Below are 121,212 nucleotides of genomic sequence, written 5' to 3'. Positions count from 1 at the left end.
TGCTATTCCAGCTGGGATTAAGTTAAAGCTTGTGAGCAGTGACCACGGCAAGTTTTGAAGTGTGCCATGTCAACACTAAGAGTCTGTTCCTTAGGCACATTAGTTAACACTGGTAACAGCTGTTTTCTTTTAAAAAGCTCTGTGCTCTCTCTTCCCCAAACCGGGTATTGCTTCTGTTGCCTTTCTCCTGGTCACTTTTTGAGGGACAGTAGAAGGAGGGTAAGATGACCAAAGTGACAATTGCAAATAGGGCTGTAACTTCTGTTTCTGCATTAAGCATTCCCATCTGTTGGGTCTTTAATAGTTTATTTATTTTGTTTCACTTAGTGTGGGTTTTCTTAATTGTACCTGCCATGCACATCCATTGCTGCTATCGGAGGATTTGTATGCAAGTATAAAAGCTCAAAGTGTAGTGTATTTGAGGTGCTTGTGTAAAGCAGTACTTGATTGTGTACATGCATGCAAAGGAAAGGCACTCTCTGCTGTGGACCAACCAAATGTCACTTAGGGCAAGACCTCAACTGTTGTAGAAAATATGTGTGGAAGTGTTTTTAAGAGGTCATTACATAACTAGGGCATCTGCTTATTGTTATTTGAATCAATTCTCATAATAAAACCCAAAAACCTGTAGAGGAGTTGTCTTGGTATGTTACTCATCCTTGCTGTCCCACAGTGCAGTGTAAATCTCAGAGCAGCTCTGATGCAGCATTAGGATACTTCACACTTGAATGAACCAAAATGGGCTTCTACAGGCTGTTTCCATGAGCTGTACTCCTAGCCTACATCCATAAGGACAGTGGAGAAGCCCATTGGACACTTAAAAATGTGGAAAATGGCATTGTAGCATAATTACAGGGAGTTTTTGATATCTGTTAGGATTTTTTTTCACCACTAGCTTTTCTCTAAGGTTTTGGAAAGCAGGTGCTCTGAGAAAGGGAAACTGGTGGCCAGCTAAAAGGGCAGTGTCAAGCAGTGGCTGCTGCTGTTCCAGGTTGATATAAACTGGCACTGATGGTGTGGGAGTGTATTCCTATGATAGCTGTAGCATCAGTGAAGTCCCATGGCATGGAGTGAATTGCATGTGCCAGTGAATACTGGAACAAGATTACTTTCGTCACTGGGGTTCCCTCTAGGGTGTTGAAGGGCTTGGGGAGGTGGTAGTGGTATGAGAAGCGTAAAATAAGGACTCTTCTCGAGTGCACTGGTTCTCTTTGTTAGCACTGATGACTGTGATGTGTTGATCAAAGCTTTAGTTGTACTAAGTGCTGTGTGTGCAAAATAAAAGCTTAAGTGTTGCATCTGGATCATTGTCAAGTATGTTCTAGTCCTTGCAGAATAGATCTGCATGCAACACAGCAGTGAGTTGTGAATGACATGTCTGCTGCTTTAATTCAAAGTGCTTCATTATTAAGACTCTTAAATTGCAAATCTTCGTATAGTAATACTTTTTCCAGTGCTTCCGGTTATATACAGTAACTCCTTGCAGAGCAAAAAAGAAAAACTTGTCCCCTTCAGTGACGCTTAGTTTGTTTTGAGGGGTGTTTTTTCAGAAAAATTTCAAGGAGTTTTAGGTAGGTGTCATATGAAGTGACCAACCGTCTTGGTGGCAGATTCATCATCTGCTGGTAGGTGACATTTAATTGTACTGACATAAATGTCGGTTTGACAGTTCTCTAAACTGAAATGGTGAAATTATATAGGTTGCATATGTACATAAAGCTTTTTTATATCTTGTTTCCTTTAAAAACTACATAAATCCAGAGTTCCAGTTTAGAGAACAGCTAAAGAAAGAGTAGTGCTAGTCTCTTGAGGAAGAGGCAGCCTCTGTCCCAGGGTGGAACCTGTATGAGCAATGGAGGGAAGATCTGAGGCTTAAGATCTGTTGCTGATGAAAAATCATTTGCATAACCACAGACTAAACCCTGCCCAGAGAGGACATCAGTATGTGCAAACATTACTTTTGAAAGGAAAATCAGGATCAACTGTAAGAGAACTTAGTGGAGCTACTCTGTGTCATTGTCATGGTTTTCTGCTTACAAGCTAAATGCAAGGGGGCAGTGAATTTGAAATGGTAGAAACTTAAAAAGCCTTCTTTTGCATGCAGATATGATAATTGGTGGATGTTTGACAAATTTATTGAAGATTGTGGTTTTTTAATGGGAGTACCAAATCTATTTTGCTTCAGTTGCTTTTTAGCTATCTGTAGTTCCTGCTTGTCCTCAGTTGTTTGTTTTTTCTCCTTATCCATTTAATGCAAGTTGCTTGCTGCAGGACTACATAATCCTTTTTTCTCTTGAGTAAGTTGCTGTATATTAGTATAATTATAAAATGAACTTTAATTTTGTTGCTTTCTTCTTTCAGTAGATCAGCAGTTCTCCATACTGTGTAAATCTCTGTACTTTTTTTTTACATTTTTTTTTTACATTTTTTTTTTACATTTTTTTTCCTTTTTTTTTTTACATTGTTTTGTAACCTGCTTTGAGCTTTTTAAAAACATGTGCTGCGTTTTTACTTTATACCTTAGAAATAGAGTTGAATGATTGACCTTCAGAGTAACGTGTGGTTTGGGATATTTTGACCTGAAATTTCTGGGAATTTTTTTTTAGGATTGCATTGCTGCTTGATTTTTTCTTTTGCTTGCACAGTGACTAGTGTATGTATACTGAATGGAATAGGGCAGGAATGTCCTCCTACCTCTATACCGGGTTATTCTTGGAAGCAGTGGAGGGAAGAGAGAATTGGTGTTTTGAATTTACTGCAGTGTAGATGACGTTATCGACATGTAGTCATGATCATAGAATCATAGAATGGTTTGAGTTGGAAGAGACCTTTTAAAGATCATCTAGTTCGGCCCTCCCTGCCATGAGCAGGGACATCTTCTGATGATGGGGCATCCACAGCTTCTCTGGGCAACCTGTTCCAGTGTCTCACTACCCTTAATGACGGAGGATGGCTTTGTAGTAGTAAAAAAGAAATTGATGTAGTAATCGAGAATAACCTGTCCTGTATTCTCATGCAAAATGTGAAATCCCACACCCTGAAAGAAGCAAATAGGAGATGGACTTGGAGATGTAGATGTATCCTTATGGTGTTTGGCTGTCACAGTTTTCGACAGCTAAGTGTTGGCAATCTGGTGACATGCTAGAAAGTTGGAAGGTTAATGTTGGTTCTCGAGCAGTACCAATGTTTACCTCACACTTGTTCTGATAAAAGTCTGTGGTACATGAATTAAATCCATGAATGTTGCCAAGACAAACTCTACATCGCTGGTGCGCAGCCCTTTCACTTTTGTTAGCTCTTTGAATGGAGCGGGGGCACCCAAACCTACTGATGATTGTTATCTTTATGTTCTGCCTGTACTTTGAGCGTAGGGTGGTTGATGGTTGTCTGTGCTCGCTTGTAAGTCACTCCCTTCCAGCACTTCCTTGATCAGCTTCAAACACAGCATTCTTGCCCTGTTCTTAAGGGTGTGCTGCTCTTCCTGCCAGGACTTGGAATGAAATACAACCCCATGCTCTTGAAGCAGCAGATGGAAGTTGTCTTGTTGCAAAGGTTCCTTTGTTGCTAGTTCATCCACGATCTTGAGTTCCTCTCCAGATATGATTAGATGTACTTGTCTTTTACCTGCAAAGCTCTCCTGTCGGTGCTTGCTAACCACTCTTAGCTGCTCATGCTTTTGGCGCAGACCTCAAAGCACTGCTGGGAGGAGTGATGTGGTGGAACTTGTTTTTCATATACAAGAGCAGCAGAGCTACCTGCATGTGAAAAGGCCAGTACTGTTGCTTTTACAGTGAAAGGGTGTTCTAATCGGGTGGAATGAGACCTTCTTATCTTACTATTTTCTCCTAGCTGTACTTCTGAGTCTGCTAGAAGTTGTTTTATTGTGGGAGGTGTACGGACACCGAGGCTTTTGAAAGCCTATTTTACATGACAGCAAAATATCAAATTGAGGCGAATGCTTTTAAAACCTTTCACAAGAGCTGAGATTCAGTGCTGTAGTTTTTTTCTTGGGTTGTGTTTCAAATAAATTGTTTTCCAACTTCTTTGAATAATCTGTAGTGAAGCAAAGCCATTTGAAGATGAACAAACGGGTGCCGATGAAAATACACTTATAGTAGCTAGTGATAGAGAAATAATCTTTTTCTAACAATGGATTTGTTACTGAATCTAGGTATTGTTCTGCAGTATTCATGTACTTGAAATTATTTTATTCATACATTGGAAATATTGCTGTGCTCCTGTGCTGTGCTTATTGATCAAGTTGGAGGGTGTGCATCGGCACTGAAGATTGAGTTTTTTATGCAGAGGTCATGCAGTATCCGTTTCCTTACCACCATGAGGGGAGCTGTCCCAAGCTGGAAGTCCCTGGACTGCTCTGCCACAGCTTTGCTACACCATGACAATGCTGTAGCAGGGCAGAGGGAGCAGCAGGCAGGGGAATAGGCTTTCCTGAATTCCTCTACTTACACAACACATTCTGTTCCAGAGGCTTTGCTTTATGGGAATTCAGTGTGATTGTAACTGAGAATGACACCTGCAAGGAATATAATTTGAAAAACTGAACTTCAGTAAGTTTAATATGATCGTTCATTAATTGAAAAACTTTTTCAAATGGTTTTATGCTGCACGTTATGGCGGTTGCTCTGGATGGTGTGTCTACTGCTGTGGTTCTTAATTCAGCTAGTAATCAAAGGGGAGGTTAACTTAAAATATCTTAGAAATGATGCCTTTTCAGAAAGGGATTAGCATGGGGAAACTTAGCATTAATAGCAAAGGTGTTTGAAAAAAGCGTGTTGGTTTGCAGATGATCTTGTCTCTGGGGTTTTGGATGTGGGGTTTTTTTTGCCTTGTAAGTAGACAGCTCGTTGGCAAGTGGAATTATTTTAGCCCTTTAGGTTACAGTATTGTAAAATATTATAAATGTCTCCTTTGTATCTGAGTTCTTAAGATGTAACACTGTGAAGCGGTTTGCGGGGTGCACTGGATGTACAGCTATTCCCACTGCTCCTCCCAGCCACAAGACTATTGATAGAACCATAAACATGGAATACATAATCAGTTTGGATGATGAAACCCTATCTGGTTACTTTGCCATTAGATATTGAAGAGCTCTAACCAGGGGGTGCTGAAGGTTGGAGAGGACTTGAAAAACTTCTCCCACAGCTCGAGCTCTAACCAGGGGGTGCTGAAGGTTGGCGAGGACTTGAAAAACTTCTCCCACAGCAAGTGTCTTCCTCTTGGCTAGCTCTTGGAGTGGTGAAATGTAAAACAATTACAAGCTTATTTGGATCTGGAAGAGATTAAGAATTGATGGAGATTTGCCAGAAGTGGCTCTTAATAGGGTAGATTTCCTGATAGTGGGCTGATCTGTTGGTCCCTTCCATGCTGCCCAGTGCCATAAAATAAAGGGTCTCTTGGGGCCAAGTGTCCCAGTGCCGAGCCCAGATTGATTTAATTGGGCTGATGTCTGGGGATTGCCCTGAAGGAACACAGCTTTGCAGCTTGGAGGCAGGGGGAGGGTAACAGAGCCACTCTGTGGCTCTCTTTGCCACTTAGCTCTGTATTTGATACAGCAAGGCTTGCTGGACTGCAGCAGGAGAGATGAGGTGAGCACCGTGGGGTCTTATGCTACCTGGTGCCAGTAACAGAAACTCTCTAGTGTTTTGAGTTGATCTGTGTTGGATGGAAAGCATTGCAGGTAGCCTGAGAGTGCCTTTCTCACCCACCTGCTGCAGGCTAAGCACCCAGACAGGTGCTGTTCCATCCTTGGCTTGTGTACCTGGAAGTCCCTTTTATTCCTCCAGAACAAAAAACAGGCTTGGTGCTGTTGCCACGCACACTGTGTCCTTCTTCTCAATTGAGTGGAATGCTACTTTTAAAATTACTTATTAGTCATGTGTGTGGCTACAAAAAAAGTGCTGTGTAGTTCAGACCTGAAGCTGGTGACTCGGGAAGATAATTTTTCCCCAGTACTGGTTAGCCTGTGTGGCTCTGTATAAGACACATTTTGTAACTCTTGTGTAAAGGGTCCAGTGTTGGAATAAATTTATTGTTGTTTGTTCTTATTTCTATAGTTTTAGCACGTTTTTGTTTAAAGACTCATAGCCAGTTTTCTATATGAGGCTTAAATTTGGAGGCATTGTCATCAGTTCTAACATGTTAATGGTTCAACTATAGTGCCCAATCAACAGCTTATTCAGTTTTTAATTAAAGCTACTTTACATATGGCAGTTTTAAAAATTCCCAGTCATCACTTTTTAAAAAATGGTAATGCTGCATTTTTTTTTTAAATGAAATCTGATTACTTTGGTTGTACAGTTTCTGGTGTTACTGCTCCAGGGACAGCCCACTTAATCTAACTGTGTTGTAACTTTCTTAGTGGCTGTGACAAATTGTATCAACTCTCCTGCACTTATGGGGAAAAAAATTAAATATAAACGTAGACTTGATGCAAAGGTCTGGCTTTATTTGAGAAAATGTGGTTTCGTTTGAACTTTCACTTCTTGTCAGCAGCACTGTTAGCTTGATGTTTTGATGCATAGTCTGCTTCTGAGGCCTCTTGAGTTGAAAATTACACGCAGGTATGGGTAAAGGATTCTGTTTCATATTTTATATTGTATATGATCTTGTTTCTGGAGAGTTCAGCCAGCTCTTCCATACAGTTCCTTGATTCAACCACTAATTTTGTTTTTGGCTTATTTTTTTTTACACTGGTATTCCAAAATAGCAAGGCATATGTAAACATCCAGCATAATTTGTGACTGCTTAAAACTGGGTTGGTTTTTTTCTTTGGAGGGGGGGAGAAGGGATATGTTGAATTGTGCAAAATCTTGGTCCTGTACCATCCACCACCAGTGGGCTGAAAGGTGGCATTTCTATGTGACAATTCTTGTACCACCACCCGAACAGTAATCTTCAAACTTTTGCTGACCTGCTGGCAAGAATAGAGAGGAAGTAGGGTGCTAAATATGTTATCTCCTCCTCCTTCCTCTCTAATAATTTTGAAACTCTTTGGCCCATATCTACAATATTTATTTGAGAGGAAAACGAATATAGATACAGATATAGTCATTTGAGCAGTGCTGGGAGTTCTCACTAGTAACATCTTGCTCAAAAGGATGGAGTAGGAACCTGTTGCAGAGGATCTTATTTTGTAGACAGGAATGCTTTGGGCAGTTAAGCCTCTGAGTTGTCCTCTTCTAGAATTTGAAAAAGAGAGCAGGGGGAGGGGGAGGATTGCTAAGAATAACTGAAGCATCCCATAGTACTTCAGATCATAACTCTGTTGCCAAAGCAAAGCTGCAGCAAAGCAATGGGCAAAGCTATGTGTGATGAGTTAGCGAGAGGTCTACACCCCTGAGTTATTAGTTGAACATGGGAGGAAGTGGCCTGGCTTTCAAGAAAACCACTAGCAGAGCACTACTTGATATTTGGCTCTGACGTATTCCCAATGATACGAATAGTCTTCTTACGTTGCAGCAAGTAAGCAGGATGAGAATGTGAATCTACTATAGCAGTTGGTGAAAACAACATATGTTTAATTTTATGAAGACTTAAAGACAGATGGAGACCCATAGGATAATTATGTAACAGCCAAAATCATAAGTAGCCAGTCATTTAAGTCTTCTTCTGTTTCATAAATAGTACAGGGATCTAGTTTAGCCTCCCATGAACTCTTGGGTGACTTTGTTCTTTAGTCTAGGCTTTTATTTTTTTTTTTCCCTGCCTTGTTGTCTCTAGTCTGCTGTTGCTCTTGACAAATGGCCCAACGTTTTGTCTAATCAAGTGAAATAAAGCTGAAAATGTCATCTCTCCCTTACATCTGTTTCTTTCAGGGTTATTTTCTTTGCCTCCATGGACTCCTTGTGTTTTACTCCTCCCAATCCGTGGCTGAAGGGATTAACATTCCCCTAAGAAGCTGGTTACTGCATGTTGCCCTGTAGTCTGCCTTGGAGGAATGGACTACAGATTTAAGATCTGTTTTCTGGGAACTGCTGGCTTTCATCCAAGTTTTTACCCTCATTTCTTCAGCTGCTATCTTGGCTGTTTCTTGCTTGACTCTTGAGTGGACTGGGAAGTTGTACAGATTACTGGAAGAGAGTTTTTAGTGCCAGGAATGAGCTGCACAAGTACTCCTGAGGCATCAGTGTAGTAGCCTTTGAACCACCAGTGGTCCTGATTAATCTGACATCAAGACAACTGCCTGCTAGTGAGGATGGTTGCCTTTTGTTGAGGATTTTCAGGGGTGGAGTTAAGCAATATCCTTTCTTCCTTCTTAAGTCTAAGCCTTTCAGTATCCAGTAGTGCATAACCCATTTGCTTTCTGTGTTTAAAGGCAATTTGCCAGCTCCATACAAGCCACAGGTTGCTCCTTGACTGGCATGATCTTAGAAGGAAGCAACAGAGAGAAGCTTTTTTCTCGCTTGTTACTTGCATCAGGTTCATGCTGATTTCTCCTTTTTCTAGTGAAGGTGATATGCAGGGCAGGGATTCAGATAGAGGTGATGTTAAGTAGGCTGGCCAAGATTAAGGAGATGTTAAAGTGGGGAGGGACTGAATTCCACTAACACAGTATTTTCAGTGATGCTAACCAAAAACAGAAGCACCAGCCAATTTGTCTGCAAAGTGTGCTGCTTATTTAAAGGCCTCTGTGTGTGAAGCTATATCCCTTTATATTTGGGTTTCCCCAAAGGAAGCATTGATAGCTTCCTTGCTAGCCATGGACCTCTACCAATCAAAACAGATTAGCATTTGAAGAAGTAATTATAGGAAATAGAGCAGCAAAAGTACTTCAGTAAATGCCAATAGAGTTTCTCAGCTGGAGAAGTACTAATATTGAGTTCCTTTGGGACACCACACTTCATTCTCTGTGGTAGATGAGTCAGTCTGGCCCTTGACAGTTTTACTTGAGTAAGTTACAGGAAAGTTCCTCATAGCAAGAGCAGCTCAGGACTGCAAAGTAGTAGAAGGAGCTTGTGTTAGCCAGATCATTACTCTTTGAAATCGAGAGGCTCTCATGTGACCTTATGCACAGAGTCTATGCACTTTCACGCAGTTTTACAACAGTGTGAGCCTTAAACAAATCCTCTTGAGCAATCAGCTGGAAGCTGATCAAAGGCTGCTGCTTTCCAGGGCTGTATCTGTCCAGGCAAGGGATCCTGGAAACTGTGCATCCACCTGTGAAAGTATAGAGGGGGAATGTATTCTGGGGTTTTGGGGTGTGGAGGGGAGGAGGCTCTTTGGTAACCTTTTTAGGTTAGCAAATTAAACCATTTCAATAATAGTAAATTAAGGAAAATTTCCCTTTCTAAAGGGAACCAATTTACAGAAAGTCTGTTAATTAAGAAATGCCAATTTAAAGTTTACCAAAACAGTGTCTAATTTTTATTTTTCATTTATTTTTAGAGGAAAGCATTCCCCTAAATTCCTTGTAGCTCCAGTATGGAATTTTTTGATTGGCTGGACATGTTGTTAACTTCCTTTCTTTGTCTGCAGAAGAGTCAGATCAGATTGAGCCCCTGTCTCAGACAAATTGAGACATTAAGTAGAACAGGATCTCCAGCATCCTAAACAAGTTTCTGAGCAGCTGAACTCTTGATTACTCTATGGTGCTAACTTTCATGTTTATCAAGCAAAGAAACCTGTTGATTTCTTGATCTGGAAGGGAAACCTTTTGTTAAGTTGCTACAACCCTTGCAGGATAGTAAAATGTCTTATTTTCCAGGTCTAATGTGTTTTTTGCTTTAAAACTTTAAAGTGTTCTTTTACCCATTTGAATTTTTAGCTCATTTCTAAACAGTCTTTTTCTGACAGCGTACAACCTGAGTGTTAACTGCAGAATCATTCTGAATCAGCAGTGTTGGCTACTCATGAGATAGTAGCAGGGTGCTGTCTTTGCTCACCTGTGTAAGACAGCATATCTGCTTTTAATGCAGTTGACCAGTAGATTACCCTTGAAGCCCTCCAAATGCTTGCTGGTTGGCATAGAGTTCCTTCTTGCTTCAGAGCTTTCGGCCATAAAGTTGCATGGGTCTCAGCTTTTCTGTTCATCAACCCCCTGACTTCTTTCCTCACCCCCAGTGCTCAATGTGTTATGTTGTCTGGCTGGTTTTTACTTGCATCTACTAAAAGCAACGTGACCAATAGTGGGTGTTTAATATACATACTCAAGGATTAAAACCTGTATTCTGTGGAAGGGCAGTGAGATTTCTGTCTTGGGCCCAAGTTATTTGGTATGCCTCTCTTTCCTGGGTTGTTCTTTTTTTTTCCTGCCCACTTTATTGTCAGGACTTATGGATTTTCATTGAACATCTCTTCAGTGGTAGTCCAAGATGATAAAAAATTAGTATTTCTACACCAATGGTATAAATAACTGAATTCCCTTTATAATGGAGAGCTGCTCCTGATCTTTTTTCCATGTCATACTTCATTTCAGCCTATTAAAATCACTCTAGTGTTCTCAGTCTTCTCCTTGTTTTTTATGGAGATCTGGCTTGTGCTTGGACAAATGGGAACACAAATCTTGCATTAAAATATCACAGTCCTTTTTTAGTGTGCATTTTATATGAAGCTCATTTAGGAATGAGATGTACTTTGTTCTATATTTGATCAGTTGGTCTTCTGTCACTTGCTTAAGTACTGTTGGTGTATAAATCAAGTTGCATAGTATATATTTGTGAGACTACACAAATGGTTGTTGACTGGTTTGGTTTGGGAACAGTCGGAACACTTGTTTTTTTGCCCTACGGAATTCCTGAATTACTGTTGGATTATTTGCCTGTTCAGTGTCTTAGTGTCATGTGTTGTAACGTGTATTATTTGGACTGAGAGACATATGGCTGGGAGTAGGACTCCTCTGATCAGCAGAATTAAGTGTTACTCCTCCAAGCCAGTTTACAGTCCCTCCTGCAAGACCTAAGGATCCAGCAACCCGGAACCTCTTCCCAGAACTTCTAGACATGAGCTCTCTGCCATTACAGCTTTCATGTCAATGACCTTTTAACACAAAATGGAAACTGCACATCTTCCCTTGTTCTTTAACGCGCTACACATACTAATTGCATGCTCATTAATTATTTAGTTATCGTACATGTCATATAAAGAGCTTTGTGTTGCTGAGATGGGCATTACTTATTCTGGCAATCGTTTGCCCTTCTTAAGATGTGCTATACAAGTTCAAGAGAACATTGATCTCTCACATATAACAAGATTGCTTTCTTATCTGTTAATAAAAACATCGGCTCCCCCAGTAAGATGGAGTGATAAAATACAGTCACAGCAAGGTGGTTTCTGATCTTGCCAGTGCAAGCCTTGAAAAATACCAAGGCTCCAAGATACAAGACTTGATTTTTAGTTATAATTTAAGCTAATACTTTGAGAATGTTGAACTAGTACTTTTTATCTTTGTCTATGAAAACTAATGAAACCCTTCCTGCTGAGCAGATGGAGATGCACTTGTTTCTTGCATGGAGAACAGGAGTCAGATATGGTACAATCTGATACAAGTTTCTGTTTCCTTTTCTGGAGGAGTCTGGGAAGATGTCACTTCTCTTCCTCTTAAAAGGTTCTTAAGCATTAAATTATGTCTGGAAAGGTGCTATTATTATTACCACTATTCAGAGACACTTGTAAATTCTCATTAATGAATGCTGGAATAACCTGACCTATGCTAGAATAATGTATGCATCTATGTGTGTATTTCTATACACATATATATACACACACATTGTTAAATTGCTTTATATCACAGAAGTTCCTCAACACTTCTTATTTGTGCAGTATTTGCAAGCTGCTTTGCCTTCGGACCAAGCTATTAATTTTTTTTTTCTTTATAAATTGTCTTTTTCATTCAAGTGAGAGGAAAATCTTGATCATTCTGTTATAAAGGTAACTGTAGCAGGCATCTGCCACACTTGCGAGTTATCTTTTATTTCCTTCCAGTAGTTTAAATGTGACTTTTTGTAATGTAATTTTCCTAATGGAAGTGGGGACTGCGTGGAGAAGAAAGGAATTAGGGGATAAAGCAGTGATATGTTGCAAATAAAATTTAGTGGTAGCATTTGTGTAACTTATGTACTCCTCAGAAACTGAGACTATATTCTGTTGATCTTTTTTGTGGGAATGGCTGATGTGAGTTAGTTTACAGTGTTGATACTATGGTGATGAGTGTGACAGTTGGCAGCATTTTGCTATAAGCATGTTCTCTCAGATTTCTCCAATTGATACAGCTTCTTTGCCTCTTTTTAGCAGTAGGAGTCAGATCTTTAAAAAAAAAAATCAATCTCTCCTACTACAAGGCAAAGTGTACTAATATCTTGTCTATTCTTGACCATTGTATTATGTTCATGAGAAAAAGCTCATAAATGGCAGGTAGCTGGGATGTGATTTATACACCAAGAAAATGTATTTAACAATTTCAGGCCTTTAGTGTCCATGATTCTTAAGTGGATCTATTGTCTGTCACTGTTGGAGGACAGAGGCACGTGAATCATCAGGACATGCTAGTTTGGAGGAGTGAACTAGCTCCCTTTCCAATCTGGGGATAAAAGCAGGATCGTCAGATTTCTCAAACTGATCATTTAGAGCATGGTGAAAATTTAAGTCTTATGTAGTGAGGAGAAAATATGCAACCTTAAACAACAATATTGAGAGTGTTGGGGTATAAAGGATTATTATCCTTAGTGTATACTGCTAACTTTGGGGTCTTATATTAGTCTCTTTAATTTGCACAGTTTTGTCTTGCTCACAAAACCTCTCAATATATTCAACTTCTTGCCACAAGAAAAAAAGCTTTCAGCTCAAAAGCGAAGAATGCATATTCATTGAAGGCGTGGGAGATGGGGTGGGAGATAGCAAAATAATTACAATGATAGCTTGTAAGCTGGTCTATAGTAGCTTCAGTTATAACTCCTTTTTACAAGTGTTTTTGCGGTATTTGCCTTTCTGGAATTTTTAGCCCCATCTTGTAACTTGTCACTTGAATCTCAGAAAGATGCAAAAAATATTTTAAAGCCATGTCAACTTTTCTTATTCTTTTGTTGATACTTGATAACAGAAAACTACTAATAGTTTGACTTGATTGAGGTCTTTAAAGAAAGCTTATTGAGAGGTTGGGAACAAATCATCCCACTGTGCAGGACAACTGAGAATTTCAGAGGAAGGGATATTTAAGCAAGGAATTCTAATGAACTCAAATATAAAAAGAGTAGAAGAAATAGAAGCAAGGACAGGCAAGACATGAGGTGCATAAAAGAATCGTTTGGGTACCAGGGATGCTATCAAGAAGGCCAAAGCCTAGCTACTGTGCAAACTAGCTAGGGACATAAAAGTTAACAAGAAGGGTCTCTACAAGTATACCAATAGCAAAAGAAACTTCAGTGAAAAGAGGAGTCTGTTGCTGAGTAGGGAGGCAACTTAGTAATGGGAAGGCTGAAGTATTTGGTGTGGTTTTGGCATCAGCAAAGCAGTAGGACAGGGACTCATCAGAGAAGCTGAAGTGTTTTACTGTTCTCATATTAGAAGGCTTTACTTGATATCTCGTCTGAATCCTCCGTGATTAAATATCAGCCTATTGCTGTTCGTGTTGTGAACACAGACGACAGGTTATTCCTTTTTCTTTATGCAACAGTTAAAGACTGTTACCAGTTTGCTGTCCTTTGTGTTTGTAAATAAAGATCCTAACCCTGTTTGTTCTTTTTAGGCCAGCAATCATTTCTTTGCTTTCTTAGATAATCTAAATAGTCCATATCTTTGTAGAAGTTAAATTCCCAGAACTAGTTTAACACCCAGCTAAGCCTTACAGGGACTAAATATAGCATAAGGGTTACTTTCTGTATTTTGCAAGCAATATTGCTTCATTTTTAAGCTCCTCTATGAAGCTTGTGGTTTTATGTAGGAGCTTTTTATTGTTAACTTATTCAGCTTACAATTTACCACAGGTCTTTAAAACATTTATTATTTTTAATCTTTATTTTTTTTAATTAAGCCCTCTCAGTAAGGAAGTGACTCCTTCCAATGTGACTCTGGATTTGCCAGAGAGGCACATAGTTATTGTGGCTGAAATTGCAGCAATGCTTTGCTGTTGCTGTCTTGGAGTGAGGAAAACCATGGGAAGTGGGGGATCCTCCTAAGAAATGTGTAAGTGCTATATGCATGTGTGTAAATTGATATATATCTTGGACCTTGTAGTCTGGGCAGAATTTACTTGCAGTGAGAGTCTTAACAAGCATCAGCCATTTGAATAATCCTGTATTAGATCCTTTTCTGTGAGGAATTGTCATGTGCTTGGTCGTTCTCTGCACTGCTCTTCTGCACTTGACTCAGCTTTTGAGTAGCTCCTTGTACGTTGTCTCCACTGAATGGATTATTTCATTCTGTCTAGATCTCTACTCAGTTAAAATAACCTTGAAGTCTCATTCAAGCTGCTATAGGAAAGCTTAATAAACGTGCTGTTTTCCTTTATCCTGATTGTTAACAAAAATATTGAATGATACTGGACATAGGACAGGGATCTGGAAGCCTATTGGTCATGTCCTTCCATTTTGGCAGTGAGATATCGGTAATTACTTGCTTAATCTGCTTTTTCTCCTTATTCCCACTGTTGTCCTAGTAGACTCACTAAAAATACTTTCCTCAGACTTGATTATAAGAGTGTCTTAATTCCAATTCCTGTAAAATACTCAAGACTAATTAGTTTTGCTGGAGGTAATGGGGCCCAGAACAGGTACAAGTGAACTTGCAGGTGGATATTGCTGCAAGAATAGGATTTTTACTTGGTAAATTGATGTTAATCAAAATAGTTTCGACTGCACATTGCACAGCTGCAGTGTCTGTGTCCTCAGGGAAACCTTTTTGATCAAAATGCAGTGGATGCCTTGTAAGAACACCGAAAGTTCACAGTGGAAGTGCAGTCTTGGGGAATGAAATAATAAGAGTAGTCTTCCTAACATCTGTCAGGTTGCTATAAAGAATAAAAAGCTGTCAGATTTTTTGTTTTTGCTAGTTAGCTTGTCCTCCTCTGAAAGGAAGAGAAGAAGCTACTATTAATTATTTGATGTGCTTCAGAGCCATTATTGATTTTGGAAATTTGATAAATATCTGAGTAAATGGTTACTCTGTTGCTTTTTTTCAGGTGGAGCAAGACTTGTTAGAAGTTTGCCTTAGTACATGGCAAACTTGGTAGAGCTGGTCATTAGGAGCCTGTGTTTTGATTCTGGTCTACTCTGTGAGCTGAAAAACAGCAGCAGTAGCTTAAAATACCTTTCTTTTTTTCCTTTGCCTGCTGATTCCCAAAAATGCTTTAAAGGACTGTAAAGGTAAAATTTAAGAATCTTTAAGGAGACACTACCTTCTGAAGCTTTCAAGCTTTTAAAAATTATTCATATTTCATGTATCTGCTATGTTTTAACTACCCTGTCAATATTGATATAGAATTTACTTTGGTGTTCTGTGATATACTGACAAACTATGGGAAGCAGCAAAAATGCTTGAATGAGCAGAGTCAATGGTTTGGAAGTGTAACTTACTTTTTTCTTGAGGAGTAAAACAAAAAACCCCAGCCCTCAACATAAAGAGACATTCTAATTTGAAATTATTCTTTAAAGACAGTGACCATTGGGACTGTACAGCAAATATTTAGTTAAAATGATATGATATTAGTAGTAGCTGCTTAAAGTTCATACTTCCTATGGAAAACTCTAGGTAGATATATTTTGCAGTCTTCATTGCTAATAATGTTGTCAGAGAACATTAAAGAATGAACATTTTGTCACTGAACAGTAAATTCATAGAATGTCATGTTGCAGGGCTTAGGATGATTGTTAATGTTTTTTTGGTTTCTCTAGAGGAGCAGATTAAAGAGAGTTGTTGCCTAAAGGCACATTGGAACAAGTTTCTGTTCTTGTTTTTTGGGTCTTCTGTTTGTTTTTAAAATAATCTGATGTAACGAAATGCAATCTGCAGTGGAAATAAAATGGAAGAAAACTGCTGTCCCAGGACAGAGATTTTGTTCCAAACCTCATTTCATAGTGGAGTTTCTTCACTTCTGAGAACTGGGTGGACATGCAAAACAGATGAGGAAATCTGTAACGGAAGAGAGATGACAGGTAGCTAGTGCTGCCACAGAGAGAAATGTTAACAGGAGCTTCTGCACAATTTTGAGTTTTCTTTTGTTTTCCCATTGTTGCTGGTATCTTTTCACTGACTTGTCGGGGTTCTGTCTGTGGTCTCATCTCCTACCAGCTTGGAGTTCCCAGTTTTTTATTTGTGATGGTGGAGGGTTGCAAAAATATCACAAGGGGCAGTTGTTGGTCTAGTCAGCACTTCAGATTACTTGGGCAAAGGACAGAGAGACACAGCTTGCAGCAAACAAGCTTAGTGCCCTTGCTGTCTTAGGATCCTCTGTGACATTATTAGACTTAATTGTGTTGATCCCAAATGCACTATAATTAGGACAGGCAAGGAGAAAAGGGACTAGACAGCACTAGTCACATGAACCCACTCTATCCTGCTTTTTATGTTCTTTGCTTTGTTTTTCTTTTCCCTGTCCTCTGACTTTCAGGCTTTTATTAAGGACAAAAACATGCCTGGATTTGTCAGACAAGGTAATTGCATCTTTTAAAGTATAGCTGTCTGCTGTGACTAAAAGGTATCAAAACAGCCTTTAATGTCCTAATGCTGATGAAAGTTTGTCAGGTGTGAATGGTTGATAAAGCTGCTGTTAGGTTTATTTTCTAGTGGCATTTAGGACAGACCACTAGGAAAGATGGGCCTCTGCATTACTCTTGCATCTCCTCTGGCTTTTTCCTAAATCTTTTTCTCATATGGCAACAGTGCCACTCCATTACAGCTGCATTTATCTCTGTTTTCCCTCCTTCAGCATTGTCTTTTAGACTTAAAAATCTATCAGTGGATTTGTAACCTGTTGTGATAGCGTATGGCTTAAAACCAGATCAATGTTAGCAGCATTGCTAAAATGAAACCTTTGCTAAATGCTTTTTCATATGCTATGTTCTTTCTTCTACGTTCAGTATGTTAAAGTGGAAGTGAACCAACAGTAATCTGTTGTAAAACCCCAAATCCAGTCTCATTTGATTGAACAATAAGAAACCAGTGTTTTCATCAACACACTTGCCCTTGCTCAGCCTGAGAAACTATTCTTTTTTTGCCTGTACAATATGTACAGTATTGTACTCAGACATCAGCTTTGAGAGAGGCCTTGTCCTGAAGAATTTAGTCTATTTAGACAAGACAAAAGATGATAGGAAAAACTGAGGCACAGAAGGGACATGATCTGTTTAGGGTCTTGTTGCAGGTCAGTGGCAAAACCATGGCGAGAACTGGGGTGTTGTAGCTGCTGTCTCATTGCTCGGTCAGCCAGTGCTCACTGTGGGCTGCTGCTTCCCAGGCGCTCTTGGTAATCAACTTGTGACTTGTGTGCTGAAGGTCGTGCTCCTTGTTGGCTTCATGGTGGTGATGCTGTCATCTCTGTTCTTTCAGTTCATCATCTAATGTATTGCTTCAGGTCTTTCAGTCTTGTTTCTAAACTTATTCATAACTTTGAAGACTAATTTGGAACGAGAAAGTGTTAATTTGTAGAAGTATCTCACACCAGATTATAGTAAGTGGGTCATTAAGCTGTCATGGTCTGTCATGTCTGGGGGACTTGAGAGACCTTTAATCAGCAGATTATTGACACTACATGGCAGTATAGTATGTCAATAAAAGTTCCTGATTTGGGTTCCTGCTGCTAAAAAAAGAGAAAAAGGTTGATATATATTTGTGCAGTTGTTTTTATTGTAAGGTCAGTGAAAGGTGAGGAAAACAGTACCTTGTAGTTCAGGCTCAAGGCGTTGTATCAGCAGCTGTAGCATTGCACTGCTGCCAATACTCAATTTTGCTAAGCATGCAACAGTTTCCATATGTTGTAATCCTCTTTTTGGTGATTTCATCTTCCAAAGTTGTTTCAAGTTCCTTTAACATAATAAGGAATTAAACAGAATGAGTGTACTTCTACGCATTTGTTTGTTTAATGATAGTGAACTCTTACACTTTTTTATGTACAGTATAAACACTGTACAGAATTTGCAGTTTAACTGAGCGCATCTTTGCACATGTAAAACTGAGCAGCTCTCACTTTGTAATGTGTTAGATAGTCTTAGATAAAAATAGAGAATCCCCATCTATACATCAAAACAAGATGCATTTTGCTCATCAGCCCTCTCCCAGTTAAGGAGAGAGCATCTAAATTGGAGAGACTTCAGAGCCCGTCTCTAAAAATAGCCATTCCCGCCAAGCTCAGTGCTTTGGGACTGAGGTACGCTGTGATACACAGTCCAGAACTGAAAGGAGCTCCTGGGTGGTTTGTGAGGTGTAGTAGCTTGGGTGCAGAATACAAGTACAGATGGCCACAGTTACTGTACCTTCCCTGGAATTTCAACAGCAGTCTCTTGTTCTTAGGTGGTTGCTATCTTCTGTGTTTCATACCGCAGTGAAAATTGAAACAAATGTCTGGAAACAACAACTCTCAAACAGAAGAAGCTACAGCCTTGGTCCTGGATGTCTATAACCATAAAAAGAAAATAAACCAAACAGAGCTGACCACGCTCCTTTGTGTTAAATAAGTTCTCTACTTAGGATTTACAGAAGAAGAAATTAATCATAGCTTGAAGTTTATTTTTTCTTATGTTGTTTAAACTTGATGCAAGTGCTGAGTTGCCTGTGGTACTCTTATTTTGAAGGGAAATATGTTTATGATTTATTGGCCTAATCCCTAGTTAGCTGAATTTGGTAGACGGATGAAGTTTTAATAATGAAAAGGATTACAAATTAATACCACTATATAATGCTTTTGAATAGTGTGTAAAGCATTCTAAATGTTAAACGGAACATGGGAGTACGAAACAGGCTTATTTTTAGTTCTGTTTGTCATTCAGCCAAACATAAATTGATTAGATACAGTACTTCTTGTCTTATAAAGGTTTCATCTTTCACATCAGTTTTACTAGAACCTTAGCTGTAACTTTGAGAGGGCTTGTCAAAGTTAGTAATTTCAGTGATAGAATAGAACAATGATATATAATGAAATATGTATTAAGTGTTAGGCATTACACTTTAAGTAACTTTCCAGGAGAACTATTACACTTGCTTGGTGTTTTTTCTATTATTTCTAAAATATAGTAAAATATTATCATAAGCTCTTTTGTTTTTCTGTATAGTAGCACCAATCTATTGCTCCTAATCCCTCCTTGTGGAAAACCTACAGGATTAAAAAAACCAAAACTATACAATTTCACTGAAGTGTTTTCTTTTTTTTTCTTTTGTACTTCAATGTAAGGATGTACTCCATTCAGTAATAATTCAGTGAAGAACGCCCCTTGCTAATTCAAGAAACATTTCTTGGTCCTTATTAATTATGGTCAAGTTGCAGCCATGCTTTTGTAGAACGGAATTGAGCAATTGCTAGGAAATGTAAATGGAAATACATTTGTCTGTGCTGCGTGACACACAGCTTATTCAAAGCGGGGTCATTGAAAAGTGGACCAGGGATAACTGGACTTGTGTTGAAAATGTTGGTGACTTTGAGCTTGTACACATGCTTCTGGCAAAACTTGCTCTTGTGTAAATGGAGAGGTGACAGAGATGTGAGGTTGCTTCCATATAAACATTTTCTTGGCGCTTCTTTTCCAGTAGAACTCAGTTGTTGTTGGCTCTTGGGGTGAAAAAATTTTACTTCCATAAGGAATTTTTTTCTATGCAAAATGAACAGTGGTAGTCTTATTCAAAAGTGTTAAACAGTTGCCTTTCTACAATTTGAATGGTAACCATTTATACAGTTTGGTTATAAGGTGTTCCTCAGTGCTTTTCTTAAAGGCGTGGAAGGGATAGATGAGGGACAACTGTTTAAACTGTATCAGATTTGATAACATGATGATGTTACTGGATTTTTATTATTTATTAAAGACTAATGTGCAAATGCAGGGTAAAAATCTAAATGCAAATATTGTGGCACAAGAAGGGTGCATTTTTTTAAAAAAAAATTATTTCTGAATTACGGATGGATTGTACTGCATATAAAGTCAGGAAGGCATTGATTGCTTATACAGAGTACTAAAATGGACCAACTTAGAAAACAAAGGGCACCCCAGATGCTGCTTTGGAACTGGTGGATGTCATGCAGGACTTGTGGCAGATCATGCTGGTCTTGAGCAGCAGCACAGGTACCCACATTTTGGCAGTCTTACCATAGGTGTGGAAAAATAGAAGCGCCTTATTTCTCGAGGAACAGGGCCAAGCTCAGGGTCTTGCTCCGTGTAGAAATCACTCATTGAGCACAGCTCACCTCTTCAGCTTTTAAAAACAGATGCTATCTCTTTCAGTGATTTTTTAAAATTTCATTTTGCAAATTATGACAGGGTGGTATGTTAACTTTTGTTACAAAGTTAGGCATCTTGGTAATGAGAACTTAACCTGGTTGCTTACCATGCAGTTTACTATACCTTGTGTTGTATGTGCTGAGATTTGCAGTAGTTTCATGTAATTTCAAGGACACTTCTTCAGTTGGACAATTTTCAAGTTCATTGAACACAGGAAGAAAAATCCTAATTTGTAAATTTAACTGCAGGATAAATATTAGGAAAGACTCAGAGCTACACACTCTAAAGAAAAGAAAGGAAGAAAGGGAAGGTGGGGGAGAATCATCTGAGGTACAGGAAGTATTTTTATTAGTGTCTGATTATATTTTGTATTTCAGAGACAGAGAAATATTCTGATCAATATGAAGAAAATGTATTTCTACAAAAACATACCAAAGTTCTGATTTTGCATTTACTAATATCTCTTATTAACTTAGAAGATTATGTATCGGGGAGGAGAACTTTTGTACCAAGTTCCAAGTGCATACATGTGGTCATTGTATACATATATATATGTGTGTGTGTGTGTGTGCAATGATTTTATCTGCATTATTGCCTTTCTGGTATATATCTGGAGTAATAGGATGGCGGGATTACTTGGAAAGCCCTTGGTGACGGGATTTGGAAGAGTGAATTAAGTAGAAAGTATATGCCAGTGCGTAAGTTGAGCTCGTAATCGTATTGCTTCTGGCAGTTGAGACTGACCCATAGAGTAGCTGTCCTCTTACTTTGGTGCAAGTTTAGTGTTTTCAGCTCTGATTTATGGAAAGGCAGCAGCATAGCAATATAATGAAGTAGCAGAAAACTCGCTTTCTCTTTATTGTTTGCTCTAGTGTATAGGGCAGACTAGCAGGGAGCTTAGGGTCTTTGGGCTGGCTCCTACAGTTATTGCTGATTCATATGGCAGACGTACCAGAACACCAGGGTCTCTGTATGTGTTACATTGATCAGTGAAGTTGTTGAGAAAGAAATTACTTAATAAGCATGTGTGAGTATTTTCTTATGACTCAAACTGGATCAAATTGTTTCATATTTACTGGGAGCAGAGAACTGAGGAAATCATCAAACTGATAAAAAGAAGGGAATCTGTATACATGATGCATCGTTTTTTCTCCAGGCAGATGCCTTTATTTTACAAGCAGGATAACCATTTAAAAAAGTAAACTGGACTGATACGCTCCATGAGAAAGTACAAAATTACAGGTAGCTAGTCTCAGGTGGAGAGTGGAAACACTTTCAGTTACAAAACTGGTTGCTTGTATTTTAAAGTGACAAAGCTGAAGATCTGGGAAGGCTGGTAGGCATTGTCAGTAAAATTTAGCTTTCTAAAATAAAAAATATTTTTAAAGAGGGGATGCAGCAGGTGGCTTCAAATACAGTGGTACCATTTTTAGCCTACTGATTTTGTGATATGAATGGAGCTTTACCATTATAGGTTTTTTTTTTTCCACTTCACAGTTTAACTACGTATGTGGTAGTAAATCCGTTCTCTTAAGTCAGGTACTATGGACATTAGCAATAATTATAGGGAGAATTTTCAAAAGCTTCCAGTAGGTCTCAGTTACCATTAAAGTCAAAAGGGAAATCAGAGAACTGTGCCACAGTTTAATGTGTTTGCTTATCCTGATTGTTTTGCATCCTCTGCACAACAATCTATTTTTTTCCAACATTAAAAAAAATATTTTCTTCAAACACTTCAGTTCTGTTTTATACCTCTGAGTTGATAACAGATGCAGCATCTTATTGGGACAGACAGTCAGCTCAGCCAGCAGCCAAAACCAATCTCTCAGTCACTGGAAACACTGCAGAGTGTGGGCTTTCTCCTTCTGCTGCTTCTTTCACAGCTCCAGCCTCCACACGGCCTCATAGCTGATCAGAAGCTTGCTGTTTGTGCGTATATGTGATTATGTTGGTTGAGAGTGCAGGGGCTCATTTTACAAAATGGGGCTTGCAAGTTCCTGTAGCACATCCTCGGAGATCTGTGTCTTGTCAGGAGCTATGTAGGAGAGGCAAGAGTAGGAGCACCAAACAGGTCAGTGATAGACTACACTGACAACGGAGAAAGCTATGGGATTGATTTGTTGTCCTGCATTGTTATATAAGCATTATGTATATTGACTGTGACTGGGAATCAACCCCTTTCCTGAATTTGGGGCATATCGCTTCAACACTTACATGGTTTTCCCTTCTGCTCTGCCTGAGGCAAGAGCTGGTAGTGCTAATTACTGTATTAACTGAAGGAGAGACGAAAAGCTATTGGTGATGTCTCTTGGTCTTTACGCACACTGTTCCCCTTTCTCTCTCTTTTTAATGCCCTGAGGGTGACTGCTGTAGAGTATAATTGCTTGATTTGATGCATTGAGAGACAGCATCTGACATGCCACCCTGCACTTGTTTGTTCTCTGCCCGTTTGGCAGTGACAGAACCCAAGCTGAGGTCATGCGAGTGCAGCCAGAATATTCTGCGTGGCAGTGCCGGGAATGCAGTCACATTACACTGGGCTCCTTTCATGCCTTCTGTGTGAATAGGGGTCAGTGCTGTGCCAAATGTCATGGAATTAATTGGTGATTTTTTTTTTTTTATGGAGACACATCTAACTGGCACACACTGAGGAACCCCGCCTGAAGGTGGAAACGCTGTGTGTTGTGCTTTCAGGGCAGGTGGGAAGGGCTGACCATGGATGATTGAATGAGCATTGATGGGGCACAGCAGGGTTTCACATAGGAGTTGTAATGCGTGCGATACCTTGGGCAGCTGGACACTGCCAGTGTTGATGTGACATTTGAAAGAAGAGCCCGCAATCATTTAGCGGGCTACAGCTATACTAGTGGTGCTGGCCACTTTAGATACTTGTAGAGATATGGAATTGAGGGAAACGTATAGGAAGCAATTAGATTCTTTCTGAGAATGTTTTATTAAATGTCACAAAATCCTATTTTGCCTTTCTGCATCGTCCATCAACTTGCTAGCTCACAGATTGATGCATGCAATTCCGAGGCTGATGTGTTTCCAGTGAATACATTTTCAGCTTATAGCAGATATTTTCTTAGTCCTTAAGTATATGATACTGTGTTTGGATTGTTACATTCCATTCCATCTGTATGTCCCATATGTTCAGCCCTCCTCCTGTTCCAGTTTTTTTGTGGTCCCCTTCCTTCACTATGTGAAGGAAAGGACATGAGGTGCTAGTGAAAGATTCTTGCTGATAGCTCCACAGTCGTGGTGAAAGTTTGTACAGTTGTGTGTTGCTGAAGACCTTTTCTCTCACTGGTAGCCCAGTGCAGGATTAATTGAGGTGTTTGTGCAGTGTTGGAGGACCAAATGTAAAGGTGTCTTCCTGTCTTATGATGTTTCAGCTCAAATGAAGAAATACCTAGAAGCATGCAAGTACAATTAAAGGAAAATAATGCTCTGAAAGGTTTCTTATGTCCTTGTAGTGGATGAACAGGTTAATGAGGAAATTTCCCAGGCTGAAGTGTTTGAAAAGCAAACAGAGGGTTCTGGATTTTCCTGGGCATGTTAGTCGAGGTACAAATAGCTTGAGTTGTTTCAAAAGGAGTCCAGTAGATTAAATTATTGAGAAATAGGAAAAATATGTTTGAAACTGCTTTTCCTTGCTCAACTAATTTTTGGGGTTTTTTTTGTTTGCGTTTACTTCTTGAGAGTTCAGAAGTGGCTTCCAAACATATTTGCTCTTAAACAAAAGCAGGACTGAAAGCTCAAGAAGCTATGTTAAGAGTGGTTTCCTTTCCAGATCCTGTTCTGGGAAAGCATGCCATTGCCTTTCAAGTTGGCTCCTCTCTGGTTGCATGTGTGTGTGTCACACAGTGTCTGGGAAGTGAAACTCTTTATACTATTGCCTTTGGGTAAAACTTAAGCAGTGTTTTCCAGAGAAAGGAAAAACTTCAGTAATGTTTTTCAGATAAGTTGTTTTTCCTATGTGGTGTTATGCTTGCACTTTTTTGCTGCAACATCTTTATTTTCTTTGCTAGCTTGTATTGAAATTGCAGTGCAGGCAGGGAGGCGTTGAGCTCGGTTTAGCAGTTCAATGCTGCACACACATTCTCCTTTACATTTATGCTCAAGTTTTTACCTCTTTACATTGATTGTTTTTAGCAGGAATTAATTGTCTCTGTTTAGCAGCTGAGAGGCACCTTCTTTGCTGTACAAATGCATCATTAGAATAAATGGTTATCTGTAGTGTGGAGTTACTCCTTTAGCAGATGAAGCCTTTTAAGCAGTGTTGAAAAACACTTCCTTTTTTGTGCTTTTGCCTTTGTTTCTGTCACAGGTTTGTTAGAACACATGTTACTTGATCTCTTTCTGTCCTCCACTTTAATACTGGTGATGAGAAGTCTGCTCTCTGGTGATCAGGAGGCTTTCCTGAGCTCCTCAGTCTGACAGGTCTGCTTTATTCAGTTTGTGCCCTAGTGCATTGTTATTGTATCAGGTGCCCAAAGCAACGCTGTTCCAACACGGTCATGTGGGGCTCTTAAAGGCAGAGTTTTCCAGAGTTGTGTTACCTTCCAGTTATCAAGCCAAATGTAGTGGGTTTTCCCTGGAAGGCTGGAGTTGAGAGTCTGTGGGTTGTAGAGGTCCTTTTTGTAGGGCGACTGTTCCGTGGGAAATGGCTAAAGTTGTTAAATCACTTTTACTGCTGGCACTCAGTAGTAAAAACTAAGTGCTTTATTTTCTTCTCTTTTATAACAGTGTCCAGCTGGGCGTGGAAACTTACCCAGTATTCATATTTTTATGACTAAATGGCTGCTTTGTGCTACTGATATACTTTGTGCCTTGAAACCCTTCTGGGGCTGGACAGAAAGTAATCTACATCAGGAGGAGTTGCAGTTGCTGGACCAAGTTAAAATGATGGGTGAATGCTGCAAGTCAAACCAAATCCAGTTCTCTGTGCATGATTGTTGGCTTTTGTTTGGAAACTGAGGTGTGACATGAAGACTTTATTTTTTAAATAATTTTGGTGTTCCTAAGGCTTTCTTAAAAATGGTCTTGAGGCACTGTCCTCCTTGGTAATGACTATCTATAATTAAACAAGGTGGGACCTTAAAGGCAGCTGCTCTACTTTTATAGATAAGGGAGAAAAGGAGATTATCTGGTTGGCACCTGCACTCTCTTGCAAGTCATCTTCACAAGACCAGAACATCTCCATCCTGGAAGAGTGTTAGGCAAGGACTGACTGCAAGAGCACAGCTATGCAGCAGAAGGATCTTAGTGAGGCAATGTCACTTGCTTTTTATAGCTTTTCTCTTAGGGAGCCATCTGTATTTACTACTTTTCCACAACCCTCAGAGTAATTTTCTAATCCTTATTTTCCTGATGTGTGTTGATAGGAGGGATCAGGTATTAGTCTTTGTGCAAACCAAAGAAGTGTAACAGTAGGCAAAGGTAATGGTCTCATCAGGAACTATAGTTTATGGAAATAATGTAGTTCAGAATGACAATATCATCATGAATAAAAGTTTGCATGTAGCAAATGAGTATTTTATATGATCTAGGTGATATTGCTCATACTGTTGGTCAAGTTGAAATTCTATAGGAACAGGCTCTGTTGTAGTGAACTAGAAATCTTACAATATAGTTTTGTGTCTTCAATGCATTTATTCTTCAAACAAGCTTGACACCCTTAAATTCAACTGCAGTGATAGCATTGTATGTATCTCCAGCACAAGTCCAGCAAAGGCGTCGGCAGCAAAACCTCCCCACACTGCCATAGCACATTAAGCAACTGTGATTTGAAGGGGCACCTTTACAGAAGTGAAGAGCATTTTGCCTACATGTTTAGTTAAGCCCCCAATGCCTCTTTTGAGAATGACAAATAATAGACATGCTGTCTGGAAAGCAGACAAAGGGTCAGCAGCCTGTTTCGTTTAGACAAGCAGCTGTTTTATAGTGGTGTTTTTTTTCCACTGCCAAACTGTGGAACTTTTGCCTGGGAATGAAACCTTCAGGTAAACAGCATTGTGACCACTTGTTGCCTCTGGTTTGTTCCATGTCACTTTTGTTTGGAAATAAATTGAAATTATGGTTTTGTTTGCTTTGCCACCTGGCAGGTAGTATTATTGCAGAAATGATAAATTGATGTAAAGTCCTGCAAATTTTACTTTTATTGTAAATTAGCTATGTTGGAGTATCAAATAGCTAAGAAAGCATTGTCTAATTTTGATGTAAGTAAAAATTTAGCTTAATTTTGTGAATAACATTGTGTAGTCTAAATCAGAGGCGTGTACAGTAGCTTTTAGAGTTAGAAGCAGTGCAGTGCAAGACAAAATGTAAGGCTGAATGAATGACCTTATTGTCTGGAACTGAATTTTTCAAAGCTCTGGTCCACAGACCTTCTGCTGCCTCTGGAAGCTGCACTAAGAGGTCCACTGAACCATTTTTAATACATAATCTGAATTTTTTAGTCTGGGCAGTCACAGTACACAGGAGACGTTGAGGGTTTACAGTAGCTAAAAACACTGCTGTGTTTAGAGGCATTTTCTTCTATTGCAAGGACTGCAAGGTGCAAAACAATAAAGAATTTTGTTCCGTGTTTACAGAACATGTACCTCATAACTTGTCTTTGAGGATTGCTGATAGTAATTGTACGGCTATCAGCAAATAGTTTTGATACCTGTCTAATTAGTGTTTTGGTTATATTTCTGTTCCCCACGTCTCTGAAAAACCAAGTTGTGCGCTGGCACGCACGCACACAGCTGGTATGACTTTCGAGGTTATGCTTTTGTTTGTGTTGACAGTAGGTACGGGACTCTGTAGGCTGCATCTTGGTGAAGTGAAGAGTTACTAGGCTGTCAAATAAATAAACTCTTAATAAATCTACTGCAGTCCCTTTTCTGTCCTCTTCCCTTCATCCCCCCAACGCTTGGTGCAGTGACTATTAGAAGCTGATTTATTTTATATACTAACACATGCCATATATATATGTGTATTTGCCATTACAGAGTTTATAGTTCTGAGTCAGATTTGATCTGGGGAGAGGTGTGTGCTATACAGTCACATCATATCAGGATTAGGATTTTGGATACCAGAGCTCAGTTTATGTTATGTTGTTAAGTTGCAGTGAATCAATTCCTACCTTTTCAAGCTATAACCTCTTCATATATGTGGTACCAGGTTCTTTGTTCTTTGTAAAGGGCTTGGAATCTTACTGTGGGGGACTCCTAAAAATGAACCAGGAATGAGCATTTATTGCAGGCAAGAGGCAATAAAGCTATTGCAGAATTTGATGGAAGAAATTCTGTGTGCTTGCAGGTTAGATATGTGTTCACCATTTGCTCTGAGCTCCCTCTCTTTTCTGTGCTGGCTGGCTTTTTGTTGTTGTTGGTTTTTTTTGTTGTTGATGTTTTGTTTTGTTGGTTGTGTTTTTTGTGGGGTTTTTTTGTGTGTGTTTTTTTTGTTTTTTTGAGTAGGAGAGGCAGGTTAAACCATTTGGCCCAAGGTTGTCTGTAAAGCTGTTGGTGTTCATTTAGTGTGCCTCTCTATCCAGACCGGTTCAGTCTTTATGTGCCTCCCTCATCCGCCGCATGCTTTTGCTTCTTTGCGAAGCAAAGAGAATGGATCTCTGAGTATAGTCCATTGAAACAGCTTGGGATGTGGCAGCTTGTGTAGCTGGGGTAGAAGATTTTGGGACTTCCTCTCCTCAGGCTACGAGCACAGCTAGGAGCTGAGACTGTTTTCTGAAAAGGAAATGCTGAGCATTCATAGTATCCCATGTTGTTGACAAGCCTACCTGTTTGTGTTTCCTGGCTCTGCAGTCTTTATGTTCTCAGCTACTGGAATCAATTGGGTAGGCAGTGTCATTGCCCATTTGTTACTAAGGAAAGAGACTAGCTCAGATCCTTTCTGTTTGCTCTATCAAATGCCTTGAATTAGATGTTCCAATTTTCACTGCATGTAGCTAAAATAAGGGAGCATTTGTGTATCAATTTCATAATGAGAATTTTATGCATGCTCTGTTTTGTGGCGGTTTTGTGTGTGTGTGTGTCTGGGGTTGTTTGGGGTTTTTTTTGGTGGGGTTTTTTTTTAACTTGTTTTTAATGGAACAGTAACTTCAGAAAACGAATATGAAGAAGTCATGGTGGGGCTGCCCCTAAACAGCCTGAAGCTCAGGTAGGGTGGTTTGGGACAAATGAGATCAGCGCAGTGGCAGGAAGAACAGAGGCGGTGGAGGTCTTGCTGTCCTCTGGGGTAGGAAGCTGCTAGCCCTGGGCAGCAAGGCAGACCTGGAAAATACCCCATTTGCAATACTGTTTTCAGACACTCTGCTTCACCCCAGCTTGAAGCAGAACATACTTTTTCTTCCTTGCAGTCCAGAATGAGAAGACTTATGTCTTTGCACTGTCAAATTGGCTAAGAGAAATGATTAGTGTACTGACACAGGATGTGGAATTCAGGTTTGGGGTTTTTTTTCAGTTCTCTTATTTTCATTTTGCACTTTTCTGTTGCTTGTGGCTGTGTGTTAAGCCTGTACGGTTTTCGTACACTCCTACAGCACTACTTATATGATTTTTGGATGGTTTTAAAAATAGAAACTGACTTCAGGCAGAGAAGCTGCAGTAGAAGGGACTGAGCTGGAGATGGATGGATGAGGCTTTGAGCAACCTGGTCTACTGGAGGGTGTCCCTGCCCATAGCAGGGGTGTTGGAACTTGATGATCTTTAAGGTCCTTTCCAACCCAAACCATTCTATGATTCTACGGAATAGTATTGATAAAAAGAACAAGGCTGGATAGGAGAAGTTAGAGGGACATAGAACACTTAACATAGTCCAGAAGTGAAGGCAGGGAAGAGACCCATGCAGAGCTGTGCACAGCAGAATTTCTCGGTCTTCCCACATAGTCTTTTGGGCTCAGGGAGGGCAGAGAAAGATGATGGTGAAACAAAGACCAACAGAGAGTAAAGAAAAGCAGAAGAGAAAGGATAGGATCTGTGTGAGATGAGTGTACCAAAGTGAGAGTGAATGGTGATGTCGTTACTTCAACTCTGTAGGTGTTTGAAATGTTTCTGTGTGGTAGTGGTGGGGTAATTTACCTTAAAGGTCTTTGATTTTTGTATGGTGAAAAAGGTACTGCTTTTAGGAAGTTAGCTAGATCCCAGAAACAAAAACTTCAAACTCTCAAAAGCTTTTATTGAAGATTTTTGCAAAGTGATTGTATGTGTAAGTTCTGTGTGTTTTGAAAAAATCTGCTCCAAATAAAGTATTTTCTTTAGACAGAAGGACCTGGTTTAGAGAGTCTCATTGTGAGCTTGGAAAGAGTTAAATTTATTTTATCTAGGCTTAAGGGGAGCTGTTGTTCAAAACTTGGAGCAGGGGCAATAGAGTCTAATTCATCCTCTTTCTGTTTTCCAGTATATAAATTTCTGTGGACAAGAGGAGAGGGACTTCAGTCTTTAGGGACTCTTGCTCCAAGCTGATTGGCAGTACTTACAATTGCACCATCAGAAAGCAATAAAATAAATACATAGAGCAACAGTAACAGAAAGCAGATGTCTTGCTTTTGCAATTAAAGAACTGGAGAAGGCAATAAGAAAATAATGGCAACTGACTGTGCATTTGGTGGGGGCGTGGGGGGGAGTATATACATCTTGCTTATTTGCCAGAGAAAATGGAAAGCCCCATACTGGTGATAATGAAAGATATATTAACAGACACAGTACCTTGCTTTGAAAATTGGGATCATATGTGCTTAATTTTTCATTAGAAAGCATCATGCTAAGAGTCGTGCAAGGTGGAGCAGATAGCTTTTCTCATTGTGTTCTCAGGTCTGTTTTTCTGCTTTGGGTGGTTTTGTGAAATCAGTCGTGTCTGATTTGGCTGAGCAAAATCTGTGGAAACTGAGATCTTTTTTCTTCCACGTGTGTGTTTTGTATTGAGAGGAGAAAAAGTATTACTGAGATATCTGAAATAGAGTTCAATGTTTTTTAAAAGCTACACATAAAATGGAAATAGATTTGACGTCTTTTAGCCTATATCTGAACATTGCTGTGAACCAGAATGGTAGTTAGTCACCTACGCAGCATCTTCATTCGCTGCCTCTAGTATGTGGAGTTTTCCTGCTGGTAATGTCTCAAGGCAAACGAGAAATGGGCTTTAGGGAGAATGCATTCTTTGTAAGCATTAGCACAAACATGTAAATGTGTATGTATGCTTTGAGCAGTTTGCCTTTCCCATGGTCACCACGTATGAAAATTAAATGCTGTAACAGTTTGTGTTAAGAATGGGAATGTTATCGGAACTGGGGTGAATGGAAGAAGGAACAGGGCAGACTTCTGGTACCTTGTTTCCCTGTGATACTGGTCCAGGCAAAAGCTGGAGGGTTGAGAAGATGTCCTATTTGTTTTGTTTGAAAGAATGCTAATTGACATATTTAAAGCAGAGTAGACATCAGTGACATGAAGGGAAGAAGAAAACTGTGAATCCTGTTCTGGTGCCCTTTCTCTGTCAAGGCTGCTTAAACAACAAAACCAACAACAAAATCCTTTGTGCTCTGACACGGACATTAAGCTCCCTTTTGCCCTGGCTTGAAAAGCAAAAAGACTGATTTGGTATAAAATACTTTAAGGAAAGGAGTGAGTACTCTGATTCTGAAATATCTCTAAGTGAGCACAGAGCACAGCAGAGGAAGTGCTTAGGGAAAAATTGTTCATCTGGGGTTTTCGAGTCAGTTAAGAACTTGTCAGTACTGCTTTATATATACACACAAAGCTCAGAAGTCCTGTGTTTTCCTGATTGTATTTCAGGATGTGAAATATTACACTTCATGTTGTCCCAATCACTGCTATGCTTGTCAGTAAAATACTGTACCTTGCATTCCCGTGCTGTGCTGGCTTGAATCACACAGAAGGAAATCTTGCTCTGTGAATAATCTACAGCATATTGCCACAGAAGAAACATTGAAATGCCCCCAGGAATCCTGATGCTCTCCCTGCTAACATGGTGCACAGAGTTCTCATGGCAGCTCAAAGCAAGGTTGGGTGGGAGGTTTTCACACTACCTAAATACAGGGCTCAAAAAGTTATAAAAAGCTCTTGAGAGGAAGCTGTGTTCTGATCTCTGGCAGTTTTGATATGCTGCTGCTAGTGCTTTCATATTGTTGCGGTGAAGGTGAAATTAGGTGGCTGTGCTATAATTCCTTCTCACACAAGTCTAATGTGTCCACACATGGACAGACACTGGTTTATGCATGTCCCACGTTAACCAACTTTCTACTGCTTGGCCCATGGCTGTCATACTTCTGGTTGAAGACTGGTGACAACTTATTTAAGAATGTCAGCTGAAATGAAAAATTCAGTATGTGAAGTAACATCTGATCAGTCTAAGCTCCTCTCACTCCCACGCTTTTTCTAGTATTTGCATTAGTATTTACAGCAGCACCCTTTCACTGAAATGCTGTGCTGTATGATGCTGTATCCCTAGCAACAAAGAATCATTTCCTCTGTGCAGGCGAGACTGGAAGATATGTGCAGCTGGCAACACTTATCAATCCACTTCTGAAAACTGCATGTGAACTTTGCAAGTAGGGTAATAGTACAAGTACTTCTGCGCATTCTACTCTTAAATATATATAATCTGTATAGAAGAGAAATCTGAACACATTTGTTTGATGTTTGTGAATAGAAGGCCTATGACTGAGAAAGTACTACTATGCAAGCTTTTTTTGTAAGGCTGCAATACTCCAGAGGAATGTTTTAATATTCTCCTGCAAATTCTTGTTTAAAAAAAAAAGTATCAAGATTTTACAAGCTCTGTCCCAGATCCGGTGACCATTTATAGTCTTCTTAGATACTGTGGAGAATTGAGACTGTTTTTCTCTGTAGAGTGTTTTGTAGATAATGAGGCAAACTTCCACCTTTTTATTACTTATTGAAATTAATTTAGTGGATGTGAATGAAATTTTCCAGACTTAACTGAGATGTTGTGTATGCCGTCTTACCCTCTCCCCATGTGCTTCAGATGTGAAGAGTTTTTCTTTCTGGTTACAAGCGAGCAGAACAAGACTGTCTTGAAGACATGTGCAGAAGGGCTGCAAGATAAGCAGGATGTGCAACCTGTTTTATTTCTGGTTGTAACAGCAAAAATACAGGGGGATTTTTGCTAAGCACTTTATAAACTTTTTTTTTTTTTGGCAATGCAGGAGTTGTTTTGTAATTGTCAAGAAAATCCAAAGTTAATCCTGGTGAGAGGTGTAAGTCTCCTCATGTGCATCTGTCTTCTGCCAGTGGGGATTACTGAGAACATTCCTGTGTGCTTCATCCCCATAGAAGGCTGTGTTCGTGCAAGGGGGGGCCTTTCTAGGGCATGATTGTAGAGGGTTGGGTCAGGGTCTGCCTAGCTCAGTATTTTGTCTCAAGTAATGCAAGTGGAGTTTGTTCAAGGAAAGAGGCATTTAAGTAACAAAGCATGCATACAGTGATTTTTCCTGATTATAATCTCTCAATGAGCAACAGTGTAAAAACTCAGCCAGAAGCTGTATCAAAATCACTTTTCAGTAGCTGTGGATCGTACATTTATTTAGGTAATCTTTTCTTCTGAATGCCGTTAAGCTTTTGATTTCCACAGCATCCTGTGATAAAGAGTTCGTGCTTCCATCCTGAACCTTTTTCTCCTAATAGATCTTGCCCATTGTTCCCATTTCATCAGCTGCTCAAAAGGCAACTGGACAGAGATTTCTGTTATGGGATATGGAGACCAGCATGTAATTCTTTGATCCTCATTAGAACTCTGAGAACTCAATTTCCTGGTTTTTCTTGACTGGCTTGCCAGAAGCTTGTCGATCTCAGTTTTTTAGATGCTTCTGCTTAGGTTCTGCTTAACTCGGCCTCACCTGAGACCCATGTAGTGTACTGTAAGTCACCTTTTGCAACCCATGAGGTAATCTTACCCTTAAGTCTCAACTTCTGGTGAAGGATCAGGACACTTGACCAGATTAAATTTATCAAAGCTAGTGGATCTGAGACAGACTTGCAGCTGATGTGTATGGCTGCGAAGTTACATTCGCATGCCCTGATCAAATTCTTTCATTCTAGTTTTCCACACTTATTTTGTTCAAAACCATATTAAGCTATTCACAAAACATAATGTTTTGTACCTCTCTACGAATAACGATTTGCCACTTCCAAATGCAGCTTATTGATTTTTTTATTATAATATAGCTTTTCCCCCCTCACTTCTCTTCTTTCAACCTTGGCGGCTTTGGCTGTGTAAGAAAGAAGTGAGCCTGTGACTGCAAAAAAGAGCTTAACTGTATTTGTCTGAAGGTGATTTGGAAACTTGTGCAGCTTTATCTCAAGTTTTGAACAATCACTGCAATCAGGAGGATTACACACGCTCTTCTGGCAAGCTTTATGACCATAGAAAAAGCAGTCTCAGTACAGGTAAAATGACCTTTTTGGCTCACGTAGTGTATCACAGGAGGCTGTGCTGACGTTCTCAAATCCATCTCTTGTACTTTATAGACAACTAAGGCTGCTGAAAAACAGACTTTCTTGACCAGCAGTTCTGTTTCTCCATCTAGGAAAAATTTCCATTTATCTTGTATTAAATACAGCCAAGCCTGTGACAGTTCCCTTTGAGGAATACTGACTTGTAGCATGGTTTAAATTTACAGTCATGAGTCTTCAGATCAAAAAGGAGAGTTTCATTCCCTGTTAGTATATGTGGGCTTCTGGATGAGCTGGCTAGGTACAGTATGCCTGGTCCTTTGGTCAGCTGGCAAAGTACACTTGGAGGAGAAAGTCATGGAGATGCAAGGTGTGTTAGGGAACTTCAGGGTATTGCAGTGAGCATATTCAACTGGAGATTCAGTTATCCTTTACAGACATTCTTGTAGTGTAAAGCTGAAATTGCCACTTAGAAAGTGTGTAAAAGGAAAAGGAATCTTGCTTTGAAGCTGTTGAAATCACTTCTGGGAAAGCTTTTTATATTCCTGCCTCCTCCCACTTCTCAACAGAAAAACACTTATGTCCTGTTTTGCAAAAGAAAAATCATTGGGATACTTAAGTTTACACAAATTGTAAGAGAAAGTGTACTATGTGCCAAAATAAAGCTCTACACTGCGGTGTGGAGAAACCACAAAGCAAACCAGAGTTTGATGTTTGAGCAATGTTCTGTTACATGCCCTGATTCTAGAGTGAATGTATTTTTCTTTTTAGCACTTAGGTTTTAAAAATCAGAGATGGAAGTTGGACAGATGCACATTTAGAGATGTGCTTGGACACCTACTATATATTTTTTAAACATTCTGCATGACTGGTACTGTACCATGCCAAATATGCAGCAGTGACGTTGGGAGACAGTGCTGCTTCTGTCTGTTCTGCTTTTTTCACTGATCGTTAGCGTGGGTTTTGTATGGAAACCCTGTAGTATTTGGAGGGAAACGATGCACCCTCAGTTATTCAGTGGAATGGAGAATACAGGGATATAACAAAATTGTAGGTGCTGTTCCCTTTTCTATCGTGGGGGAGAGACACTGTCTTTTGATCTTGATGCTTTTGAGTCCCTTGGAGGAGAAAGGGACTGTACCTTCCTTTACAAAATATGGAAGCATTCAATATCGGGTTATAAAATGTTGGCTTCAGGGTTTTTAAAAATTCTTACTCTTTTAGACCAGTATTATTTTTATATTTTTTTTTTTCCCCCAGAAATCATGGGTTATATTCTGCTTAAACAGCTTTCTATGTTTATGTGGACAACATTGCTAAAACTAATGGTACATGTGTATTTAAGACTTTCTTTTAATCACTTTCTCTCACTCGTAGAGAGCTGCAAGGACAGTTGTTTTGTGCAGGTGGTGGTAATACAACAGTAAAATAATGTAATGCTTGACTGTGTAGTTTGCTTTGAGTCTGATAAACTCAAAAAGAACCTTACTTGCTTGATGCTGAGAAGGTGACATTTATTGCACCTAGTATTTCTGTGTGGAACATCTGTGAATGTGCTGTGCAAGTTTTAAATTCTTCCAGTTACATACTTAAAAACTCCCAGTAAGCTCCCACAGTCTTGATAAAATTGATTATCCAACAGAGAGGATGAGTCAATATGTATGTTTAAAAAAAAAAATCCATAAATTTATAGTTCCTACTCTGATATATTTTTTTTTCCCCTTTAGTTCCTTGGCATAGCATTTCTTGGGATTGGACTGTGGGCATGGAATGAGAAGGTAAGTTGAATATAGCACCACACTCCCATGTTTTTCCTCTTTCTTTTTCTGATGTAATATTGGAATAGTAATATGTTGCACGTATTATGTATCCACACACAGTTTCTACTGGAAAAAAAAAATCAAGCTTCTTTGTCAAATAAAACCATGGCTTGACTCACCTATAGGAAGATCCTCGGCATCTTTCCCGAGAATGCCTTGGCAAGAAGTCATGGCTGACACTTGCACGTAAAATGACTGTTTCATTCCATGCACGCTCAGACTGCAGCTTGGATACTAGAACACTCTACTGAAGGCAGTATGGGCAGTGTGTCGCTGCTGCATGTGTACCCAGGAATGGAGAGGGAGCCTACATGTCTCAGAGGGCAGCTTCCTGAAAATAAGCCTCCTTGGCTTTGCCTTAACATAGCATGCTAATTGCTGTTGCTCTTAAAACAAAAAGACAAAAACCAAAACAAAACCAAAATGCACCCTGAAAACCAAGCAAGCCTGAGACAGAATAATTGTTTTTTCATGTACAAATAAGACTGTCCACTGGAACACTCTCTGTTGCAAGACTGTAAAATCAACTTGGAAATGGGAAGAAAGGGGGGCCGGGAAAGAGAACATTTGTGAACTAGAGCGTAAGCTTTAGCTGACTTGTTGCAGAAGTTGGGAGGAAGATAAAGTATCAAGACATAATATACCAAACAAGTCAGTATGTGTTGGGTTACTGGATGAAGAGTTTGGCTCACTAAAAGAACAACAGCTAAAATTAAAGCCAGAGTTTCCTTTTCTTCTTTGTTTAAAAGATTGAAAATAATAAAACCTGGCTGATAACAATGGTACTATGATATTCAGTTACATAATGTGTTTTTTCTTCTTGTAATGGAAAACACGGAGTTACAAATTGATGTTCACTTAAGGCATAATAACTAGCACTTGTAGCAGAACAAATAACACATTGGAAGCATTGGAGTTTTGTCACTTAGAAATTTAGGACAAATTTTGCCAGTTCAGAACTGTTAACTAATTCTGATTGATGTGTGCATGTGCCTTGGATGGGATATTAACTCACACTATATACACCCGTATATCTGTCTGTTTACATACTGTATGATGCTCGTGTTGGATGGCTTGAATAGGCTTGGAAAAAAGGTGCTGTGATCTTTTTCATTCAGCAAAGATGTAAAAACATGGTGGTTTTTAATACCCCAAGCATACTCGCAGACGTTGTACCTATGTCTAAGGTCCAGAGAAGAACTTTATTTTGGAATGGCTTTCTAGAAGAGATTTTAACATTTTTGAATGATTTAATGAGTTAACACAAATTATTTGTCTTTAGAATGAATGAGCAGGTAAAGGGAAAACAGCTATAGCCTAGTGTTTGAAGTCTAAAATATACCAGTCCTACAGCTTGAGGGTGTTCTGGCAGAATAATGGTTTGTTAGGTTTTACATATTTTCTATATTAGAAAGCCCCCCCCCCCCAGGAAAAATGCATTCAGTTCATAATTGCTAATAGCCAGAAGCCAAAGCTCATGTTTTTGCTTGAGACTTGGACATCAGTTACCAAATCATCTTAAACCATTTTTAATCATATCCTGAAAGTGGGAGAAAATGCTGTGTTGTTTATAAGACAAGCAAATAAAACCACCTAGAGCTGTTTAATATGAATTAGTTGAGGCTCCATATGTAGTAGATTTTTCTATAGATATTAATAAACCAAATACTGTTTCTTGTTTTAAAGCATGGGTCTTTACTTGTATCTCTCCCCAGCTTCTCTGACTAGTTCACGGTTGTATGAACCAAAATGTAGTACAGGTATAGCTGAACTGCAGAGCTCTTAAGCACAGATGGACTTGATTTTTAAAAATGGACTTGTGTCAAGCCCATTTGAGACCTTTCTATCACTCAGCTCTCTAGAGGACAGGCAATGGCCAGAAGCTGCAGTCAGCAAGATCAAGTTCCAGATACTCATAGGCTCCATGCAACTACCTTAGTGTGGGGCAGATCAGTTACATCCCAGACAGAGTTGCTCTTGCTGCATCTGGGGAGTTGGAGGCAAAGGCCAAGTAGGTGAAGCCCAAAACTTGAGAGATCAGTAACCTAACTGAGAAGCGTTTCTCTTTCTAGACTGCTTCTTGCCCAAGGCTAGCCGGGATATCCCTTAGGCATTGTGGGCTCGTGTAATGGTGCACTTTAAGACAGCAAAGCAGCTTTGCGGAGAAGGACCTGGAGGTCCTGATATGCACCAAGTTGAATATAAGCCATCAGTGTGCCCCTGTGTCAAAGAAGGCTAGCAGTGTCCTGGGCTGTATTAGGAGTGTGGCTAGCAGGTTGAGCTACTCAGCTCCAGTGAGGCCACACCTGGGCCAGTTGTGGGCTCCCCAGTATAGGAGAGACACTGACATAATGGAGAGTCTGGCAAAGTGCTACCACAAGGGGTAACGGCTTTAAGATGAAAGATGGTAAACTTATATTAGATATTAGGAGGAAGTTTTTTACAGTGAGGGTGGTGAGGCACTGGAACAGGTTGCCCAGAGAAGCTGTGGATGCCCCATCCCTGGAGGTGTTCAAGGCCAGGCTGGATGAGGCTTTGAGCAGCCTGGGCTGGTGGGAGGTGTCCCTGCCCATGGAACGGGTGTAGAACTAGAAGATCTTTAAGGTCCATTCCAGCCCAAACCATTCTATGATTCTGTGAACTTCCCTCTGAACGTCAGGAAACACTGTTTTACTGTGAGGGTGACTGAACATTGCCATGGTTTGCCCAGAGATGATGTAGAGTCTCCCTCTTTGGAGATATTTGAAAGCAGTCTCAATGTGATCTGAGGCAGCCAGGTCTAGGTGACCAGAAGACTTCCAGAGGTCCCTTCCAACCTCAGTCATTCTATGAAGACTGCTGCTGTCCCAATGAACTGTCTTTATCAAAGCTGAACTTGGTACTGCTATTGCATAATGTGTAAACATAAATTTTGTAAGTGTTTTTTTTTTCAGGATTGGCTCTTCAGAAGGACTCCTCTACTGTAGACTGATTTGGTGGTAGGGAGGATTTCAATTTACTTCTGTCTTGAATTGTGTGGCTTTATATCTAGCTATTTTGATTTATAGCCCAGCCATCAACTTGTATATACTTGTGCTGCTTTTAAAAAGATAGTGTACCTGGCAACATTAAAAATGCAGGATGGAAAGAAGTAATCTGTTTTTTACAGGAGTCTTGTTTGCTGCCAGCTAAAAACAGTTTGGGGTAGATTTGTGGGTATAGTGGCTAGTTTCTCTTTCTTTCTAAGTTGGCTTGAATTCTCTCCTTTAAACTTTGTTGTAAAGAAGAAAAAAAGCTCACTATACAGTCTCATGACCTTCCTTACAGGGTTTGCAGGGAGGCAAGAGAGCTCATTTGTCAAATAGGCAATAGAATTGGCCTGACAGCCAGTCAGCCAGCCCTAAACAAAAACTGGGCAATTAGCATTCTGAGTCATGAACCTGAAAGAGAGCTGTGGGGTGGGGTGGGGGCAATAAACTCAGAGGATGAATAAAGCTATCTATACATGGATGCACTATATAGCTCACAGTCTCGCAGTGTTTTCAGGCATGCTAGACTTGGGCTTGTACCATGAAAACAATTCATCCAGGGCAGCTGATTTCCACCCCCCACACACCCCCGCCAACCGTGGCACGAACATTGTTAACCTACAAAGAGTCTGTACTAAGCCCAAGCAACTTACGTGTAGCAGTGGGATCAAAGAGTGAACTCCGGTAGGTGGTGAGGAAGAATCGCTTTATTGCTCTTTTCCAACTACTTTTATAGTCTTTTACTAATGTGAATACGTCATCTACAAAACCTTTTATTTGGCTATTAACTAAAAACACACTGTTTTCTAGGGAACTTGTTCCCTTGTTTACATCTGGATCTTTCCATTGTTTACATTCCAGTCAGTTCTCCTTCAGGCTGTGTCAGGTCCTCCATCACCTCCTCTTCCATTTTGCTTAAGGGCAAAGCCTTCTTCTTCCGGTCTCTTAAGGGAAAAGCTTCATGTCCCAGAAGTCAAATCCTAATTCAGCATCTTCTCGTTCCCCAACACTTACGCTAACCTTGCTCAGCAGCAGGGGAAAAATGTTTATATTTCACCTGCTTTTTTTTTAACCACTTCAAGAAATTTCTTCATTGACTTTATAAAAATAAAGTAGACTTGTACAAAATGTCTATTTCCCTCCTTGGTTGTATATATTAGATAATGGGGTCTTAAGGCTCCTTGGGAGTGTTCATGGTATGATGCCAGTAGGTATTTGGAAAAATAAGCTTCTTGGTTGTCTCACTGCCTGCAGATTTGTATTCAAGAGTAGTGAGACTAAGTGATGAATTGCTGTTACATCTTCTGAGACCTTATACGACTGTCCACGGAGAGGGAGTTTTTAGAAGGAAAGCAGGGTGGTTTGGGGGTATTCTTTAAGTTGGAGGTAGCAAATGTAGGGATACTGAAGTGGAGCAGAAAAATTTGCAGATCCTTGCAAAATTTGTTGATAGACTTAGTTCATGTATAAGGTTGACTGAAATGAAGAGAGAGAAGTGGAAGAGGTTGAGTATGTGCATAAGTTTGGTTTCTAGGCTTTTCTTGTTAGATCAGTGTTAACTAGAAGACATTGCAGCGCAGAAGTCAAGCTGTGCGTGGTTTTTAGTACCTGTATGGTACCTCTGTGTTCCAGCCTAGTATTCTTAGTGAGCAGTAGCTCTAAATCTGGATCTCAAGTTTTAAGCTAGACTTTTACATGTTGATATAAGGTGATTTAGGCCTGCTTTGGTGTTCTGGGACAGGCTAAAATCCCTACATAGAAACAGAAATTTGTCAGACCAAGTCTGTCTCTTTGCCCTGAAATGAAAATGACAGTTTTCAGGAGTAAATTCTCACTTCCTTTAGTGTCCCAGCGAGTGGCAGACATAAAGAGGGAATCATACACTAGTCACTCCATAATTGTTGTGCATATGTATCTATCACAGAGTTCTTTTAAAACAATTGCCAACAAGGAAACAGTGCACGTATCCTGTGGGTCCTTGTGGGCTGAAGCATTTTTACAGGACCAGGGAGAAGCGAGAGGGATACTAATATTTGCTCTTACATTTAATTTGAATTTGAGTATGTAAAGATGCATTGTCTAAATACGCTCTTAAATAATTTTACCAGAGTTCCAACACCTTGTAACCATTAATCCTGAAAAATGTAAAAAATCTGTATCTTGCATGTATTTATGCCAGGTATTCACCTATTGAACTCTGCTTTGTCATGACAAAAAAGCTAGACTAGTTCTTCTCCTTCACTAGACACTTCAAAAATAAAGTTCTGCTACTATTGCTGTTTGCTGTGGGAAATGCAAACCCAACAAAAAACAAAGAAAAAGACTTGTAAACACCCCCCACCTAGTTTCTTGCATGTGGAGACAGAATTCTGGAGTGGAATTAATTTGGCATGTTTCAGTGACTATTGTTCTGTTCCCCATGCTCACTCAGATGCACAGCATGGAGAAACTGCATGGATTTTATAATTAACAAAGTAGAGAGACAATTTTCCATTTTAAAATTGTGCATTTGGAAATACTTTTATTTCCCATCAGCCCCATGTCTTCCTGCTTGCCAGTGATTCTTAGTACTGCAGACAAGCTTGTGGAAAGGCTAATCCTCTGTTTGCAAAGTAGAAATGTTTCAGAAGATCTTGTATTGCTGAATCTTTTGCAGACCATCTGCTCCTTTTGTCCCCTCCACTAATGGGATTCTGAAGTAGGGAAGGTTTTTTTTCCCCATCTTGGAGGAAATGTAAAAAAAAAAGCTGATTTCTCCCATCCTACTCTTGTTTGTTTCTTCTTCTGACTTTTTAATGGCCTGCTGGGATGTTTCATGTCATGAGGACTGTTGAGTCCAATTCTTTTACATACACTCCCATGGGCCAAATTCCATGTACATTCACGGTGTATCACTTCTTTGTTCTCTAGGATGATGATTCTCCTAAGTTGCCTCCGATTCAAGATGCCTTTAACTTTCATTACTGGGTGGGCTTTTCAAAGTTGCTGCTGCCTAGAGTGTTTCCACTTGGAGCCATTCTCTCTTGCCCTGCAGTATGCTACTGTGCCTGTGAAATCAGTTGTTTGAGGGAGAAGCAATGGTCTGGCAAACTTCTGGGAACATTTCTGAGACCTGAATGTAGCAGTGGATTCTCTACACTAACCACAACCACAGATGGCCTGGTAATCTCACTAGTTTGTTAATACGGTTGTGACTCCCTTTTATTTGGCCTGATTAGGAACCAGGAACACAATCAGATGGTCTAAGTGTGCCAGCAGTGGGGCACTGCTCCAACCAAGGTGTCTGTGTTGGCATCTATACCTTCTGGGGAAATTAAAGTAACTTTCTGGGTCCATCACGAAAAGACCATGTCTGCTAAATGCAAGTAGTGTGGACCAATAGGTTTTGAAATGTTTGAGTTTTCTTCAGCCTAGTTCCAGTGTGATCTCATGGACTGAATGCCTGCTAGTGGTTGGAGTACGAGTTATGTTATAAGGGCACACCTTCATTTGTCAGTAATCTAGTCTGTGTGCTCTCCTGAATTTGGGGTGGGGTAGGAATATGAGGTCAGTCTTTCCTGTTCCATGCCTACATCATTGTATCCTAGTGATGGAAGTGAAGCACATTTCAAAAGTAAAGGAAGTTTTTTCATAACTTCACCATTATTGGTTTTAGTTCAATTATGGATGATGCTTTGGTTGCTTCACTACCCCAAACAAATTTTGACTTCTGGTAGATTAAAAGGTTAAATAATAACCCAGGCACTGTACTGTACAGCAGGCGATTGGGGGTGGGGGAACAGAGCAAACAGATGAGCTGGAGATCAGCCAGGGAACATGTCCTGCTGGCTCTCCTTGTGGGACTGCAGCAGAGCCCGGGATGAACGCCATCATGAGAAGAAAAGTATTAGAGTATGTAGCTTTGCAAAACAAAGTGTTTACTGCCAAATAAAGATTATGCACATGCCTAAACTACCAAGAAAGAGAGGTGTGTGTACCTCAGAAAAATAACCATACTCACAAAATGAAAATGTGGGTTTTAGAGAAAAAAAAATCCTTTCAGATGCTGAAGCATCAATAGTACTTGTAACTATTTAACAGTAAAGGTTGGAGCGGAGGTTTTAACAGTAAAGGTTTTCTCTTGCTGAGAAAAATACTTTGCATTTGTAGAAAGTCTGACTTTTAAAGGATTTACAGGTGGTTTGTTTAGGTCTTGCGTTGATGTGAGAGAACAGTCGACAGTCACTGTATATTCTGTGACTGGTCAGCCTGAGGATTTGGGGTGTGTCACTGGAGGATGCAGTGTTAGAATAGGAGTTTCCTGATACTCTGCTCAAGCACCTCTGGAAATGTTCCCTTCTGCTTTTGGATAAAGATGGGATGAAGACAAAATTGGTCACTACCAGGCGTTTGTACGTATCTGACAAACTTCCCCAGCAGAAGCCATTACAGCCGAAAAATACTGAATACTGTGGTAGCAGGCATTGTAGAAACTTGCGGTGGATAGGAAAAGTGTGTGTCTCTAGGACTGTACGTTTAATTCTTTTTAACAGTATAAAGTGAGATAATATTTCTTGGTCATTGCCCTGCTTCTTGAAGCAAAATATTATTTTCTTTAAAGTATTGCACTGCTGTCTCTTCAGAGAGCTTACTTGTAAGTGTCCAGAAAAAAAGACTGGAAAAAATGTATTTCAGCAGTAAGCAGCTATCTTCTGTCAGACTGCCTCTGTGCATCTCTAGCTGTACGCACAGACCATTGTCTGCTGCTCACTATTGTTTTATTGCCAAAGCCTTTCTGAAGATTGTCTGTTGTGAGATGTCTCTCCAGAATACTGATTACTTGAGATTCATACACAGAGAGCACACAGAGTACAAACGAGAATTACACAGTATGTGCTCTGCACTGTCAGAATGTATTATTTGGGGTTTATCCAAACTAGGCTTATGATTGCCATATGTGGACTAGCAAAAGATGCACATAAAGATGCTTTCCAAGGACAGCAAACAATGGCAGATAAAGCTTGTGTTGTTCTGTTTCAGTACACGTCACATCAAGCTACCCTGAGGATTTGGAGTCTGGAGGAGACCAGAGATTAGGTGGCTAGCCAACATGTAGCATGCTAAGGTGCTATGAGCCAGGCAATGCTAAAAAATCAAGTAAGGTGGGAAAGGACACGATCAGAAAGACAATTACAACTGATTCACTGAATTTTATTGCCATTGACTTTAATGTGAGTGTGACAAAATGCAAAGTGGTATATTTCTTTTCACTAACACTTTGTATTATGACGAGACTCTCTAAGAGCACCATCCATAAATGTGAGCTGAATTTCACTTGTATTTCTTCTTTCATTTGAGTTTACTACTTTCATGTGGAAATAGCTTGATTAAGCATAGTGATTTGTTGTGTGTTTGGTTTCTTTTTTTAAGAAAGACTGTCTTATGAAGAGAGACTTAAATGACTGTTCATCCTTCTTGGATTTTTTTTTTTGAAGTAAAATAATTATAATACAAAGGCAACATGCTTTCTCCAGTGACTGTTTTCTCACTGTGCTGCACTACAGTCCATTAATTCCAAAATCAGCTAATGTTAAAAGAAATGAGTAGTACTGTTTGCTTTAAGGCAGAATTTATTTTCATTTTATGATAACTATATAGACACAGAGGGGAAACGCAGAAAGGACTTAAACATTGTGAAGAGCTCATTTTAGCAGTCTTTTTCCCTTGGGGCAGATCTCATGTTTCCTGACTTGCGTATGGCCAAGGCTTTCAAAGGTTTTGATTATACTGTTTATTTTCTTGTCATTCTTAGCTGGAAAATTGTCTTTGATTTCTTTTCTATGACAAATGTAATGAAGCACAAATAGTGGAAAACTTTCACACAAGTTGATTGAAGTGTTAACGACAGATAAGTGTTCATTTCAGCCTGTAGCATCTCATCACTAGCTAGTTAAAAAAGGGATGTGTCAACTGGTCTCCTTTGATAGCAATACTGGCTCTGAGTAGCGTTGTGTTATATCATGCCTTACGTCTATTTGTGTCTTTTTAGTGAATGACAATAAGACTAGTACTATATGTAATGTAGGAGGAAAGTGAGGAATGTGATTATTTTTTTAATCACTCTCAAGTAATAGCCTTCTGTTGTAGGAGGGAGAGGAATCTGGTTTGAGAAAGTCATTCATGCTGTTGGTTTATTGTTCATACTTTAGGACTGGGTTGTAGCCAGGTTTTCCTTTTGCTTTTAGCGTGCTGGCCCTTTCCAAGGCTCCCTGGTGCGTGCATTGGAGAAATTAATGTGTAAATTTTATCCAGTCTATTATTGTCTGCAAAATTAAAAACCTTTGAATACTGTCTTTGTTTACTGCTTGCTCAATGTCAGTTTTGCTTGGGAAACTATGGAAGTGGTTGCAGACTGTGTGGAGTACTGTATTAGAGACATTGATTATGTGACTATTTGTATGTTCTGGGTGGTTCAAAATGAGTGTGTGTATGTATGTATAAAAATAAAGAAATAAATCACAGGTCTGTTCACAGTTGTGAACAGTCATCTGTTAACAATGTTGCTAACAACTTTTGGAAATGAGGTTATGATAACTTCCTTCAAAATTATTGCTGTTTTGGGACTATTTCAAAGAAGCAAAGGGGATATGAACAGGGAAAAGGATGAAGAACTTAATAATTCTGCAAATAAGGACCTGTAGAGGTAAAGGTTGCTTTTTGAGCCACAGCTTCATTCAGGCGTTAGAAGGGAAAGCAGTCATCCAAAGCACTCAGCCTAGGTTCAGGCTTCTTTGAGGAAACACATGGACAGATGCAGGATGCTTTGCATTGACCCTGCAGCACTGGGGAAGTGAATGAAAAAATAGTGATATTTTGGCTTTTTTGCTGCCAAAAGGGTTTAGGAAGCTGTAACTGTTCCTGTGCAAACTCACTGGAATAAGGAAAACTTTGTACTTGCTGCTTGATATGACCCATCTGTTCAACATCAGCCAAACTCTGGTTAAAATGTGTTCAGAAAAATAAAATCGTTCCTCAGGATTACTGGCGTCGCAACCCAAGCTCTGCTTCTAAGGGGGGCAATGCGCTACAAGCAGACTGTGCTGACTGGCCTATCTAAAACACAGCATATGATAGGTCTAACCTAAGTTAGTGTGAGCCATCTCCCAAGACAAGTCCTTAAACTGCCTTATGTCCTACTAAGAAACAACATTATTTTCAAATTTTTCCTGCTAACTGATTAGTCAGTAGCCATACTTTATGAGTTTTTGGCGTTGTAGATGCCTGCAGTTGAACTGGCCAAGTATATAGTTTGTCAGAATTTGGTGTAGAATTTGTTGTTGCAAGATTCAGCTGCCTAGGAACTCACTTCTAATTTCTGTCACTTCTTGTAAATACTGATCATAAATGTTAAATTCAAGATGGTGTTCTTGCTGTCGACTGCTTTTTCTGTCATAATGTGTAGCTGTGTGCTTACATAAACAACGTATATTATACTTAAAATGCATCTCAGCATGGCTAATAAGATTAAGGTTTTTTCAAATATCTATTCTGACTTTCTGGTAGACTAATTCTCATAGCTGCAGAAGCAGCAAAATGCCCTGTGGGTTTCTCACAGAGGACTCTAGAAGCAGATTTTGTTGTTTATTCCACATGTTGATTCAGAAATATTGTACATAATCACCTTTTTAATCTCTTTTTGAAAGCACGTATTTCCTTAATTGTGTTTTCTTGCTGTATTACAGAACATCTATTTGCTGTAGTCTTCCACCTTTTACAAAAGAAAAATGCAAGCAGAATTGGTACAACTGAAAACTGAACATACTCATTATCCCTTGGCATTGTTTCTTTCCCAGGGAGTGCTGTCCAATATCTCCTCCATCACCGACCTGGGAGGCTTTGATCCAGTTTGGCTCTTCCTAGTGGTAGGAGGAGTTATGTTCATTTTGGGATTTGCAGGATGCATTGGAGCTTTGCGAGAAAATACCTTTCTTCTGAAATTTGTAAGTAGTCTTTGCAACTGTGGCATTCATCTGTTAGATAGTGTAAGTCATGGTCTCTGTTCCTGCTTAATGGCGTGAAGACTTTAAAATGTCTTTTGTGGAGTGGAAGGTGTTATCTGATGTGAGAGTTCTGTTCTACAAATTGCTTTTCCTTAGCTGTTAACACTTGACAGCTCTTCAGTCTCTGGTGCTTACCGTTTATTTTTTTAAGGTTCAAAACTCTTGTCAGTAAGAATCATCCATGTGAAAAGCAGTAGTTCCATGCTTATAGCCTAACATTTTGCTTTCCTGTCATGAAAATAAAGTTTCTGCTAAGAATCTGCATGTTGAACTTTGAGGCCATAACAAGCTGCCTATGAAATATGAGGAATGTCGATACACCACTGAATGTGACCCGGGTGATTTCTGCTGTGCCAGCGCCCCTCATGGCACAGGGGAGACAAGACTGTTAGGAGAGGTTGCTTGCTGATATCCTCAGTTCTGTACTGGTTACCTAATTTGAAAAGGCTTCGTTATTTACTGCCGGTGCTGGGGCCTGAAAGGAGGGAGATTGTGCCCAGGAGAGGTTAAGAAAATAGAAGTGGTCGTCTTGGACTCTGGGCTGGACTGTGAGTTGGGGAAGGAGCTGCTGGTCTACAAACATATCTCTGTGTTCAAATCTTCTATAGAGAAGTAGCTTGGTTCTGGTTTTTGAAAACCCTCCTCCTGTGAGCTTTGAAGATGAGGATAACAGTATCATGTTCCATTTTAGATAAATTTAAGATTTATAATAAAAATTAAAGATTCTCCACAACCCCAGCTTCCAGAGGTGGGCAGAGCCTGGGTAGTAGTTTTGTCTTCGTAACCATTAACTGGCAGTATATACATGAAATAGCTTTCAGTGAAACAACTGCCTTCAAGTGACGTATTTGGCTCCTACAGATGTGTTGTATAAGGGGAGGAGGCAGCTGAGAGTTACAGTTCTTGAGGCATTTATAAAGCAGCTTGGGATAGTTCTAGCTTGCTCTTGCCTTGCTTAAAAAAAGGTGGTGGGGGGGGAAGTGGCGGCTATTGTGACACTTTTTTTCTCCTCTTCCTTCTCCTAGCTTGCCTAAAATGAACCCATCTGCTGTACCAGAAATAGCTCCCTATACAGCAGGTGCAGGAGAAATTAAAAATGCATCTGAACACACAGCACATATTAAAATGAAACTTAAAGGCGCAGTTGCAAAAGAGATGGACTTCCAATATATGAGGACCCCTGTGTGTTTTGAAACAGTGCAGACTCAGTGGAGATGCTTAGAGAAAGTGTCAGATCATTAGTAATGCCTTTGGCATCCATTGTATTTGCATTAATCATAGCAGCCTCATTTGGTTTTAATGTGGATGTAACTCATTCCATAGACATAGACATTCCACTCCGACTTAGTCATTAATTAATTTCTGCTGTTACCAATTTTTGCTTTGGCTGCTTAGGCACAGCTTTACCAATGAGGGTGTCTCAAGAAGAAGCCACTTAGCATTTCACTGGCACTATTGGTTGTTTATGCCTTTGAAAAAGTGAGTGCCTAGATAGAAATTTAATATGTGTTTTCAGAGGGCCTTAGAGATGGTGAGTAGCCATCTCTGTTGAAATTTACAGTTAATTCTCTTGGACCTCTTTGAAAATTCCAGCGAAATGTCCAAAGTTTGAATTTATTAGCATTTGTATTGTTTGTTAGAATAGAATTAAGGTTCCTGTACTACAACCCTGATTAAAAATGGTGTATTTTTAACTTAAAATTTCCTGTGTGCTGGAATAGCTTGACCTTGCACTGAAACAGGTAAAGCCCTAACACTGGACATAATTTTGAGCCTTGAAATATTAAGTTTTTGGTCATGAAGCAAAATAATTTTAACCTTTTTGTTTTTATTCATAGTTTTCTGTGTTTCTTGGGATTATTTTCTTCCTGGAACTCACTGCTGGTGTTCTAGCATTTGTTTTCAAAGATTGGATAAAGGACCAGCTGTATTTCTTTATAAACAACAACATCAGAGCATATCGAGATGACATTGATTTGCAAAACCTCATAGACTTCACCCAGGAATATGTAAGTTGGATGATGTTTATTTTTTTGTAAAGCTTACTTTAAAGAAATACCTACTCTCTTTGTTATTTCCTGTCTGTTTGAGTTTCTTCAAGGAACAACAAATATTCTAGCATAATTACTTTTGAATATATGTGTGTATTTCTCTTTACAGAACTTCTGCAAACACATGGCACCTTGAAAAGTGGCTTATTTGTTGATGTATGACTGAGCAAAATAAGGTGGAGAGTTGGGGGGGGCTTATTGTTAAAGACTTAGAGACAGTGTGTCAAATCTACAAGTTAACCATCAGCATCTGGGTTTAGTTCTAGATGTGTAGGAAGATATTTTAGGGTTCTTGAGGGGAAGGGGTGTTCAAAATATTTTATTGTAGGAGTTGTCATATCTGTTTAAAGAAAATAATCCTTTTCTAAGCTTAATTTGATTTTGGGATTAATGTTGGTATAGTTTTAGCAATGTTAGAGGTCCTGCACCACACTGCAGAGTGGCAGAGATGTTTAGGCGGTCTGAAACTACAATGTTGTGGTGGTTTGTGTTTTGGGTTTTTTTTTTTTTAAGTAGACTTAATGCAATTAGCCTAACGAAGTGGGCAACTTATAAAGTTCTGGTAGGAAGTCGCTAAATGATGCTACTCCTGCAGTTTGGCGGGAAGGGTGAAGCCAGAGATGCACATGCTTGTCCGGGTTAAGCTCTGTAATTTATCAGTGTGTGTAAAGGAGTCTTGCACTGACTTTTGCCCACAAGTTATTTTGCCAGTACCTTCTTGCTCCAGTACTCAATTCTGGCCTGTGTTGATGAACTTCTCTTTGAATTTGGCCCTGTGCAGCTAACGTGGTTAAGTGTTGGTTGAAATAATGTTTACTAATTTTTGGACATTTTGCACATTCTGCAATTAAAGTAATTTAATTCAATGTTTGATTTGCTTCTATATGCCTTGGGGGGAAAAATGACAAGTTACAGGATGTGGATCCTTGCACTGGTTTGAATCTTGTCCAGTTGGGGAAAGGTTACATTCTGAAGGCAATGGCCCACTTGCATGCAACCAAAAGGCCCCAGTCCAGTTTTGCAAGCACTACATAAAACTTGCTCTCCTAACTGGATTAGCAATCTCAGCAGATAAATCAGGGACGGCATGAGTCTGGAGAACAAGCTACTTTTTCAGCTAGTAGAGTTAATGCTTGAAGACAACACGTTCAGGTAGTGCAGAAGGAACTGTGCTAGATCTAGAAAGAGAGAATTGCCATTCCAACACTTTCAAAAATGTGGTTTGTTTGGGGTTTTAAAAAATTTTTAAGTTGACATAGATGGGTTTATTGGGCTAGCTCCTTAAATGCTGTAAACCATCAGTGCTTCACTGATCTTCAGTCCGTTCTTCATATGTTCTGCAAGTTTTACCAATTCTTTGTGTATTCAGCGTGTTTTGCCAGGGATGAAGCCTGCCATTGGGCATATTTCCTTTTTGAAGGATTCTGCTTGCCTTCAGTAAAGATGTTATTTGTGCAATGTATGATGCTCAGGAAAGAATGTGTTCGTACTGTCTGATGTACACGCAGGCAAAGATTTAACCCAAACTGGTAAAAGGAGTAGCTATAGCAGTGTAGCCCTCAGAGCTGGTTAGTTTTGTTGAGAGCCTAGGGCACATTAAACTGGACAGAATATTGTACTCTTGGCTCTACTATCCCTGTGGCCTGAGCTTGTAGGCCTGGGCAACTCTTTTGTTGTTACGTAGCCTCATCAGCTCGCTCCATGTGTTTCTCTCCAGAGAGCAGCATTGCAGAGTATGAACATAAGTTTAATTACATGACAATTTTAGAACTTACAGGTTTGGGATGGTCTTAAAAAAAAAAAAAAAACAACAAACCAACCAACAAAACACAAGCTAGCTTCAATGAAACCAGAGGGAATCACAGATATTGTTTAGAAAGCCAGAGGAGAAACTGGCAGTGGTGTTGCATGTTACTAATGCTGAGATTTGTTTGTTCTGCAAATCTTTGTTCTAGTGGCAGTGCTGTGGAGCTTTTGGAGCTGATGACTGGAACCTTAATATTTACTTCAATTGCACAGATTCCAACGCAAGTCGAGAGCGCTGTGGTGTGCCATTCTCTTGCTGCACTAAAGACCCTGCGGTAAGTGACAGTCAAGAGGGTTGGATGGGTCTGCTTTTCCAATTCTAAATCATGCTAAGATTTTTTTTTTTGTTTTCCCCTGGAAGTCACGAATGATTATTACCTTCTCACCAGCCTGATTTTTTTTTTTTGTACTTGCAGCTCAGCTTAACCACTGACTTTTCTGCAGTCAGCAAAAATCCTGAGCTAACTTAAGTTTTCATTGTATGCTGTTTGCTGCTTTTCATTAGAATAAGAGAACGATGGGCTTGGCTGAACATACGTATTACTTCGAGCAAGTATAAAAAGCAGAAGCCCTTAATGAGTTAAAGGACATGAGCTTTCAGTTGAATATCATCAGGATATATAATTTGCTGCCTTAAAGAACAGCAGCTCTAAGATCAGATGCCCTAAAGCAGGTTTACTCATTAATTAATGCAGTGTCCTGAGGCTGCAGCTAGTTTGACCCAGCTTGTGCTAGGTATGGTAATGAATGACAGTGCCCAGAAGAACTGACATATGTTTGCATTAGAACCTTGGGTCGGGTATGGACATCTTTACATGCTCTTTCTTCCCTTTAAAATTAATCCTTGTCCTACAGTCACCTGAGATCAGACTTGAAAGGTCAGAAATTGTTTGAGGGAACAGCTTTTTGGTAAATGTTCATGTCTTTTAAAATAGTTGTAGTTCTGGATCATTGAGCAGGAAATGTTGGACCATGCATTACTAGCATGGGCATGATCAAGAATGAAGGGTAAAAGCGTAGGGAAGCAGTTCACTGACAGTGAAAGGCTTGGAGTAAGGATGGGTGTGTGCATGGAAACTTGTGGCTAACACTGCATACGTTTGACTTTCATATACCTTAAAAGAAGCAGCCTGTGAGTGCTTGTATTATCTGGTAGTTCAGCTGTGGCTTTTTCTCCACCTGGAGTCGACTTATAGTCCTTGAATCTATGAGTCTGTAGCACTAAGGTCAGGCAAGTTGCCAACAGGCACCTCAGGTGCTTGCTGCCTTGCTAATGCAATGCAGTTGTTGGTCCCAGCATCCAGGCGCTACTGCTGCTATCCCTGACGCTCCTGATAAGGCACTGCCACTCACACAAGCTGCATTCTGGTTCCTCTGCAGTGAACATGTCTTCACAGTAGTTTGAATCTTTCTCACAAACATAACTGAAAATGTTTTAATGAAATATTAAAACAAAATGGAAAGTAGGTTAGGCTCAAGCGTTACATTATGCTTAGGATTCCCCCTACAGTTTGCTTATTTGCCCACCCACACAGAGAGGTCATCACAACCCAGTTTTAAATATATAGTTGTTATAAAACCAAACCAGTGCCAGCAGTACAAGGTAATCCTATAAATACATAATCCATGCTCAAGTTGCCTCTCTGTGTCTATATGGCTATGCAGTATCTTAGAGGGTGATGCGGCAACCAGAAATTTAAAGATGCCTCTTTCTTACTCGTTGTAGGGAAGCAACATGCTTAATTGCCTTTAAAATAAAGATTAATAATATTTCTAAAAATATTAGAAGTCATGCACATAATGGATATAATTGTAACCAAGTTGTGGCTGGTTCAGTTGCAGTGATAAACACTGTTTATCCTGTGGGAAACCGAATTTGTCCTTTCTGGAATTAGGATGCAGTGTTAGACTGATGCAAAAAGTTATGTGGATGCTTTATTGAACAGGATTTTTGGTTTAGCTTTTAGTTTAGCTTGAATCAGGAAGTGGTAACTTTAAAGTAAGCCAAAATAATTCTCCTTTGAAATGAACTTGGACTTCTAGAGTTCAGTTTGCTACAGGTTAGCAGGTTGAAATGTTCCATATTCCTGGATGGGCAAGGCCTAGAAAAGTTAGTTTATTTCCATTTCTTTCTTCATGCTTTCTTTGGGTTAACAAATTCCAAGGCTAAAGGCAGAAGACACTGATGATAAAGCAAGTAGGCATTCAGTACAAAGAAGAAAGCTTAAAATCCCTCTGGAATCTTATCTACTTTTACAGCCTTGAGGTGCATGGCACTTATATTTTAGATCCTGGAACAGAAGCTTTGGTATCATTAAAAGATACAAACTGTTCAAATCTTAAGGGTCCATTGACGAATCCAGTTTGGGCAACTGACTGGATGCTACCTGTTGATGTACTTGTGCAAAGTGAGGAAGCACTTAAAGGAGCTTTAACTGCTGCTAGGAGGAGATATCTTTTTCTGTATGGTTGCTATTTAAAATCTATTTCTCTGCTGGCTGCCTTTCTCACTTCCCACTATTTGATTAAATTGTGTTGTTCAGTACACCTAGCTAAGACTGGCTGATTTTCTCACTTCCTTGAGTAGTTCCGTCTTCTGCTCGCTGTTATTATATGAGCCAGTAACTTAATATTTTGCTGCCATTGTGGCTGACACTAAAAGTAGTTGCTTCATTTTATTGCCTCAAAATAACTCTGTGTACAGAGTAAATGCAGCATGAGCTTCCAATGGGTAGCAGTTGTTCAATAGGAAAAGTCTGCCATAGCCTATTTTATCTGTACTGTGGGAATACTAAAGCAGAGGCAGTAGGAAAAAACCCGCTCCTTTCCCATTGGTATCAAGGTCCTGTAAGAAAGAGCAGGCAACGAGAACACATTACCCCATCTTTTATTTTTCCTTCCTAGTTTTCGGAAAGGAACAAGGAACTGTATGTATTTCTACAGACATCCTTGGTAAGAACTTGCAGCTTCTGCAGCAGAACTGCCTCTTCTCACCTCTTCACGCTGCACAGACTGAACCTTGAAAAAGTTACCAGTAGTCCTGGCATATTTTTCAGTACAGACAAAACCTTTTTGGCAGAACGCTCTTTTACTTAAAATAGATGTTCCCTAATCCCATCTCCTTGACTTCTGAATGCTTGCATCTGGAACGTGGAGTTCACCCAGGTAGAGGGCTGGTTTTCCTAGCTTGCTGTCCTGAGAGTTGGATGTATTTTTTTGACCATGTGCTTTTGTTTGTTGCAAATAAATAACTGCACTGAATGGAAGAGGAAGGGGTTTTTAAAAAGCAATATGGTAACCAAAGTTAGGGTGATTGTCTTATTACACACAGGACCAACTCTGGGGAGCTGAGAGAGGGTGTTTGGGAGACGCTTTGCTGATTGCCTCTCTTCTGTCTCTCTCTCTCCTAGGAAGATGTTATTAATACTCAGTGTGGCTACGATGCAAGGCAAAAACCAGTAAGCTTTTTTTCTTTTCTTTTTTTTTTTTTAAATGTGGTATCTTAAGGATCTGAATCCCTCTTGCCAAGAGCAGGTTATTCTACTGATGGGATAGTTGAATGTAATGATCTGTTTTCTTCCCTCTTCTCCTTGGCAGGAAGTTGATCAGCAGATTGTTATCTACACTAAAGGCTGTGTCCCTCAGTTTGAGAAATGGTTGCAGGACAATCTAACCATAGTTGCCGGTATATTCATTGGGATAGCATTACTGCAGGTAAACTTCACATTCCCTGGAACGAGTTACACGAAGAACAACAGATAAATATATGAGGGAGGAACTGTATGAGAACTGGAAACACAGTGTTGGTTGCATTTAGAAATATAATGTCCAATTGGTTTTACTGGGGGGAGTTAAATGCATGATGCTTTCTTTGTGTTAAGGAGTATTTAATTTTTATCTGTAGGGGATACATTTTTTTCTTTTCAACTGTCTGCAGGTCAAAACTAACACTCTGTGTTAGATGAGGATGAGGTAGAGATTTTTAAGCCTGTACAGACCTGCTACTTCTGATGGCCCTTAAAGGAACAGCAAAAAGCCTTTACAATTGCTTTCATGAAGCAAGTCTAGAACTGTTCAATGTCCTGGAACTATTTTTATAGTGGCACTACAAAAATACTGGGGTTACAGGAATTTGTCGATATTCTTCCTTCTTCCAACACTTAATTTGATTTCTAACTTGCTGTTTTTTGTTTTCATATCAAATTTCTGTATAACTTAAGGAGTTTGCCTATATGAAAAGAGTTGTCCGATGCTCCAAATGAATAAATTGTTGTCTCTTCCAGATATTTGGGATATGCTTAGCCCAGAATTTGGTTAGTGACATTGAGGCTGTCAGAGCCAGCTGGTAAAACTGCTGAAGTAACCACAACAAGACACTGGACAACCGAAACCCTCTGAAACCTCCCGTGTGTCGCTCCGACACCAAGTATATGGACATGGGTGACAGGGAAGCCTTCTCTCCCAAGTAATCTCAAGTTTCAGTTCCTGATATTGCGGTGAACTCGTGTTTCTTTGGGGTGGGGGAGAGAAGAGTGGGCTATTGAAAATCTGCTGCTCACTAACAATTATTTTTGTTTTAAACCACCAGTATAAAAACTGTTGAGCCGTGAATCTCTACTGTATTCTTGATCCTGAGTAACAAGTGGACACTTTTTTAAAATTGGTGTATTCAGTCGGACAGAGTTGCATCGTTGTAGTCTGTGGATATGCTGTTTATTCTTCGTGTCATGAGCTCTTCGATAGCTGCCAGATATTCCTGAGATGGTCTCTCCCCTCACCACTCTGTAAAGGAATGATCTTGTTTTCACAGCTAAACGTAGCTACAGGCCTAAACCCATCAAGCAGGAAGCAACTTTCTATGCATCTAATGTACAGTAAAAGAAACCATTTTTAAAACAAGGGAAATTATTTTGTTTTTTTACTCAAGCTTCCAGCCATCTCCCTGTAGTACTTTGAGGTTGGAATCAGGAAACTCACAGGGAGAATTGCCTAATTTTATGAACATCTTTCTTCCTTTCTTCACCCTTGTATGAAGGGAAAGGAGTTTTATATTCAACAAACAAGGGTTGTAGAGCCTTTGGTTGCTGCCATACCTTAAGACATCAGTCTCTTAAGGCAAGGATGGGATATAACTGTATAAATGTATGAAAGCAGTGTGGATGTTGGGTCCAAGTGGGTAATATTATTCAAAGAATTAATTATATATTAACTTAAAAAAACCAAAACATATGTATCTGATATGGCTAAATCTTTTGTTTCGCTGGAATTTAGTGTAACCTAATGTATTTAGGGATCTCACTAATATTAGTGCTTTGATATACTTGTTCAAAACTTCTTTTGAGGTGACTCCTTGGTCTGTTCCTAGCTGAGGCTTTGGTTTTGGTTTTTTTTTTGTTGTTGTTTGTTTTAATTCTTTTCACTTGCATGAGCTGTGGAGTAAGAATCTGTGACACTCCAGTGCTTTAAATCTGTGCATATGTTTTAATACAGTCTAATCCAAACTTATTTATTGGTAAATGCATGTGATTATGGAAAGATCATATCCCATTTTCTTGGGAGTTGGAGAGAACAGCTTTTGCCAGAGTAAATGCTTACCTCCAGTGAAAAAAATCCTTGCTATGGAGATGTGTCTCCTTTTGTTGCTCTAAATGCAACAAAAAGTTTTCTTGAAGCAATGGAATAAAAGTTTTAAAATAGAAGCGTGTATTACGATCAGCCAAGACAGACTCTTTTGAATTGGACAAAAGAGAGCAGAAATTGGAATAAAGCACAAATAGTGGAAGAAGAATTACTTCAGGCTCCATCCAGCTTAGAGTTTTTGATTTGTTCTTCTTCACTAATAACAGTGAACTTACAAACCTGACCATGGCTTGGGTAGTTTTATTGCACTTTGTATAAATTTAGCTTGTTGTATGACCCTTCTCAGTATCTGCGGAACCAGTCCTGAAAGCTGGGAGCTCCTGGCGCCTGCTTTGGTCAGACAGTGGCAAAGGGTGTGCAGCACCTCTTTGTTAAGTGCTTAGCATCTTTTTGAGATGAGTTTCCTAAAATGAAGTACGTGGAGTAGAAAAGATGACTGCATTGCTTTTAAAGCTTCCTTGTTCTTGGGGATGGATAGAAGGCTGGTCTGATGACCTATTAAGGTCCTTTCTGATCCTACGACTCTTCAACATGTGAGTATACATACCCTTGCACATTTTGTGTTTCTGTGCTTTAGTTGGCTGTGGTTTTTTTCTCCTCTGAAGGCTGGTAGGCACACCGGTGTTCCACAGATGCCACAGACAGTCCTGTTGTCCTGTCTTTGAGCATTACCTCATCCTCTCCTGGTTCACTCCCACCTACTGGCTCTCAGTCAGGCAGCCTCCATATCCTTTGGTGTCTGCTGTTAAAGGCCAGCCATGACTCAGAGTAAATTTTTTTTTAAAGCCTTTGAAAGTAATGATAATTCACTGTCCTTAATAGAGTTGGTTCCACCTCACCACAGCGTTATGTTTTTCTTAGCCACTCCTCAACTTGAGGAGTTACTGCTGTTTGTTTCCCCCCGAAGGGGCACACTGTTTTGCCTGATAGCAGCAGGACAGGCAGATCATCAGCACCAGTGTTGCTGCATGAGACAAAATGGTGCAGGGAGAAATCAGGGAAGTGTGGTTGAGGAAGTAACCCCTCTGCTCAAGAGCCTTGATTGTGACCCAGTGCTTTGGTTTGGTGAAAAAGCAGAAAAGCCTATGTTACAGGAACATTCCTTGTTGCCGCTGATCCTGCTGTTGCTGCTGTGGGCTTCTGAAGACAACTTAATTCTTCTACTTGAATTTCTGCAGTTGTACTGTATTGGCCTTCTGTCTTGTCACGCTGTTCTCTGAGTTCCAGTCTGCTGGACATGCTGTTGGCACTGTCAGACTGATAGGAAGGTAGATGCTCTGAGGTGAGCACACCTTGTTCTCACTACTTGCACATGTACACACAAACATGCAACACTTCAGCTGAGTCCCAGAATGACTGACTGTTCTTACAAAAACCACTAAATAACTTATTTTTCTAGAGCTTGTCTTTATTGCTGCAGATGCTGATCCTCCCCCCTTCCCTGCTCACAAGAGATGCTCTTATTTTCCTCATTTTTGCAGTTGTTTGTTGGATGCGTACTGAATGTTCAGGATTAGCTGTCTATATTGCACATTTAATTCCTGCATTTTTTGTCTACAGAATGGGTGGTAAGATGTCCTAGAAATGCCCTATCAACAGCTTCTCAGCAGCTTAGGGGTCCTGTTTGGAAAGCTTGTGGGAGGCCTTGGAAATCAATCTGTTACTGTCAGAGCCTGCCAAATGCAAGCAAGCTTTCTTCCAGAAAACTTTGTGAAAACTTCAGGTGAGCTGCAACTAGAGCACAACTGCTGTCTGCATGGGCTCATTTTCTAAAGCAATAAGATATAGTAGGCGGTATGACTTCTTGGCAATTTCTAACCTGCCTGGTGTGGTGGTGGGGTAGATGCGAGTTCAGTGGTCCCCAATTATCTTTGATGTGCAGTGGTTGTTCAGAAATTTGTTGTCAGGCTTATGGCCCTTGTGGAGTGTGAAACAGCTCTGTTTGCTGGATGATTTGTATGAGATGGTGGCATTTCTAATGAGAGGTCTGGTAGCTCCAGCAGTAGCTTTGGCTTTAAAGTCATTTCCAAATTCCCCACTGAGCCTTGCCAAAGGGCATCACAGTCCTTGTTCCTCTGATTTTTAAATACTGTCTGTATTCACAGGCCTTTCTGTTGCTTGAGCTCGCGCTCTCTCTTTTTTGTTTGTTTTTATAATAATAGCTTAATGGACAAATGTTTGATTTATCTCTTCGTATCAGTTTCAATAGCAGTACGATCTCTTTGCTTCAAAATCCATAATTTAGATTGTGCCCCTTAGAGTTGGAAGCTGTGGAGATGCTTGCTCAAGTGTATTCTGTCCTGAAAGCTGCCCTCTCTCCCCTTTGGGAGAGATGCTAATTGCAGTTCTGGTGTGTAAATAGTGTTTGAAATGTAAATAGTAGCATGCAGATTAAGTGATTCTTGCACATGACTGCTTTTCACCCTAAATGTGTTATTAGAGATACGAAAGGTGTCCAGAGAGTTTGCTGATGAAAACAGAGGGGTGGTTCAGGCTTTCCCTGGCCTGGGAGGTGATGCGGGAGTGCTTTCACCGGCTGCCATCCCGTGTCTACCCAGCGGGCGGGCGGCAGGCGGCGGGGGAGGTCAGCCCTGGCCCGCCTTCGGGCTCTGGGTAGTTGCAGGATCGGCTGCCATCCCGTGTCTACCCAGCGGGCAGGCGGCAGGCAGCGGGGGAGGTCAGCCCTGGCCTGCCTTCGGGCTCTGGGTAGTTGCAGGACCTCCCATGCCTTTTGCTTTGCTACTTGGCATTAGAACAGCACTGGACTGTAGAGCGGAGGGTGGGAGGTCCCAGGAGGCTGCCATCACTTGGGGCAGGACTAAACGTGGTGCTGTAAAAACTGCCCTGGATGTTAAGCAGTGTTTTTACTACTTCAGAGGTGCCCTTGGTAAAACTGATTCTTATTAACAGTGTTGGTGACAAGAGAAACTCTTGTATGAATTTTTGATTGTTTCCTTTCTTGCTGTGTGTGCCTTTTGGGTGCATTGAAATGGCAGTCCAGCCAAATACCCAGGAAGGAGATTAGATCTCGACAGGTGTCGAGCAGCGCTGAGGGTTCCAGTTCTTCCCTCCTGTTTTTGTTTTCTCTCTGAAGCTTTTTCAGATACCTGTAATTGGTCATGAAACTGCCTAAAGCAAATAAACTAAAACTACCCTGTTGGATCCATTAGCTACCAAATTTTGCCACTTGAAGGGGGGGAAAAAAAAATCTGCCTCTCTTACCATCCAGTATAAAAATCAGTGTTGTGACTACTAGTGTGCAGCAGGCAGCACTGGTAGCTGTCTGTGTTCTGGCAATATAAATGTGTTAATAAAGATCTCCATCTGTATGTGTGTTCATCTTCACACTGTGTACATAGTAGAGATGGACTTGATACTACCTGGAGCTCTGGGGAGACTGGGATTTGGGTTTTGTGACCCAGCCCTGTCTCTGATATGTCGTGAATTCCAGATTATCTCCAACTGAATCTCTCTCTGGTTCATGCTGGGGTGTATGACAAGGTGTCGATATTTACCCTTTGTGTATCATTCCTTTTTATACGAATGTATTCTCTTGTGTTCCTTTTTTTTTTTATCAGTTGTAAAATTGATTGTAAAAGCCAACTACACTTATTGAAAGTATTGTTATAACAGAACTGCATGCCCAGTAGAGTTTGACTTGAGCTTTAGTTTTCTGATTTCAGACTGGTTACCTGCAGTCTAGGAGAAAAGCATAGATCAGGTGCATAATGTATCACTTGTCATCTTTAGCGTTAGACTGTGGTATTGTATCACATGCTGATCTCAATGGATGTAACTGGAGTCTACTCAGGAAGTGAATGCAACTTCCTGGGAATTCATTTTAAGCTATTGGAAGTGGTCTTGATCATGCTACTTGTGTTCTTGGGTTTTTTGTTTTTTAATAGAGGCATTTTTTAGGAATGTTTTAATACACTTATGATGGACAATACAATAGTTTTAATAGTTGTGCAGTATTCTGTATTTACTTGAAGTAAATCATTTTATATGCAATTTGTTAGATAATTACAATTTTATAAATAAAATTGCGTGAAATATGGCGTTGTGAATGTGTACTCTTGATGTAGCACTTAACATTGACAACACAAAGATATGTTCATGTGAAATTCCTCCAGGAGAAGACCCCCTGCCTGCCATCCCCCAAGCTAACAGGGGAAATAAATCTCAAAGTCTATCAAAGACAGTGTAGAATATTGTGTTATAATTAAGTCACAAAACACATTATCATGTCATCAGCGGCTGCCCGTAAATGAATAAGCCAATACATGAAGAACACATCCCCATGGGAGGAGATCCCACATCTGTCAACTGCTGTTGAAGTCTCTGGCTAATGACCGTGCTCTGCTTCCTTCCGACAGGTCAGTGGTGTTCCTTGGACTGCGGTGGCTGCTGGAGCTCTCTCCACGACCGTTTCAGTGGCCCTGGACTGTGCAGAAGTCGCTGCTTTGCAGGGAGCAGCACAAAGCGGGTTTTTCATTACTTGATTAAACTTTTTGCAAAGGGAGGTGGGAATTTCACTTTTCTAAGTGCAGCATGTCCTTAAACAGAAGCAGTGAGAGCTGGCTTATATTCTTGTGCAGGTGAGAATGGGTGATGATGTCTTGTGCTTGTTTAGCCGGAGGAGGAAGGAGCCCAGTTTTTTAGTATTTCAAAGACTGTAGAGCAAGCCAATTCAATTCAATATCTCAAGCCTACAGTTTTGTCTACAAAACACCACCATGACTGATTTAAAAGCGTGTCTCTCTATCCAGATTGAAGCCCGATGCCTTTTGCATATTTCAGGCATATACATTTATCTGAAGATGCGGAAATGACTTGGCAAAATGAGAATGCAAATGTGGGGGCCTTGCCTAGGGAGGGAGGAACAAAAGTTGACCAAAAAGAAGCAAAGTTGAGGGCATTGACTAAAATCTTTGTAACACACGATAGATGTGACACACTTGGATAAGCCATTTTCATGATGGGAAGACTAGGACTGGTGACCTGCATTCTGTCAAACTCTTAACAGCCTGGCATGCTGTTTCTGGAAGCTGTGGCTGGTTACCATTTCTAGGACTTCTGACACAAATGACCTCTTCTGGGTTTTGTGGTCTCACTGGACCAATAAGTCCTCTGGATCCAAGTTCATGTTTTTGGGGTGTGTGCTTTACCCAAAATGAAACTTTTCCTTTTATTTCCACACTGGAATGTAAAAACGTGTGTGTGCTTTTAATCCTCCTGGCTGATGGAGGTCTTGCAAAAGCCACACAGATGCAGCCGAATGTAAAATACCAGGGAGGTGCCGCCTGCCCTGTGGAGTGTGGCAGCAGGGGTCGTTTGAGCTCGGTTGGCTGCAGCAGTAGACAGGAAAAGGCCCAATGTCTGGCGTGACCATCATGAAAATACTCTGAGCAGCAGCTGCCGAACTTTGCTTAGATGTAATCTGTCTCCTAAACATCTGATCAGAAGTATTGTCAGCAATTTCATTTCAGTTGACTTCAGTCAATTAAGTAGCAAAATGCACATGACAGTAATGTCCTTAGATCCCATTTCTCTTATTAAAAGAAGCTCAGAGGATAAATGATTTACCAACTACACAGAAATAACCTGCAGGCTGCAGCATGCCTCAGAACAGCCCAATATTTGTGTGGGTAGATACAGTCCCTTCAATTATCTCCTACTGCAACACACACCCATCTCTGCCCTTATGGAGGCTTTTCCTTTGCGTGTAGGCTTAGCACAGATTTTATCTAGAACTGTAAGCCATTTGATACTCCATCTGGGGAAACCGTCTGAAAGTAGAAGGGTATCAGTGTTGGCCTTTGTGCTTGCTGTGCCGGTGGTATCCCTAATAAAACTCTGGTGATATGGATATGGTTAATGCGTAACCTGAGGCCCAGTTAGACAACCAGGTGAATGGGAATTTTGTTGGTGTCACAACTTTGTTGATTGCCATCAGCTCGTGTAAGCTCTTGCAGTTTATACCCACGTCAAAAGGAACAGTCTCTCTCTAGAACCAGGTAAGTCATTGATAACTGGTCTTTCAGATGTCTTTTGGGATTTCTAAATCGATGGAAAGGCTTGTTCAGCCTGGGGAAGAGAAGGCTGCGGGGTGACCTCATTGCAGCCTTTCAATACCTGAAGGGAATCTACACCCAGGAGGGGAGTAAACTCTTTGAAAGGGCCGACAATAGCAGGACTAGGGGAAATGGATACAAGTTGAAGGAGGGAAGATTTAGGTTGGATGTTAGGGGGAAGTTCTTTACTAGGAGAGTGGTTAGGCCCTGGAACAGGCTGCCCAGGGAGGTTGTGGATGCCCCGTCCTTGGAGGTGTTCAAGGCCAGGTTGGACGGGGCCCTGGGCAACCTGATCTAGTAAATGTGTATGTTTGGTGGCCCTGCCAGGCAGGGGGGTTGGAGCTACATGATCCTTGAGGTCCCTTCCAACCCGGGTCATTCTGTGATTCTATGATTCTATGATTTCCATGCCTGAGAAAACTTGGGCTCGCGTGAGTCCACTATGAACTGTGATTGTAAACATGGTTCTGTGTTATTCGGAGCCTGATGTCACGGGGTCCTGGTCTGTGTTCACAGCTTTTATTGCACTATTACTAGAAAATGTCTTCTGAATTTTTTTTGCAGTAAGAGGCTTTGGTAGAGTTTAGTATGTGAGGCTTTTTGTGTGTGTTTCTGGCACTGGATTAAATGGACATGGAATCTCTTCTGCGTGAATGCTCCTGCAGCATCTGCTGGGTTTTGGTACAGCCTTGGAGCTTCAACTGACTCTTTGAGGCAAGTTTCTGTTCATACCCAGCTTGTGTGCATAATCCCTTTCCTGTCGATGGCTGGAATCTTCCCAGCACAGTGTCCGTGGGATAGCCAGTGATTTCATGGAGCTGGGAAGGGAATTTGGGAAGGTCAAAAGCTGTGTTTTCGCAGCCGCATGGCATGAGATCACATGGGTGCTTGGCCTCTGGGTTTGGTTTGTTGCCTCTGCTGATAAAAAAGGAGCCAGAAACTTCTGAGGCTGGCACGTCAGCTCTGTGAGTGCTGAATTCACTTGAAAAATTGTTCCAGGTCTTCTGATCTTTGTGCATTGTGGGCTTGATCAAGCTACACAATAGTGTATCACACAGTCAAAAATAACATGTGCTGGCTTGCTGGAAGCTGCTATCCCAACTGCTCCCTGTTTTGCCAAAAAGTTGTCTGCTGGCTTGCTTACTGGCACGTTACAAACCTACAAAAGAGCAGCTGTGAGATAAGATGCTTAAACTGGCAATTTCCCAACTCCTTTACCTAGGAAAGGAGAAACAGAAAGATTCTTGTATCTGCATTTCTCAGTTGATGGTGTGCTGTTGAGAAGTTGCTGCAAGATAATGCCTTTACAAATCCATCTAGAAAAAAACCCCCAACAAACAAAAACCCGATGCCAAGCAAGCCCAAGTGCACTCACTACCCTCATGGCTTTATGGGATAAGGATTGCACAGTGTATCCCTGTTAAACACATGATTGTTGAACCACACAGTGCCTCTGTGTGAGCATATGTAGTGACAGTGGTTGGAATTTTCCTTTTGTATTTGCTCAACTGAAAGGCAGTGATTGCGTCGGGGCCAGAGCCAGGAACGAAAAAGGCTCCTCAGCAGTGCGTGGTGGTGCAGTCGCAACTTCTGCGTGCGGTTCCAAAAAAGGACAAACCACAGGATAAAGTGAGAGCACTGAAATTTTTATTTGTTACCTCTAGGTACCACGAGTTTGACATTAATAGGCAAGACCAGTGAATGAGCAGCAGCACATTGCATTCAAACCTGAATCTCCAAAGCACCAAAAATGGAGCTAGATTTACTTCTTAATCCTACAGCCAGCACACGAGCCTGGACTTGCTGCCTCTTGTATTGTCCCTAGTTTAGTAGTACATCGTTACGCAGTTAAGGGGCGTGAGGAACATTGTGTAGTACCACTTCTACATCATCATAGGACTACAACATGCACATTCTACTACGTGGCCCAAGCAACAAGAATACAAGTAGAACAGTTACGGGTGGAGGCAGGTTCATGTTAACACCACCTATGAATTTGTAGAAACCTTTTTGGATGGGTACCTACAGCAGTTCATCGATTTGTGTGGGAACATTACACGCATGCACAAGTGATACAGTGGAAAACAGAGTGGGAGCGGCAGCAGGACGGAGGACAAAGGTGATTCTGTGACGGGATGCGCTGGAAACGAGACCTTCCTCAGCTTTCTACAGCGAGTCTCTGCTCTGTTAGCGAGGCCTGCTGGGCAACAGTTTTGTTCTCATGGCTGCGGAGTTTTGATACGACTTCTAGAAATGCCATGCTCTGCACTTCCTTTTGAAGAGGTTCTGAAAAAAGAAATAGTAAAAGAAACGGTGCTTTGTATGAGGCAGGCAAAATAAACTTTTCTATTGAATCCCATACAGGCATAAGCACACAAATACATGTGTACACATAATCGTTTCATTTACTTTTTTGAATTGCTTTTGAGGATGGAGAGAACTCTCCAGGGCACGCACAGACTCCACAGATTTCAGGTACAGATGCAGGATGAAGCTGCTGCATAACAGTTACAAAAATCCACTGGGACTGCCTTCCGAAACAGATGCTTAGGAAGTAATTGTAGTAAAAATACTTTTCTGCTTTATTCCTTAAACTAGCCTGGCCAAGCAAGCCTGCCTTGTAGGGTTCCTTATATTGTTTATCCGTATCAGACTGGCTGGGGCTGTTTGTGTGGGGGTGTGAAGTGGGTGAGATGGTTCTTTACTGGATGGGTCACCACTTGGTCACTGTTAGCTGTCTGTTTACAGCTCAGCTCTGAAGTGAATGCAAATACAACAGACACCTCGTGCATTGCTCCATGCAGTGTGTGCAGCAATTGGGTTTTACTCAAAACTGTGAGCCACGGTTTGACAATTCTGATCTTAGATTGTACTGTGCTTTGTATTTATAAGGAAAGGTTGGGAACGACCCATAAAATTGAGCTTGCCTTTTTTTTTTTTTTTTTTTTTTTTTAAATTTGATGAGTTTTCTCAAAGCCCTGCACTCCAATCATCTCACAGTTGAGAAGTGAAGCTGCTTTTGTTTCATGCCCTGTTCAGGCCACTCTAGTGAACTCCTATTCAGCAACACACACCTACTTTTTTTTTTTTTTTCTTCTTCTTCTTCTCAGGTGCTCTTGGAGGCCTAATCCCTGAGCTTCCCAGGCAAAATTCCAACCATCTGTTTCAGATTAGCTAGGCTGTATGCTATGCACCTTTTTTTTTAATAGCAAGCTCCAACATTTGTTTCCCTTCCTACCTACTTTCTTGTTCACATGTTTTCAGTTCGCTTGCAGTTTAACCCCTGTGGTGTAAGAGCTGGGACCTCTCGCCCTGCTGTGCACCTGGGAGCCCATGCCATGTATACAGAATGATATCAGTGAAGCTGTTGAGGTGCTTCTGCTGCGTAAGCACTTGTGCACTTTCTCCTTCCAAGATATTGTCATGTTGAAGCAGGTGTTGCTGAATTGAATTTCAGGAATTGACTGTGCTTTACAGTGGCTGAATACTTCTGCTTAACGTACAGACTTGTGAGCCTGGAGCCCCTGACACACAGCAGTGACTGTGCGAGCTACGAATGCTCTGCTTTTGCTAATTCTTTGTTATGTGTTTCTGTTTTCCATTGTCCTAGTTTTTTCCCCTCTTTCCATCCATTCACTCAGTTGCAAGAGCAACTTCCAGATGGCAAAAATCACACACAAATATATATCTATTGGCTGCTTAACACACAGCTGTTGGCAATATCAAGTTAAATGTGATACCAGATACCCTGTAACAAAGGATAGTAACAGCAGTCACTGGAGAATTAAACTTAGCAACTACTTCTAGTCTTTACAGAACTATACTGAGGTCAATTAAACTGGCTGCGCAGCTCTGTTTACAGTAAATACAGAAACATGTAAATACAAATGCGCACTGTGTGGAGACAGTGGTGAAAGTAATTTATAGGCAGAGCTGGAAGAGAGAGGTGTTTTAGTGTCTTCACGTGCAAAGAGCAGACTTCACTCTTTGATGCCCCCTCGGTTAAAATAGTTACCAAAAAAAAAAAAGTTAATACCAGTGCTGCTCTGTTGTTACTCTCCTGTACTCACTGATTTTACACGCGTTTGTTCATCAAGAAGCTGGGCTGAACACTGGGTCAGCCAAGTGCTGGGTCCTAACTTTCCAGCTGCATATTGCAATAATGTGCTGGCTGCTCCTTGGGAGTGGGCTAAGACACCCCATGTCCAGGCAAAGCTCATGGTGCGGTGGCAGACTGAACCGCCTGGAGAACACTAAGAAAAACCCCTGAGACGAGGCTGCTCCTGACACAGGTGGAATAGAGACACAGGTATTTAAATAACTGTCAATCTTGCAGGTGACAAGGTTCAGGGAAGGGAAAATGCAAGTGTCAGGCAGAATTTCTGAGAATGATTTCAGTTGGAAGCAGTGGGAATACGTGCAAGAACGTCCCAGTGAGGCTGAGGGGGAACTTCTGCGGAAAGGCTTCTGCTCTAAAATGGATGGATAATCCCAGGCACAAAATGGCTCAGGAAGGTTGTGAGTAACAGCTAGATTACAAGACTTAACATTCAAGTGAATGCTTACTGGGACCTGAGGCTTCTTAGCAAATTCTGAGCTCAGTCTTTGTACATTGAGATGTACATACTGCTCTAAAAACAAATATTTGTTGCTTTAAGATGGCAGTAATACAGCATTCACTCACAGGGATGTACAGGTCACCAGAGTTACACTTGCAGTAGGCATGGAGAACTCTGTTTAAGAGGAAAAAAAAAAGCAGCCTTGTTTACAGAGACAGCACACACTTAGCTATGATAGCTTTTAATCAATTTAATTGAATTGCTGTGAACTCATCTGTGGAGAACCTTCAAATGTTTCACACTTGGCAAATCATATGCAGACAGCCTCTCACACCTTTCTGTACTTCATCCAGTTCTTTGGCATCTTAGTTGTCTGTACATTTTTGAAATCTTTATGGAATGAAACTTCTTCTCCTTCCCCACAGTAAATACTTCTTAAAGAACTGACTGAAAGAAACATAGCCACTTCTGGAAACCTCAGCTGGAAATCCAATTTCCCGTGCCACCTTGCTCTTGTTTGTTTGTTTGCGTTTGCAGCTTCCCACGTGTGTGTGGGCAGTACCGAGCCATAGTCTGCTACACCACCCTCCGAACAGCCTGACCTTTAGCAGATGGTTAGCTCAGAAATGTTAGACTTGGCCGTGCCCAGCACTGGCAGGTGTTAGAGCATGTCCTCCTCGTCTTTCCAAGCACCCGTGAACAGTTGTGCCTGCTGCTGGGCTGAGCCTGTGAGGGCTGCGGAGAGCAGGACTCTTCCCAGTGAGGTAAGTGTGAGGATCCCCCCAAAGCAGGATGCCAGCCTGCGTGCTGGACTAAGTCCTCCGTTGTGTGCACATGCAGCCTTGCACGTATTTATTACCTGTATCTTTGTTTCCTACCATTCTTGTAGGAATTTAAAACTAAAAGTAAGGAGGCTCCTTGCAAGATTCCACCAAATTTTGCTTCACTAAGTTGACCAATAAACAAAAGCCGTCACACATCAGTTATGGGGAACCTCCCACTAACAGGTGAAACAAAGTTCTTGTTCTCTGCATATTTGCAAAGAGAGCCTGATACTGTAGTTTTAAATGCCTTTCATTTCTCTCATGTCAGTCGAAGTTTAAGCTAGGCGCATCCAGCTTCTGCAGATCTAAGTTTAAACACCAATCTCTTCGGAAAGCAGTCCCTCCTGAATACTCACCAGATCCTATAAGGGCACAGATCAGCACCATGGAGTTGTATTTGATTTCTGGAGCACTCCTGTCGTCTGAGAGCAGTCTGTGTAGAATCTGAACAAGCTGAGCGTTTTCGAGATCCTTTTCAGCAGTGACTGAAATACAAGTGAAAATCTGTAAATCTGGGAGTGCTGCTGGCTTTGGTGTCTCCATGTGTTAGCCGTTTATTGAAACGTGGATCTCTCACCGTAGTGAGGGTGCTGCTGTGATACATAACTCAGTGCTGTAAAACTGAAGCACGTATTAGATGGTATGATGACAGGAATCACAGCTCTTTTTATGAAAATGTAAAATAGCCTAACTGCTTGAAAGGACAATCACAGAATTTAATGATAAAATGCAATCTTAAATGTGCAGTGAGATGATGGGAAAAGCCACCAGGCTTTCTAGCTATTTAGGCCAAAATCTGCCATATTTGAACTTTCAAGACTTGCAAGGCCTGAATTTGCTTTTGGAAATTTTGTCTGAGGAAATACAGATGGTGTAATTCTTGATTCTGTGGTAGAGGGAGCTCAAGATTGATTATAAACACTGAAAAAGTTCAGAGTGTGAGTTACTTGCTCTGTAGTTTTCTAAGAAACATTACATACTAGATTCAGGCTCAAAACCTTTAAATATCTGAAGACAAGACAAAGAAGGGTTAGATGAGTCATGTGAATACGAACATTTTTCCTTTTAATTGAATCAATTCCCTGATGCAGTGGCAGTGATTTGGAAGTTGAACATAGAATTCCTATAGTACACAATGGTAAGTGATGAAATAGAGAAAAAATATGTGAAGTTGCTTGTTTAGTTCCTTATCTTAGTTAATAAACAAGCAAACAGGACAAAGAAAACCTCTGTTGGGCATTTACCTTTTTGTTTGGTAAGCTGAGCTACTACAAAGGCAGGTCAAGACATGTAATCATCTTTGCCTTCATATGGCAACTCTTGCGTCTATTTCTGTGGAACCTAATAAAACCATTTTGGGGGCATCGTCTGCCTCTGTGTTTTCTTTAGCTCTCACTGATGAGGTAAGTGAAAACTTCACTTTGAGAAGCCCTCTCAGCTGGGTATTAACCATTCCTGTGTAGGAATGTTGTCAGGTCAGTCTCCACTCCGAAGTATGATTTTCCTAACCGTTACCCTTTTGGGTTCTGCCCAAAATCTGAAAGTTCTGTTCGAAGGCCTTTCCAGATCATGTGATCACCTACCAGAATAATGGAGCAAGCACTGCATTACCAGCAAACTCCAGTGTGCTGCACAACCGTATTGCCTGCCTGTGTTTGCACGAGGTGTCGTGTGTTTCCGTGCCACTGAGACGCAGGTGGAAGAGGTGGCTTCTCTACATTGCAGAATAAACTCGCACAACTCTCCCTGTACGACTCCTCTTGGGCACAGATGGGAGAACAAACAGGTGGAGTTAACTGCTGGGATACTCACCTAACTCTAGAGCTGCTATTAGTGCCAGCGCAACAAGAGCTTCGTTTTGCATTATTACGTGTTCACTGGTTGCCATAGTTACTAAATGCTTGATCCCACCGCTCTGTACAATGGTCCTAATTACATCCTAAAAGAAATAACATGGAAATGAAAAAAGTCTGCATTGCATACAGACTGTATTAAGTAATGAATTGTCACAGACGCTACGTTATCTCTGGGTAAGGATGCTCATCGGCTTTATGCACTTATCATCACTTCATACCAATGTATGTGCACATGGGCTTATCAGTTATCTGCTATTGCTCTGCAGTTATCAGCTACACCCTGTTAAACCAAGCCTGTTAACCACATGGTTAAGACACACGTAACTAACTCTTCCAGGCTCTAGTGTGTGGCTCAGGTTCTCATGGTGTGCCATCAGTAGCCCAACAAGGAGTCCACTCTGTTACATTTGAACTCAGCTGGTGTTCAAAGATGATTCGTTTTCCCTTCTTGATGTTGTGATGTTCAGAGCAGCTTATCACAAGCACCCAACAAACCCTCTCTTTGGGATAAGGAGACACGAGAATACAGTTTTAATAAAGTTATCAGATCTTTCATCTCTCTCCATGAATTTTCAGAGTTTCTTCAAAATGTTCAGAGAGGTGAGATCACAAATATTGCACCTTACTACGTAATAGACACGAAGAAGAGTTTTAGAAATGGGCAAGAAAATGAGCAGTGTTCTCTCAAAGTAATGTAGAATTTTCTTTCAAATTCAAGGCAGGTTAGGAAAGGAGAGGTATGAGATAACAATGTGTCGGTTTCTGTTCTAAAGCCTGCAGTTAAAATGAGCTGTTGCACAGGATCTAGGAAATGAAAATGCTGACGGGGTTAAATAGCTTTAAAGCAGTTTAAAAATACACAGCTGGGATTTTTCCAAGTCCAAAATTTGATCCAACTTACATGTGTAACAAAGACTTCTGGTGTCTGTCTTTGTTTACTTGTTAATTATAATTTAAAAAGGTAGTTTGCCCCTAATGTTTCCACCGTTCCCAAAATGCTTGCAAAACGTTTGCCTGAAGATCAGGTAACTTGGCATGCTGAAGGGAAGCTGCTCAACGAAATGTGGTTTGGTTTTTATTATTTTTCATTTGTTCTGTGGGTGCACAAAGTTTTGAAATAGTAGTTATTTCTTGAAATAAGAATCTGATTTAAATTTTTAATCAATGTGTTGAATTTCCATTTGCGGCACACATCCCTTTCTAATGCCAGCCACAAGCCAAAACTCATTAACTGATCCATGTGTTCAGAATGATTTATGTTCCGGTGCTTGCACAGACTATGCAGTGACATTCTGCACGCAAGGAAACAGACACAATATGACGATAATCCTTGAAAACGGAAATATTTTTAGATAATCATGCTAAAGATGTTAGTGGCACAAGTCACAGCATAATGACTCAAAAATTTAACATTTAAAACCTATTTTATTCTGAATGACGTAATGTACGCAAGCATGTAAGTAGGTACTTCTACATTTTTCTTTACTCGTAATGATGTGTTTTATTATTTGTGATTTTTCTGGTGGAACTCCAAAGTAGTTTTGAGACTAGATGGAATAATCTGTGAACTGCTAATTTCTATTTGAGTTGGTGTAGAATCTTGGCTATATTGGGAACCAACGAGCACCTTTTGACATCAAAATTTTTTATTTTGTAGGTGAACATCACCCTCAAAAAGGCAATACGAAACAGAAGAGATGAGAGCAGTCCGGTTTGGTGTTAGCGTGGCTTAACTCGCAAGTACCTACTCCATTTTTTTAGAATGAGACATTTCTAAACTACTGTCACCTTTATGAATATTACCCCCTATTCTTTAAAATTAAAAACCCAATTCACCTCTGATGTGCTGTGAAGGACCATACACGGCTGTACTCGTATTCAAACCTAGAGGGCAGCAAAAGCATTACAAACCCCCCTCTCGGCTCTGTTTTCCACTCAGGTTTCCTCTATTAACCACACAAGGGTTCATCTGTGATAATTCTGTTGACTTCTGTATTAATATCTGCTTGATGCTGTGCCGTCACTAGTGTCTCTGTATTTAGAACTGAATTCTGTTTTCCTGTAGAGAGTATTGATAAAACTTGTATCTGTGGTGGCGTATGCCATCCACGCGTGCATCCTGTGGACTGCGTGCGTGGGGTGTAGAAAAATGAGAACTTGGAAAAAATGAAACCTGATCAGAGCTGAACATAAAATGGAGAATGGGCATTAGAAAGAGTAATATTAGAAATCGGCAAAGATTTAAATCTCTGTAAGGCCTGCTGACTTGGTTTTGGAGGGGCTCAGTACAGGTCAGGTCCACAATCTAGTTTCCACTTTGCCAATGCCACACATGAATGAGGAGGTTGCTGTTAAAAGTCTGGGTTGTCCGAATCACACTTGCTATTTAAGCTCAGCCTGTGTTCATATCAGTGAAAACACAAAATAAGTCTGAGCCTGAAATAGTTGGTTTCCAGAGGAGAACCTTTTGTCCCCTCTAAGGCTGTGGTTTGCCTAACGCTCTCCTGAGCAAGGACAGTGGACTGCTTACGTACAGGTGTCTGGTTGATGCGAAGGTGATGGGTGACAGTTTCTCTCAATGTCATACCAAGCTTCTGTTAGTATTTGGAATAAATTATCATTTCTAACGATCCCTTACAATCTTAAAACTCTGAAATATGCTCTATGAAGAGTAGGGGGACGGACTATTTCTGGATCCCATTTTTGTATTAATCTACAGCAAGATCATAACAACTGAGTGCAAGGATTCTTCATATGTACCATCATTAAAACGCAGAAAAATATGGCTTGCTGAACTTCTATGGGATACAATACAAATAAAAATGAGTTGAGACTTAGCCATATGAATCCTAACAGTGTTCCTTCAACCAGCCTGCAACTCTGAAATTATTTTTGTTTCAATTTTAAAAAAACCCCATGTTATTCTAGCGAGCCTTTAAACCTGGCGCTTGTGTCTGACTGGCAGGTCCCAGAGGCAGAGGAGAGCTAACACATGAATTAACCAGCCTGGCTCCCTGGAAGGATCACATACCGGAGGCCTCAGCTGCTCACACCAAGTGCAGAGGTAACTCTTAGATCCTACAAGATGAACTTTGTCACCACTGACTTACTTTTGATTTGCTGTGTCGTATAAGTGCGGAAAGTAGTCTGTTGGACTCTCCCATCACACCTGCGTGATCCTTGGCTTCACACCACTCCACCAATCGTTCCACCAGTTTTACATTTTTGCCCAGCTGTTCAGCTGCTTCTGCTACATGACGTGGGAGCCAACAACACAACAAAAAAGTTGTCACTTAAAAAAGTGCTAGAAAAGTAAGCTGAAAGTTACTAACTAGAACAAGGTTGTTAAGTAGAACTTCACTAGCTTGCAGTAACAGCAGGAAAAGTCTAGGTTGCATGGAAGCAAGTAAAGCCAGTCAAATGGAAACAAAATACAGGAAAAAATCTTAACCTAGTTTTTGAAAACAACTTATCAACCCTGCTAATGAGGCTTGTGTGTTGATTAGCAGTAGGGAAAATACAGGTGACGTCACACTCCTGGGTGAGCTAGCTCAGAAACCCGCGACCAGAAGGGACTGCTGCCAGAAGGGGAGCGCTCTGCTCAGTTAGATTAGGTTTTATAGACTGTAAGTCACATAAGTTTCTTTGATGAATTTCTATTTTGTATCTAATAGGTTTGCTAGAACTCAAGTGGATCTTTTGAAAAAATCTACGGGACTGGGTCAAAGCTAAATACTTGGCTAAGTTATCTCATGAACTACTTTTGGTTTTTAGCTTCTGATTTTACAAATCCTCATCCTGGAACAAGCTGTCACACTAAAAGGTACTTGTTAATTTTGAAATTGCAATTTATCAATTAACAAGTGTGTTAGTCTGTTCCAAGGAGCTAGGTACAGCCAGGAAATGCAGCAAGTGAACAGCAAAACAAGAGTGGTAGCTCAGAACGCTCACGCCTCAGTACATACTCAGAATGTGACAGTGTAGGAGAGTTCTGAAATACAGAAGTAAACAAGCATTTGACACATATTCTGGGGGTCCCTGGTAGTCAATTTAGGAGTTCTGGAAAAAAAAAAAAATCAACCCACATTCCTCTCCCTTTGCAGATGTATTAGATTTATTCCAAGACTTCAGGAATAAAATTTCAAACCCCCTCTGCTTCCCTCTTGTAAGAATCTTGGCAGCATATCACACACTGAACCAAAGAGAATCACTTAACATAGAGAACAGTTTATTTTTACCTTGTGCATCTATTAACATTCTTAATGTTCCCAGCAGCTTGAATTGAACAGGGGGCATCTCTGATCTGAGAAATTTCAATACAGCTTCTGCAACACCAGCTGATAGCATCTTAGCCTTATTTACAACTGCATGAATAAAGAACAAGAATGATCTCAAGAATATTTCTGGAAGATGCAGTTTATTTCTAAGATGGTCTTGAAGCAAGTTTTCAGACACAGTTTGAAAAATAGCTTGTGAACACAGACTTCAGGAACATGAGTGTGCACTGATAATACTGTGCTGTGGAAAAACGTCTGGGTTGCTAAGACACAGCTGTGAAATTAAGTGCTTTTTCCTAGTATGCATATCTAATGTCCAGTGTTCAGCCTGAACATAAACTGAAGACTAGACCTTTCCCCCTTGGTCTAGGAAAGGCGTCTCTCAAAAAATGCATGAAGCAGGAGCCCAGGCTAGTACTCGTACCCCAAAATATGAGGAAATTTCTCAGATTCCTAACATCACTGTTCTGTTTCACATAGGCCTTAGCATCTAAAGCATCTAATTATCAGAATAACCTCTTCCCCGGTTCCAATAATTTATACAAACACCTCTGTGGCCTGACGTGTCTGGAGCCTGTAGTCCTTGTATTGCCCCCCCAAACTCTCTTTCATCCCCTCCACTAGTCCAAGTTCTCCACTTTCCTGGACCTCTCTGAGATATATGTAAGGTGCAAACTTGGTCCAATACTGTGCTTAGAAAAAAGTACTTATGTCATATTCAAAGTAGTGTTGAACAAGCAGAACATCGCTGAGGCCAGTTATTACTTGCTCATTTTTCTCTAACAATATGCGTTAAATCTTACGCAGGTCTCTGGCAGACATCCTTGAGCACAGGCTACAGGGAAGCTTGCTGGACGGATGGACGTTAACAGCATGACTCACCAGAGAAAGGTAAGCAAATGGCATACCACTAACGCTGCCTGGGCTTAGTTATGTACACACGATCATTTCTAGTAAGTTATTGTTTGTCAAAACTGAAAATAGTAAAATAAGGTTAAATGGATGAAAGACTTATTTTTGGCCGGGTATAAGAAAGCATACACAAGTATTACAGATTTGCTTTGTTTTTCTGTGCGTGTGCTCTGCCTTTTACGCTTGGGCAATCAAAATCCATGCAAATGAAGTTATTAAAAATGACAAAATTATCATTCAGTCCATTGCCTGCAAACAGTAACCAATTGCAATAGGCCGGCTATTCTAGCAGTCTACCTCCAGCTCTAATTTGTGAATTGTCAAAGCCTCAGGACGCTACAGCAAGATGCAGTGATGGGCCTGAAGGAAAAGCAGCAGTCTGAGCGGCCTCTAGGACTGTCAGTCAGTTCTCCTACCCCCATCCCCTGGCAGGGGAGTGTGCAGTGGGACAACAGAATTTTACCTTCAGGTAATTAGCGATGCGAAGGGAGGCTTACCGGGAATAGCCAGGTTTCTGAGAGCGCTCAGTGCAGCGTGCTGCACAGTCACATTTCCATCCTCCACATGTCTGTCTAGCAGATCCATCAGCTTTTGAACTATGCCGTTATCCACCATATGGATGCAGTTTCCGTCTGTGCAAGATGAGACAAGTCACTTGTGAATGGAAGATTATTACTAACATTTTATAGGAGTTTTTTAAGAATAGAAGGGTTATTTCCTTGCTCCTTTCCAGATTTTATTGTTGAGAATTTGACCACCATCATCAATGGGAGTTGCAGTGCTCATGACAAATTTAGAAGAGCGATGCAAGAAACCGTGCAGAAGGCAGAAATGCCCTGTACCTCTCTAGAAATGTGAAACAGTTTTTTAAAAGTAGGCTTAATGATTTTCAGGATTGTAAAGTATAAAACTACTCATGTTGCTATATAGCTGTCCAATATCAGCTTTACCATGACAGGCAGTTTTTGTTTGTAGCAGTACAGACAGGCCAAGATAGAAGGGTACAGATAAATTAACATAAGCTATTATGGCTTATTCTTACCATTTCTGGCAAAATTTGCAATAGCCAGTGCTCCTGCAAGCTGTAGCTGATGACTGTTGGAAGGAATCCATGAAAGTACTCTTTGGAACACACTGCCTTTTCCTCCTTCAAATAACTTTTGCATGGATTCATCTGGGGTAAAAAGCAGAGACAGTCAGCAAGCCAAAGAAGTGTTTGTTAGGGATAATTCTTCTCTTTATGTCTGTGAAGCTCTGCTGGCTTCACTGCAATTAATCCAGTCCTGCAATGGGATGAGAGACAAAATCTGACCCATTAAATGTTAACTGGCAGGTAGCAGGTCCTCTAGGTTATTTAGAAAATTAACAATTAGTAAAATTCAGCAGCCAAACGGCATTACAGGTACCTGCTGTCGCTTTGCAGAAGGTAGTGACACACTGTACTTACCTCCAAGCAATAATAAAACCATAAGATCAGAAGCTGTTTTAAGCTCTGCAACATCCTCCTCTTTGTCACTGTCCACAGTCTTCTGGACGATCTCCAGTAAGCACTCCACCAAGCCCGCTTCAACCAGCTGCAGTTTAATGACATCTGCAGAACAGTATGGATCACAGGAGTTAGAATCATGATTTAAAATACATCTATTGTGCATACACGCAGGACAGACTGTGAAAAGAAGTAGTGATGTCAATGGTTTCACTGACAGCTTGTGTAGAAAAAACCCTGCAATTTTAAAATTTTAAATTCTTAGGGCCAACTTCTGTTAGTGTTCATCTACCAGGCGCTCCCCCGACTCTGGACTGCCTTTAGTGCACAACTATACGCTGAAGCTGTATGGAGCTGCTCTTTGCTTCTCAAAAATAAGGATATTTCTCTACAGCAAACTTTGGCATCTCAGTCATCGTGCAGCAGATTCATAAGCACTGTGCTGTGTCTGGGCTTTCCAAAGACTTTCAACTGTGCCGCAGAACAAACTTAGGGCTTCTTCTTCTATTCCGTGTACAGAAGAGCTACTGACTTCACTGAGACATGCAAATATAAAACACAGAACTTTCTGATGAAATCTCAGAGCGAGTAATCGCTCATTTGTTTTAGCTGAGCCAGGACTTCTGCCATTCATTGGAAGGGCTGCAGGAGGAGAACAGTAAAGCCAAATCTAAAAGGCTGGGTTGGGAGAGAAATTTGTTGTGATTGAAGAAAAACCAGGCTCTGCAAATACTTAATGTAGATGGTTTTGCCTGATGACGTATGGCTAATTATCTACAATCAAAAGCACCTAAACAGTACCAGCAGAGTGAACTCCTTTAAGTATGTCTTGAATCCACAGTGGAAGAGTTCAGCTGACTCCTTCATAACATGCAAGTGCCTGAGTTATGTTCAGCAGCAGTAAACTTAACAAATTTTATTGTGACCGTAAAATATAATCTAAGGAAAATCAAGCATTTGAACTGAAATATGTCAAACTCGCAAAAGGCTGGATGCAATTCTGTGTCAGTCTTCAAGGACAGAACTATCTTAGAGCAACTTGTTAGTTATTATGTCGTAAATGAATATATCTTGGCAAAATGTGCGTTTTTAGAACTGAAAAAGGAATCCTGTTTTTACATACCACTTAAAAGACAAAATAGCTTTTTAAATTGAAGTAAAAATATATGGTTTATACTATGTAAACCAGACACAGACAGAGTGTGTACAACAGAGTAGGATAAAACCTAAATCTTTAGAGTTTACAATTCTAATAACTTATTCCGTGATTAAAGCAAGGTGTTAGAGCCATGAAATACTGTGATGTCTTGCATACTCAGAACTGCTTCCCGCTCCAGTCCAGTTCCACCTGTTAACTCATTTCCCTTAAGGGCAAATGGTAAATGACACGAACCCCCAAGAACTCGTTTGTGAGGAACATCCTGGAGGGGTGATTGGACACATATCACTTCCCGCTCTGGCTTGAGCAGGGAATGAAACCCAAGTTTTCAGGAGCTACTTGGGGCCACCATAATACATGCCACCGAACATCAAATTTTCTGTGATCTCTCAGTGAACAGGAGGGAGAGAGCGTCCAGCTCTTAGCTCTGCAATTAACATTCCCCTTGCAAAAATATGTCCATAGGAAAACTGAACTGCCAGTGGTTCTGTGATCCCTGGAAATGCCATAATGACTGATGTTCTGGTGCTGAAATGGACTATGAACGCAAGAGCCAGCGTTTCGATGACAGATGTTGTAAAGCCCTCTAAAAAGCAGCTTTTGATATTCCCACTGCAGGTACAGGGAAATAAAATATAGTCGCAGACCGAGTGAATCAGGGGTGGAATTAGCATCAACAATTTGTTGGCTCCTGCCATATGCTCAGACAATTAACACCTATTCACTTCATACGAAACTGTCATCGCAAGGATCAACCATGGTGGCTTCTGAACAAGGCAGCCAGTTACGCTGCATTTAGTCCCTGAAAAAGACACCAATATACCAAACTGCATATAAGGGAATGAATAAAAAATTGTGTAAGGAAAAAAATTCTCACCATTTTCTGCCAGCGGAGCCAAAACTTCAAAAATCATCTCTTTTTTATCATGTTCTATTTGCTTCTTGAACAGTTTCACAAGCTCTTCAGCAACGTTTGTGTAGGCAAACTGCTCTTTACTTGACTCTATGAAGCAAAAGGAAAAATTCAGTATCAAGTAAACAAACCGCATCAAAAGGCAGGTCTCTTTTCTTCCTCTTTATTATCAGGTTTATTCAGTGAGATGACTAATAGTGCTCTTCACAGAAAAGAACAATAGACTCATGCTTGTCACTAAATGAAAAGAAAAATGTTGTAACACTTTAACATAAATGTACTGACCTGAATTAATAACGATTAAGGCTGTTAAAAATAAATAAATACATGATCAAGGCTGTCGGGGCTGTTTCTGCCCAATGGAATGTAAAGGTAGCTATAGAAACAGTAACATTGCAAAAATATATATTAAGTCTTTGATTCCCCTCAGCTTAACAGGAAGACTAACAGATTATATACTGCATTTTCCATGGGAGAGACCAGGAGTCGTACTGAACGCTGTTAATAGCTACATGGCTTCACGATGGTGACATTTCCTTTGAAATCTGTGCGTGGCTGTTGCAGGGCCGTTTCATACTGCACAGACGGCATAAAGCAGCTTTCCGGGTGGGCTAGCTTGCTACCAGGAGGTTAGCCAGCAGAAAACGATTCTTCAAATGTAGATTCAACAAAAGCATCTCTTATGCCATTGCCTGGATCTTATTCCTCCTGACTGGCAGCATTACAGGGGATGCAGGTGGTAGGGCTGGTGTTCTGCGTTCTCCAGTTGCCACCTCCTGAGTGAGGGCCATCTGTAGTTAGAAAACCTTTGCTACTGCTCTGATGGATGGTGAGGCATTAATTTAATGTAAAACTGACCCTGAGGACTGGGGAAAAGCATGAACTGCAGACCTAGACCCTTTTGTGCACATCCCATTATTGTTTTCTATCACTATGTATGACTGCACAGCATATCCTAAGTGGATTTTTGACCTTCCTAGTATTTTTTAAAAGCAGAACCATCACTCTCTTTATTGGGTTTTTGCTCTGCTTTGACACAAAATAAGAGTTTTCTGTAACGCCTCTCAAGGGATCTGTGGAAGGGAGTTGTCTCTTAAGTGATGAAAACTGACAATCTGACAATAAAATTCTCTGAAGTTACAAGGCAAAAATAAAACATTACAGTTACAATGTGATTGACTAAGCTATTGCTTAAGGGAGATTAAAGTATTACAAGCTAAATTAATTTAGTGCCAATCTTAAAGAACGAGCACCTTTTCAGCGTATGGAAATGGGAAGCGAAGCAGCTGCTGTTAAGCTTCTTTCCCATGGTTCTTATTACTCAACTGGACAAAGCTGGGTCTTTCCAAAAAGGGAAAGCAATGTAGTTCTCAGCAAAGACACCATTTATTGTATTTAATATCCTTATGGTTTTAGTTGGATTTTAGCACTCGAATTTCCAATATGCGACTCGTATTATATTTTTGCTGTGCAGATACCACACATAGTGCCCATCTTGAAGATCTCTGATCTATTTCTTTAGTGCTGTTTTGATGGCTCTTTCTGATTTTTTTGTTAAGTAGTCTTGTCTGCTGTAAGCAAAGGTATTATGCATGTGATCAGACTACGCTAGATAACGTGATATTTTCTCTAGCCTTGAAATCTAGGAGCTTACAAGAGTTGTGAATAGCTTCAGGCCACCAAATAGTACAAACACAGATATATTTTTCATATTTTGAATGGCTAAATCTTCTTAGAAATACAGGAGGACATCATAGCTGCTATATTATTACACCTCAGTGCAAAAAACCTCATAAGTCTAAAATATCAGAGTAGGTTAGCAAAAGAAGAGCAGCAACGTAGACCAGAAGTGATGATAAGACATGGGCCCTAACAATCTGTGGGTTTACATTTTGTGGAATGCCAATGACAACTAATCCACTTGCAAAGACATTGGATCAAAGCAGTACCACAAAGTTAAATTTAAATGAAGTCGTCACTAAACTAGCTAAAAATAACATCTACAGCTTAGTAGCATTTGTGATTTATATATTTAAGTATTTAGTCTAGAACATATTAAACTCTGCACCTGAAAGAATATTGTACAGGCAGATTTATGAACTGTGCCTGTCTCTGTTTCATTCAGTGATTTCCCTGAGCCAAATTTAATCCCAATATGCCTTTGTGGAGCTACACCAGGATACACTATTTACATTATTAATAAATAATTCAGAGTAAGTGGCAGTGTTCAGGAAATACTGTTTAGATGACTTAACGTGTGCTTAGTTGCACTGCAGAACGTTAACACAAAACATAAGGTTGTACTACGTACCCAAATAAATTTCAGTTACTGAAGGGGGGGGGGGGGAAAGTGCGCTATAGATTTGAGAGACAATAAGCAGAAATTGCTTGCTTTAAATTTTGAATGTACCAAAAGGCATGGAACAAGCATTAGTGCAAGGCTTTTTTTAGTCTTTATGAAAACTGGATGTAAATTTGAGAGTAACATTGTAGACTTACCAAGTTCTGCTAAATTGCCAAATGCAACAAGGCACATCTCTGTCAGAGCTGCATTTTGGCAATGAATACCCAACAATTTCACTAATGTAGGAATAACACCCATATTGATAAGCTGTGACTGCAGGGTATCTACATAAAAAGAAAGTACAACAGTGAGTTAGCATTTCTGTTCGTAGTACTCTTCTTTAAACCAAAAAAAGCATTTTTCACACAGAGCAACTTCTAGGCTAAGCAGCATTAAAATGTCTGTCTCCTCTAGTCTTCTACACTAGGATCTGGTCCAGACTGGAGATACAGACTTGTAATTGCCCCTGGCAATATTCCCTCCTGATATGGTAAAAGGGTATAGTGGGTTACACAGCTACTGATAATTTTGCTGTTATTAGGTTCCTAATACATGCTGGGTTTATTCTGAGCTCACTGAGACTAGCTGACTGAAATCAAACAAGACTACATCAGTGAAATAATTCTTTATCTGAGAGCATGTTCCTATATACTGTTTTCCCTTCAAGATCAAAACTGGAAATTTAAAATTAGAATGAATATAAACTGGCTCTGAAATAAACATGAAAAGTCTTATAAACACAGGAAGTCACAATGTAGATTATGAGGAGCTTGAGAAAAAAGAAAGTTTAATAAAGACAAAAAAAAATGGAAGGTTTAAGAAAAGTCCTTAGAAGCCATTCTGATAATTTCTTGCATAGGATGAAAGGTTATAGTATTTACAAGTAAGAAAGTTATTGCTCCTAGATGTCTGCAAATAGAAAGATGCTTTGATGGTTAGGCAGAAACATGATTTTTTAAAGGATTATTTATAACGATATTTTCTTTTACACATTTTACCTATAACATAGCAAAGAAGAAAAACATTGTTTCACAGTTGAATAGAAGGAAGCAGACATGAACGCACCAGAAGTTGTTTAGTAATTTTCCTAAGCATTTTTTTTCCTTTGTTTCTAAGCACTTTAACTACATTTCATGTTACAGACTCAAAAGACAAGGGTGCAAAGCCCAGTGAATTCAAGAGAACTGTATTACTTCATTTAGCTTTGGGTTGAGCCCTACAGGTGAATTAACTATTTTTTTTAAGGAATTCATTCTGAGCAACTGAAATCAGTTGGAAATTTTATATGTGTGGGAACAGAGCCATAAAAATCGCAGATTTTTACAGGGAGGTAAAACATATTACAACTTAAGTCTAGTAAATTTAGTATCATCTCATGCTCTTGGAAAACTCTACAAGGTTCTGCTAAGTGTGTCTGAAATTTTCATATAATAAAATTATTAAAATATTCTGGAATGTTTAGTTCATTTGTATTCAGTGTAAAATACTTTTATAATAGCTATCAATTTGGATCACTAAGTCAGTGGCATGGTTATTACAGCTTATTGGGGATGAGCAGGAATCCTTATGGCTTTACATCTTTAATAAAACCGTATTACTTACCAGTAACTGAATTTCCTTTTTTTTTGGGGGGGGAGGTGGGGGGGTACATTACCTCTTCCACAGATTCATGGTCTTTAGAGAAATTTATGAGAACACCATGTCAGACATCAAAGAGCTGTTGAAGCTGTCAAATTTCAGGTAAGTACAAATTGCACTAGCGCATGCATTGAATGCCATTTTACCTCTGGCAGATGTGTGAGTCACTGCTATACCCTCCTACTTCATTCCCAACTGACTGTAAAAATCTGTCTCTGAATAGGAAAACCAGGGAGGGGGGAGCTGGAATGGTTCTGTGGAGAAAATGATTGTGTAGGAGAACTCAAGTTACTGGTAAATAATCTACTTTTGTCCTTGGTTTGTGATTGTCCCCTGCAGACACTTAAAAATTCAGAAGGAAAAGTGGTAGTCATGGAGAGCTGGAGAACAAAGACACAAACCACAAATGCCATAGAAAATTATGTGGAAACAAATTGCTTTGTTACTAGACTATGCCTTTAGTCACTGTAAAATCACTTTATCCAACTGTAATGGACAAAGAGACAATTAATCTCTATGGGCTTCATTTGGCAAAGCATTCTGACATCAGAAACAAAAACTCTCTATTTTGAGCAGGGTTTTGTTTCCTGCTCTCTCTCTCTTAATACAAAATATATAAAAAGCACAGAGGAGAAGATGAGTGGAAAAAGGGAAACCATAGCCACCCTGGAAAGGAAACAGGAATCTTAAGACCAAGTAGAAGGATATATTGCTGTGCAAGAGAGCATGGAGCACACTGATTTAAAGGGCCTCTAGAATCCCCAAGTAGGAAAAAAGGAAAAAGAAAATATACCAAAAAAAGCACAATTGTATTGGGTCAAAAATCTAGTATTATACCTGACTCCATACCAGTCTCATTTCCCTGGAGTAGAAGGATGGCACCTGAGCACAGGAATGGTCTACAGTGGAAGGAACGGGATTACAAGAATCGCCAATAAGGCCAATATTGATGCCTTCACTGCAGTAACTGAAAGGATAAATTTTATCCTCTGCAAAGACAAGACAACCCTGTGAGTCACAAAACTGCATAGGAGGCAAAACCATTGAAAATAAAAGGCTGCCAGCAGCTATTTGCTATGTTGATACTTAAGCCTGGGCTTGCCATACAAATTCTGAACTTGTTGTTACCACTAAGAGGCTCTTTCTCCAGTAAATACAAGAGCAAATTCTATTAAGAAGAAGCTTAAGAGAAAAGTATTAGGCTTCTCACTGGTGTGGAGACCTACAGCACTTTTTATTTCAGAGAAATTAAAAACATTTAAGTGGTTCAGTCTTAGCTGAAGGGACTGCCAGCAGTTCTCAGGCTCTCCTATGAAATACTGCAGGCCAGGTAACTGAGAATAACGGCGTATCTCCACCTTGCGTTGCAGGAAGTGTTAAGGTCCTACTAGAGTAGGAGACATTCATGGGACGCATGCATCCATCCTACAAGCAGTTGCCTGGCACAGGACTAAAGTGAGCCACAAAGCCAGGCAACATGGTGTCTCAGGATGAAACAGCATTTCTATCAGCTTCCTAAGCAGAACTTTATGCATAGTAGGCAGGAAGCACGAGAAACCGAATGCCTCTTCTGAATTTATGACTTAAAGCTACAAAATAAATTCTCTCAAATCCCATGTTGCGCTAGTGAGACACTTCTGTGTTATCTTGGGGTGAAAAGCACTGACAGTGATGCTGTACGGATGCATATACAGGTAGATAAAAGGCAATCAATACATGCGCCAGCACAAAGAATTACCTACCTAAAACTTGAATTTCAATGGCTCCATGTCCTTCGGTGACACAGATGGAAATTCCAAAGAGTAAGATCTAGGGAGAATATCCCAAATTGAGAACTTTATTGGGGGCATTTGAGTTTAAAAAGCTGATGTAGGCTAGTTCATGATTTTGGACAGAATTTCAGAAAACAACTAGTCATTCTGTGTTTCATCAGTAACTGTGATTATAACACTAAAGAAAAAATTGTTTTGTACAAATTGGTGGCATAATTTTGTACCCTGGAGAAACCTGCTTGCAATCCCCACATCTAGGTTAAATCATCCTATAACATGTGATTGTATTGATTAACTCACTATCATAAGAAACATACTTCTTATCTGCTTTTACATGGTTTAGGTTACTTTGCATTTGTATATTTAGGTCTTGAAACCATGCTAGACATCTCTAGCTGTGTGATGTAAATGAAACAAAAACCATGGCAAGTGTGAAAATTAACAAAGGTAAGTCTCGGAAGGAAGCATTCCTGAAATATTGCTGTTAGACCATGATAATGGTGCCATAAATCTCCCTTTCATTTCTTGTATATTCACATAGCTTCTGCAGGTGGTAAACAGTGCAAATCGGTCCCCAATATTCATTCCAGTTGCAAAGAGTTTTGTGAGAGGAAGAAAGGCTTGGCAGTTGTATGATTTAACATCAGAATGTTACATTTTACAAAGGCACTGAAGGAAAGACAACCTTGACAGACTGAAGTTCAATATGAAATGAGGCAAGGAAGCAATCTATAAGCATAATTATTTTTATCTACATATATGTGCCCATGTATAAATACATGCATACTTTCCACACATGCGTACTGGATCCTGTTAACTTCTGATCTCCAGTTTGATTACCTAATAAGCCAATTGCCCTATGTCTTCCATCATTTCTGCATCTCTTTAAAAATGCTTTCATGGTTTCTTTTATAAATCTCAAGAGACAATTACTACCTTATAGACTGATCCCATTAACTTGTAAATAGGCTTGGCTCACAGGATTATGAGACCTGCAGAACAACTGCTCGTGTCACTAACGCTTTTATTTCAGTGTCTGTATATGATTATTAGTTTTATTAGATTAGTTATTAGTTTTTCACTCTTTATCCAAGCCTGCTTTGCCCCTTGCTTTTAAGCAAATTCACAGCTACAGAGAGACTATATGTAATGAGAGTCTTCAGGATGGGAGGAGCACCACAACATAGTGAACCCACCAAAAGGGGCCAGAACAGCAGCTTTAAGCGTAGGTGCTCCATACCCCACATAAAGTTTGCACAGCTTGACAATGAAAGAATTATCATAGGTTTTTGTCAAGACTTCCTTCTTTTGGGATTAAGCTATGAGCAAAAAACATTCACAAACGTGTGTGACCCATTTGTTTCATTCCTAGCCATACCTGCAACTTCGCTTTTTAAGAAGTAATAAGTGAAAGCAGGGATGAGCTATTTACATCTGATTGTATTTGGGTAGTAAAATATGATTATGACAGAGGGTTAAGATAATCTGGGCTGAATGCAAAGGGACGTGTTCCATCAGAAAAGCCCCCCGATTTCTGTCAATGCAATTAAAAATTTACACTTTTTTCTTATAAGTTTAAAAAACTGCAAGAGATGCCAAAGCTGAGTTTGTTCTGTTAACACTGTAGCGACTGATGAAATGATAAGATACCAAGGAGGCAAAGGAAGAACTGAGAGACAGCAGGCAAAAATAATTCCTGAACACAAGCAGATGGCACAAGAATCTTGTAGAGGGAATCTTAGTTTTAAAGCTTAGACAACAGTGTTATGAGTGGAGTTACAACTCTGAGTGTCCAGAGTCCGGACGAGATACAAGAATGCTCCATTAATTTTCTCTGTTTAGGAAAAGAAAATATTACTCGTAGCTGTTCTTTAGTTGCCATTTCTGTAAAACTCCTGTGTGATAAATTTCTATGCTAATTCAAAAACTTGGAGTACTCAGAAGGAGTGCCTCGTTACAAAATAAGGTAGGTGATAGCTATTAAAGTAGTAGCTTTTGGAAAAAGAGGGCAGCTAGTTGACTGGGAATGACAAACTGTTTAGAATCAAATAAAACAATTTATTTACTCTTTGCTCATAAAATGCTAAGGATTAGAAAATATTAGGGTGTTCACAGATAATTAGATGCAACTAAGAACCAAATGTGCTGTAATCGTCCTTATCTGGATAGCTAGTGCAACTTAAAAGAGTGCAAGTCATTAAAAGCGGCAAAGAAATCTTCAAAGTCCCCACCTGTAATTTTGTAACATAGCATGCTAAGCAGGTAAAGATTACAGAAACAAGGAAAGAGAAGGCAGAAGTGCTATTTCAAAGACTGAAACACTTCCTCTTATGTTTCCAGTATTTCTTCTTTTATCTTTGTCCAATTTGTTTCCATAACTAGTGCCAAAGCAGCCTGGGACTCCAGGCTACAATCCCATACTCCTCATCTTTCAGCAAAACCAATGTGGTGTTTATTTTCTTTGTAAGTAACATGGGATCAAGCCTTTCCAAGCAAACCCTGAAAATGGTATCTGCTAATCTGTGAGCACAATTAGCTGTCAGGCCAATCTGAGCTTTTATGTTCAATAGGTCAGCAAAGAACTGCATGTACTCAGAATATTATCCACCTGATGCTGCAATGCGTGGAAGTAAGTGGTTGTCTTGGGCTCATATCTTGCACTGACTCTTGTCCTGAAAATTTACAGTGGTCTGCAGGTGATATTTTTAGAGCTGTTATAGTCCAATTGTACTTGTGGCTCTTAGAAAAAAAGCGGCAAGACAGGCCAACTACCTGTCTCTTCGTGCTCATGCTCTGGGTATGGTTGTTGAGTTTTTTTCTAAAAATTTAATCTTTCACTTTTTTGTTTTTTGTTACTGTTGATTTGGAAGGTTATTTGGGGTTTAATTCAGTGGTTGCCCCAGCCAGTGGGCAAATTCACAAGGCAACTACAGGACACAAATCTTACACAGTATACGCATGGGTGTTGGGCCAAACAGGAGCTGGGTCCCTACCAAAAGGTCCTTTCTCATGGAGACCACCAAGTCTGTGGGGTAAGGTGAGAGCTTGGTAAGCCTCCAGCAATCCTCCCTGATGCGGTGGTAGGACAGGATGGTGGTGTTGCACCCAAATCCAGGAGCTGGGCATACTCCTGCATTTCTCACTTCTGACATAGCTTTGGTGGCTCCTGTGAATATTGGGTCAGTTTGTTAGTTCATGCGAGATGCAAGATGTCATTTAGCAGAGTAGAGAGCAGCTAGCAAATCCTCCTCCTCGTCACTGAACTACACAGCTGCTTTATTGATTGCATCAGAATAAGCTGACTAGATGGAATGAGTCATTTATTCAATCTTCATAACAGTTAAACTGTTCAGAAGCTGCTTGTTTGGGAGATTTATCTCATAATTAGTTTTCCTAGGGAAGTTCTGCTGGGAACTTGGTCACTGCAGCAAAACTGATCCAGTATGTGTACACAACGCTTTTGGACTGGTCTGTCTTCAGGTACCAAATACCCTGGATGCTAATTAGCCTTAACTAATCCAGAGGATTTGGGTATCTTAGAGGTATCTATTTGCTGCAAATATTTTAATAAGTAAAGAAAGTATGGATTTAACACTATGAAATGAAAGAAAATGTGACCCTCATGCAGAATTCAAGCAAAACAGTCCCTGAAAAATATAGGAAATAAAGGAACTAGAAACTTGGTATTTGGAGAAGAAGGAAGAAGTACTGTAAACAAGTATTCTTAGATAATACTAGGAAAAGAGGAGAAAAAAAGAATGTAAGAACAAGAGAAAGAGATTAGGCACATGTAACAGTGATATTTGGAAGTGGATAAGTAATACTAAGAGTGAGAGCTCCAGAGAGATGGCAGAAAAAACACACAAGGAAACTATGCTAGAAGATCTGATAAAGCAGATTAAAAATCTATATGGTAAAGGCAAAAAAAAAAAAAAAAAAAATTAAGCCTATGGACCATCCTGAAAAGTAGAAGAGTTTTAGGGACACAGGTTTGCAAAGTGAGTTCCAGAAACTGGTAACTTGAAGGAAATGGTGAGCAGCTCATAAAGAAGCTATTTCTTCCTAAGATAAAACACTACAATTCAGGAAATGGGAATGATTGAAGAAACAATGTGCTTAGCTAACTGTATTTGCAATCTGTACCATTACAAGTCAGGAGAACAGCCTCTATTTAGCTTTCCTCATTTATCCCATTTTTCGTAGAGAATCAAATTTTGTAAAACTTGGAAATGTATGAACACTGTAAAATATGCTTTGGCGTATCACCACACTTGCGTGCAGAAGCAAACTAGGTACTAAAATATCAGTACATTTGTACAAATAGTGTAGAACACTATTCTCCTTACCCTCGGTGGTCAAGGATTTCTTGTTAAAGATACTATCTTGTGGTTTTGTCCCAGCCCCTAAACATCTCCATTTAATGGGATAAATAACAGAAACTTCTAATTTGTAGACAAGGAAGAGTGTTGAACATACACATAAATTATTCCCCACTTATCCTAGAAGAAAGTAATGTGGTTTTTCTATTTCACAAGAAGAAAAATGATTAAGGAAAGCTGTTTGGCATATATACCCCCAATTATCAACCGGACAACACTGCATGCCTGTGACAAATTAGTTTTATGGTGCTGTTTGATACTAAATGAAAAAGAGATGACAATGTAGCCTTCTAGTTTACTTCTGTAATTTTTTTCATAAGGTGTATGATACATCTCAATGTATTGCTTTTAGACAAAGAAGTAAATTCCAGATGCTGATTTTAAAACTTTATGGGTATATGCTATATGGAACTGCATCAGGAAGCTATCTAGTATTTTTGGGAACATAATTTTACTGAAACAGAAAATCGTATATGTGAATTAAGCTACTTGATCTTTTCAAAATAACTTAGTGCTAGTATCTACAATGTAAACCTACAATTGACTTTAACTTTTGTATTTATTCTTTTTTTGATGGAGTTGTTCTCCTGGTAGACAAAAAGCAAATTGGCGGTGGTGTTTACCATTCTCATTGCTATAGTTCATCAGCATGCCACAAAAGACAGTCAAGAGCTTCTCACTGGCTGGATCTGTTTTACTGCACAGTGCCCTTATATGGTCTACTACAATATGTGCACCACCTGCATGGTCAACTGCGTTCCTGCCCTCATCTGTAAAACAAAGAGTTACATTTAAAAAAAAAACGAAACCAAAACCCACGGTAGAGTCCCAAACATAACAGTAATCATACAAAATGAAGTTTTTAAACAGAGTGAAGTAATTCCTCCAGTGCTGTCAAATTCATCTAGAGAGATGCTTGAGGGCCAGCTTTGAGTGCAACAGAGTTAAGAAAGCGAAAACACCTACAACAGAAAGGATTAACCACCTGTCACTAATACCTTTGTAAAGAAGTTCAGTGTTTGAGGCAGAGCCGCTGGAGCTGATAAATAATATTCTGAAGATACGTTGGGTTTTGCCAGAGGGAGGCTCTAAGCACTTCACAGAGCCTAGTCCGTACACCCTTGTGGACCAGGTAAATTACTCTTGCTCTTTTGCAGATTGAGAAATTGAAATACAGAAAATAAATGGTTTAGGTTACTTAAAAACAAAATAGGGAATAAAATGGACAAAGCAGACAAAGGTACTAGTTCCCAGTGACAAACTCTGTTCATGCGCTCACTCTGCCACACAGCATGTTCTTTGTACTTCTGTGCCTGAAATTTAATACCGCTATCAGATTCTTATTGTATGGCTAAAAGAAAAATTCACTCTGTGTCTATAATAGAGTCTGAAGTTTCGTAAATAACACACCATAATCTTTGTATGGAACTCCTCCTGTATACCAAATCAGATTTGATGTATCAGTGTAGGAATAAAGGAAAAATTGGCCTTCTATTACAGTAATCGACAATACCGCTTCCTTTTCCCAGCAGGCAATCAGCAACAGTCAATAGCCTAAATTCCAGGGCTTCCAAAAGGAGAGATTTCCAAGTGAGTTACAGTTGGAACCAACTGGAAAATACGGATGAAAACAAAACCTTGGGGTGAAAATCACTAATGCAAAAGTTTTGCAAAATAAGTAAAAACTCCCCTCTCCTCAATTTCTTAATGGCCCCAAAGCAAAACTCTTCTTTCCCTTGTTATTCACCACTCTATCATCACTCCTCTCTCTCTTCATCATACTTGGAGGTCAAGCCATCAAGTTTTCCTCATTCTGCAACATATTCAGTATGAAAACCAAGGTTGTCCACCTTTATAATATCGTCTTCCACTATAAAGTGTCCCAGAGCTCTGTAAAAAAGAAGCTTCTAAATCTCCCCATTTTTGTGATACTATTTCTGAGGCATATATACCCCTTACATACTATATATAAAAGGGTTATAAGTATTGTATATACACCTACATTATATATAGTCCTAAATATAAATATACATATGCAGGGTTTATGTAGCAACTTCAGATAATTTGCTGAGTGGAGCTGAAGGCAGAATGTTAATTCTTGGTGGATCTTAAATTTATTACCAAAGTAGTAAGTGTTTTGCAGAATAACTGAGATACATGCAACAGAGGAAAAATGTCACTGTCATGACTGTCTCCACCTTGGACGTGATCAGGACATCAGGGGACTGTGTTTCACTGCTGGTATGTATATTCCATTTTGAAAAAGGAGAAAGTGGAATCTGTTTACAGTCAAACAAATTCAATATAAGATTCTGTGTCAAGGAAGGACTATAAAAAAAAAGGAGAAATATAAAAGAAATAAATCTCTTACATCCTTGATGCAGTGACAAATGTAGGTATAATGCTGAAATGAAAGGAAGTCCTACACCAAAATATAGTGAGACAATACAGTCAGGTGTTCAGATTCAGTGCTTATTTTTATTAAATTGGCAGAGAAAAAAACCAAAGTTGGCTGCAATATTCCAGCATCCTGTTTTATGTATCCTCCTCTTGGATTTTTACTATTACAAAAGTTATGCAAACATGATTTTGTATATGACTTGCCTGTCTTGTGAGTCAAAACAGGTGTGCAAAATGGAACTGAATCATTGATTCTCAATCAGATAGACTGACTATGGTCCTCGAATTATCATAATGCAATGGAAATCAACAAACTAAAACCATGATAAAATTAGGCTTGAGAGAAGAATCAGGTGTCTTGATATGGAACTGCATATAAAATATGTAGACAAAGAATAATATAAAGGTAGAGTGAGGGGAGGGTTTGGAAGCAATGGTTAGAAAAACAAAAACCAGTTACAAGCCAAGTTCCTTACCCGGATGGAATTCTGCACAACTGCACTGAAAATAATTGTGTAGTAATATCTTATGACATATGAAAATCTAACTTGAATATCCTTTTATTTCCATTCTCTCTGGTTTGCCAAAGAAGCTATTTATCAAAAACTGCTTTAAGTACATAATAGTCTCTTACTTCAAATACATGACAAAACCGTGGTCAGTAGGTCGAGAGAGGTTCTCCTCCCCCTCTACTCTGCCCTGGTGAGACCGCATCTGGAATATTGTGTCCAGTTCTGGGCCCCTCAGTTCAAGAGGGACAGGGAACTGCTGGAGAGAGTCCAGCGCAGAGCCACAAAGATGATGAAGGGAATGGAGCATCTCCCTTATGAGGAAAGGCTGAGGGAGCTGGGTCTCTTTAGCCTGGAAAAGAGGAGACTGAGGGGTGACCTAATTAATGTTTATAAATACGTGAAGGGTGAGTGTCAGGAGGATGGAGCCAGGCTCTTCTCTGTGACATCTAGTGATAGGACAAGGGGCAATGGGTTCAAGCTGGAACATAGGAGGTTCCACTTGAATATGAGAAAAAACTTCTTCACGGTGAGGGTGACAGAGCACTGGAACAGGCTGCCCAGAGAGGTTGTGGAGTCTCCTTCTCTGGAGACATTCAAAGCCCGCCTGGATGCGTTCCTGTGTGATCTGATCTGGGTGTTCCTGCTCTGGCAGGGGGATTGGACTAGATGATCTTTCGAGGTCCCTTCCAATCTCTAACATTCTGTGATTCTGTAATATTTTTATTAGGTAGATAATCAGCTTCTGCTGGACAGACAGCAGTAGTATGGTAGAAAGATCCAGAAACAAATCTCACTCCAAGAAGTGCTCTGTCTCTATAGTATACTCAAAAAGTTAGGAAAGATGAACTGCAGAATCCCTCCCAAGTAGATGGCAGGCTGTAAATGCCGGACTTTGACATGACCACATAGGCGGGTAGATTTGTAAGGGAGATGCCTTAGTTGAGTTGGTTGCTCTGCCTCTTCCCCATGCTAGAGCTCACCCTGTGCAGCTGCCTCTCTGCCCTAGGCAGCTGGGTGAAGAACAGACCTGGGCTAGTGCTATAATTAGGATCTCCTGGTGCTGCCTTCTTATGCTCAAGAGGATTAACTCAGCTCATTAGTGCAGGGCCACAGAGAATCCTGTACCAGAGGTAGGAGGAAAATTCTGAAGGTCCCCACTACCCACTCCAAGCTCAGGCTATGGCATCCCGTTGCACTCTCAAGCGAAAAGCGTATTTCTGTCTCAGAATGCTCCGTATACTTACTACCGACTCCCTCCTCCCTGCTCCGTCGCTAAGAAACAGATTTTGCACACAGGAATACTCACCGAACTCCAAATCATTTACAGTCACAGCAAGATCCCCAGCATGTTGGCGTGTCTTATTCTCAATACAACTATTACCTTGCAGCTCAGCAGCTCTATGAACTCCCACACTTAACGTGCTTCCAGCCTCCCAGAAGCTGTCTTGAAGTTTTTTCCTGTTGACCTTTTTAAATAAACATTTGCTATTCCTAAGAGATCAGTGATTGAACACTTTAATGAGAGCATTCACATTTCTGCTTAAAAATGCTTCACTACAGCTCACAAAGGGCAATGCTGCTGTTGTACAGCTTTTCTTTAAGTACACATAATACTGTTTAAAGATGCCAGAATGACAACCCAAGAGGCAGGAGGGATTTTTTTTTCCTACAAAAGGTATAGTAAGATTTATTACACAATGAGTTACTACTTCCACAATGTTTTAGCCCAATGCAATGCAACCATCTCTAAGAATCAGTATAGTCTCTTCTGCTATCCTGAGTTGCTCACAGGAGTTTTATGCAAAATTGGGTTTTAATGTGGATTATCAAATTACTGGGACTGCTGGCATTCCCCCTATAAACAGTCCTGTCAAATTTCCCCGTGGCTTGGCCACGCCTGCTCTAATGGATGCCCAAGTCAAAGATCAATTTTTTTTTTTATAGTGCAAATGATTGGTAGGTCTTTAAAATGCAGCATTTATAATAGTTTCAATTTGCTTTTCCCAAATAGCAATAATTTTCCCTTGAGCTTTCTTCCCCAGTTTACTAAACCCTAAAACAAACCACCAAGTCATAAAAGGTTAACAGGAAAAAAGAATTAAAGAGACAGCTTCAAGTATGAAAACAACGTAAAGCATAACCTATATACAGCCAATAAGTTATTTCTAAAATACATGCACCAATACTTTTTTTTGTCACCACTGTAAGGTTATTATTTCTGGAAACACAGTTACACCAGACAAAGGGCTGTGCCGTAGTCTATGCAGATACTGGAAAAAATCTTTGCAAATAGCCCACCTAGTGCTCTTTAATCTAAACCTTAAATTAGCTGTGTTGTTTTCATACTGGGCCCTTTTTTTAATATAAAGTTTAAGCTTTGCCAATCCCAGTGACATTTAAAGAAGCAGATGCATCTTGTATAGAAGACTGGGAAAAAACATTTCATATTAATGGTCTATTTAGGATATACAGCTGTGTCTTCACAAGAAAAAAAAGTACAGTTTTCAGACAGTTCTAAAAACTCGTGTTTTACCTGATTTTTAATTAAGTTTTAAAATATATTGGCCCAGTTCCTCCATTATTGCAAATATTTCTCTTAGTCATCTGTAATAATTTAAACTACAGTTTAGAAGTCATTTGCACTGCAGAAATGATCCTGGTCCTGAAAAGATGCACATTGTTATTTAAGTGTGTATATAGTCAGTAAACCTGCAGGCTGGTAAAAATTAGGTACGTCTACGATTCCGGTGATGATGGTGGCATATAGCTAGTTGAATAACGACTAAGTAAAAGCACAGAAAATTATGTTTGGTATAGAGATATACTAAATGGTGGTTTGAAAGCTTGTCCATTTTTTTTTCTCATGTTACCTTTGCCTATCGTATCTTTACATCATGATGGCCACAATGCCCCTGCTTTCCAAACAGTTCTTTGCTAAGTCTTTGTTCTTGTATCTTCATTTTGAAATGTGAATTTTGTGTTTAACAATACAATGTGTAATGATATTTCTCAGTAGGGACCCTATATTGGTTTGCAGACTCAAAATGCAGAAAATAGATTTAACCTTTAAAAAGCACCAGAAGTTACCACATTGTTATAATGTTTATTATAGATATGGGCTTCAAAAATGCACCAATTTCTCAGATAATCAGCTAGAAAACTACTTGACAACATTTCTTTAAAGTTATCTTTTGGGCTTCAAATTTAAGATTTGTGCTTTTAAATGTTCTGGTTTTGTCTTGCAACTGGAAACCTGAATTCTCCTTTCTCCAATTCAGGTATTACAAACGTTTAGTGGTGCAAATAGTTGCACTGGTATAAATGGTGCAGCTCAGTGAGGGAAAGGATGATCTGTATGATCAAGGTCCCTGATTTGCATAAGCCAAGCTGCCAAGACAGCAGCCTTTGGTGAGATGGAAAAAATAGAATATTTCTTTTAAAATTCTTTTGTTCTGTAATTGGTGTAATGATCAAATCATTCAAATCACATAGTACCATTTTACTTTAGGTGCTTCATCTTTATTGCATTTGGCTCCAATCCTGCATTCTTTTTGACCAAAATATTGCTTAGGTTGGACCACTGCTTTATGGATAACTTTTTTTTTTTTTTTAAGATGAACTAATTTACAGTAGCTGGTGGGGTGGCAGGGAGGGAGAAGAGTTCTTCCTACCTGTTCTATTTTTATTTTCCTCTATTTTTTAATTAGATCCTCTTTGCGTGGTTTTTGTACTAAGGCATTCATCTGCTTCTGCTGCTTATTCTTTCACCTACAGTCACAATCTTCTGTGATATCAAACTGGCTGCTGCAGAGGAAATTATGACGTGACATACAGAAAATTATGACCATGCGTGGGGAAGAAACAGCAGGAGTGGAACTCCAGAGGAAGAAAGGTCCTGCTTACATGTTTTCTCTTTTTATTAAGAAAATGGAAAGAGAAATTATTCAGAAAACACTGTTAAATGTTAGGGGCAAACCCTTAGCTAGTGTAAACCACGTTATCTATGTAGACACTAGGAAAAACATTGCCATATTTATAAACCAGGAGTTTGCCTTTTTTTTTTTTTTTTTCCTGTCTGAACAACGTAAAGATGAAACTTGTAATGCAATCCTGTCACTCTGTTTTAATACTTTTTATCTTGAACCTGTTTGTGCGTGCTTTTACATCACTGGATTCTGGACCCTGTCAATTCTTTGACTGCAAGACTACAGACTACAATCCTGTTACGGAACATGGAAAGCAGTATTGCATTAGTTTTTTGGGGTTTCTTTGGTTGGTTGGTTGGTTTGTTTGTTTGTTTTTTTCCAAGGAAAGTAAGCTTCATATTGCACTGTTATTTTTTGCTGCTTTTTCCACGTCTCCTGTGCACTTGCCTACAGGGACAGGACACAGCAATACTGTATTTTGAGATTCATGTTCTAATAACTTGAAAGATATTTTTTGGGAATGTTCTGTCTATCTTGTAGTGAAATTTCCTTTCCCTTTATTTAGTTCCTTCAGGAATTATAAGACTGATTACCAGAAATACAGTTTTGTTTTATTTGCTTATTGATTAAAAGCAATTAATATAGCCTTAACATTTTTGCTTTATGAAGAAAAAATAATGTTGAATTAGTCACGCTTGCTTCAGAGATAAACAGAACAGTCTTGTGATCAGTTAATCTTAAATTGCTGGCAACTGTCCTTAGCCCTACCTCCAGCTGCATTGAGGGTACTGTCTCAGAAGTTATTCTTTTTGAAATTATTGCTAAAATAGTAAATATGTAAACAGTAAACTAGAGATCCTAACAGAATACTGTCTTTTAATAGAGTGCCTTCAAGGACTGAAAATATGTAGCATTGATCTTTCTGGATAAAACTGTTGCCAGCATACTTGCTGGCTGATGCAGCAGCATACTGGCCCTCTTGCGCACCTAGTTTATTCTAACAAAGACAATTTTTAAATGTTGTATACTAATGGAGGACATCTAGGGGTACTTCTGGTAGACTGCTTATAATACATTCAATGTGTGGACCACAGGATAGCAATGCCAACAAGCCCTAATCTCTCTCCTATCATGGGATTTATTTTATCTACAGAGTCAGGGGTTTGGCAGAGCATTTGAAGGGATGGGTAAATGTGCCAGTATCGCAATCTCCGTAATGTCATGCTGAAGCAGCAGTCAAATGCAAGCCAGACTCAACTCTGCATTTTGATTCCAATAAAATTTGCTTATTTTTCATATTAGATACATATGAGAAAAATCATGTGTTTCTTATTTCAGACAAAAGAACAGTGATTAGTTTATTGTTCAAGACTTTTTAATACTTCACATCCAGTCAGATTCTGCTAGTGGTCCTGAGACTTCAATATAACAGCAGAAATGTTTTTATCAGCAACATGGCGTAAAATACTTCTAGTCTCAGTATTGGCAGGTGACTTGTTCTGGATTCCAGGGAGATGTTAGTTTTAAAGTGCAGTAATTTCCATTACTGAATTCTGTTTGAAAATAAAGAAGCCAACCAGTATGAAAACTACTAAATGTATAAAAGTCAGGCAAAGGCCCTCAAAGTTAAATGTAGCACTTTGCTCTGCTTTCCTTTTCACATGCAATATGCTTACAGCAGATTCTTCAGTTGATTTTATAACTCTATGCAACTCCTCAGTAATTCCATTGCAGTCAAACAAATTACTTGAGGTTTATGAGAGCATAAGTCAGAGCTGAAGCCAGCCTACATGTATTATTTCCTACAGCATGAGATAAATCATGGAATCCAATTATGGAGTAAAACATTGGGCAGTTCTTCTACCCTGGTAAACAGGCATGTCTCATGCTATTAACAGAATTAACCTGCACACAGCAATTAATTTAGAATTTTTACTCTCAGGCCTTGAGCACACTGCTGTCTTTCAGCAAACCCTTGTCAAACCCTCCAAGAACAAGGGTGTGAACTCAGCGTGGCGCGCTCACGGCCGGTGCAGAGCAGGAGGGTTCTGCTGGGTGCTGCTGGAAGGAGCCCGCTGAGATGCTCAGTCTGGTATTGTGTGAGCGCGGTACTGCAAGCTGGAAGGAGCTGTGGCTCTCCACCAAAGCAGCCAGAGGAGAGCAGTCTCAGAAAGTGTGTAACCTATGGGGATTTGGAGTAGGTTAGGAAAAGCCCAAGAAGTAAAAAATGAAACCACCCAACCAAAAAAACCCAACAAACCCTGCATAAAAGCATATTTGTGGATCCTGCTGGGCCCTGGAAAAAAAGAAAATTATTCAGAGACGCGAGAAAGTAACAAGTGGCCCCGGGATCTAGGAAAAGCTGAGATGAGTCTGAAGTTTGGGGTCAGTGCTATCTTGCCCAACATCATGAGGACCTGGCCTTCTAAAGCAGGAAGCAGCAGCATGGGGACTGTTGTTTGTTGGTGTGCAGCCTGCATGGAGGAGCTGACCTGGAGATTCTTCTATATGAGAGGTTCTTGCCCAACATCATGAGGACCTGGCCTTCTAAAGCAGGAAGCAGCAGCATGGGGGCTGTTGTTTGCTGGTGTGCAGCCTGCATGGAGGAGCTGACCTGGAGGAGATTCTTCTGTCTGAGAGGTTGTATGATACAGCCTGAGAAAGACGAGTGAAGTGTTTTGTTTTAGGAAATCTTTTACCTCCTTAGCAGAAGGCACCCCACCGATGTGACCAGAGGGCAGCTAGTGATGCGCCACAACTGCAGGATAGCCCGCACTCAGGAGGCTCGGCGGTGCCAACATGTGGGTGATAAACTGGACACTGTATCAGGTAAGTGACTCCTTTTTTTTCAGGGAAAGGTGAATGGTGGTGTAGATAGGGTTTCCAAGGCATCCACACACTTTATCTGTAATTTTACCTAACTTTTTCCTCTGTCTTCTATCAATTACTTAGGCTGCAGCTTCCTCTGGTGGGCACTGTCCCTTGATTGTATCAGCGTACCAACAGTATTATAACATCCCTCTAACTGAACAGAGTCCCAGTCCCCATGCTGAGACGTTCAAGAGCTTCAGTGCATTAGGGGATAGATTTTACTAATATAGTTCTCTGCCAACAGTGTCCAATTTCTGTTGCACAGTACTCCTCAGATATGAACGTAAAACATGTAACTGAATTTATGTGTTTTGCACGTTGTATGTTAACTCTGTGCTGTTATCGCACAGATATGTACGAAATGCCGTATAAAAGCAGATGCCTGTGTAGCTATCGTGTATGCAATTAAAAGGCTTGGCCCATGCAATATATGCACCGCGCACACAGTGTTGCAAAAATCTGCAGAAGTGGATCTGAGAGCACAACAAAATTATATCCTATGTTATTATTTAAGAAGCTATGATTACATAATGACTGTATAAAAACACAAAGTTAAAAGGAGAAGAAGGATGGCTGCAAGCTTAAAAAAATTAATTCATAAACATTTGCCAATTATACATAAGCAATGCTTAGCAAGATGCTAACAGATTCTTTCTTCTGTTTTCCATGGTAGTTCGGTTGATGTTTTCTACCATTGCTGATGTAGTGACAGTTGATGCTTCTAGTCACATAATGCCTACTTTTCTAAATAAAGTAGAAACAGCTAGACACTTTGGCCAACTAACAAACTTTGTTTTCTGAGGGGCCTCTAAAGCAACAACATGTGACTGTGCAGTTATCTAGAAATATGAACAATTTCAAATACCTTAAAAGTAAAAAAAAAAAAGACATGAAAAGGGAGGTTGAATTGAAAGGAGAACAGTGAGTTACATGTGTCTTGTGTTGTTCACTTACTGTTTCTAAAATTCTAAAAGCTTTTCTTCCTGATAAGGAATTTTTTTTAGACTTCATAAATATTGGGGGAATTCCAAGTTTTTGTCTTTCCTACTTTGTTTAGCTTTGAAGTATGAAGAAATAACTCAGTCCTTAACCAAAGTTTGAATCCTTAGCTTGCTTTTAACGTGGCAGCAAGATCTAGTGAATAAAGCAGGGTTTCTTTCCAAGTCTGCTCATGACCTTCTTTAAGATCCTGGAAACACCTTCCTCCTCTTTTTTTTTTTTTTTTTTTAATTTCCTTGTTGCCTGTGGCTTCTATTTTAACAGTAAATTAAGCAGGTGTCTCTGAGCCTGTTGGAATATGAGCAATGCACAAACTTTACAGACTGTGAATGAAATGCTGGAGGGGGAGAAAGTAAGGAGTCGGGAAAAAAATGCTTTGTTTCTTAGATTTTATTTTCTTTGTATCTGTACTGACAGAATTCTGATCTACTTATTCTGTTTATTCAAGTAACATTCCTGGGAAAAACAGGAAGAAGAAAAATATTTGCACTGCAGAAAATAAGCATGACCTATCGTACCTATACTCTTTAAAAACACAGAAAATCAGGCCTCATACCTTCATCTTAAAAAAGGGAAAAGTTGCAAATCTATGGAAATTTGGTTTTGGTTCTTTTTTTTTTAATTATTATTTTCCCCCATGTGGGCTTCTGTAAAGTTTTGACTTAAGTCATGAGAATCTTGCCAGTTGTTTCAGTAAATATTTAGAATGTAAGTTTTAAAAAGTAATAGCCTGAGAATGAGAAATAATGTTTTTCATATCACCTCTCAAATGACTCTTTGTGATGCTCTAGGAAGATCTCCTCAGCTATAAATAAGTAAACTAGAATAATACTGTTTAACAGCTTCTTAAGAATATTCATGATTAATTGCTGATAAGTACTAAATATTACTGTGAAAGTATGAGTTGACATGGATATGGTATGTTTAGTTCCTAGCTGATGCAATACTTGTGCTGCAGAGGCTTGGAAAAAATACTGCACTATCGAGGACTTCGAACTTAAACATGCTATAGTTTTGTAAGACTCCGACATATCACATAGAAGACAGATCTAAAGGTAAAACACTGTTCCCATACAATTATAAACTAGAATTTTAATGCTCTGTAAGCTGTCAAAGAGTTTTAATGCAACAAGTTAAAGCCTCTGGTCTCAATTTCGTGATACTGCTTGGGAAACAGCTTAGTAGTTGGTATTTGCATTTGCTAGGATCTATTACAATGACAAGTGAAAGATTGTGGTAAGATGCTGCCTGGCTGCATGAATCAGGATAACCTTAATAAAAATGATTAGCCAGTAGTGTGCCATTATCAACACCAGTTGTGTTCTAGGATTCTGCTGGATTTCCATATGGTACTGAAAAAGGTTATGCCGTTTTTTAAAGAAAACGGAATTTGACTTCTTTCCAGTATGGTTAATTCTTAAGTGCCTGGTTTTCTGCATTAGATCCTGAAATTAAGCTCATCTCCTGAGAGGAATCAGAGAATCACAGGATGTTAGAGATTGGAAGGGACCTCGAAAGATCATCTAGTCCAATCCCCCTGCCAGAGCAGGAACACCCAGATCAGATCACACAGGAACGCATCCAGGCGGGCTTTGAATGTCTCCAGAGAAGGAGACTCCACAACCTCTCTGGGCAGCCTGTTCCAGTGCTCTGTCACCCTCACCGTGAAGAAGTTTTTTCTCATATTCAAGTGGAACCTCCTATGTTCCAGCTTGAACCCATTGCCCCTTGTCCTATCACTGGATGTCACAGAGAAGAGCCTGGCTTCATCCTCCTGACACTCACCCTTTGCATTTATAAACACTGATTAGGAGATGTATTTAACTGTACAATTGAGTAGTTTCTTATTTTTGTCTTTAGCCTTTCTTAGCAGACTTCTGCGAGAGGTCTGTACATCCTTACAGGATGGGAAGCTGAGTATACAAGTTTATAGCAGGTGTAAGGTCTTTTTAACAAGAAGTGTTAAAAATGTTCATGGTCTGGTGTTAAAGCCGGGATCAAGAGAGATCTGGGTCTATGTGAAAGGCCACATCACTGCAATTCAGTAAGGAGTCTCACTATCAATTCCAGTAAGACTGGGTAGATAACAGAGAAATGTACAGCTTGGGAAATGAGAAAAGGATCCAGTAAATTTACTGCAGAAAAAGTTAGATAAACAGCCTTCGGAGGAGAGCCTTTACAGAATGAGTTGGCATTTTTAGTTTCTTTACAATTCTATAGCTGTTTATATCATGAAGTATGGTTGGTGAAAACATGTACCCAGGCTGCTGGTTTCATGAAGAAACAAGGCTGGGGCTGGGTGCACAAAGCAATAGCTTTGAGATTCCCCAACGAGGTCTCTAAGCGCTACTATTAATGTGAGTATTATGGAAGGGCAGAATTGGAAATTTTTCATTTCCCTTACAAGATACATGGAGGGCTCATTTGCCTTTGATAGCTTTCAGAATATGCAGATGCTCTGGACAACAAGAAGGAATTATTTTCTAATGGGTAAGAATCTAATCTCAACTGAAGTCAATCAGAATGACTCTCTCTGGTCTGTATGGCTACCGAATCAGGCTCTAAATATCCTAACCTTTCACTTCCTCTTATAATTTGTATAGTGTAATTATGGTAGCTTCTGTAGTGTGCTCAATGCTATATAAAAACACAGGCAAATAGTTTGTCCATCAGTTCAAAACTGAAGCGTCTAACAAACTACCTGTGGGAAGATCACTGAGATTAAGATAGCATGCGCATCACAAACTTAATCCTAAAAAATACTGTGACACTGCTATCCGCTAAGAAAATACTACTATTTTAATGTAGCATAATCTTTCATTAAAATCTTTGCCTAAAATCTATCTGGTTGGCCTGATCTTTCATCTATACAAACTGCATTGGTGTGTGGGGTGTCAGAGCAGGAGACAGACCTGGCTACATACAGGTTTTGTCCTTCTTCTGCATTCTCATGGGGGTCTTGCAAGAAGGTAGGCCTAACTTGAAAACTGGGGTCTCAGTCTCCCTGTCCCCCAAGTGCTCAATCTGCCACATGAGTCAAGCCACCAGAGTCTCCCCAGTCCATTGGGAAAGAAGCCAGCAGAGAGAGCCAAGGTGTGTACTAACCATCAGGTTTTCATGCAGTGACCACAAGCTGACATTTGGATAATGCTGTTCTTTATCTTAATATCCCAACTGCCAGAGCTGATGGTAGCAAATCATTCCTAGGCTTTATCTATAGCAGAATTTACCATTCTTCTCTGACTTAAGACATTGTTTTTTGTAGCAAGAACCCCGAACAACGGAGATGAGCTCTTCATGTTGCATGTGTAATCAAGCTGCAGGGGGAACTTAGAAGTGAGTTTTGGAGGTATGCCTTATTAGTCTGTAACACCTGTACACCTGTAACAGCCCTAAACGAACAAACTTACCGAAGAAACAGCTCTGGGGAGAATGGCAGGGGGGCTGGAAAGACAGTAGGAGAATAGCTATAGTTTGATTCATGGATAAAGAGTAGTGAAGCAGCTAGAAGAATAGGTCTTATGCTCTGACTGGACAATGCCTAAGAATTTAGCTTTGATTGTAAGCAAAAAACATAACTGGTGGTTGAAAGGAACAAGTGGGCTAGGAGCTTTGCATCTAGTAATATAGTTCAGGCAAAATTCTGTCCCTGAGTGAGGCTGAGGAATCTGTTGTCTGGGGATACGGAAGTACAAGCAGCTGTACTCGGTACAGGCTGTAGATATAGTGGGAGAGAAGGTCTGGTCTCCATTTCCTTGCTTTGCACTTTCTGCTTTGACGAAAATTTGGGGGCTGAGGTGTACATGGCGTTTAGTAGATAAAGCATACAGAACAATTACAGGCTGTACAGGAACACGCAGTAATGTATCTGTTCTTAAATTGTAGGACAGCACTGAACAGTCTGCATACTGTGATTAGTCAAATTTATTGCTTCTGACTTAAAATCTTTTTGGCTGCCTAAATTGTTTCATTCATCTCTGCATACAAGAGGAAGGCTGGTAGCCTAGAAGCCTCATCAGTACTAATAAAGCTTCCTTCTACTCTGCTTTGCAATTATCTTTGCCTTTACTCTTGATGTGCAGATATTCACGTAAAGCAGATCTCTTCACAACATGAACACTTTAAAAAGGATGCTCTCAATGCCGCTTGGGATAAATTTGACCTTTTTTTCCCTCTTTAAATGTTTTTGAAATGCATTTAGTTCACTGTATTTTCTTCCATGCTCAAACAGGTGATTCAGCATTATTTTACAGGGCTAACACTGATGAGGACCCAGAGCATAACACTGTGCATGTGTACCTCAAACTTAACAGAGAAGAAAATCTGTCAGTAAGTCAACAGGTTTTAATTTCATGTTTTCTGTGAGGAGGCGAATCTGTTCAGTAAGGTCTCTGACCAGCAAGTGTGTAATTCCCCTTTTACCTTGTGGAAGGTACTAAACCTCTTCCAGCATGGGACTTAGCCATGAATTACCTTTCCACAGCAGCTGTGTTCCAGGAGTAGCCCCTCCTGAGCTTATGTGGTAATGGTCTTGCCTTCATGCAGCAACTCTGGGATCTGTGAACTCTGAGAAACCACTGCCATTTTAATTTAATCAAGAAAAAAATTCAGGCACATCCTTCTCCCGTGCAAGACCACTTTTAAGGGGCCGTCCCTGTAGGAAATGCCATTTGTCTCACAACTTTCATCCTGCACCATGTGGACTTCTCCCAAAAATAGAGACCCGATTAACTCCTTTTCACACAAACTGCCACTAAACACAGTGATGTGTGCTTGCTGGGATGAAATACAGGATAATTGGGGATTTCAATAAATAGAAAAGTTGCTACGAGCCATTCAATATGGGCTTGATTTCATAATTTCAGCCTAGCATGGATTTGGGACTTAAAGACCTTCCTCATTACAGCATGTTATAATTACATGGGTAGTAGAAGTCAAAAAACACTCACGTATATGGCAAAATATAGTTACTGATGTATTTCAAGCTCTTGTATGAATCCAAATTATCAGAAGGTAACAGCTGCTTTTGTCTCAATTGAAAAGAAAAAGACTATCAATACATAACAACATTTTTTTTTAATTAGAACTATTGGCCTCCACACCGTCTTTGTTATGCTTTAAAGCTCTTTGTTAGGGAAAAATAAGTCACAAATGAAAATATATTAAATTTTATAGTAATAAGCATATTGAAAGTATTTGTCCTAAATAAGAATTTAGGATAGGGTACATAACTATATAATCATTACACATTAAGATAACATACAAAATAAAGTCAGATAAGGTGGAGGTGATGAATAATCACTGTAAATAGCTTCTTCCACTAAAATCCAAGACACTAATCTTGATTTTCTTGACAATTTATTACACTTTCTTCATTAATCTTATTCAAATACACAGGGAAGGTAGTGACTGTCCTCTCACAGGAGCACAGCAACACATGGCACACAGAACACATCACTGCCTACTGTGGATTTTATCAGTGCCAGCTTTGCTCCACAGAAGGGCAATACAAGGCGTGTAATACAGCTTTTCTGTATTGGATAAATCTGGCACTGTAGAAGCCAGCAGTAGTCCACAATACCTGATACTGAAAAACCACTTTTGGGTGTCCTTATCATATTTAATGAAAAATTGTGGTTGAACAACAATGGCATGAATAGTTACGTAGATTTTACTTATATGGAATATAAAAGCAGTGCCACCTGGAAGTGAGCTTTAAATCACATATGACCCTGAAATAAAATATGGTAAACAAATTACGTTAGAGAAAGCTCAACAGCTTCTACTTGAAGTTTCCATGGGGAAGTAGCTGTTCAGTTGATCGGTCACCTTAAAGAAAATCCTAAATGAAGGAATTATACATTAACATCCTCAAACAGTAGTTGTCTGTAAATGGAAATGCCAGCATGGAAAATCTGATTAACTTCCCTGGGGTCAAAGGCAAGGTAATTTAAAACAATATAAAATGAAAATTTCCAAACTAGGATGAAAAAAAGTAACAAAGAGAAAGGCTACTAATAATTCAGTTTTTTCAACAGACAGTATTTAGAACATCAAAACTTTTAGTCAATGCAACACATAGTACAAAGAAAATTTCTTGCTATATGAAATAAGGCACTAAATTTCAAGATAACAAAATACTTTTACAATTTCATCTCGGTTCCCATCTGCAGACATCCATAGGCTTCTAATTCCTTCATGTGCATAGAAAGATATGCCTGGTGTCTCTGCTTCTATACCACATTTATCATGCACTGGGTTTTATCAAAATATTTAAAGTAAGGGATAATGAGGCTGCATTTTCAAAACACTGCAACTACTAGTTTGGTTTTGCAAATGACATATCCATGCATGTAATCAGCACACGGAGTCACAATTGCATTTCAAAACCCAACCACTTGGCACTGCAAAATGTACTGTGCCCCCCAAAAGTGAAAAAAACTCACCAACCTCCCCCGCCTCATAACCCCCGACTACCAAAAATACCAATATGTAATCTTGGAGCAACTGATTGGCCACATAAGAATTATGAGAATCAGCTACATAGCTCAGGAATAATTTCCCTTCTGTCTATTCCCTTCTGAGACATTCTGTTTGAGGAAAAATTAACTATTCAGGCCTCCGTGTATGTAGCACCCGCTCTTTGAAAACCCAGCTCATTATCTTTAAAAAAAACCAAACCCAGGATCACAAATCTTTTCTATTCTTATATCCACTTGTAACACAATATTGAAACAGTTTTTTTTAATCTTTCTGTCACAAAAGCATAATCCAAATGTGATATTCAACTGTTGCATACAATCATAAGAATCATGTGGTCAATAAAAATCAAGAAAGGTGGAAAATGAGCCCCAGTACACAACATACAGAACACCAAAACATTCCCCTCCCTCCTAAAAGAGCATCTATGAAATATGGCATATTTCAACACTCACGGCTATCGTAGCATATATTGCCCAGGGCACGTCCTGTTTGAAGCAATACTTCCTGGTCTTTGCAGTTTAAGAGCTGCACCAAAGGAGGGATTAACCCAGCATCCACACAGGGGTTCCGCATAAATTCTGCAAATAATGCAAAGCCTGTTAAAGCAAGCTGGCTATTTTCAGTTTCATACATTTTAGCTACACTGGCATTGCAACTGGGCCTTTTGTGAGAATAAACATATGCATAGACAAACGATTTAAGTTCTCATGCAAGTTTCTGGAAGTCAGGATTTGGGCTTGTGTTCTTTTCATTATTTGTTAATTTAGAAGGAATTAAGAGTATTTAATTGACTTCCATGGAAACTACTTTAACATAGCTCAGACTAAGCATGTTTTTAGCATCGTAAAGAAGCGCTGAAAAGAACAGTGAATTCACGACCTTCTTCTGCACGCCAACAAATTTAACATAAATTGAAATCACTAAATAACACAAAAGATAACTTAAAACTAGTATTCATACTACAAAATGAGCAGCATTTTTACTCTTTATTCCCTTAATTGGAAGTCCTGAAAAGCTTTTGCTTTAAAAAAAAAAATTAAAAAAAAAAAAAGGAATTAAAGATAAGTAACAGGTTCTTTATTTGGAAGGTAAGGAAAGGAAATGAAAAAGAAAGAAAGAGAAATATGAGAGAGATGATGCGAGCCCAAAGACTTGCACCTCTCCACAGTCTAACTGATGCCCACCATGGGAGGAAAGCTTGAGGACCCATCCACTGGGAAACTCTCTGCCTTTCTCTCCTTCCTGTTATGTCCCTCAGTCACAGAGAACCAAAGTATTATTCCACATCCGTGCAGGTTATAGAGAATGATCCTGGTGCTGGACAGATAAAGGACTGCTCTCCAGAAGGAGCTATGGTTACATTCAGCAGGCACTGTGCTGCACATCTTACAAGGGAAGTTTACAGAAGCAACCCCCTGATACACCAATAGCGTTACTGAATAGATTACTATAGAGCACCCTTCAGAGATGTAGCATGGTAACAGGCAAAAGGTTAATATGTTTTTGATTTGCTGTGAATTGCAAATTATGTCTCTTCCTGATCCTACACTACGTTGGATCTTCCAAAACCAGCTTACCTTTGTGTTACTCAGTCATTTATGCAACAGCATGAACCAGGGTATATGATTCCCACAAAAAGAGATGAAAAAGTTTTTCTGTTTCTGGATCAATAGAACCCCTCACGCCAAAACTCAAAGATTTCATACAATGTTCAAAGTACATATACATCTTCTTAAATACTGCCTTTGTTGCACCTATTACAATGTTCTTTGATGTCTCTGTAGCTACAAAATGTTCTACCTTTTGTAGTTAATCTTGCAGTGTTGTTTTAGCTAAAGAAATAATTGCCATAGAGGTAAGCAATCCTCAAGTGACAAACTTTGATATATCAACAAGTAGTTGAAGTAGAATCAGCACTATTTATGCACTAGCACAGGTCCAACAGAAGATAGTAGTTAGCACAACTGACCACCTTCCTAAGATACTGTTAACATTCTAAAACTGTAGACAGATGCTGTGCTGAAGTAGAATCAGCACTATTTATGCACTAGCACAGGTCCAACAGAAGATAGTAGTTAGCACAACTGACCACCTTCCTAAGATACTGTAACATTTTAAAACTGTAGACAGGTGCTGTGCTGCGATAAATGGCGATCGTATCCATCATAATGAACAGAACAAATATCAGATACATCTGTTCATTAAAATTGGTCTTGCCATGTCCTTTTTATCTATTTCTTTCTTATCACCCACTTTCTTTTTCATCTCAGTGTTTATATACTGAATATATTATGTTCCTACCTCTGTCTTCTCTGTCCTCTCAGTCTCTTCCTCTCTTAATTGCCTATAAAAACTCTTTTCCGTTCCTCAGCTTCTCCCTGCATCACTGTCTTTTACACTCACTAATTTACCATAGTCTGTACATCATCAAAGTCAGATTTTTTTTTTTTTCCCCCCCCACTAATTTACCATAGTCTGTACATCATCAAAGTCAGATATTTTTTTTTCCCCCCCAACTCCTAGTCTATGACAGGAAATGGAACTTGCTCTCCCCTAGAAGACTGAGATTGAGAGGTCTCAGTCTGTTCTGTTGTAGTTTAGGTTCTTGCTCATGTGGTGAAAAGGAGTAAGAAACCCTTCCTCCACCCTCCCTCCATTTGGAGTGAGCCCATAGTCTGTACATCATCAAAGTCAGATATTTTTTTTTCCCCCCCAACTCCTAGTCTATGACAGGAAATGGAACTTGCTCTCCCCTAGAAGACTGAGATTGAGAGGTCTCAGTCTGTTCTGTTGTAGTTTAGGTTCTTGCTCATGTGGTGAAAAGGAGTAAGAAACCCTTCCTCCACCCTCCCTCCATTTGGAGTGAGCAGAAGCTTTCAGTCTCCCATTCAGCAACAAAATAATCAGGCAATATACTGAGCGAACTTTTATTTATCAAGGTAATGTAAGGGCAAGAAGTAACAGAAATGGAGACAGCAACAAAAATGTGGTAACTGCAACTATATTTGCAGGTGATACTACATAGAAGTAAACAGAAGAAAGAGAAGGTAATCAAGAACAGAGTCATTTAGAAGGTTTCCTCTAAACTGGTGGGGAAATGAAGCAGATCCTTGGAAGGGAACAGTGAAGAATCACTTAAGAAGTTAGGAGGAGAACCATGAGGACAGAGTAACATAAACCAAAGGAAGACAAGATTTTGAAAGAGAAATGTAATTGTGTTGTAGGATTACAGATTGTGAAGATGATGTTCTCATTCCTACACCTCTCAAAGAAGTGCAGACTAAAGACCTCAAGAAGAAGGTTTGAAAGGCCCACAGTGGGGAGAGAAACTCTACATAGCAAGTGCCTTCGGTATGCTCACAGTTGAAAGGGAAATGGCTGTAGCTGGAGAGACAAGAGTGACTAAAGGGAGCTGTGTGTGCTTGGATATTTCAAATGGGAGAGATGAACATGAGCTCATGTTGGGAGGAAGAAGAATCCTGTGAGCTGGAGATGTGAAACAGAGCAAGAACACAAAGAGATGAAAAGAAGGAGATGAAACATGACAAAACCACTGGAGCAAGTAGAGTGATTAGATGTGACCAGATGTGTGTGTGTGTGTGTGTGGATGAGGGGTGTCCTGGTTTTGGCTGGGGCAGAGTTAACTTTCTTCATAGTAGGTAGGTAAGAGGCTGTTTTGGATTTGTGCGGAGGAGAAGGCTGATCACATACTGATGTTTATAGTTGCTGACATGACAGTCAAGGACTTTTTAGCTTCTCACACTTTGCCAGTATCTGCAAGTGCAGGAAAAGCTAGGGGGAGCACAGCCCACAATAACTAGCTTAGGATTTGACCTCAGGTTTAGGACCAAGACCCAAACTGGCCAGTGATACATTCCATATCATGCACGTCATGCCTAGTAGATAGATGAGGGGCTATCTGGAAGCTCTCTGTCTCTACTGAAAATAAGAGTATATACAAATATACAAATGTGTGATGCACAGTGATACTGGTCACCACCCAATGACCAAGGCTCAGCCTGTTCCCAGCTAACGATCCTGGAGCAGGGAGAGTCCCGAAACTGCACTCCCATAAAGGAGATAACAGCCCAAGTGTCCCAGACCAAGAGCTGACCGAGGGAGGAGTAGGCCCTGGGGTAAGGAACCAAGCAGAGTGAGATGACCTGGAGCAGAAGCAATCCAGAACAACAAGGGACCTGGAACAAAAAGGGACAAGCTTCTGGAGGGTCCTCACCTATATACTGGGCATGACGTGTATGTTATAGAATAGACTATTGGCCACTTTGGGTCTCAGTCCAGAACCTAAGAACAAATCCCAGGCTAGTAATTGGGGCTGTGCTCCCTCCCACCTTCACCTGTCTGCGGACAGCAGAGAAGCTGAAACAACTTGGGCTGTCCTGGCAACAACTATAAACATCCCTGTTATCAGCTTTCTTCTGAGCACAAATCCAAAACACAGCCTCTTGCTAGCTACTATGAAGAAAGTTAAATCTGTCTCAGCTTAACCCAGGACATCCTCTCTCTTTCGGTTGGCTGTCGGTCTCCCTCTTGGACTCTCGGGCTTGGGCTTCCAGGAGTGCTCTGGGATTGTTAGCCAGGAATAGGCTGGGCCTTGGTCACTGGGTGGTAAGCAGCTGCACTGTGTATCAGTCATTTGTATATTTGTACATTATTATTTTTATTATTATTATCATTACTATTGTCATTAAGGGAATGGAGCATCTCCCTGCTGAGGAAAGGCTGAGGGAGCTGGGTCTCTAGCCCGGAAAAGAGGAGACTGAGGGGTGACCTAATCAATGTTTATAAATATGTAAAGGGTGAGTGTCAGGAGGATGGAGCCAGGCTCTTCTCTGTGACATCCAGTGATAGGACAAGGGGCAATGGGTTCAAGCTGGAACATAGGAGGTTCCGCTTGAGTATAAGGAAAAACTTCTTTACAGTGAGGGTGACAGAGCACTGGAACAGGCTGCCCAGAGAGGTTGTGGAGTCTCCTTCTCTGGAGACATTCAAAGCCCGCCTGGATGCGTTCCTGTGTGATCTGATCTAGGTGTTTCTGCTCTGGCAGGGGGATTGGACTAGATGATCTTTCAAGGTCCCTTCCAATCTCTAACATTCTGTGATTGTGATTATTATTTTCAATTTTATTGTAGTTTAGTTATTAAGTTGTTCTTATCTCAACCCACAAGTCTCTTTTCCCTTTATCCCTTTAATTCGCTCCCCCATCCCTGGGAGGTGGGAGGGTGAGCAAGCGGCCGTGTGGTGTTTTACTACTGCTAGCTGGGTCAAACCACGACAAGGGGAATGGGAAAGGAACACAAGAGATGGGGAAAAAAAATATGCTCTTTTATCAGCAAAGCCCAGAGTCAGAGGCACTACTCCCAGCTCTGCCAGTGCTGCATGGCATGACCATAGGGAAATCAGTTTAACTGCCTGGATTTAATGCCTACCTACTATCTGCAGGATGTTGATAACACAAATTTCTCAAAGTGCCCTGAAGCTTGTTCAAAAAAGGTGCAATATAAGCATGAAACACTTGTATTATTATGTAAGAGGACAAAGAAAACAACAGAATTCAAATGAGTTGTTTCCTGCTATCCTGCTTAAGTAACTATTTCAACAGAGTTAGAATCTAAAGAGAAAAACCCAGCTCATCTCAGTCTTGAAAGCACTGGGCACCTGATATAATTTCTGAATGCCTTCACTTTAACCTTGGCTGCCAGAGGTCCCAGTTTCACCTGCTAATAACTCTAAGAAAAAAGCTATTTTGTATGATGAACCAGGTAAAATGCCAGCTCTCCCGAAGAGTGTACTCAGAAAAGCAATTTAAAAGCTGGCAGGGAAAAGAATACATTATAAACTATTCAGAGATTTCATGTATTAATTCATTATTTGAAAGATACTGGTTAAAATGCTCTGTAAGAGAATCTGTCATGAAACAACACACAGTAATCAGTTAAGCTATTGTGAATGATGTTTTTATGCTTAACTTTCCCCCTTCTGAGGTAGGAGCTAAAAGGACTAACTGTGTGGATACACAGTTGACTGCAACAATCTAAATATACTTATTAATTTATTACAGAATCACACAGAATCACAGAATGTTAGAGATTGGAAGGGACCTCGAAAGATCATCTAGTCCAATCCCCCTGCCGGAGCAGGACACCTAGATCAGATCACACAGGAACGCATCCAGGCGGGCTTTGAATGTCTCCAGAGAAGGAGACTCCACAACCTCTCTGGGCAGCCTGTTCCAGTGCTCTGTCACCCTCACTGTAAAGAAGTTTTTCCTTTACAGTACAGAAAAAGCATGTGATATGGTTGCATGAATCTCTATCACTCTGAAACACTTCTAAGTTTCATTTTCTATGTTTACATTTTTTACTGGCTATTTATCGAAATAATTTTAAAACTTAAAAACTAACAAAGTATATCTTCTTTTCTGAACATTGTTTCTGAATATCCATATATAGCATTGTCTCAAAATCGGTGAATCGGGTGGAGGAGGTCACACAGTGGCTATCAGTAAGAAGCTGTGGTATGGTGATTCCAAAGAAGAGGTGGAAAGTGTATTTATATAATTTAATCTCTTTCTTGAATTTTGTGAGTTTTCACCACTAAGCTAAGTGTACTTAAACACAATTGCAAAAATCATTCTTGACTAATCTCTACAATGCTTCCTGAGATCAATATAACAATCTATTATCCCTTAACCACAAGTATACATACTGCTGTTGTAACCATGTGCACTATGTATAACTGGATGCACAGATGATGCACACCTTTTTTTTTTTTTTTTCGGATTGGTATTTCATAAAGCCAGTGGCATGCTATTTCTGCCCAGTAAATTATACACTTGGTTGTCTTAAAAACTAAATAGCATGAAAGTAAGGGCTTAAAAACTTCCAGCAGCCAAATGCTATTTTGATAGTATTAAAAGCAGAGAAACAAAATTTGACAAAACAAAACCAAAAAGAGTGAAAGGAAGGGATATGAAAGGTGTCTAATCTACAAAATGAAAACATAAATGAAGTAAAACATACTGACAAGTGAGGTGAAAAACTGAAGATGTTCCAGCAGAAAAGTTCTTGTAGAAAACCTCACCATTTCTGGCTACTTCTGCTATGATGTTAGCTACTTTTGCTGTGCAGGAAGATTGTGGCGTCAACAGACTTGCGAACACCTGAAGAACTCCACTTTTCTGGATTTTTTCACTTGTCTCCGTATCTGAAAAATACATCACACAAAAATGACTTGTGCATCAGCTTGCTTTGGGGAAGAAAAGAAAGAAAAGCAGAAGAGAAGTCTTCTCAAAGGTAATTATTAAAGTAGTTATTTTCCCATAGAAGAAGCCAACTACTGTTTTAGTGATTCTATTTATGTGCTCACAGAACTTAATACTTTGCCATTCCTCATCAGTTGATCTTTATAAAGTGACTCCGTTACAGAAGTAAATACAGACACATACTCATGCATACACAGGGAAACTACTGGAGAGACTGGTAGAAAAACTAAAGGTCGTGGAGTGATATGCAGCAGCCTAAAGTACTATGTAAAAATCAAGGAATGTTACTCTGAAGTGACGAATTATTGGAAACATTCACGGAATGATGAGGGAAAGTCCTTACAGCTGAGCGCACAGTTTAACACAGCGTAGGAGTGAGAAACTGGAGAAGAGGGAGAGTTAAGGAGATCCTGGTTTAGGCTTCTCTTACACTCAGCTTGAATATTTTCTATGTTACCCTGCTAAGCTACAATAGCTCCAGTATAGTCTCAGTAGAAGGGAAAGGGAAAAATAAGTTTGTTGTAGTAGAGATGAAAGATTTGTGACAAAACCTTTCCTCTTTCTGCCTGTAGCAGAGAGGAATTGTGCAGCTGCTCCATACCAGGGCCCCACCCAGCACTGCTGGCCCACAGCTCTGTAACAAACTGAAAATTAACGTTGATTCAATCGCCATTAAAGGTAAGGTACTAGATGCTAAAACATACTCTGCTAATGCTTTCAAATAACAGCATATTTAAGTGGAATATTAGTGTGCCACACAATATGATCAGACGGCAGCTATCGCTTTGGATAGCGGCACAACTCCTTAAGCCATTCATAACAAAAGTTACTTGCCTTATCCAAAGACGGCGGTGAGATGCTCTAATTGATGACTTTTGCAAAGCAAAACAAATCCATCTGAAGGACAGTCTACTGTTTGACAACCCTGTCTTGCAAGGGCATTTTTAAGCACTACAACACGCACAAACCCCCTCACATCACTTAAAAGAATAGCTTTACAGTAAGTGCAAGTTAAAATTAAAAAAACCGCTAGAGCTTGCCACCAATGGTGAGAAACAGATGTCAACATTTCAGAGTTGAGAAGTCAGGCCTCTGAACACCACTTTCTGCAGCTTTTCTTTTCTCCTGTACTCTGGTGTAAGAGCTACCAAGACAGGCTTGGCAGCAATGGCAGTAATCAATGGGTTTTGGTTTTAAATAGTATCTTTCAAATCTGGGAGTAAAGGGAGGGATATAATACACTCCCGCACCGCAAAGGAGGAGCCTTAATCTGATCTGGTAGTTTGTTCAAAACAATGTTCTCTGTCTTCCCCCTAAACAAGTATACGCATATCTTTGTACACCACCACTAGCTAGTCTTCTAGAGCCGCAGTTCGCAAGCACTCTTTACCCGTGCAGCTCCAGGCCAACCCCTGCTGCCCCGAGCATGGGAGAGAGCCGCTGAGCTATGCTGAACAGAAGCCAGCACAAGCCTGGCCGAGGTGACTCCTGTGGGTTTTGTGGTTTACATACAGTAGGTACATGCTTCTGGCTGGGAGCCAGTGATGCCTGGGTGACAGAAAATGGACTAAAAGGCGAGAACTTCAAGTCGAGATTGCCGTTATGGCTCTCTATTTCTGTATTCAATTCCATGTTGGGATGTTGGTCTTTGGCTAGGACTACTCATCTACAAGATGGCAGTGATGACATTTAATTATAAACAGAGTAGGTATAAACTGAAGTTCGATTAATTTCAAAGTATCCTGCATAAATGCTAATGATTATTGACCTGTTCGCAATCTAGTTAATTGCAATTTTTGAAACACACTGAGAAACCCTATCAGAAGAGATAATGTAAAGGAGCTTATGGCTTATTTGGAAGCTTTTATCAGGTCTGACATATAGCATATACTTAGTAGATATATTCTCCCATGGATATATACAGATGAAAGAAAAGTTTGAATTCATAAAAAATCACGTCAGGACTAAAGACCGGTCCAGACACCTTAGATGTCTATTAGGGAAGAGATCCTCCTCTTCCTTTAAGTTCAAAATTGAAAGTACAGAATTCAAAATTGAAAACGCAGATATCTGTGTACCTGTATTATTAGGCAGGAGACATTAATGCCTCTCCTCCTGCCATGCTGCTGAGATATACAGCGTCCAGTCTTATTTTTATGATCCGTAGTTTGATGGACTCGTTACTGTGCAAAGCATAAATTATGTAAATAGAACAAAATATATCCTGCAAGAAGTGGGAAAAATATAATTAAATGCTTCTCTAGGCCAAGTGTGTGTAGCAGATATGCACTGATTTATTTTATTAAGATAAGCAAGTGAGCACCAATAAAAGCACAGGGCTTAACAGACCTGCCAGAAATTGGGAAATCAGCTAGCTGGGATCACATAGATGAAAACACACCATTGAGTTGTTTCTTACTCTTAACCAGTACAGGAGGCACGCCTGCATATACTCTCCCCTTCAAACCAACACCCCACTGTAACAAGTAACAATGCCATGGGGCACTTCAGCCTGTCTACTCCAAGGCTGTCTAAGCCCTGCTCTTCCTCTGGAGAACATTTACAATTTACACTTGGTGGGATATACAAATTAATCCAGTGCCAAAAGAGAGATATGCCAGTATGACATTAAATCCTTGCAGGTAGTTTATAGTATATTCTCCATATAAGGCATCATAAGGGAATGTGCCAATAAAATTACTGTTACATCCTCATGCACATTACTCTAAGTTGTCCTGTTTTGAATCTGCAGAATAAATCCATTTTTTTCAGGGATACTATGTTAATCACATTAAAGTTTTAATAAAGATAGTAGGGAAAAAAAATGTGCTGAAATATACAAATTAATTTCTTATATGTAATTGGCAGAGATTTTAGTTATAGAAAATTGATCTTTTTGGTGGGCTTTTGAAATGCTTCCACAAGGAAGGGTATTTTAATTGGAACAAGATGTCCTACATATAAACCTAAAATTGTCTTGTTAAATCTAGCATTTTTGCTCAGTATTTTTATATTCTTTTAAAGGAGGAGGGCTTAACAGGCAAAGGATGCACCGGGCTGCCCTGCAGAAATTGGGAAGTCCAAACGAAGATCTTCAGCCACCCGTCACTTGTCTGAGGATTCAACTGTACCCTCAGTTAAGGTAGTAGCGTTGAAATATATGGCTGTAGATGAAAATACCAAGCTGGAGGTTTTGAAGATGATGTCAGCACAGCTGTAGCTATACAAGCAGTTTGGCTGTTTCTCGGAAGTGCCCAAATGAGATAATTACTTCATGGCCACTCGAAAAACATAAGCTAAGAGTCCTGTGTGTGACTCTGTGCACATGGATGTGTGCAGTTCTAGACCCTATTCTGCAGGATGCACTGAAGGTATAACTGTGCTAGTAAAGAACTGCAGCTGCAGACAGCATTGGAAAGGAAAAAACTGCCCTAAATCAAGCCACGTTTTTCTTCTCCTTTGTTTTTTTCCACTTGCAACTAGAGAGTGGGATGGTTGTTAGGGCAGGGGCTTTAGGTCACATGGATTTAGACTGCACGTCCACTAAGGCCCATGCACCTCTGTCTCTTTTTGCTCAGCTTCATATAACATGAGTCCTGTAGAAAAGCATAAAAGGCAGAGGGACATAGACAGGGACAGAAAGGAGGGAAGAAGTGTGTGTGGTGTTATTGTTTTGGACAGGACGATGAAAGGTCATGTTTATGCAGCAGTATCTTCACTGTGATTGTAAAAACCACGATTTGGTTCTCCTCCTGCAGAACCTGAGACTGGAAAATCCCACACCAATGTTGCCAAAGGGCTGGTACCCATACCACTGCCTGGGCCTAGGAGAAATAGTTTGGAGTTTGCTGACAATTAGAAATTGCTAATGGCTTTAGCATAGTCAGTCCTCAAAGGCTAGAGAAGGCCTGCCTGGCTTCCTGGCTGTGTACGTACGCATGAAAGAAGTATTACTTGTTAAGGATATAAATCTGCTGCATGCTCTCTTCATTTTGAGCTTCCTTTTATATTATTAGAGGCTAAATTATTTTGAAACCTTATTTCAGTTGTCATCTTTTGAATTGCTGTTTCAATGTATGGTCATTTCTAGTTGGAGCAAATAAAAGCAAATGTTTCTCTAGAAGCAAGAAAGACCTAGGCAAAATATCCACCACATAATCTCCTCCCATGTTTTCTATAATGGAGAAAAAGGAAATTATAGCCAACATTAACCACACACTAAAAAGTTGGCTTACACTTACCATTTTAATTCCCTTAGCAGAACTGCATGCCCTTTCATATCTGTTCAATTTGTCTCTTAAGAAAATCTAACAACCTAAGCAGCCTGACATTAGGGTGCCACACCACAAAATCCTTTTGCTATGTGTGATGTCGGGATTTCAATTGCTTTGTTTTAAAGCCTGATTTTCAGTCTGCATGCAGAAACCCACCTGTTGAGCACCCGCTGCCCCCTATTTTACAGCAAAGAAACTGTAGGACTGTGATAATGCAGCTTTAGAAACAGCCCTCTTGCACGCAATATAATACAGTGACGTGCCACGGCAGCGTAATTGGGGGAAAAAACTTCTAAGGTTAAACCTGCAGCTTTAGATGTCTCTTTATATCACTAGCTATCAAGACAAAGAGTGTGGCAGATCACACAGTGCCAAAATCTTATTAATGTCATAGCTGGGTGATTAAAATGTCAATATCCTAGAGCTTTTCATGATTTTTGCAGTGCCTAAAGTCAGAATAATAAAGGGTGTGGGCAGGAAATTCTTTAATGCAATAGATCAGAGCTGGAGAGCTGAGCACCGTGGCTACCAGACTGCTTAATTAAGTAGCAGAAATCACGACACGAAAAAAATCCAACGAGTGTCTCAAATTAAATTCTACACTCTCCCCCCTCTCGTGAAATTTCATTCTTCTCTATTTCACTCTTTTCTCTTCTCTGCATCATTTTGTCCACCTTCGAGTGAAAGAAAAGGCAGGGAGGGGGAAGAGAAAGGCAAGACGTATCTGGCAGAAGTGCTACTACTTTGCCCTTGCTAGCAGAAGAAAACTATAGGTTCACTGTTCCCATTCTCTATGAACGATGATTTTAAGTTACACTATTAGATGTAACCCAACAGTACTGAAGGCTGGCACTGCAGTAATTCCCACGTTGTGGAGCTTTACATGAGAAATGAGGCACACCACAGAATTGTAAATGAGCAGCTTCGCCAGTGTCCTCTTTACTAAGCCAACCGTGTTTGCAATGTACTCTTTTGAAAAATGTATGTATTTCTAGCTGCAAAGATGTTTTATAAACCTCCTGAAACTACTGCAGAAAATTACCTTGGCTTTATAATGTTCCTTCTCCACGTACTCTCATCAGAATGAGAAAGATGAACACGTGAATAAATAATAAGAAGCCACGCATATCATGAAAGGAATCTTCCATCTGTTCTGTCAGAAGGCAGAAGAATGATGGGAGCAAGGGGTATCTTTCTAACTGGCACATCCTCCTAACCACCACAGTAAAAAAGGTTCACGTGACCAAGAGCAAGTATTGATGCTCTCTCCATATACGGCCTCCCTCAAGAAGCATTGTCTCTCTCTCCATAGACTCCTACTGTATTTTCCAAACCACAAAATGGAGATTTTAGTCTGACTACAAGAGCACAAAAAGTGGGTTGTGAAGAACCTCAGTGAAACAAATGATGTGCTTTCATGCAACAAAGAACGCAACATTGATAGAGAGGCTTTTGCTTAAAATACTTTAGCGAAAAAGACAGTTCCAACTATCAAGAGTTGTTTTTACAGAAAAAAAAAAAATCCTCCAATAATAATTTATGTATAGAAATAAATGTATAAATATAACTTCATTTTGGCATGTTCCTCCTCACATGGGGAAACCCCCACAAATGCATCTGCTTGCTCACCTAGCCTTCAAACTAGACCCCTATGAGGCAGGGAGGCAGGATTCTCCCTTAGCTGTGCAAATGCTTCCCTCGTGGTGTTTGCTCTGTTCCGTCTCTGCCAGCAGCAGCAGGGCAACTTCAATTCCTATTTTTAATGAAGAAACAGAGAGTGCACAGATGTTTGTAATTAAAATCTCAGCTCTAACAAGGAAGGAAGGACAGATGGAGAGACAGATTCATCAACCAACTAGCTGCATGATTCCCACTGATTAAATACTCCAAAAGCCATATCCGAAGAAAAAGTGAATTTCAGGATGAGACCCACCCCTTGAATAGCCTGTTGCAGGTACCAGTGAAGTGATTTAATAAAAATACATGCTAGCTTTGCCTTCAGTGAAGAAATATGCACATCAATACTTACATGGATGTGTCACTGCACAAGGCAGAATATTAAAGTTAGGCAGTGCGGAACCCCTGGGTTCCTGAACTGGATCCAGTTGAGAGCCCTGATGCATAGTTTAGTGGATTTATCTGAACTGTGAGTTCCCCCGCTCCCCCTTTCTGACTCACCCTCTGCAGGAGGTAACCACTTTGCCAGCACAGTTGCTGAAAGAGTTTGATATTAGTGCTCAGCTGCCAAGTTCATTGTCTGGCATCTTAGTACAAATGTCATCCACCAGCATCTTCATGTTTTATACTCCGCCTGTGTGGACCTTTTAAACTGCCTACTCTGTTACTTGTACTAACTGGACTTACTACAGGACCCTGGGTAAAGCTTTAAGTATCCTCATGCTTTAGTTCTTCAATCTGTGTAACAGAAATACTAGGCCAATAGTGTAAAATCCTTTTCCCAAATTCAATTTAATTTAAAAATCAAAGCAGATTTCAAAGTGGAACATTATATGTGCAGGAAATGTTTCATATTCCTTTTAAGCAATCTCTTTTAAGAGTACTCTCAAGGAAGCTCAAATGCCTGCTGTAAAATTCTGCCCAGTGCTTACTGAAGAGTACATCTATATACGAAAGGTTTTTTTAGCTACTAATGTTTTTAAAAAGTTTTGCTGCCAAAGTAGCTTAAGGAAAAGCTACTCTAAAAAAGAAGATGTTTGTAAATCATAAGGGACTGGGACAAAGAATGAAATAAGGGACTGGGACTAAGAATGAAATTTCAGACCTGAAATTGTGAATCACATGATCTCTAAATATAATTTTTTTGTAAAAGGCAGGCCTTTTCCTTTGCTTCTGTATTGCATTTCAAATATGCAATCTAAAAAGAAATTTGTCAATCCTATTATCCGGAACTGCTACACACTGATGCCTTCTGCAGAGAAAAAATATATAATATTTAATCTTTATTTGGCACATTGTATATTCAATGAATAGCACCTGGAATGTAACACTTGGATAACCATCATTTAACTATCTGGCACTAACTAAATACATCACTATTAAGAAGAATTTTTGTAAAATATAATCCCACTAAGCAGGACTGATTACCATTTAGTATCATTAGGGTATGCCAGTTTACAGGGAGACAGTCCAATAAAAAGCAGTCACCTTGATTTAGTATGTTCCAATTAAATAGGCATACTGTAATAATATATTATATACAGCACTTATAATGAAACATTTCTGGATTATGTGTATACAGTGCCACGAAAAGGCAACAGCTTAATGAGCTAAGATCCAACAAATATCCTTCTTCAGCAAAAAGGAGTGTTTTAACACAGTATTTGAGCCAAAACACCTTCTTACAAAATATCCATCAGCATCCCCAACCTTCAGAAAGGCATTTGACTAGAAATCTTCTCAGGTAAACTTAACGGACTGCAGTGAGCTTAACAGGCTAAACTGGCCCAATTCAATTTGAACCTCTGGTTCTGCTACAAGAGATCATTTGCATCAGAGGCTGACCAGAAATTCCTGCTTATATGAGAGCACTGGTCTAAGACGCAGAGTGGGGTTTGACACCTTCCTACCAGCAAACCCTTACTGCTGATGCAGCTATACTGCCAAAAGCTACAACAATAATAAAAGTCCATTTTGTTGAGTTTCTAAGGGACATGGTGTAAGGTATTGTACCAAAGGACTGTTTTAGCCAGCATCTGTACTAAGATGGTTTCCATCCTTGCTAGTACAAAAGCAGGCTGAAGCCTTCCCTAGCAGCAGAATATAAAACCTTCCTCAGGGTTTTCTGTACTATCTTCATTGTCTCACTAAAACGATCTCTCTATTTGAAAATGTTCCTGTTAATTTTTTTTTTCTCTGTAATCCATTATCACCATTTATGTGAGTGTAAGACTTGATTTTAAGCATACAAGCCAATCAAAATAATCTTTGGTCATGCAAAATATTCCCAATTATGGTAAATGTTATATTAATTTCTACTAATATAGATGTCGTAAAACATAACTCAATAGCAAAAGCTAAATGCTTATGTCATGCTTTTCCCTTTAATTTTTTAGTTTTCCTGTGAGGGTGGTGAGGCAGTG

At 39.9% G+C, this 121,212-nt stretch overlaps 2 protein-coding genes across 2 annotated transcripts; one reads left to right on the top strand and one right to left on the bottom strand.

Moving 5' to 3' along the window:
* Positions 1 to 35,535: 35,535 nt before the first annotated feature.
* TSPAN5 (tetraspanin 5) lies at positions 35,536 to 55,110 on the top strand (the record flags this gene model as incomplete). Its single annotated transcript, XM_010074257.1, has 7 exons — positions 35,536 to 35,586; positions 46,469 to 46,615; positions 48,514 to 48,684; positions 50,682 to 50,807; positions 53,943 to 53,990; positions 54,130 to 54,246; positions 54,816 to 55,110. Coding segments are annotated over 7 exons (726 nt in total), but the record flags the coding sequence as incomplete, so codon positions are not given.
* Positions 55,111 to 63,871: 8,761 nt separating this feature from the next.
* On the bottom strand, positions 63,872 to 112,780 carry RAP1GDS1 (RAP1, GTP-GDP dissociation stimulator 1; the record flags this gene model as incomplete). The annotated part of the gene is made up of 13 exons (XM_010074256.1): positions 63,872 to 64,532; positions 67,986 to 68,114; positions 69,442 to 69,568; positions 72,596 to 72,735; positions 73,724 to 73,849; positions 75,172 to 75,306; positions 75,717 to 75,848; positions 76,122 to 76,265; positions 78,197 to 78,322; positions 80,732 to 80,860; positions 88,989 to 89,135; positions 106,009 to 106,134; positions 112,658 to 112,780. Coding segments are annotated over 13 exons (1,712 nt in total), but the record flags the coding sequence as incomplete, so codon positions are not given.
* Between the last annotated feature and the right edge of the window lie 8,432 nt (positions 112,781 to 121,212).

The sequence above is a fragment of the Pterocles gutturalis genome, unplaced genomic scaffold, assembly GCF_000699245.1.
Source record: "Pterocles gutturalis isolate BGI_N339 unplaced genomic scaffold, ASM69924v1 scaffold12667, whole genome shotgun sequence".
Lineage (NCBI taxonomy): Eukaryota > Metazoa > Chordata > Aves > Pterocliformes > Pteroclidae > Pterocles > Pterocles gutturalis.
Note: the sequence above shows the minus strand (reverse complement) of the source record. Positions and strands in the feature narration are given on the sequence as shown.